The following is a 139,070-nucleotide window of genomic DNA, read 5'->3' as shown; positions in this document are numbered from 1 at the left end:
TATTAATAAAAGTGGGATTTATTCTAAATTTAGTGAGAAAGGTATTTCTAAATTAAATAAATAAGGAGATTTTAAATTGCTTACTCGATATTGGATGATATTGCACGAAAGCGGCGAACTCTCCGTCCATTAAGCATCACAATATTCTTACGGCTCAAATTCAATGTCACAAATTTGGGTGTGCCTGGTCTAATTGTTGCAATAATTAAGTGGCAGTAACAATTCTCTCAGATTCTTACCAATATTGTGAAGCAAAAGTGTTGGCATGACAAACTACATAAAAGAAAATTGGACAAGAGATTACCTTCCACCTTCACATTTGTCTTGGATCTGATCATACAGAAAAAACCTGAAAAATACATTTACTTCCCAACTAGTTGGAAGAGAGTTGGTCTCGGACTCTCGGCTATAGCCAAATAGAGAGAAATATGATCTTTCTCAATTATGTCCTTGTTTCCACTTGGATGCAATGATAATTTCTTACAAATACGAATATGCAATCAAATAGTCATATGTACCACCTGACTCCATTTCATTTTTCTGAAAATGTTTGAAATTTTGAATACTTCCATATGACTATATATATATATATATATATACACGGTTTGGTTAGGGAGACATGAGTTTCTGAAACAGCCAAAAAAACTGTCAAAAACAGCCATTAGATCCAAACAATCCTGAATCAAGATTAAAAAACGAAATTTCAAAATTAACCTCATAAAATACGAAACAAAATTTTGAAAACTTGAAATTTTCGTAAACTCATAGAAACAAACTCACGAAGGGTTTTGAATTGGGCGTTTTCATATCACCGAAAATTAAACCACCAAAAATTAAACTGTTTTCATATCGAAAATTAAACAAACAACAAACAAACTCAACACGTACTCAACCCACTTTTCCAGTTCATTGACATATGCATTGGCAACATCTTTGCATCACATATGCCAAGTTCATTGACATATGCATTGGCATCTTGCATCATCAATGATTGTTCATATGAACAATTAGTGTTTATAGCTCATGTTAAGATATGAACAATAATTGCTCATGTGTTCTTATTGATCATATATTATATTGTGGTATGAAAATTGATTGTTCATACCCCAAATAGATATGAACAATAATTGTTCATATGAACAATGAGTGTTCATAGCTCATATTGGGGTATGAATAGTGATTGTTCATACCCCAAATAGGTATGAACAACCACAGCATAATCACTTTCATATATCAAGTAGAGGGTCAGAGAAATACCAAAATGCACAAAGTATGTGCACTCCTTTAACATATCATAGATTATGTATTAACCAACAAACCAAGCAACCAAAAATACTTACATTTCACAAATTACGTCTTATTTTTCTCTGGACAATTTCTCGAGTCATGGTTAACAATCTTTCCACAGTTTCTACACATTCTTCTTGGATTGTTTAGGGCTATCTCTCTGGGGGATTTCCATCTCTCTGCTTTCTTCTTCCTCCCTTCTGTTTGAGAAATGTTGGGATTCAAAATCAATATCTGAAATAAAGATTTGAAAGTCAAAATAAAAAAAAAAATTATATCAAATTAAACATTATAATAAATCAAATAAAAATCAAATAACATTAAACACAAAACTTATATCAAATTAAACATTAATATCACAATCATAACCTGTGAGGTATCAACAAAAGACTCTTCAACTAGATCATCTTCATTATCTTCGTCTCTTTCGTTCGAAGCTATATTCAACGTTGAGTCATGCTTAGCCATTTCATCCATCTTTTCTATAAAATATGAATAAGCCTTAACACTACTCCCCACATCGTAAGCCACTTGAGAAGCAACCTTGTTACAATGAGCCACTCTCAAAAGTTCATGGTTTTCATGTCCAGCCACTAATCTAGTATGAAACTCCGTTCTATACGTGTTTGCCTTTTGCATCCACTGCTTTAAAAGAAAAGGCCTTGGAATCTCTTCAATTTTGTAATGCTGAAAAATCTTTAACATGTGACCACAAAGTTACCCTATAAACTGAAAATACTTACATTCACAGTCTCCCTCTAAGGTTCCTCTATTGAAACTCACTTTCCTAACGGACTTCTTCTATAGGTCTCTGAATTTCACCATGTAGCTTCCGATTCCATTGTTGACAATCTCGTCCCCATCAATTTTGTACTCCATCTTTGCCTTCTCTAATTGCTCCTTAAATTTATTGAATGCATTAATCGTATAGACCTTCGCAGCATGCATAAGGAGGAAAACATCTTTAGCCACAATTCGTGAACTATGCTCAGTGCGGTAATCAACATCTCTTTAATTCCTAGCAATCAAAGCCAAAGATCTCTCATTACCATGTATAAACTCCATCAACATAGTGCTCGTATTTATGAATTGGTCGTAATGAGAATTCATCGATTCACTCCTCCCAGTCGTATGCATACCAGCAAAAAATGTGTCACTGAGATAATAAGGAACCCATTTCTCCCACATATTATAAATTTCTGTCAACCAAGGATTTGCAGACAACTCATTCTTCTCTATTATTGTACACCATCTTCTTTCAAAATCAGCAATCTTATACGAGTAAGAAATAATGTTTTTCAGGTCAGTTACCAGCATCTCAATTTTAGTAAAGGATAGTTTCTCTTGAAATTTCTGTATAATATGCCAAAGACAGTAACGATGACAAGTATCAGGGAATACTTTTGCAATAGCTGCAGTCATCGCTCTATCCTGGTCAGTGATGATTGCAGTTGGCGCACGACCACCTATGGTTGCAAGCCAGGCCTTAAACAACCATATGAATGTATCTTATGTCTCATCAAGTAACAGCGCGCAACCAAACTGAATCAACTACATATGATGATTGACTCCAGTAAAAGGGGCAAAAGGCATAGAGTATGCATTCGTACGATATGTGGTATCAAAAGAGACAACATCCCCGAAATACTCATACTGCACTCGAGACCTCCCATTAGCCCAGAAAAAGTTTACTGCAGTCCTATTTTGATCTAGATCAATAGCGTAGTAAAATTGGAGATTCTCGGCATTTTTCTGCATAAAATATTTAAGCACGGCAGTTGCATAACCTTATTTAGGCATATTTCTAGTCAAACCATAATGATGGTTCCAACAATCCTTATTTGTAAACCTAAATTCTTCTCCACTAAAAACAACTGCAACTTTACCGACAAGTAAACCATGTTCACCAAAAGTCTCAGTCAACTTCTTCATTTTGCTTCATGCATATTTTTGTTCGATCTCATGCAATTTCTCTTTGCTGGACTAACCAAACTGTGGCTATGGTCATTATCAGAACTTAGATAATATATATCTTTGTGTTTTCTTTTTGTAACACACATTCTAGCGGGGCAACTACACTTGACAGTGCTAGCATTTCTAGAAACACCCACTTCTCCCACTTATCTCTTGTTATGGACCTCTTCACATGAACAAACTATTAAACATCTAAGTAACAAAATCCCACCGCCTTTTCCCCATTTAAATGCGACCCGATTGACCAACAGTCTCAAATCCCTCTTGTTGACCATATTATTTGTAGTAAGTCTTTGCGTCGTCAACACTACTAAAAACCATACCTACAAATGGAGCAACTAGTCTATCCGGGGATTTATTCGACGAAGACCCAATAACTACGTCCTTGTCGATACTGATTCTTACATTATCTCCTATTGACTCCATTTCTAAATTTTGGGTTCGAGTTCAAATGCTAGCTAGCAAGGGAAAACTCAAACTTAATCAAAGTTATAAACTTAATCTAAATTACCTTCAATTTTGGAAAAAAACTTCGTGATTAACGTCCTTCCTTCTTTTGTTGAGTTTGTTTGTTGTTTGTTTAATTTTCGGTGATATGAAAACGGTTTAATTTTTGGTGGTTTAATTTTCGGTGATATGAAAACGCCCAATTCAAAACCCTTCGTGAGTTTGTTTCTGTGAGTTTACGAAAATTCCGAGTTTTCAAAATTTTGTTTCGTATTTTGTGAGGTTAATTTCCAATTTTTGTTTTTTAATCTTGATTCAGGATGGTTTGGATCCAATGGCTGTTTTTGGCAGTTTTTTTGGCTGTTTCGGAAACTCATGTCTCCCTAGCCTCCAGCTAGGTAGACATCAATTTCGTAGACAACAATCTTACAGCAAAATTTCAGTCGTTCGATCACCAAATCTAAATCAAAAATCAAAAACCGAAATCTAAATAGAATAGGGGTATTTTTGTAAATTTAATTATTTCTATCCCAAATTTCATTTTTATTCTGCGATAAAAAACCCTTAACTTCTCGTGCTCTCTCTTTCCTCCACTATTGGAAATCGAAAATTGGAAATTGCTAACCCCAACAAAACTCAAAATAACCCAAAATTTCCAACCCAAAATCAAAGCAAGCAAGCAACTATTCTTTTGATTTTCAGCACCCAAATTTGAAGAACCCATCTCTGATTCCAATAGTGGAGGAGAGAAAGAGAGAGCGCGAGAAGGTAAGGGTTTTTTTTTTTTATCGCAGAGTAGAAATGAAATTTGGGAGAGAAATAATTAAATTTACTAAAATACCCCTGCTCTATTTAGATTTGGGCCTGATTTAGATTTGGTGATCCAACGGTCGAAATTTTGCTGTAAGATTGTTGTCTACGAAATTGATGTTTACTTAGCTGGACTGATTATGTTTATAATAAATAAAAGTTAGCACTGTTTACATATTTTTGTGTATTTCAGGACTTGAAGCTGGTGACTAAAGACACCATTTTTACATGAAAAACGAGTCAAGATGATTGCAGAGGAAGTTCTACGTTTAAAGCCCAAGAATCATGAAGAAAAATCTTTTTTCAAGCCCAGTCAAAGTTGGGAATTCAAAGTCAATCCGAGTAGAAAAAGAACAGAAAAGTCAACAAACTTCAATAGGCCATATCGTTGGACTCGGGCCTTGGAATTGGGCCTACTTTATGTCAAAACGACTGGCTTGGAATAAGCTTTCCAATGGACCCAGTCTTGTCTCAATCATAGCTATAACAGTGGACGAAAAGGGTACTAAAGTAATTTTCAATAGTTGTGGCCTATTTAGACTTAACCTAATAGACTTTGGGCACACATTAGAGGCCCAAAGTCCTCTCTTTTGGCCCATGCACGAAAATGTAACGGTAACCCTCTCCTATATAAAGAGGGTTAAGGCTAAACAAAATTTGGCTTCTCCTACTTTAGTTTAATATAGTGTAAGGTTCTCTCTCTCTCTCTCTCTCTCTCTCTAGTTTTATATTTAGTTTAGTTTAAATTAATTAGTTTGTAGTGTAGCCTCCATAAAACCCAATCAATAAAAGCTTCAAGTTCTAATTCAATTCTCTTTACTTTAATGTCTTTTTATTATTATTGCTTTGATATATCTCATCCCATAACTCGAGGCTAAACCTCCATTAGAGAGGGTTTATGAAGCCAAGTGAGGATGATTAGTCTTTAGTTATTATCGTATTGCAATAGAATTTCAAGTCCTTAGTTGTGAGTTTCTAGAGATAGAACTCATAACTAAAGGGCTAGAGAATAGAAATCCCACCAAAGAGATTTGTGGGGGTGCTAGTCTCTCATGCTAGTGAATCCTTGCTCCGAGAGGACTTGGTATTCACTAGGGATCAATAAAGCGATTCGATAGATAACTAATAGCCAATTGAATCACGTGGTGGAATAACCCCTCTCTAATTCTTCTTCATCAATTCATATCTATTGTTTCCACATCTTACTTTTCTTCAACATCAAATGGCTTTTTGCCATCTTGTTTGTTTTTATGTATTGCGTGTTTAGATTAAACTGCGAAAAACTATTTTCACTATTCTCTCTTTGTTTTCCTTTGTTCATGAAATTCCAAAAAATTTGCTATTGCCTGAGTGCATACGAGTTGAGAAAGCAACTCCCTGCATTCCCGTGACCATACCCTAAAAATTTCAACCTGTTGTTTTAACTTACAAAGCACGCGCCCTCAATTTGCCTTGAGTGAGCACGGCCCGTGACTTCTTGCTTGAGTGTGCCACACGCCTAATTTGCTTTCTCCGAAGGCAAGACGTGTCCTAAATTAATTATTTTAAGTTCAATTTTTATATTAATTGTTATATTATCTCACGAGTACAATTATAGTACTCGTGATGCTACCAACTACAAAGTTTTAAAATTAATTTTTCATTCTATACGATTGTCTAAGAAACCGAAAGAATCGGGTTCTCTAATTAAAGAACGTGCACGCATCTAACAATCTCTCTCAATTCTTAAGTGACTGGCCGTTGGTTTGATGAAAAAATAAAAAAAATAATAATTAATATTAGTTAAATTAGTAAAACCTACCCACTACCCGTTTCACGGGCCTAACATCTAGGGCCCAACATTTAACCCCATAGTAAAAGCCTTAACCTAATTCTTAAAACTATTGAACTAATCAGGTCAAAACTTTTACGAGGACTTCACTACCCACCTCGTGCCCGGACCAAGACCGTGATAATTGTTCAAATAACATAGATGTGCTTCAAGGTTGTTGAAGGTGCTATTTATACTGCGTAGCAAGGGCGGCTCGAGGTAACACCTTTATACATCCTTGAATCTATTAGGAAGATTCTATTTCTAGTAGTAATCGGGCTAATTTTTGCATGCTCATTAGAAATTGCCTATTAGACTTAAAACTTGCATGAGATTAAGATGCTACACGATAAACCTGCCTTATTAGTTTATCATAGACACAATGCAAAAATAATCGTCTATCTAGAAAATCACACATCACCACACACATAACACCTACACCCACCCCATTACATCTCAGAATGGGTGAAGAAATAGCAAAAGAGACCCTCTCTGATTTTTATAAGGCTTTAAACGATGGACCTAAGTCCTACATAATTCTTGCAGATACTACGGGAGATTTTAGAATCCCCCAATATATTTAATCTGCTACTTGTTTTCCATGACTTAGACCATAAGAAACCCTATCAACACTTACGTAGGATACAACAAGTACGTACTAACCACCTTCCATCATCCTAACGTAACACTTGAACAAATAAAGCTAAGGGTGTTTCCTTTCACCCTAGCTGACAAAGCAGCAGCTTGGCTAACAGCAGAAAAGCCAAACTCTGTCGACACATAGGAAAAACTAGTTGAAATATTTATGGAACAATTTTACCCACTACAGAAGACTGATGAAATGCTACAAAATATTCACTTCTTTTGCCAAAAGCCTCAAGAATCTTTTTCTAAGGTTTGGAATCGTTTCACTGATCTTCTAGTAGAATGTCCCCATCTTGGTAAAGACACATTAGTTCGTGCCTTCTTCAAAGGCATATCCCAACACCATAAGGAGACTTTAGATATCATGAATGTAGGTAATTTCTTAAGTAAAGGAGTCACAGATGCATATAACTTCTTAGATAATCAATCCAATAAAAGTAGCAACTGGGGAGGTAGTGAGTACTCCCGTTCCAATACTTGTTCATCAACAACTACGGTAACCAATATAGTTGAGGCCACACCCAACCCTAGGTTACTATCTATAATTGAATCCCTCACTAGAAAGGTCTATGCCCTCATTTGTTAACAAATTAACATGAACTCAAACCCACTCCGGTCATGAACATCAACTCTCCTCGTTTGTAATTTATGTTTTAGTCCCGAGCATTCTAACTTCTATTGTCTATTGTCCATGAACATCCACCACCACAGCCCGGACAATGTTTGTGCTTTTAATAACAACCCTAACACACAATAGAGGCGCGGAACACTAATTATAATCAACAACAACAACCATGTTTTAATAATCAAAATGTTAGGCCACTATAGACTTCCACCAATTTAACCAACATCTAGGACAAGAAGATTTAGGTGGCGAGCGGAGGTTTAGTGCCTATTACCCGAGGAACTATTAACATCCGGACATCAACAACAACAAGCCTTAGTTCATTCCTCCTCTATGACCACTCCACCACTTAACCCATCTGCAGAGGATGTAATAGTAACTTTTCTGCAACATCAAAATCAAATTATGCAACAAAACTCCAACTTGATGAAGCAACAAAATGAACAAAACTCTAGATTTATGAAAGATCAGCATGATCAAAACTCTAATATGCTACAACAAACGATGCAAATGATGTAGTCTTTGTGCCAAAAGGTTATTGATCTATCTCCTAACCAAAATAATAATCAACAGGGAGTATTTCTAGGTCAAGCAATGCCTACTCCTAAGTCAACAATATTCAGTGAACAGTACCGCCTTCGAAGTGAACAGTATTCAGTGTAATGGTAATCTAAACCAGGGTGAGCTAAAGACACTCACTACCCTTCGTTTGGGTAGAGTAGTTGATAACAAAGTGACTATGCCTGAAGATCACTTAAACGGAAACTGAAAATAGAACCTTACATAATATTGTGAATAGAAACCAAGATCCTACAACTATAAAAGTCCCAGTTAAACCACAACCAAAAAGGGAATCCAATAAAAGATAAAGCAACGGTTAATACATATGTTCCCCTCATGCTAGGCGGTATAGGGATAAAACACTGCATTGAACAACTAGGTTTTGCTGTAGAAGAAGAAATAAATTATATTGAGAATTTTTCTCTCACATAAGCACACCCGGTGACCCCCACCCTAGTCGGTACCCCTCTTGGGAAGAAGACAAAGATCATAATTTTGACTCCTAAACATTAATGAAATCGAGGGAAGATTTCCTTCAACTCTTTTGCAACCCTTCTTTGCCACCTCGCGAGTCCTCTTTTATTAACATCCATTCATCCTTTGACACCATGACGGAAGAAGAATTTTTCACCTTCTATCCTAGTGACCCTTCTAACCCACCTATTGAGGAATGTCTTGCATATCTCAAAGCTTCTAATGACCTAGAACTAAGAACACTAGCCGAGCACCATTCACCCACCTCACATCATCCTGTCACTCATTCACCTTCCATCACGAATGTTCCCCACCCTCCACCTTTTCAAAACAACCGTGAGTTTGCACTTGACCTTCTTGCACGTGCTTCATGATTTTTCTAAACCGGATGGTAAGGAAATAATACTCAAGGAAAGCAACCCAATCCATTCATTTTCGATGTGAGACATTACAACCATTCTTTCATTTTAAAACTTACCATATCCCACATATATCTTCCATAACCATCCATTTTCTCATAATCATTCACTTAGACACCCTTTTATTGGAGGAAAAAAAAAGAAACTACATGCTTTCGATTAGGTTCTAGGTCCATTAGACTTCACTCTTTCATTCCGGCTTAAGCCACGTCGTAGGAAGTTTTGGTGCTTAATTACGTTTTGAAGCGTGCTTTTTGTGTTAACTATTTATAGAAAGATCCACAACTATTTAGGTTGTTGATATATGGTAAATTGCATGTTAATACCTGTTTTAGATAAAGTCTTGAGTATATGACTATAAAGCGACTCATTTTATTTAAATTAAGTAATTTTGTTTTTCAAAAATTAAACCTATAAAAATTAAAAATTAAAAATTAAAACATATATGAGTAAGTCTAGGAATCTGACTTTAAAAGACCCAGTTTTTTGTAAAATACCAACTTTCTAGAGTATAGGCCAAATAAAATTTTTCTAACTAAAAAGAGTTTTCAAATTTTGTTTGGGGGTGGCGTATTTTGGTCTTTCTTTTCAAAACTTTTTGTCACCCTTTGCCTGTCATATTTACGCCAATAGAGTCTAGGTTAGTTAGTTAAGTAATTTAATTGTGCTATTGAATTATTTCATGAACCCCCTTCTCCCAAATTGTTTGGGGGTAGTATATTTAATTTTGGCACATTGTACATTCACATATTAAAATTGCATGTAGGAATTTTAAAATATATAACCCATGGGCCTTGTTGATGCATAATGTAATTAGGTACCTTAATTTCCTAAAATTTTCCTATTTCACGGCATTTCGAAAGCTAATCTTATAGGAGTCATGATACGTGCTATTTGATTTGTGAACATATGATATTATTTTATTTCTGTTAGAGTTCGCTTATGTCCCAAGCGCTAATTATTATTTAATGTTATCCCCATAATGGGAGGAACTCATATAGGAGTTCCGTATGTTTTTATTTATTTATATTAGTATAGATTAACTTTCTTTTTCAGGTACTCTTATTTACAAGCACGTTTCTATGGTACTCTCTATCATTTATTTTCATTCCATACTTTGGGGACAAAGCATGATTCTGTTTGGGGGTGGTATAGAAACATGTTGTAAAATGTTTACACATATTAGGTTGCATATTAATTAGTATTATTTGTTGTATAAAAATTAGATAAGTATAAAAATCATAAAAAATAGTTTATACTATGCACTTAGTGTATAATGGTATTGTTATCTTCTTTATGATGATATTAGCTAGTCTAGAAATCTCAATGAGTACTTTGAATTAGGATTTAATTTTTAAAACTTAGATTAATATGTAGGTAATAGTCATTGCATCTTTTCATGAATATCTTGTATGAGCATCTATGATTGTACATGGCGTATTTTTTCGAGACCTAGGTTAGAGTACTTAATACATATCCTATGAGCATCTAGCCTAAAAGCCTCATAAGAGTGAAATATCCGAAAGTGATGACATAAGGGAGAAGTAAATTCCAAGTAGAAATCACACATCCACTTGCTTGATCACCATACCTTATCCTAAGCGAGAATTTAGGCTATTTTGGATCGATATAGCTAAAAATTCATACCTATAAGTAATTATCTGCTAGTTGCCCCAATTGAGTCTTCTTCATTAGCCTTTTCACAAACCACAAATCCTTTACCCAATAAAAGCAAAAAAAAAAATAAAATCGACCTACCTATATGGATAAGTTTGAGAAATAAGATGAGTGAAGAAAAGAGAAGAAAAAACCTGTGTAAACAAAAATTAGTTAGTCGCTTCAAAAGAAAAAGAAATATAAAAAGAAAAGAAAAGAAAGTTTCCATCCAAAGACAAGAATAATAAAATAAAAAGTTAGAACTCCAAAAACAGAATCAAAGGAGTCAAAAGCCAAAACAAAAGGGCTAAGACAAAGTGTAGAAGCAAAGTAAGAATAAGATTTTCTCTAGTTACATAATATGAAGACCCTATTATCTCAAACTTGTCTTTTTGATTATCCATATCTTTCATTTTTTAACCAACACCTATGCCGCGTATCACCTAATAAAGACCTCTAGCTCAATTAGGAATAGGTTGGTGTGATAGTAAGTGGTAGATATGTTTGATCGACCTCAGTTTCCTTAGATTAATTGTCATTAAGATTGTGAGGAAACGTGTGCCCACTGCATACTGGAGTTAGCAAACTTGAGTGGAAAAATCAGAGTGTTATGTGTCTTGACACATTCCTTGTGAGAACCTACTTAGGCACGCTACCCAAAAGTTTTAGAAACGGACCTGCCATTGCATTTCATAGCATAGTTCATTGTATAGTTGTTTATCTTAAGATGATTTGATTATTAAGCATGTATTAATTTAGGAGTTAGATTGATAATCCTTGTTTAACTACTAGTGAGATGTATAGATTCTGAGATAAAATTAGGGAACAATTACTTTTATTTCTTAGTCGTTGTAGTATAAATGAAGTTTATGAGTATCTTTTCTAGAAAACTCTCACGAGGCTATAACTCACCCACTAGGGAATTCCTAGTAGTTAAAGGCCTTATGCATATGGTCAATGCAATCACACTCTTTGAAACAAGATTAATTAGGACCACATTTTTTGCCACTTATCTGTTTTAAGTTCTCATCTTTGCTTGAGGACACACAAAATGCTGTTTGGGGGTGGTTAATAAGCACCAAAAACTGTAGTTTTGAACCCTTAATAGTATTACATTTAGGTCAATTATGTTTATAATAAATAAAAGTTAGCACTATTTACATGTTTTTGTGTATTTCAGGACTTGAAGCTGATTACGTGACTAATGACATCATTTTTGCATAGAAAACGAGTCAAGATGGTTGCCGAGGAAGTTCTACGTTTAAAGCCCAAGAATCATGAAGAAAAGCCTTTTTCAAGCCCAGTCAAAGCTGGAAAGTCAAAGTCAATCCGGATAGAAAAAGAACATAAAAGTCAACGAACTTCAACAGGCTGTATCTTTGACTTGGGCCTACTTTTTGTCAAAATGACCGGCTCGGAATAAACTTTCCAATGGACCCGGTCTTGCCCCAATCAGAGCTGTAAAAATGGATGAAAATGGCACTGAAGTAATTTCCAGCAACTGTGGCCGCTTTAGACTTAACCTAATGGACTTTGGGCTCACATTAGAGACCTAAAGTCTTCCTTTTCGGCCCATGCACGAAAATATAATCCTAACCTTCTCCTATATAAAGAGGGTTAATGCTGAACTAAACTTGGCTTCTCCCACTTTAGTTTAATATAGTTTAGGGTTCTCTCTCTCCTTCACTAGTTTTAGTTTAGTTTAAATTAATTAGTTTGTAGTGTAGCCTCCATAAAACCCAATCAATAAAAGCTTCAAGTTCTAATTGAAATCTCTTTACTTTAATGTCTTTTTATTATTATTGCTTTGATATATCTCATCCCATGACTCGAGGCTAAACCTCCATTATAGGGGTTAAAGAAACCACGTGAGGATAATTTGTTAATTAATTTGGTTGTTGTTTAGAATAAAATTTAAGTCCATTGGGATGTGGTTTAGAGATAAACCTCATAACAATGGGCTAGAGATTTGTAGCCCCATCAAAGAGATTTGTGGGGTGCAATCTCTCTAGCTAACAAAACTATGATTAGAGATAATCATAAGTTTGTTAGGGACCAAGGAAATCGATTCAATGACTAACTAATAGCCATTTGAATTACGTGGTGGATTTTTGCCTCTCTATACCTCTCTTTCATTAATTTAATTCATTGTTTTAGTATATACTTTTAATGTTTTCATATTACTCTCATTAGTTAATAGTAGTTTAGTTTAGATTTGTGTCAAGTAAGTAACAACAAGAGTGGTTCGAACACGATTACTCTCCTCTTTATCACATGATATTGAGAGTATAATAGATTGATTGAATGCATGATTTAGTATGTTAAAACATTGTTTTCACATGTTACTTTAATACAACATCATCTAGCATAAACCTATTTGCCCTGCAGATTAAAAAGATTATATCCCATTCAAGCAAACTTTCAAGTGCAAATATCATTTGTTGTTCTTTCAAAAGCAAGTCTAAATGATTCTTAGGGTTCTCGACATCAAATCTTGAATCATCTTAACAAACCTCCCGAGGCAGTCCCTGTGGCCGGCTCGAGGGGTAGGCAAAGATAGGCCACGCCTAGGGCCCCATTTGATTGCTAATATTTAGGGCCTCGGCTGCTACACAAGTGCACAAAGTGAGTGATTCAAAACTTGCAAAAAGGGATTGGGTTTACGCCATACATATAAAATAGATTTATTTGGCTAATTAAATACCATGGTGTATGGCTCCTTGAACCATTCAATTAGTTGATAAGATTTGTTGATAATTTTGTGAAGGATTCTGTGAAAGGTTTTCATTAAAAGCCTAATCCATGTTAAGTATACCTTGTCCTTGTGAGAATTCTTAATTCATGAGTTATAGGGAGGGACTTATGTCACCACAAACAGAGACTAAAGCAAGTGTTGACTTCAAAGCGGTGTTAACGATTACAAATTGACTTATTATACTCCCTCAATATACACCCAAAGATATTGATACCCTGGCAGCATTCCGAGTAACTCCTCAACGGAGTTAACGGCGGGCCGCTATAGCTGCCGAATCTTCTACAATTACATGGACAACTGTGGTGGACCGATGGACTTACCTTGATCGTTACAAAGGGCGATGCTTTCGACATCGAGCCGATTGCTGGAGAAAAAAATCAATATATTTGTTATGTAGCCTATCATCCTTTAGACCTTTTTGAAGGGTTCTTACTAACATGTTTACTTCCATTGTGGGTAATGTTTTTGGTTCAAAGTGCTTTCTGGCGCCCTCACGTTTGGAGGATCTGCAAATTCCTATTGCTCATGTTAAAACTTTCGGGGTAGCCCCATGGTATCAAGTTGAGAGAGATAAATTGAACAAGTATGGCCGCCCCTATTGGGATGTACTATTAAACCAAAATTGGGATTATCCGCTAAGAACTTACGGTAGAGCGGTTTATGAATGTCTCCGCGGTGGGCTTGATTTTACCAAGGATGATGAGAACGTGAACTCCCAACCATTTATGGGTTGGAGAGACCGTTCCTATTTTTGCTAAAGTAATTACTTGAATGCTACTTGGGTACATCGAAGAAATGATAAAAAGGGTGTATTTGCCGAGAGTCAGGGGTGCCCATCGAATGCATGACTACTTAACGGGGGGATTCACCGTAAATACTAGCTTGTCTCATTATTGCCGAGATAATGGTCTACTTTTTTCACATTAACCGGCCAGCCCATACGAGGACCATAGGGCCGGCGGATGGGGCCACGAAGTTGGCTACAAATATTGGGGCCCCCATGGTTGAAAGCAGTTGTGGTCAATTATTTTTTTTTAGATCCCAAAAAAGACTTTGCAAACAAACATCCCTGTTTTTTTTTCGCCCAACATTGGCTCCAAATTTTGCCCAAACATAAATCATTAAACATTGATACTAAACTGTACAAAGGCTTGTTCTCCACGACTCCACTTCTCCTCTCAATCTCTCGGTCTCTGCAATTCTCTAAGGTCTCTCCAGTTCTCAACCTACACTCCCACGGTCTCCATTCCTCTCTCTTTGTTGACTATACCGTTACCATCGTGATGCGAGAAAGAAAATTTTCAAAGTTGAAGTTGATCAAATCTTACTTTTCGATCGAGCATGTATCAAGAAAGATTAAAATGGATTAGCTATGTTATCTATTGAAAAGTCTTTAGTAGAAAAAACTTGATTATGAAGACTTAATTAGAGATTTCGACTAAAAATATAAAAAGACTAGCTTTTCAAGAGTGCTTAGTTTTTGTAATTGAATTTTGGTGTGAATTTGTTGATATTAACCACACATTTGATTCCGGTAAAGTATGAAGGAATTTGGACTTAATTTTGATCAAATAAGAAAAAAAATTGGCTTATGTATTTTTCAACATTTATCGGTAGAGGCCACATTTTAGGATCTCGCCTAGGGCCCCCCAAAACTCAAGGCCGCCCCTGTTCACCGCGCAATGCATGCAATTATTGATAGACAGAAAAATCATGGTATACATTTCCGTGTACACTAGCTAAAGTGCCATTTACGCCCGGTGGAGATCATATTCACTCTGGGACCGTAGTAGGTAAACTAGAAGGGGAAAGAGAGATCACCCTAGGCTTTGTTGATTTACTATGATTTTATTGAAAAGACCCGAAGTCGTGTATTTACTTCACTCAAGATTGGGTATTTCTACTAGGTGTTCTCACTGTTGCGAGGTATTCATGTTTGGCATATGCCTGCTTTGACCGAGATCTTTGGGGATGATTTCATTACTACAGTTCGGGTGGAGGAACTTTAGGACACCCTTGGGGAAATGCACCGGGTGCCATAGCTAATCGAGTAGCCCTAGAAGCCCTATGGTACAAGCTCGTAATGAGGGGCGTGATCTTGCTCGTGAAGGTAATGAAATTATCGAGGCTTGCAAATGGAGCCTTGAACTAGCTGTTGCTTGTGAAGTATGGATGAGGAGATCAAATTGAATTTGAAGCAATGGACACTTTGTAATTGTAATCTAGTAATTTAATTACGTATTTGTTACCTTAATTGAATTGCAATTAAACTCGGCTCAATTCTTAAAAAGAATAAAGGCGAATTGAATAAAGAATGAGGTCCGTAGTTACTATATTTTTCATATCATATATAATTTAATTATTAAGAATAAACAACCAAAATGTGTCTTTTCTATTGTTGTATCCATAATTAATCCTAGGGTCTTGGGATTGGTAGATTATTTAATATTTATATACCATGGATTGAGCCAAGGAGCACAGTAGCCCCCTACCCACCATCATATATTGTCCTTTTTAGTTTAGTGTTGCACTCAGAAACTTATTATTGTCTGAAATTATAAGAAAAGTAATTATTCATATTTATAATATAAGAATATATATAATATATATATAAGAGAAAAAAATATTTATCTTTATGATGAAAATTTGTTCACAACATGGGAGAAACCTCTCTTTATGTTTTGAATTGAAGAAGGGTGCCATCATCTATAGTGAAGTGATACTTTGATTTCCACAATAGAATCATTTCTTTCAATACTTACTTGTTATTAGTTAATGATCCTAGTGATTGGATCTATATGCTTATTCGAGGAGAAAATTTTCAAATGATTATTCATCGAGCGGCTATTCATCAATTGTATTTTCATTCAAATAGGGGCGGGGGAAGGCTCTATGGAAAAATGGTGGTTCAATTCAATGTTGTCTAAGGAAGAGTTAGAAAACAAGGGTGTGGGCTAAGTAAAATCACCAAAGGGTATTGGTCCCATTGAAAATACCAACGGAGTGAAGACCCTGTTATGAATAATATGATTTATGGTTGGGATGATAGCTCTAATAATGTTGATCATTTTTTTGGTATCAGAGACATTCGGAGTTTGATCTCTAATGACATTTTTTTAGTTAGGAATAGTAATGGTGAAAATTATTCCATATATTTTGATATTGAAAATAATTTTTTTGAGATTGAAAATGATCGTTCTTTTTCCTCGGAAAGTTTTTTTTTTTTTTTCTTCTAGTTATCCAAATGATTGGTTTTAAGAGTGGCAATCACTACTATGACCGTTACATGTATGATACTCAATATAGTTGGAATAATCACATTACTAGTTGCATTGAGAATTATCTTCATTCGAAATAAATATGGACAGTTCCATTTCAAATGGTAGAAACAATTACTGAAGAGTTATATTTATAGTTACATTTGTAGTGAAAGTGTAAATAGTATTGACAGATGAGAGTTTCAATATACAAACTAAGCATGGAAATGGAAGCGATTTGATATGATAGGAAGATATCTGATCTTGATATAAGCCAAAAATATAGGCATTTGTGGGTTCAATGCAAAAATTATTTATGGATTAAAATTATAAGAATTTTTTTTAGGTTAAAACTTAATATTTGTGAACAATGTGGATATCATTTGAAAATGAGTGGTTCAGAAAGAATCGAACTTTTGATTGATCCGAGCACTTGGGATGCTATGGGCCGAGGACATGGTTTCCGTGGATCCCATTGAATTTCATTAGGAGGAGGAACCCTATAAAGATCATATTGATTCTTATAAAATATCTTCAGCTTTATATCATTATCAATCAAATAAAAATTATTCTAATTAGCATTAATCCTTACATCTCCTTACAACCGGTGGAGTCGACCGCTAGTTTTGGTATGTTAGGAGATATCATTATTGCCGAACCTAATGCATACATTGCATTTGGTGGGTAAAAGAGATCATTGAACAAACATTGAATAAGACAGGACCGAATGGTTCACAAGAAGCTAAGTATTTATTCCATAAGGGCTTATTTGGCCTGTCCTTACCCGTAATCTTTTAAAAGGTGTTCTGGGTGAGTTATTTCAGTTACGGTTTCTTTTTCCTTGAATCAAAAATGAAATTAAGTAGATCAGTTAATTCTAATTTCAGTTTTTTAGGTGCATAAGTATTTATCTTATAGTAATCAAATTCTAAGCAAAAAATAAAAATAATAAGCATGGAGTTTTGCTTGAGGTCATAAGATCTAATTGTATAAAGGATCTAAGTTTTGATAATTACTTTTATTATTTCCTCTAGATCCATTTTTATTCCTACCTAGATTCATAATTAGTAATTGTAAAACTCTATAAATAGGATAAAAGAGTCAATTCTTATCATAAGTTATGAAAAAAAAAAAAAAAATGAATGTTCCTTACCTTATTAAAATGTAGAAAATAAAGAATAGAAATCTTGCTTTTATTTTTTTCTAGATTCCCCGATAACTTCCATTTTTACTAGGAATCCCTTGTTGGATAGTATTCTAACGAATCCTTTGATAACTTGTAAGAAACTCTTTTGGTCTTTATTAGAAGATAAGTATAAGAAAACAAGAATAATCATAAATATAAAGGTAAATAGGTACCTTGTTTAGTTCTATATTTCTTTGTACCTATACCTATTATTATATACTGATAATAGATATACTTATCATAAGATATCTTTAAAATAGGTACAAATATTAAATCGAGGTATCCATTCTATGACAGCTTTCAACTTACCCTTTTTTTGTGTGCCTTTAGTGGGTCTAGTATTTCCGGCACTTGCAATGGCTTCTCCTATCTCTTCATGTTCAAAAACAATATTGTCTAGATTATTCAGGATCTAATCTCATCCATTTTTTTCAAGGCTTTCCGGACTTGGATCATAATATATATATCCATTTAGTAGAATAGGGTGCAGTCTAGTCTTCTTCCTAACACAAACGAAAAGTTGTATGCACGGTAACCATGACATGATATATGGTATGGGCATTATATCTATTTATTTTTTATTTAAAAGGAATTAGCAAATGTCTGAAATTAAAAGTAAAGTATCTATATGGATGTAGATATCCATAGTGGGATCATATATATATATATATATATATATATATATATATATATATATATATATATATATATATATATATAACTCGATTCGATGAATTACTCCAAAATGGTTCACATGATAATAATAGTGCTAGTTGATGAGAGTTACTTGGAATAAAAAAAAAATAATAAAGAAAGTCAAATTAATTTAGGTTATTCTCTCAATTCCAATAAAATGAAACAACTGGATCTAGTATGAAGAAGGATGGTGGTGTATGCATTGCCAAACACCGCATACGTCATCTAGGCTCGACTTCCTATCCGATGCCTAGCCGGTTTAAAGGTATACTTCTGTCTAACACTAGGCTGCCTTGAGGATAATCTTCGTCGCCCAGCGCCGTTTCTCCCACAGCGGGATGGGATTCATCTTGAAATCGACAATAAAGACTTCGATTTGTCTTGAGAATCGGCGTTAAAAGACTCATTCGTCTTGAGGATCGGCGTTAAAAGACTCGCCTTGTAAAATATGTTTATTTTGTTACCTTTTCCCTTTGCATTAAGTTTTGCACAAAGGGATCGTATCAAACCTCGGATGTTACATACTTGGAACACAAAGCGGGCAATGGATTCCACGGACCAACCACAGAATTGGTTACTTTTGAGTCCGCTTGAAGGCGGTTTGAGATAGTAGGTATGTAAAAGGGCAATTTTATTAGACCGTGGCAGCGCCGCAGTCGAGGGATAGTCGAAGATCCTGCCCCTTAACCCCATAATACATAGAGGTGAAGCCGCGATCATTTGGATTGGGTTAAGCTCTCGGCCGACATGACAATTGTCTATGATTTAAGATGGTGACTCCTTTGGACATCCGGTGTTTTCGTATATCTCCGCTTGTATGTAAATAAAACCTTTACACTCTCCTTCTTTAAAAAAAAAAAAAAAAAAAATGTGACTTTCAAGAATGACTCACACAATTGGATAGAATTTTTCGTGCCGATCATTTCGATATCTCATTTCGTCCAATTCAGTCAAAGCGAGTCGATGTAGATGCAGCATTTAAATTTTAGGTTTAAATCGGGCTTTTGGCTTGATTTGGGCCGAAAAATTTTAGGCCCGACTGAAATATCAATTCTCGGTCCATTTAAACCCAAACAACCCGATAACCGCAGCGTCACAAATCCGCGAATCGTCTTCCTAAAAACCGGATCTTGCCCCTCTCGAATCGGTCACGCGTAGAGCGATTATTACGCTAAAACCGGGTCCCGTAGCGCGTCGCGCACCGGCTCAGATCAAAATTTCCTTCCGTCCGGATCATCCAAATTCTCCCCTCATCAATAATCCATAGCCATCCTCCCTCTTAGATCAGCAATGGTGGAAGCGAGAATGGTTTTGTGTGGAAAAATTTTGGAAATTTGTTTGAAAGCGGGATGTTTGCTCCATTCTTTGATCGAGAAATTCAATCTAACAGGATGGGAGAGTTTGTTATATACCCAATGGAGGGCTTTATTCTAAGGATTTGGTGATGAAATTCTACGACAATGGAAGCTTTAATGGCGACCATTTTGGGTCACCGTCGAGGGTGTCGCGACAAAGAAGTCACACGGTGTTGCTATAGGGATCCGCGGGCATTCCACTGGTGTCGATAATTTTGACTTCGGCAGTCCGTGTACCACTGGACTTACGACCTAATGCTCGACCAAGCTTATCGAGGGAAAGTACAACATCGGCGGAAAATCGCGGCGTATCCAATTTCGGTCGCTGACGAAACCCATTCGCGGTGATTTCGATGGTTTGGGTGAGCGTCATTGGCACCTCGAAGCCTTCAGGCATTAACAAGACCTTCCTCCGCCTTCTCACGGATCCTCCGGGGGAGGCGAAAGGGTAACCGCATCGTTACCTTTCTTTTTGATATTATCACACATGCCACTCTTAGGTGACCCCCTTGCCGTTCTAGTAGCATGAAGTCATGATTAATCACGGGCTTTACATGCGCCACCCCTCACTCCACTATACCACAATATGAGAATATCTTTGGTGTTTAAGAAATGCATACAAGACCCTTAGGAACCCCGGCACCTAGGGTTGCTTGAGCCGCCGTAGTGTAGGATCCTCTCCCACCATACTTTGATGAGGCTGCCATGAGTAAGATCCTGACCCATAGAGGCCCTGCGATGCGTGAGCGATTGGTGAGAGAGATGTACACTTTCGCCCGGTATCGATGGGGCGTTACCAGGAGTTAAGGGTGAATATGACCACTTCGCCCGAGTCGATGAGCCGGGCGGCATGGGTGAATTCCGGCGGGGAGATGAGAGCATCCATGGCGCATTTCGGGGCGGTATGCTTTTCGCCATAACCGGTTTGGAGAATGGTCATGGCGAGCCGTATCGGTTCGAGCTCGGTGATGGATACTCTTGGTGATATCGGGGGCGATTAGCCTCCGCGGGGAGCTTCGTCTTGCCGCGTCGTCAGCGGGACTCCTGCTTCTTCTTCGCGGACCCGGATTACGCTTCTGACGCGAGGAGGATCACCGGTAGCTAGATTTTTTTTAGGTCTTGTATAATATTATATCGGACATGTTATTTCGTGTTTGTACTTTCTAGCTTAATAGAGATAGTTCCTAAAATATTTTTATTTTGATATATTAGCTATATCTAATATTATAGTATATAGGTAGGAACATATATTAGTAGTAATAAATTATATACATATATATAAATATATTTCACATGTCATACTTAAACAACAAAGTTTAGCGTAACTATCGAGAAACCGATAATGAAAGCGTATAAAAAAGCGATTCGAGCGGTCATGAACCACATCTAAAAAGCGATTGTGAAAGCGGCAATTTTCTTTCTATAAATAAGTTCAACTCTTCCTCCATATTCTTATATTCTTCCCTCTACACTTCTTATTCTAAAAGCCGTTTTTGGATCCTCCAAGCTCAAGATTCATGGATGCACTAGAAAAGTTTGAAGCGGTGGCGGCTTGAATATGCTACTCAAGTTTTCATGCTTTCGGTTGTTTTATTATAGTCATGTTGTTAATGTGGCATATAGTTCTATCTAATATTTAGGTTTGTAGTTAAGTCATCATTATCATTATGTTGTGTTTCCATACCATTTATACGTTAACACATCCTATTGTGATAGTATATCTACATTTTCCTTGTCCTTCTACTTACGTAAAAAAAAAAAAAAAAAGGGCACTCCTTGTCATATGCCCCATTCTTCTCATCCACTTTTGCGCATATCTTAGAAGATACCGTGGTCTAACTACCACTGTGACACCTCGTCATTATCTTTTACATTTTGGATGGGTGCCTATTTATACCAAGGATAGACACCTCAAAATTTAACTTCCTTGTTTCCAAAATAATTTTTCACCCCTCCATCTTTAATGGCCCTCACTTTCGAAGTTTGGGTGCACGAGCAAAATTTTATGGAAAATTTTTCAAAATGGTCTTTTCATCCTTTCTTTGACACTTGAAATATTAAATTAGAGGATGGTACCCTCTTTACACCATAAGCAAACATTTTATTCAGGAGAATTAGTCTTGTTATTTTATAAAAGCGGTTATTTCCAAAGCGGACAATTCTTTGTCCGTGCTGCTATGAATCTTGGCGTGAATTGACTATGGAAATCATCTCGGGGGTACTTCAAATTCCTATTACAAACCAAAGGGTACACCTTGAGGATTCACCTTTCGATAATATCCGGCATCGATGTTTGCAACTATCCTTCCGCGGCCGAATACACCCGGAAGAACCGTGGTTATTGTTTTAGCGATCTTTACAAAATAACCAATTATCGTGATCCAATGGGTAGCTCATAATGTCCTAGGCACATCTAAGACTTCGAAATAACCAAACCACTCCTCCATTTACTCGGGTGTTGCGGGACTAAGCTGCAATGAATTTTGCATTATTAAATTTCTACGGAATCACGATGCGCCGCGTGCTAGGAAAAAGGCGACTCCTTTACGACCATTGTAACACTTATCATGATAAATTGGGGTTTTCTATAGTTCTCCTCATACACCTCTTGAGCGACTAACATTCTTACCATTCCTCGGTATGTAGGAGCGGATTAAGGAACCCGGCGTTGCAAAGAACCATGTCGGTCCGGGACCAAGCGGCGATTGTTCCCCAGACAACATTTTTACTGAAAATGCATTATGCAGCGTATTTAATCAATGGAAGGGCTTAACCCAATTCAACAGGAATGATGACATTATGCAAGCGTCGAACATTATTATCACCGGCCTTCTTGAATTTGGGACCTGCGGACAATAAGCGAAGAGGAACAAAGCCTGATTTTTGCCTGACCACGACCGGTTCTTGGCAAATCCACTCTCATAATGGAAAACCCGCCAAGATTTACGGGATGAGAAAGCAAAATGTTGCAACGGTACATTTGCGGATTAACGCCATAGAAAATCTTATAAGCGGATCCCTTCCACAGCGGGATCCTGCGCCGTTACTTAGGCCGATGAAACCATTTAAATTTTGCAATTTTATATTATTTATCATTTTCTTTTTAGTTTTTAATTTTAGGTATGGTAAATTGTTTTACGTAATTATTCTCATCATGCTCTAATATTTGTTTATCCTTGTCTAAAAGCGGGTCACATTTTTCACACAATGGAAGCTCAAAGATGATTCGAACAATCCTTCCATTCATTTGTTGAATTCTCGGCATATGGACATCTTTTTCCGGAGACTACATCACTTTCGAGTTGGGTGGAACTCTCTCATTCTACGCGGGCGGACATACTCCCCAGGTTTGGCGGTTTATTTTTTATGATAACATGGAAGATCTACCACATCGGGGATTTCCCTTTGAATGGGTTTACCTACATTATTAGTAACACCGACCGCGCTTTTATGATGAGCAGCGGTGGCTATGGCTCTAGACCTTCCTCCTCTTTAGCGGACCTCCCCATCGATACATGATAGAGAATGACCTTAATGACTACTCTAGGGAGGATTTTTGCCCGCTATGGCGATGGCCTTGCCCGTCAAAGAGCGTGTGTGGCTGGCCGATGGCGAGAATTCACTATTCCACTGCCCGGTATGACCATGAATGTAGGAGCGCCATGTTATTTATTCTTACGAACATCATGGGAGATTGGCATTTTTTCCGCGGCATCAAAGGGCGTGTAAGACATTCCATGCATTGGCCCGATAGCGTACCACGCCGACATTCTGAACTAGTAATTGAGAATCTTAAGAAGGCTCGGTCTTTTTCGGCAAGACTATATCACCCTGCCCGATTCTGACATGCGGGATAGTGAGGGCGATACTTCCACGAGTTTGCAGCCACCTTTCAAGGCTGGGTAAAAGTGGACTCTATGTGTCCAACAAACAAGATAATTGGAGTTCCTTGCGATTTTGGACATGGACCGCCTACGCAAGGTATCTCGAAAAAGTTAAGTTCTTTCCATAATGATGATAAAATGATAGCTCATCTAGACAATGCAAAGAAAGGAAGTGGAGTGAAGTCACGGAAAGCTATGATAGATTGGCGGGATCGCGAAGGAATGGCATTTCTGAGGGGCCGAGGCAAGGAAGGACTATCCCCAGTTCAAAGGTTGGGGCAATGTGAGTTGATGCATGTACATATTTGTTTTATGTTTTGATGTGAAATAAATAAGTGACCTAATAGTGTGCTACTCACAACGATTGTGCTTCTACTTTTATGATGTATAATATATAGTGTGTTACAATAAATTTCTGTGGAAGATGTAAACTTTATTTTTGCTTTCAAAAGCCTACCGGGTATACTCTTTCTTCCTCTTAAACACTTTGAGGACCACGTGTCCCAGCTGTTTGAGGTGGTGAGAACCTTTTGCAAAAATTAGGCATGCATAGTTGTATATAGTTTACTTAATATCTAAATAAAAGCGTATTTAGTGACAAATTTCGTTTCTCTTTCTATGATGAAAAATATTTAGAAATCTCACCCCTAGCGTCGGAATTAGGACTTGTTCTTAGAAACTTAATTTATCATTATGCAATAGTTTTTACATCTTTTCATGAGCATTCATGCACTGACTATCATTAAATGTATCAGTGATAAGTTTGGGACCCGAGGTTAGACAACTTAGTTTCCATATCTGTAAGAATCTAACCAAAAAGCCTCCAAATGTATGATATATGAGTAATGACGGAGGAGTAGTTCTTCGAATAGAAGTTCACCGCGTCTACTTACTTGATCACTACCCAAATCTGGCGAGAATTTAGGCCTCCTTTGGATTGATATAGCCAAAATTAGCACTGTAAAATTTTTTACAGCTAAGTGCCTCCTTTTGAACCTTTCATTAATCCTTTCTACTTCACCAAAAAAATCATTACCCATCTAGTAACCACAAATAAATAAGCCTACCTAGATGATAAGTATGAGAAATAGGATGAAGTCTTGAGAAAAATGAAGAAAAACCTTGTCACAAATCAAAATCGAGTTACTGTTTTAGGAAGAAAAGAAAAAGAAAATAGAAATATGTTTCCAAAATCAAAAGAAATATCAAGGTTAGAATTCCCCAAGGATCAAAAATCAAAGGGGATACAAAATCCAAGTATGGAAACCATGTTAGAAGCGAGGAAAGAAAAAGGATTTTTTTCTAGTATAAATATCTCGAAGACCTTATTCTCTCATACTTATCATTTTTTGAACTTTCCATTCCATTTTCTTCTTTACCACCTAATCCCCATAACACCTAATAAAGACCTCTAGCTCGATTAGGAATAGGATAGTGTGATAATAAGTAGTAGTTGTGACTTCTCGACCTCGGCTCCTTTGGTATCATTGGTATGTGAGGAAGCGTGTACCATTTGCACCTTTGGAGATAGCAAAGCTTGAGTGGAAAAATAAAGAGAAATTGTGTTCGACACATACACGTGAGAACCTACTTAAGGGCCGCTATCAAAGGATCGAGAAAGACCCTACTACGTACATTTCATTATTAGATCTTTGCATGTATGCTCATACGTAGATGTTTGATTATTGTATGTATATTAACTTGAATTTGAGAAAAGAATTAAATCCTTGTTTCCTTACTAGTGAGATGTCTAGATACACGAGATTAATTAAAGAAACAAGCCTTTATTCTTGAGTCGTTGTAGTATAAATGAAGTTTGTGAGTATCTTCTCTGCGGAAAACTCTCACGAGGCTATAACTTCGTCCACTAGGGAATTCCTAGTGGTTCAAGACTACTGTTGCATCACGATCGATCTGCACCGCTCTCTATGAAATGAGATTTAGCTTAGGAATGACACATTTTTATCACTTATCGTTTAAATGTCTCTTCTTTGCTTGAGGACAAACAAAGTGCTATTGGGGGTGGTGTGATAAGCACCCAAAACTGTAATATTAAACCAGAGACATAGCATTTTGGTGATTATGTGTTTAATAATCATGTAATAATTATATTTTCGTACTTTGCGCGAGGGTTTCCGCAATTAAAATGAATATAGTGATAAAACATGTATCAAAATGCGGGGAATCACGGGGAATATTTGGAGTTTCCACTCGACCCCTTGGCCGAAGTTTCAAAGAACGAGAACCGGTCTTGGAGCGGGCCCAGCATATATGAAGAAAACTTCGAAGCTCAAATCGGATAAATCTAGGTGCCGGCGTTGGCTAGTGAAGGCTGCCAAGTACAAAATCTGGGAATATTTGGAATTCACACTTTCGATTCCGTGAAGCCCAACAAAGCGACTAGAGCCGAAGTTCCCGAAAAAGAAACGAGAACCGGTCGCGAGCGGGCCCGCATATAAAAAGCCAGGAAACTTCGATGCTCAAATCGGATAAATCTAGGTGCCGACGTTGGCTAATGAAGCTGCCATAGCAACCCGGGCGACGAACTCTGCGCAAGGACAAATAGTCGTAAAAACGCCATTTTCGGCGCCGCCACTGGACACACTCTGCGGGCCCAGAAGGCATGATGAGTCAGCATAGGCAGGTGGCAAGTTTCTTCTTAAATTTGATACCACCTGGCAAGAGAGAAGACACGTACCAATTCAAACCAGGTGGTTTGAATTGAAATGAGCTACAAGACGAAACTGAAAATTAGCAAAAAGACAAAACCTTAATACGTTTAAAACAAAACTTTGATTCTCAAAGTTTTGAACTTTTCAATTAGCTAAAAACCAAACCTGATTCAATACCAAATGAATTCACGTGAAGGGACATCCGCCTATATATATGGGGGGGTTCGCCTTCATTAGAAGGTCTTCAGCATATTAATGCTTTAGCTACGTTTAGTTTTCTTTCTTGATGCTTACCTTAGCCATTTTATTTTTGACTTAATCTGATAAGTTATTTTACCCTTAATAGCAGTTATTTCTTTTCTTGTTTAATTTCTGTCCTGCATTTATTTACTTAATGTATCTGACAAGTTTTATTATTCCTTCTATGATGATGAGCTAATCCCCGGGGGAGGGTTATCTTTGCTTCGTGTAAAATCGGATTGACTCGTTAATATTCTAGAATCACTACTTAGGAATTAGGCATAGAATTAACATCCGGTCCCAAAATGGCGAGGCCGTACAAAGTTGGAGTCGCGATGCTCGGGGCAGTCTATTGTAGCGACAAAAAATGTCGTAGCGACTCTGCAGTGTGACGACTCTCGGTCGTCCGGTGATGTGAACTTGTGCCAGGAGCTGAAATAATATACCAGAGATGAGGTATTATCGAAACTCCTTATGCTAGTGAAATCGACCTAGAGATGTGGGCATGCACTAGGGATCAATACTTTCGGCGTCGTCTCGAAGCGAGGCGAATTAGAGATGTAGTGATTTAGTAATAAAAGCTGTTGAAAAATGATTCTTGCATGAGCATGATTAACTCTCTCCCTGTTTCTCTACTTTTATTTACCTACATATAATCACCGTAGTAATTTATATTACTTGCATTACCGTTATTTTAATTAAAACCAACTAAAAGAAACCTAAAATCCTACTAAGCCTTAAAGTTGTAACTCCGGTTGTGAACCTATCAGAGCCACTAAGGTTTGGGCCGATCCCTTACTCGACCTATCCTACCAATCCCCATTGAGTAAAAGGTAACTTGACTAAAGCGTCACGACTATCGGACGTTGGACTTTGGACTTAATTTGTGGACCCGGACTTTGGTGTGGACCTCGGACTTAAGTAATAAGTGGCGAAAACCAATAAGCGTGTGTAAAGGCGTTTTATCATCTGACTTGATGCGGATGGTGCGTCACCCGGTTATTATTTCTTCTGATTGGTACGGCGATCGGGGAAGCTCATTTAATTAATGTCATTCAACAACATCGTTACGCTATTGGATGGTCCCTCGATGACATTAAAGGCATTGAACCTAATGTGTGCACCCATCGCATACACGGAAGAAAATGCTAAGGCGTCAGCGTGAACGCGCGTCTAAACCCTACCATGAAAGATGTGGTCAGAGGAAGTGTTAAAATTACTAGATCGCGGTATTATTTACCCTATCTCGATAGTGTTTGGGTGAGTCTGTACCGTGGTTCCAAAGAAATCTAGCATTACGGTTGTGCGAAAATGATAAAGATGAATGTATTTCGCTTGTATCGATAAAATGGCGAATATGCATTGACTATCGCCAAACTTAATGTCGTCACTCGTAAGGATCACTTTCCACTTCCATTCATCGATCGGATGCTCGAGCGTTTACCCGGTCATGCCTATTCTTTTTTTACGGATGGTTATTAGGGTTATTTTGGATAGTCATAGACCTGGCGATCAAGAAAAACAACATTCACTGTCCATTTGGTACATTTGCATATAGGCGAATGTCTTTTCGGCCTTTGCAATGCTTTGGTACTTTAACGCTGCATGCTTCATATTTTTCGATTGATATGGTTGAGCGGTTTATGGAAGTATTCATGGGCGACTTCTCAATATATAGAGATTCTTTTCGATAGGTATGCATCCAAATCTTGAAAAGGTCTTTACATTGTGAAGAGAAAAACCTTGTTCTTAATTGGGAAAAATGTCATTTCATGGTTACTAAAGGAATAGTTTTTGGACACATCGTTTCAAAGGGCGGAATCGAAGTCGACAAAGCTAAGATAGAAAAAATTGCTTCACTTCCTATACAAAAACGATTCGAGACATTAGCGCATTCTTAGGACCGCTTGAGGTTTCTATAGGAGATTTATTCAAGATTTCTCAAAGGTTGCTAGACCTTTAACCAATCTCTGCTTAAAGATGCGCTTTTGATTTCAGTTTCAGTTGCAAACAAGCCTTTGAGATATTAAAACCGCATTAACTACGGCTCCCATAATTCAACCAACTGATTGGTCTAAACCTTTTGAATTAATGTGTGGCCTGGCGGCGACTATGCTATTGAGGTACTTAGAGGCAACGCCGAGAAGATAAGCCGGTTGTCATTTACTATGCGAGTAAAACCTTAATGAAGCTCAGCGTAACTATACCACCGAGAAAAGAGTTTCTGCGCCGTTGTATATCGTTGGATAAGTTTAGATCCTTACCTAGTGGGTTCTCCAACTATTGTCTACCTGCGACCATCGCGCGCCGTTATCTATTAGCGAAAAAGATGCAAAACAAAGGTTGATCCGATGGATTCTCCTTTTGCAAGAGTTTACTCTCGAAATTAGAGATAAAAAGGTAAGCGAAAATGTGGTTGCGGACCATTTATCAAGACTTGTCGATTGATGTTGATACTTATACCGAACCTATCGTGATTCCTTTCGGATGAACACTTGTATTCTATTTTTTCGTCCCGCGAGTGCGCCGACATAGTAAATTACTTATTCTGAGGAAGTCCCTTTATCTTGGTCTCCGTAATGACGGAAAAAGTTTTTATCCACTGTGAAATTCTATTTACGGGATGATCCCTACCTCTTCAAGTATTGTTCGGACCAACTAATCCGCCGTTGCATTCCGGTGGGAACCTGGCGATGTGTTATCCTTACGCCATGAACAATCTTGTGGTGGTCATTTTAGTGGTAAGAAAACTGCGGCCAAGATTCTACAATGTGGTTTTATTGGCCAACACTATTTAGAGATGCACATGAGCATTGCAAAGCATGCAATCGCTGCCAGCGATTAGGTCGCATTACTCAAGCGCAATATGATGCCCTTAAATCCCATTCTAATTGTGGAAATCTTTGATGTATGGGGCATCGACTTCATGGGTCCATTTCCAAATTCTCATGGTTTCCTATACATACTTGTAGCGAGTTGACTATGTGTCAAAATGGATTGAGGCATTGGCATGTCGTGCTAACGATCATAAAGCGGTCGTTTTGTTCATAAAAGAAAATATTTTTCTCGATTTGGTGTTCAAAGCTATAATTAGTGACGGGGAAAACATTTACGCAATAAAATTTTTGAATCATTAGTAAAAGAAATATGGAGTCACGCACAAAGTGGCAACTCCGTATCATCCTCAAACCCGGTGGTCAAGTAGAAGTCTCTAATCGAGAAATCAAATCCATTTTGGAAAAAGCATGTCAATCCATCTAGGAAAGACTGGTCATCACGATTATCGATGCCTTGTGGGCATCTGAGCGACTTTTAAGACACCTATAGGGATGTCTCCGTATCGCCTCGTTTTTGGAAAACACGGTCATCCGCGGTTGAACTTGAGCACCCGTGCTCTATGGGCCATCAAAAGCACCAATTATAACACTAAGCGTGGCGAAAAAGAAAAAATTGCGGTTAAATGAGCTTGAGGAAATTGAATTGATGATGCCTATGATCTCACCGAAATCCTATAAAGCTAACATGAAAAGAGTGCATGACAAGCACATATTGAGAAAAATAATTCAAAGTCGGTCAAAAGTTTTGATGTACAACTCAAGATTACATTTTTCGGGAAAATTAAAACTTCGATGGTGCGGTCCTTTCTTTGTCTCTGTTGTCACCCCTTATGGGGCTATCTCTGAAAAGCGTAAATGATGGTAGCGAATTTCAAGTAAATGGCGGCCTTAAACATTATCATGAGTTCGCTCTCCGGATGTCGAAGAGACTCTTCTCGATGATCAGTCTACGGACTAATAGATTATTTGGTGTACTTCTTTCCATGTATTTAAGCGGGGAAAAATATGCCATTAGGGTAGTCGGGCCCTCTTTTATTTTCTTTTCTAAAATCCCTAGAGTGTGTGGTTGCAAGCACCGGAACCATAGTCCACAATAACTCTACCAGGGAAGTATAAATGTCTTCGATAATCGAGCAAAGCGTGCCTCTGGAAAACAATGGGTACCAAAATTTCAACTCCTTCTTTCTCCTCCCTTTTCTATTCTCTTCCTCGCGAACTCCAACTCATCATTTGGTCCAAATCTCACCCATCTCGAATAGGTAATGGTGGTAGTACTTTTGCTCGAAGCGGCGTGGTGAAAAGGATGGGGTGGTGTATGGTATCAAACTCCTTTATGTCAGGTCTTGATCTTCTATCGAGATGAGCGGTATAAGGTATATTATTGTCGACACCGGCTCGGGGGATAAACTTCGTCGTCGTCAGTTGCTCCCACGGGTTGGGATTCGTCTTGAGGATCGGCGTTAAAAGACTCATATTGGTCTTGAGGATCGGCGTTAAGCGACTCACATTCGTCTTGAGGATCGACATTAAAAGACTTCACTATCGTCTTGAGGATCGGCGTTAAAAGACTCAACATGTATATATCGTTTTTTTTTTTATTAGCACCCGGCATGGTGCCCAAAGAGAGTCGTGATATGCACCATCGGACATTTCCTGGTTAAATGCGGGCAATGGATTCCACCGAGGCCAACCCGATCAGTTTTCTATGTGGTTTGTTTTCGGGCGGTTTGAGGCTATACCATATGTACTAAGGGTAATATTATTATTAGACCATTGCACATTGGTCGGGGGATGGTACGAATCACGAACCCTAGGCACCCAAACATAAAGGTTAAGCCCCACGATCTGGCTGGATTGGGTTAAGCTTGAGCCGACATGAAAGTTGCTGAGAGTTAAAATTTGTTGTGATGTGTTGTTTTATTTGGACTTCGGTATTGTTGACACGTTCTTCTCGACTTGTATATTTGTATATAAAAGTATAAATAAATAAAACCAAAGTTAGTAAAAAAAAAAACAAAATGTTTGAATGTGATTTTTTCATATTCTAGTGGATGGCATTTTTTAATGCCGATCGTTTTGATATCTCATCCGTTCAATTTGGAGTTGAAGCGAATCAATTTCCACGTTTGAAATTTGAACATTCCGGGACATAAAAGGAATTTCTGATATTCATTTGGGGTTGGGCCAAAATTTTGACCCGACCAAAATCAAAAATCGAATTTACAAAGCCCACGGCGCGAGGCACCCACGCAGCGTCCACCCTCTCACTTCTTCTTCCACAAAAATCGGATCTTGGTCCCCCATCACTTCTAAAAGGCGGTGTGAATTAGGCAGCGCCGCGAAACAAAGTACACCAAACTCAACCCCCTTCCTCCAGCACCATCTCCTCCACCTCCTCTTGCTATTTGCACCATCAAAGATCATCTACACGGCGCTATGGGCCACGAAGGCGAATCACGGTTAAGCGAAATTTGGAAATCTCTACAATTCGGGATGTTTCACCCATTTTTCGATGAAAAATTGCTAGTAGAGAGTGGGAATATCTATTGCACGAATTCCGCTCGATTACTCGAAGATTTAGTGTTGAAATTTTACAACAATGGAGGTTTTACGGGGTGGCAATTTTGGATTCTGGCGGATGGGTTGGAGCGTGAACTCATATTTGGAGTTGATTTGAATACATACTGGTCAGATAAATTCGATAATCCGACCTGTTATTGTCGAAGTATCCGACCACGAGGGATTTGATGTTTGACACGCTTTCGAGGGAGAGTACAACAGCGGCTCGAGCTGCGTGTACCAAAGATTCGCTTCGAGGCGTAACCAATTAGCCCGTCACTTTCGGATGGGCATAAGCGTCATTCGAACTTCAAAAGATGCGGCGTCAACAAGACTTTCTTGCACCTCTTTGTGGATCCTACGGGAGAGGAAGAACACTTTTCGTATGGTCCATTTCACGGGCCATATTCTTCGACCGCGTCAAAGCAGTCGGCTCCTCTTCTTTGTACTTGTTACTCGGCTTATGCTTAACTTAGGGTTCGATCTGCTACTCCTTTCATTGAAACAAGGTCTTTCGAGAATTTTTGGATTTTTGAGACTTGTGTTTTAGACCACTGGGACCCGTAGCTAGAGATGACATTGAGCATGATAGCGTACCTCCTCCTCCTCCTTCACCACCCATTTGTTTTAATGAAGATACCATCGCCCGAATCAATACTCCTATGGGCGCTTTGAGGCACATGAATACTAGTATCTTGCGGGATGTTTCTTCACCGGGAAGAGATGCTTACTTCCCGAATGACTTCCGGTAAAGAAATGAGAAATCGCCAAGGCGTTTCAGGAGAATGATGATGGCAACTTCGCAGCAATTCAAGATCGGTTACTTTCTGATCTATAGGCCACATTCGGACCGGTCATTTCGGCTGAAGTTAAATCGTGGCGAAAGGCGTAGAAACCGGGGTTCATCTTACGCTAACCGGAGGATTCGATAGGCATTTATTTCCCTTGGTTTAGAAATGACTATGTCATTTATTTCCCTTATGCATTGCATTTTTTTTTTTTTAGTGCTAAAATTATTATATATCGGTTGATTTCTCATAATTTTTGTATTTCGAACGGTTTGAATGAGAAATTATTTATGCACGTAGTGTACTTCCTCATATATTCCTTGATGCATGGGCCTACTCTCAAAGCCCAACGGTCGGACACCAAGCGGCTTTGATCCAAACGGTCAGATGCCCAACGGTCAGAAATCTACTTATAAATACAACTCTCCTTTTCCACTTTCACTCAACCCATTTCTCTCATTCTTCACAAATTCTTCTTCACAAATCCTCAATTTCTTGAACATAATGAATCAAATAGAAGCGATGGGAAAAAGCAACAGCGAATGGGCTATCACATTAATCGTGATAATAGTGTTTATCATTATTCTCTTGTCACTCATGCATAACATGATCCAGAACATCTAGATCTATGTAACCGTCTCTTTTTCTGATTTTCATTTAGGTATATTAGTATGGTGTGTTAAATAATTCTCACCCATTTGTATGGGTTCATTATTAAATGGGAAGTTCATTATTAAATATTTGTGTATATTAGTTGTCTTTTCCTCTTTAAAAAAAAATATATATATATATATATATATATATATATATATATATATATATATATAAAAAAAAAAAAATAAGTAAATAAATAAACAAACCATAACAAAGAAAGGCCATCCAAAACTCACCAAAATAATTAATGGATACACATGGTGTTGGAGAAAATCGGCATGACGCTACAAGGTACACATAACACTTGTCACACATGCATTTCGATTATTCTATCCTTATTCTATTACTAAGTTATGATAATCATTTCTGAAATTACGTGTAAGTCTAACTACCTGTGAAACTTTCCTCTGTATTTTCTAACATTAAACCATCTCATTAATTGTATTTGGATATCGACATGACAAAGACTTCTTGTGGATCCCCTATGATCTTTGTTCATAATCACATGGGTCATTAACTACACTTGGACTCAGATTGGTATAGACTCATAGATTGGCTATAAATCTCTTCTTTTTCAGCCATTCTTATTCAAACAATTTTCACTATCCTTCCCTCGGTAATGGCTCAACCAAAAAAATAGCGAGAGAAAGACTACGAAAACTTTCGAAGAGGGCGGTTTTCTCCTTATTTTGACACGAAATCATCGTCGCGGATGGGGCCTCTTCTATATCATTCAGAAATTGGTTATTCGAGAATTGGTTTTGATGTTCTACCAATTTAAGCGGATCTGAAGATGGAAAATTCTACTTCAATGCCTATGGACAACGATTGGAATTGAATAAAGGAAATGATCTCCGACATACTTCAAATCCCAATAAATACCCAAGAGTCCCTTTTCAAGAGTCATCATTTGATTCATAAAAACTTTACTACGAGCTACCATTATCTCATGGTGGCGTCGAAAATACACATCACATTGTTCTTCAGCGCTCTTTGAAAGCAGAATCAGCGTGTTGTGCTCCTTGGGTTGGGACATAATGTGGTAGGTACATCACACCAATCAGAAGTCACAAAGCCTCAACTTCACCTACTTTGGATTTTGCAAACTCAAAGAGATGACTTTTGTCTAATCCAACACCTCGGAGCGTAATCACCAAGAAAACAAGAAGGTCGGCACCCTACCTACTTTAGTAACGCAGATTATGATGCGTTGGGGTTATCAATAATTTCTCCGAGACAACCCTTCAAAGAGCATATATAAAAGTACTCCAAACAGACTACTCCGTTGGTTTTGGACCCACGATACTCGATAGATGAATGAGAACAACCCAAGCTCAAATTGACCATTTATTTGATGAAAATGTCATCTTTGAACATTATTAATCCCTTGGAAGGCATTAAACTTCTTCATCGGGGTTTGAGGGAACTACTGCGCTTCGTCAGAATATCATCATCACAACTCTTCTTGAGATTTCCAAGATCGTCAAGCAACGCATGATGTTGAAGCGGGAGGAGATCTTGGAAAATCATTCTCAATCCTTGCAAAATCACGCTATCCTAATGGAAAATCAAACTGTACTCTCGCCAGCCAAAGGGACATTCAGGATGCATTTCGGCCGACAAATAGAAGACCTAAGCGATGCGGTGCAAAATATGCATCTCAAGATCAATATAAGAATCCATGATATTACTAAGTCAATAAGTATATAATTATATATATGTTATTACGTTTTTCCGTCATACTATGTATTTTGTCTTATCTTTTTGTTTTCTTTTGTATGCAATGCTTAGTAGGATTGTCATCATTTCCGTTGTGACTAATATAATTTTAACATGTGCTACAGGAGGGTCTATTTTCTTACATACTCATTTTTCCATCCAGTTGCCGGTATCGTTACCCATTTCTTTACTTCATCCACCATGGCATCTTTATCAAACATTGCATCTTCATCATCCATGGTACCTCCCAAACTCATTCCTGAGCAATCCTTTCAGTCTATGATGGATTCCAATGCATATGGCCATATCTTCCATGATTACATCACAAACATTGGGTGGTCTTCCCTAATTCTTCAACCTGACCAAACTTATTCTACGAGTTTGGCTGCATACTTTGATGCTAATATGGAAGACACACCAGCATTGAACCATGCGCATGGTTTCTACTTAGACAGGTTCACAATCCGAGTTGGTGACACACCTCATATCTTTTGTGAACAACAACTTGCCCTAACTTTGGACCTTCCATACCACGAACCTGCTGCATCTTGGCATTACATCTATCATAATTCTTACCGTTCCTTTCAGTGGCAAGCGTTTCGCGACTCTTATGGTGATGGTCTTGAGATCAAACGAGAAGGAGATGGCCATGTGCCATGGCGCAACATCACCATTCCATTAGCAAGCATGACCATGAACATGGGGACTGCAATGTTATTTGTACTCTGAACATTATGGGAGATTGGCATTTTTTCTCGCCAATGAGAACGCTTATGCGTTGTATTTAGTGCACTAGCTTCGGGATCATGCATTATTTAACATTTTAGGTTGTGTTATCTCCGGCTGAAAGCGAGCTCGCACTTTTCGGGATCGGTATATACTTTTACGATCCGCTTGCGGATCATGAAGACACATTTCCCACAGTTTGCAGCTACTTTTCATGACTAAGTCAAGGTGGATTCCATGTGCCTAGCAAATAGAATCATTCGCTCATTGAGGCTTCGTCAATGGAAGCGTCCCGTTCGATACCTGAGGCATGTTCAATGTTACCCAAAGGACGAAAAGATGAAGACCAATTTGAGGGAATCCGGAGACAAATAATGGGCAGAAATTTGGCAGACTATTATCTATTGGTGCGATGCTAAGGAAATGCATTTCCTTAAAGAGGACGCCAGACCGTCACATCCTACTGGATGGTAAACTTGAGTTTGCCATTGTACATATATCTAGCTAAACCTTATGTTTGGTGTGCTATTATTTTTCATGTTTCGTATGCTATGGTTTTTTATTTCGTGTGCTATGTTTAGTGTGTTATTGAATATTTTCTTGTTCTTTCTGAATAATATATTATGATCTTCAATCTCTCTGTTCCAGCAATCTATCCCTAATTTTGCTCACGGTTCTCAGGTACTTTCTCTCTTTAATTATTGATCCTTCGAGGACTAAGCATCATTTTGTTTGGGGGTGCTTTAAACCTGTAGCAAAAATTAGGCATCTTGTAGCCTGTATATAGTTTTTATTTTCATATTAATAATTGTACTTAGTGACAAAGTCTTGTTTCCTTTTCAATGATGAAAATTGTCTAGAAATCTCACATTAGTATCCGAATTAGGATTTGTTTTAAGAAACTTTAGATAATACGTATGCAATAGTTTATACATCTTTTCATGAATATTCATGTATGCTTGAGTATCATCGATTGTACATAGCGATAAGTTTACGGAACCAACGGTTAGTTACTTAAACTATAAATCCTGTGAGAATCTAACCAAAAACCTTGACATGAGTCATTTGTGTGTGATGACACAGAGGAGTAATTTTTCCGATTAGAGAAATCACGCGTCTACTTACTTGATCACCACCCGAACCCTAGGCGAGAATTTAGGCCTTCTTTGGATCGACATAGCTAAAAATTCTTACATGTTACAAATTTTACCGCTAGTCACTCCACTGAACCGTTCATCAAACCTTTCAATTTCACCACAAAAATTCCTTACCCATCTATTAAACCAAATAAAAGAACCTACCTAAGTGATGAGTATGAGAAATAGGATGAAATGTGGAAGAATAAAGAGAAAGACTTGTCCTAAATATAAGTCAGTTACTTGCTTCAGGAAAGAAAAATAGAATCATGTTCTTAAGCCATATATATATATATATAAAAAAAAAAAAAAAAAAATTATCCAGAGGCTTAAGAACAAGGTTGGAAAAACTCAGTTAGAAGAAGGAAAGGAAACAAGGATTTCTCTAGTGTAAATATATGAAGACCCTATTATCTCATACTCGTAAATTTTGATTATCCATTTCCATTTTCTTGTACACTATCACCTAATCCCCACAATACCTAGCTAATAAAGACCTCTAGCTCAATTAGGAGTAGGGTGGTGTGATAATAAGTAGTAGACGTGATTGATCGACATCGGCTCCTCTGACTGTCATTGAGATGAGAGGAAACGTGTGCCCACTGCATACTGGAGTTAACAAAACCTGAGTGGTAAAAATTTTGAGTGGAATTGTGTTTCGACACATACCCGTGAGAACCCATTTAGGTACGCTCTCCAAGGGATCCAGAAACAACCCTGCTAGTACATTTCAATGAAAAGTTCACTGCATGCATGATCATATGTAGATGTTTTAATTATTGAATACATATTAACTTGAGTTTCAAAGAAATCAATCCTCGTTCCTTGCTAAGGAGATGTATGGATATCTGAGATTAATTTAGGAAACGAGTTTTTGTCACTGAGTCGTTGTAGTATAAATGAAGTTTGTAAGTATCTTCTCTGGAAAACTCTCACGAGGCTATAACTCGTCCACTAGGGAATTCCTAGTGGTTTAAGGCCTTGTTGCATATGGTCAATGCAGCCGCACTCTACAAAAACGATAATTAGCTTAGGACTACACATTTTTTGCCACTTATCTATTTTAGTCTCTTCTTTGCTTGAGGACAAGCAAAGTGCTGTTTGGGGGTAGTGTGATAAGCACCCAAAAGTGTATTATGAAACCCCATTGAGACATATAAATTTGGTTAATTATGTGTTTAATAGTCATGAAATAAATATGTTTTCATACTTTTGCGGTATTTTGCGATAAACACGGAAATATTGGTTAAACCTGCGATAAAAGCCAGGAAGGGCGTCTATATGAATTCTTCCAAATCCGCACAGAAGCATCAAACTTCCAAAGCTCTTACCTCTCGAACCAGGACTCCGAATGCGACAAGAGAGCTACTCAGACAATCAGGGCGATGAACTCTACGCATAGACGGGAAGTTGTAAAACTGCCCAAATACCGGACCGCCATTGGACTGCACATGGACCCACTATACGGGGCCACAAGATTGGATGAGTCATCAATCATGGAGCATGTCAAGACAAAAATAACAAATTATTGGTGCAAAGTTGACACCTTGCATGTAATAAATTAGATTAGGTGTTAATAGTGAAAAAAAAAAAGGCAAGGTGTCACTTTGTTTTAATGTGGTGGATAAAAATGAATTAATGTGGTTTGATGATTCCGTGGGAGGAAATGAGATTTCTCTCAAATGGAGAAGAAATTAGACAAGGGTGGGGGACACTCCATTTACTCCCTTGACTTATTTTCCTTACATGGTATTATTTTAGTTCCTTAGTGAAAAAAAAAAGGGTTAGTTTAGTTTTTAGTTTCGGTAAGAAGCTTGTAATAGTTTTAATGGAGGAAACATTTGCTTTCTTCTAGAAAATAAAAAGAAGTGAGTTTGATTGTTTATCTTCTTCCTCTTTCTCTCTCTTTTTGTTTTTCTAGTTGTAATTTCCTTGTCCCAAGGATCATGAGCTAACTTCCCTTTTGGGGAGTTAATCCAACTCATGTGAGGGAAAAACAATTGTTGTTGGTTTGGTAGGTTGTTAGGAAGAACAACTAGCTCTACATCCTATCCCAAAATGATAGTTGGTGTAGTGTCTAGTTAGGAATCAAAGCAATGAGCTTAGAGATAAGTCATTGCTTGGTTCCACTTGCTAGCATGTATGAGCTCTTAAGTGAGCCATGCATGCTAGGGATCAAGTTTTCTTCCATTAGGGGCTTGTCTATGAGTCTAGGAAGAATCAATAAACCTTTTCAAATCAACAACTAAATGTTAGTTTCACATGAGGAGGATTAGCTCTCCACTTTTCTTTCTTTAGTAATTTGTCTTTTGTATTAAGTGCATGATTTCAACCTTTAATGTTTTTCTTAATGTTTGTGTAGGAAAGAAAACCTAGCATTAGTAGTATAACCTTACTCATTAGTTCCCTAAGAGTAATAACTAATTTGTAGTTGTCCTAGATTTTAGTTGGTTCGAATCCTTACTTTAGCTTTACAGAAACGAAAATCGTGAGATTCTAATAACTTTGAGTTGCTTTTGTACCAAATTAGAGATTCTAATCTCTAACGTAAGGAAAAGTGAATATCAAGCAGCAATGTCATGCTCAAAGCTCTAAACAGCATAATCATCCTGTAGGACTAACATATAGAAATGCAATTCAAAAAAATAAAAATCTACATCAAACTCGTCTGATGAACATACTATTGAAAGCAAGGTACCAATATATATGAACATCACTGAGGTCTACGCGTACACAAAGCAAACACAATTAAATATATGAGATATATGGTGCTCTACCTCGCTCAAAATCAAGTCAGTTAAATTAATATAGTTGATCATCATATCCAGTTATGTCCAAGACTCCAAGGTCTCAAATTAAATATGATATCGATCAAGATATGCTTTCAAATGCATTGAAATATATGACATGAGCTACTCATCTTAGCAAAATCAGTCTATATATTCCTACTCTATCGATACTCAAAATTCTTAAGACCATTTCTATTTTATAGTGTAGTGTAGTTTGCTATCACATTAAAGCATTCCATCTTCAGCAAAATTCTACTACAATTGATGCAACCCCCGAGTTTTCACAGAGAAATAGCTTACTATTGTCGATCATGACTTAAACGAAAATGTTATACGGAGAAGAAAGAGTGAAGTAGTCAATAACTAACAAAAGGAGAAGATATACTAATATTTTATAAGTCCACAAAAAAAAAAGTTTAAGATTGATGTCGAGAAGTTGAAAAAGTGAAGGAATTATCCAAAGAAGGGTGAACATATACTAAACCATCAAGGATAATTTAATTCAATAAGAAAAAGTTCAGTCATGTTACCTCTGTTTCTTTGAAGTCTAGCATTAATGGGTATTACGAATGACCTGTTAATATACACTGCCCCAATAAAAAAATAAACCGTAGTCATTCATTTGAAACAAACAACACATCAACAACATTCCTAAATATGATGTTTTAACTTGGCTTTGCAGTGGGGTATCTAGTTCGTTTGTTTCAGTGTAGTAGCCTAAACTATTAGTAAACCAAAAATACCTTGTTTGTATAATCACATAGGAATATGAAACTCTACTACTATGATCAAATAATGTAGTTTAAGGCAAAACTAATACTTGCAATCTTCAATAAGTTCTCTGTATGACGCTTACATGCAAGAAATAAGACTTTATTTAAATTTGTTATAAGCAGCTCTAAAATTAAATTAAAGTTATAATATAGTCACTCAACAATAAGCAAAACTTGTATAATAAGAAGTTTAGTTATAACCCGTATGCTTGAACTCAGTCCCTAGCCTTAGTTTTCCCTGCATCAGGCTAACTAGATTCAATTTGGTGGCTATAAGGATAATGAATTTTGTCATGCGATCACACCAACCACTTCTGGTACACTTTTGAATACCATAACAACATCGACCTCAAAGCAAAAATAAAGGGAAGGCATATTTCACCATTTTATTCCCATCACAAAAGCCAGTCTCTACAAAAAAATTTCTATCATATCATTCAATAACTATGGAATATGCATTCCACTTCAAAAAACCATACAAATCATACCCAATTATTACCGTCTCAAACAAATCTTCATACAGATGTGTTTCTAATAGTTGAGAAAACCCCACAAATGCATATATACCTTAAATTAAAATAAACAAAAGATTTTGTCAAAACAAATCGACTAAATTAAAGTACAATACAAAACACAAATAGGATTGGATAGAAAAAAAAAAAAAAAAAAACCCACTGCAAAATGGAGCTTGACCAGAAGCAGTGAGTTGGGACAAAAACAAAATGGCAACACAACCCCCACCCTATTTATCTACACTTTGCAGATTCTCCTCAAGTCCAACTTATGCACATTAATTGGTTGTCATCTCACTACATGTGGTAATAAATATATCAAATTAAGCTCTGAGGTGTGATCTGACAATGATCCAGAAGTTTCCAAATGCTATAGAAACTTTTAAGGCTCGATCGAGTACGAAATTATATAAAAAGACTTTTGCATATGTTTTTGCATAAGAACATATGCTGATGAGTTGGTTTTCGATATGGGGAAGAAGACGTGAGGAAGAATAGCAAGGCATTGAAGTTGGGGTGTTAATGAAAGAATAAACAATTCGAATAAAATTCTCACCTTAAATTGGCTGCTTTACCCCCGACATCATAGTCTTCTTCATCTTGAGTTTGAGTCAAATATCTTTCGGTTTTCATGATTTGTGCGTGGTGTATTATCTGTGTGTTTAAGTTGTTTTATCATACGACCTAAACCAAAATATTTTAAAAAAAAAATGAACAAAGAGAAGAAGAGATGCGCACCTTGAAGAGACCTTCAATTAAAAATTATATGTAAAGCAATACTTAAAACCCCACTCAAAGAGACCTTCAATTATGACTGATTACCCCCACTCAAAGGTCTTAAGAAGTACTTAAAAACCCCCACGAAGAGACTGTGTGACTTAAAATAACAAACAACGCAATATTGATTTCGAAACGAATAGTCAAAGGAATGACGACTTACAAATGAAACAATACTCTATAAGCCTTAGGTATAAAGTCACAATGAACCAATATTTAGAGGACGCTTACAAACTAACTTCTTAACAGATAAACGTGCATCTGGAATAAAGAGCAAGGACGATATATACCGGAAACCAATGAAAAAAAGCAAGTATAATGTGGACTAACAAAGGCAGTCACTTGTCTTTTTTGTTATTGGTGCCAACTGCCAAGTGACATTGCACTACCTTATTGATCTGAAAAATCCACTAGCAAATAAAACCCACATTAAAAGCCAAGTTAAAACTTACCAAATATATCACGCATTCAATAATATAGATTATTCCTATTATTACATATAAACCTATAAACTATATTATTAGATTATTACTAATTAACCTATATTATTAGATCTATTATAATAATTACTTATTACTAATTATTTTAATAAGTAACTATTATAATTGGTAAAACCTAATTATTATAATAGGTCAAAACATAGTTTATTATTATAGGTTACTATCTAATAGTTCTAACTTATAATATTATGTAGTTTTGACATATATTATTAGATTATTATTAACCTACAGTAATAATAATAATATATATAGTTTGTCACTTGCAAATGAAACTATAGAAGTTACTCAACTGAAAAATGATGTTGTCGAAATGGGAAGAACTTGCCACAACGGATAGTGAATTAGTTGAGATGGAGTTTGCATTAAACTTCAAAAAGGTAAAATAATAACATTGTTATATAGAGAAAATTCATATTTTTTACCTCGATTGAATTGAATGGCTGGAATTTGTTGCAATGAGAGAGCTCAATTTGAAGCGAGAGCGAGAGAGAATGATAGGTCGGTTTACTTTTGTTGCAAAACTTATTTTGAGGGGAGATGTAAAGGTAAAATAATTAAATGGCCATTTATTGTGTGGGCATACAATTCAAAATTGCGTGGATTTGGTTTTTTAATTAATCACCACATAAAATGACCGATTATCCCTATTAAACAGCGTTAAACAACACTTTAATTGAAGGACAATATCAGTACTACGAATTTACATGGGTGTAAAAAGACCAAATAGTCATTCTCAATAGTATTGAGGTGTTTGATTTAATTATTTATTTGGGGGTATTATGCGTAAGAAAATACCCGAATGAATTTAAGAGTCCAAGTTAGTTATAGGAGATACTACTAGTAGATATTAAGAATAAATAATATATTTATGACATATAAATTATTACAATTCTTGGTGGTTTGTACTTTCTAACAATACTGATATGAATTAATACCAGATTTTATATTAATTGTTTTGTGCAAAATTTGATGATATTTGTGGTAAAAGCTTTGAGGCTAAAGGATTCTATCAATCTTATAAGCCATTATAATAAGTTTTAGGACTATATGATTATATAATGAATGTTTTTCTATAAATAAGGCCAGGGCACACTTTTAACCATAGTCATAATTAAATACAATATCATCAATTTGGCAAGGAGTCAAAATGTGAAATGTGTACAAATTCAAGAAAAGGTCTGGAAAAAATTGGGAAAGTCGTGAACAATAAGAACCTAATATTTTACTAATAATTATTTTTTTTATTTTTTTTAAAATAAAGCTAAGAGTAAGGCAAACCCCTACAAGTATATTACTTGATAGTAAAAGCTATTACAATTCTATCCCACCAAGGTGTCACGGAGTGACTAAATAGATAAATTTTTCATTTCATTAGAGAAGATAGTTACCAATTATATCTTTATTTTTGTTTTGATTTTTTTGGTTGGGCGTTGTTAATGGAGGTGTTGAAGAAGATGGAGAAGAGTAAATGGAGGAAATTGATGTCACATATATGCTGCTCACGCGCATGGATTTCAACTTGTGTGGCAAAATTACCAACACCTAATGAATTGAACAGACACGTGGTTCGATGGTTGACTCCTACGGCCATGTGTGCACTCGACTAGCTGAAAGTAGGATGATAATACGTAAAACAGTTAATAATTCTAACTGCTCTTACGCTATCAATAATTATAACCTAACTCTCAACATGCAAATTCTTGTAAATAGGAGAGTCCGGAATCGTTCCACTCTTAATTCTCAAGCACTTGAATGATAAAAACACGTAAAATCTACTTTAAACTAATGAGAGTAATGAATTGATGCTTTAAAAATAGTAATTAAAATGCTAAACTACTTGAACATTGATAAAAATCAATGAAGTAAAATAATAGAAAAGGGATAATCCACCTATTTGAATCATACAATTATTCAACCTAATCATTGGTTTAATTTTATTGATCCATAGTAAATACCAAGTTATCTCTAATCATGGTTTTACTAGCATGAGAGATTAGCTCCTCCACAAATCTCTTTGATGGAGTTTCTAATCTCTAGTTCAATTCATATGATTTTTAATTATCTCTAAATAATCATGCGAATCAAACTTGAAATGTTAATTAGCACAATATCTAAGCTAAATAATCATAATCCTCACATAGGCTTTATAACCCCCTATATTTTGAGGTTTAGCCTTGTTTCATTGGATCTTCTATACTAAAACAATGAAATAAAGACATATTAATAATAAGAATAGATTGAATTGAACAAATTAATGGTCTTTAATGGAGGTTTGGAGGCTACCTAAGAACCCTAAACTAATTAACTATTGGGGAAGAAGAAGATGAGTTTTTGCCCTAATCCTTTTTATAAATTAAACGATTAGGCTTACAATTTTGTGAATAGGCTTAGGAGCAAGCCTTTGGGCCACTAATTCAAGCCCAAAGCCCGAAGAAATAGATCCAAAAGGGGTCCAACTGCTGGAAATTACTGTAACACCCTTTTCGTCCACTTTTACAGCTCTAATTGGGCCAGGTCTATTGGAAAGCTTATTCCGAGCTGGTTGTTTTGATATAAAATGGGCCAAATTCCGAGGTATGAGTCCAAAGATGCTCCCTTTTGAAGTTCCATTGACTTTCTGTCCCTTTTCTACTCGAGTTGACTTTGACTTCCCAGTTTTGACTGGGTTTTAGAAGGTTTTTTCTCCTTGAAACTTGGGCTTTAAACGTAGAAATTCTCTAGCAATCATCTTTACTCATTTTCCATGCAAAAGTGACGTCTTTATGCACATATTCAGCTCTAAGACTTGAAATATACAAAACCACGTAAATAGTACTAAACTCATATTATTATTAACATAATTGGCCTAAATGAGATACTATTAAGGGGTTTAAACTACAGTTTTGGGTGCTTATCATAAGACATAGTCTCAAAGTGCCAAAAAACTAATAGTGTAATACCCTGTGGGGGTATACTGAAAGGTGTCTATCCGTGGGGAGAGGACGACTGTGTCAGGTATCTGGGAAGGCGCTTAGCCCATGGGGAGAAGGTTGCGCAAGATATGATGTATTTTACTGCCTAGGAAACTGTTCGAGATGTGGGGCATAAGTAATTGATCCACTAAATCCTAACGTCGATTCCCATTCCGGATTGTTTAGTATGGATTCCGTAGGAACTCCGCAGTTAAACATGACTAAGTGGGGATAGTATTTTGTATTGTACTATTTTGTTACAACTTTTGTGGTCTCACACAGTTTATGAAAGATGACCTGCAACATTAGAATAATATTCCCTTCTTGATGCAAATGTGCAGGTGTTGATTTAATAAGTGGTGTCTCTTTTGCCCCTTATGAATGGGTAGACAAAACTGGTTCATTTGGGAGTTCCTCAACAAAGGAAGTGAAGGCGGAATTTTCATGTTAGTGGTCTACTTTTAGTGCAATAGACTTGTTTTGATGTCGATAGTTCTCCTTTGTTTTTCTTTTGTTTAATGAAGGTTGTTGCCTATGATTTTGGGATCAAGCATAACATTCTACGCGTTTTTGCATCATGTGGCTCTTGTTATATGCGGATAAAAGAAAACAATAGAAGACAAGGACAGAATAGCGGTAATAACCAAGGCGGATTAGAACGTCCTTAAGGAAAGATTTCGCCCTTTCAATGGTGCGAGAGAAAGGCAGCGGTGGCGTCTTCCTCCACGAGGATTCAATGGTTAACAGCGATCGACTTTGCACTAGAACGGACTACCCTCTAGAACGACAATATAACTCTCTCGGCGGGCGGGAAGAAAGAAGAGAATAGGTGTGAATCTACGTTTTACGAAAAGTGGGATGTAAGCTGATAGAGTATTCACGATTTCTGGTTTTCTCTTGAATTGGATTCGCTGGTTCTATAGTGGCAGCAGCATGCACGACTTCTGTCTCAATTGATATAGAGGCAGCAGCAGCACACGAGTTCTATCTCTCTGCGTCCTCTCTCTCTCTCTGTTCTGTGATTGATCTCTCTTATGAACACAGCAGTGTTTATATAGAGGTATGATCGAATCATAGATGGAGAAGGACACCTCTCTAATTCGGTTTTACAAAACCAAATTGAAGTAGAACTCTAGCTTAGCCGAAACTTGTTGCAAAAGCAAAACCAAGTTGGTAATCCACTACCCACTAGACAAACAGCCCAAGCCCACGTCACGTCCACGACGACTTCGGTTCGGTTCGGTCTAAATATGTGGCAATGTGTGGCTTTGGGTGAGTCCTCCCTCCTAACACAAAAGCCTTTGTACCCTAAGGGCACGCCCTTATGTTAGAGGTTCACCTCATATACCTCACTTCCTAGTGGTGGTTCACCAATATGGGACTAAACAACACACAAGTGTTTTGAAATACACTTGGAGATTCCAACAATCCCCCACTATTTCAAAATACTAATAGTCCCCCACTATTTTGGAATAGGATATTACAAAAGAAATGGGTTAACGAAATGCGGAGAGAATCGAAAAAACAATGCATAAGATCTTGGTGCTTTTCGGGCTTGAACCGGTCATAGGGTAACATGTAGGTATAATACGTGAAAGTGGTGGATTAAAAATCTTTGAACCAACATTCCCTTGTAGTAAAATAGAGGACATGCACCCACATTGCTCCTTCATTATATGCATTGCGATTATTTGCGATTTTTTGGCCCTTAGCTACGTGTTATGTGAATGCTCTAGAGTACTTGCACGAATACTCATAAGAACCGACCAGTTCTACATTCCGTAGGTGGATATCCATCAAGTGTACATAGCAGTTAAATACACTATCTCATAAAATAATGGACTATGGATTCCATTAAGAGTAAAATAACTCATCCTTTTTCTCATTGCTATTCAAGTTATACAAAGTATACAAAATGCTATCTAGTCATAGGGTGGGGCGTCTCAAAGAAAGACAATAGCATACCGGGCGGCGAGGTGACTTGTTTTTCCCTTTGAACCTACTTCATGGGATCTCCAATCACATAGGTGGGGTTGCCGTCGCCAAAGCCCTCTATCTAAGGCAAAAGTCTCATCCCCCTCGACGTATCAACCACTTGTCTCCTGTTAAGTGGTTTTGTCAGAGGATCGGCCAAATTTAACTCTGACCTCACATAATCTAGAGCCACAACTCCAGATTCCAGCAGCTGCTTTATAGACTGTAGTCTCAGACGAATATGCCTGCTTTTCCCATTATACAATTTGCTCTTTGCCTTTGCTATTGCGGCCTGACAGTCACAATGCATAGGTACAGCTGGAGGTGGTTTTGTACCAATAGGAAGATCTGCCAAGAGGTTTCTAAGCCTTTCGACCTCGGACTTGCTTTATCTAAAGCAATAAGCTCGGACTCCATGGTTGAGCGAGCTATCAAGGTCTGCTTAGAAGATTTCCAGCATTTCGCACCTCCACCTAGGGTGAAAATATAACCACTAGTGGACTTGATATCATGAGAATCGGATATCGGTTAAGCATCACAATAACCTCTATCACAGGTGGAGTTTGTCTAAACCGTATGCGTAATTCATTGTTCCTCTCAAGTACTTGGCTAGTCTTTCTAAGGCACTCCAATGTTCCTGGCTAGGACAATGAGTGTATCTGCTTAGCCTGCTAACTGCATAAGCAATGTCAGGTCTAGTGCAATTCATCAAGTACATGAGACTACCAATAATTTGGGCATATCTAGACTGAAGTACACCATGTTGAGCATTTTTCTGAAGTTCACTATTTGCCTCATAAGGTGTCGCATTAATGGGCTTACTTTCATAAAAGTTAAACTTCTTCAAAACTTCTCAACATAATGCTCTTGTGAAAGCGTATAGCCATCAACTGTTTCTGATGATTTTGATTCCAAGAATCACATCGGCTTCTCCCAAATCCTTCATTTCAAATGGGAGGATAAAAACATCTTGGTGTTTCTCACAACATCAAGGCTAGGACTCATGATTAACATGTCATCCACATATAGACGGATAATCACATATGTATTCACATTAAAAGATTTAAAGTAAATACATTTATCGGCATCATTTATGTGATATCCATTAGACATCATGACAACTGTCAAACTTTTCATGCCATTGTTTTTGGCTTGTTTCAACCATATAAAGATTTAACTAACTTGCATACCTTATGCTCATTCCCGGTACTATCGTGCCATTTCAGTCGCATCATATATATTTCTTCATCAAGATCACCATTCAAAAATGCAGTTTTACATCCATTTGATGAATAAATAAATTATGAATAGCAGCTAGAGCCATTAGAACTCTTATAGAAGAAATCCTAGTTCACGGAGCATAAGTATCAAAATAGTCAATGCCTTTTTTCGGGAGAATCCCTTGACTACAAGTCTAGCCTTGTATTTCTCAATGGAACCATCTAGTTTCAATTTCTTTTTGAAGATCCACTTGTAGCGTATAGGTTTCTCCCGGGAGGTAGATCAACTATCTCCCATGTGTGATTAGTTATAATCGAATCTAGCTCACGAGTGTATAGCATCCTTTCCGAAAGGTGCATCGAGAACCGATTGCCTCATTATCGTCCACGGGATCATCATCAAGAAGAAAAGTGTAAAAGTCATCACCAAAATTGGTGGATTTTCTATCTCTTTTACTCTTCCGAATTTCTTGTTCGAAATTTCGGGGATCATTGATTGTTGTTCACTAGGAGCTACCAACCTCTCAATGCCAATTTTCAAAGGAAACAAATTCTCAAAGAAATCAGCATTTTTACTCTCTATAATAGTGTTAGCATCGACAAGGTTATTATCAGATTTTACTACTAAAATCTATATGCGACACTATTATGAGCATAACCAATGAACATACAATCAGCGGTTCTAGGTCCCAATTTTCTCTTTTTAGGTTCGTTCACAAGAACCTTAGCAAGACACCCCACATTTTTAAGTATGTCGGGGTAGGTACACGACCTTTCCATAACTCATATGGTGTCTTATTCCCTGTTTTCTTGTTGGGTATCCTATTCTCGTATATGGCGGTGCAGATAGGATTGCTTCCCCCAAGTTGAGGGGAAGCTCGAACTTACAAGCATAGCATTCATCATCTCTTTTAGTGTTACGTTTTTCCGTTCGGCTACTCCATTAGACTTCGAGGAGAGTATGGTGGAGTAGTCTCATGAATAATGCCATTCTTGTCACAAAAGTCACGGAAGGGGTTAGACTTCGTATTCTCCACCCCTATCGGACCGAAGTCTCTTAATCTTCTGAGTTAAAATTTGGTTTTCAACCCGACTTTGTACTTGAGAAACATCTCACCTGCCTCATGCTTGTGTCTAAGTAAATATACCATGGTGTACCTAGAGAAGTCATCTATGAATGTAATATAATAAAACTTCCCCCCTCTAGACATGGTACTTACGAATTCACCCAAATCCATTATGAATAAGAGTTAGTAATCCGGTTTATCTCTAGACCGCAGTTTCTATGAGGGGTTTCTTCGTGGCTTTAGTCTCAAAGACATATCTCACATTTATCATTAGAAAAATCAGAAATATTAGACAATAAACCACATGCTTTCATCCTTTTCATATCTTGAACATTCACATGTCCTAGTCTACCATGCCATATATATTAAAAGAGTCAAGCAACAAAAGCGAAGCCGATTCATGCTTATTAATAATAATGTTGTCAAGTACATTCAACATGAAAAGACCTTTGTTATTACAATAACCTTTACCAACAAAACCCTCATTCTTTTGTCGGAACAAACTTGTCACTCTCAAAAGTCACCTTGGCCTTGACTTTTTCCCGATAGGGACCACCGAAATCAGATTCCGGCCGAATCTCGGGAACATGAAGAACATTACTAAGTGAAAGGGTTTTCCCGAAGTTAACCAGGAAAGAACCTTGCCCTGTTCCTCAAGCGAGGAACAGACCTAGAGTCACCCATATAGACCTTTTCATCTTTCACTAGTATGTAGTCCGAGAAGGCTTCAACATCACCACGAGGCGTGGCGGGTGGCACGAATCTAGTACCAAGTTCCTCTTCCCGGTGGCTATGAACACTTGTGACACCACACAGCAGCTACAATATCATCTCCCTCAACTAGATTAGCATTGGGAGGATCATCGATTGTCTTTCTTTGTTCCAGACCGAAAAGCCCTATGTCGAGGTTTACCCACAAACATAACAATTTCCATTGCCCGCATTACCACTCCTTTTAAAAAGAAGTGCCTTTGACCTTGAAATTCTTATTTTGTTGGACTTACGCTTCTTAGAGGTTTTGTTAGATTTGCTGGGATTACCTTCAATGATATTGGCTTTAGAATGGAATTCCTTAGACAACACCTCATCCCGAGTCTTGTTCTTTTCCTCTATGTGAATGTGAATGATCACATCCTCAAGAGTCATCTGCTTACGCTTATGCTTCATACTATTTTTATAGTGTTTCCAAGACTCGGGGAGTTTCTCAATCAAACATCCAGCAACAAAGGTTTGGGTAAATTAATACCCTCAGTTTTCAAATCATTAATCAGCACATGAAAATCATGGATTTGAGGCGTTACATCTCTATATCCTCTCATATGGAACTTAAGAAAATTCCCAATAGCATATTTCTGAGTACCAGCATCCTCTATTATGGATTTCTTGTTCAAACTCTCCCATATATCATGTGCATTCTTATTTGAACAATAAATATCAAAAATCTCATTGGACAAGGTACTAAAAATAGCATGACGACATACCTTATTCCCGATGAGCCAAAGCGGCTTGATTTCTTTCGAAATCATTAGAACCCTCCATGGGTGCTGTATCAGTGAGATACTTTGCATAGTTGAGTACATCTAGGGCTGTGAACACCCTTTCTCTCCATCTCTTGAAGTGTGAACCGTTGAAGGATTCAATCTTAGACACATTAGGTAAATTGCGAGCATTCAGTAGAGGTGCAGCATCTCTCATAGACGAAGTTACTTCCATGACTCCAGAATTAGTTTCTTTGATCGGCGTGGTGTCAACAGGTGTAGACATCTTGATCTTTCCTTAAGATTGTTATATGCAGATAAAAGAAAACAATAGAAGACAAGGACAGAATAACATGTAATAACCAAGGCGCGGATTAGGCTGTCCTTAAGGAAAGATTTCGCCCCTTCCAATAGTGCAGAAAGGCAACAGTGGCGTCTTCCTCACGGGGATTCAATGGTTAACAATGATCGACTTTGCACTAGAAACGGACTACCCTCTAGAACGGCAATATAACTCTCTCGGCGGTGGCGGAAGAAGAGAAGAGAATAGGTGTGAATCTCGTTTTACGAAAAAGTGGGATGTAAGGCCGATAGAGTATTCCGCGATTTCGGTTTTCTCTTGAATTGGATTATTTGGTTCTATAGTGGCAAAGAAGATGCGACTTACGTCTCGGTCGATATAGAGGCAAAGAAGCAAAGAGTTCTAGTTCTTTCGTCCTCTCTCTCTCTCGTTGCGTGATTGATCTCTCTTATGAACACAGCAGTGTTTATATAGAGGTATGATCGAATCATAGATAGAGAAGGACACCTATCTAATTCGGTTTCACAAAACCAAATCGAAGTAGAACTCTAGCTTAGCCGAAACTTGTTGCAAAAGCAAAACCAAGTTTAGGCAATTGGTAATCCACTACCCACTAGACAAACAGCCCAAGCCCACGACACGACTCGGTGCGGGGCAGGCGGGCGGGCGCGTGAGTCCTCCCTCCTAACACAAAAGCCTTTGTACCCTAAGGGCACGCCCTTATGTTAGAGGTTCACCTCATATACCTCACTTCCTAGTGGTGGTTCACCAATGTGGGACTAAACAACACACAAGTGTTTTGAAATACACTTGGAGATTCCAACAGCTACCTTGTACATGGCCAGTCAAAATGAAACCTGATGGAGTTGTTTTTAGCAATGGACCTGGGGATCCTTCAGCAGTGTCTTATGTTGTTGAAATATTGAAGGAAATGCTTGGAAAGGTTCTTGTTTTTGGCATTTGCATGGGACATCAATTACTTGGCGGGCATTGGGTGGTAAAACGTTTAAAATGAAGTTTGGTCATCATGGAGGAAACCATCCGGTCCGTAATGTCCCGAATAGTCGTGGTCGAGATCAGTGCTCAAGTATGTTAAACAAACTAACAAAATACTCAGTTGCTCACTTTGGATTCATTTTATCAAATTTGTAAACTTGAGGTTCTTTTGATTAGTAATGAGGCATTTGTTATTCATTGTACTCCTATAAACTTAGCACTTTTTAGTGATATTTGTATCCATAAAAACTCCATTGATACTTAAAGTGTGTGTGTCGGTAGCATATGTTTGTGTTTTATTATATCGTTGCAATTGTTAGTAAACAACTTTCGACTTGTTAGTTTAGTTGAGCGGGTGTATGTCATGTTTTCACTAAACAATACCATGTCGTGAACACAGATTTTAACTATTCTATCGACTTTTACTAAAGAATATCGTGTGTTTATCACTTATTGTGGGATACACCTGTTTTCGGTAGGATACCACCCCCGCAAGGAAATAAAGGAAGTCCCCAAAGAAAGAACTATATCTGATGTTTTTTCCTTTTTTGGTTACTCATTCATGTTCTTTCGTAGGTACAGAATTCAATTATCAAGTAGATCCCCGCATCTCTTCCAAAGGGTTTTGAAGTAACTTCGTGTTAATTTAAATGTTGAGGAGCGGCCGGGCCTTGCATTCCATTCCGTGGTTAAACATCTCGCACATTTGGACCGGATTTATTGAATGACAGTTAGCCTTTTAACATGATCCAAAACATTAGAAAGTCGTCAAATAATGGGGAGTTTCATCCAAATTACCCTCGTGGTTCAAGTTAGTGTCATGTCAAGTTTTTCAACCTAATAATCATTCTTAACCATGAATGGAACAATAGCCAGTATAATACAATCAAAAGGGGGGGGGGGAGTTGGGTTTAGGCTGTTTCTACAGAGTTAGTGCAAGCGAAGTCTATATCGATTGCGAATACGGGCATACCCTAGTGAATAACAGTGCATAGAAAAGTGTATAGTATCTTAAATGCAAAAAAAGTGATAATACATTGTATATTACTATATTATGCCAATTAAGTGTTCTTGAAAACCCCAACAGCTGAAAACATTGTTATTACTTATTGTCCGTTTCTGTGGCTTACTGTACTGCTGACAACATTAGAGATTGGTTACAACACATGGTCAAATGCTTAGAGAATGAGGCCGATGCAAGAATGTGGATGACTACACTTGGTGCTGGGTTATGGGCCATATGGCTGGCGAGAAATGAGATTATTTTCAATGAAAAACCACAACAGCCTCTTCGTTGGGTAATAAAAGCAAGGAAGATGACGGAAATCATGGCTGCAATTGTTGACACTCGACCACAAAATGGCGCTGAGAAGATAGAAATTAATGTGAAATGGGACTGCCCACCAAATAGTTGGATTAAGCTTAACACTGATGGATCATCACTGGGGAATCCAGGTACAGCAGGGGCTGGTTGCTTGTTCAGAGACGAAAATGGTAGGCTCATAATGGCCATTGCTACTCCCATTGCTTTCTATACAGCTTTTTTGGCATAGGCAATTGCACTAAAAATAGGATTACAAGCTGCGAAAGCCTCAAACCTTGCAAATGTACTGGTGGAAATGGACTATTGAATGCTTTACGAGTTCGTTACCAATATGTCATCTCCAATACCGGCAAGTGCTAAGGAGATGATAAAGGAAATTCGAGCATTATTTTCGGAAGGAAACTTTTTACTGAATTGGAGCTACAGAGAAACTAATTATGGGGTTGATGCATTGGCGACGTTTACGGCACATAAGGCAGAAACAATACACTGGGATACTGCAATAGATCAAGAGAATCTATTGGGTTTAACTGGGGTTAACCAATATTAACACCCTAAATGGGAAATTAGGGTCCCCCCCTAAATACACACACAAAAAAAATCAAATTGGGTTGACCGAATATTTTTTGTGTGTATTTAGGAGGGAGACCCTAATTTCCAATCTAGTAGGGGGAGAATCCTAATTGGCTCATCTAGTGGTGGGGGTAACACTAGCTCACCCAAATCTATTACAACACGGATGGAGGCATTGGCTCCCTAAGTACTCTTCGGTCTGGAATGTAACTCCACCTCCTTTCTTAGGGGGCTGGATTAATCATGATATCAGGAATGATTGTAATTTGAGGATGATTTCAAGATAAGAACATATCTTTAGCTAAAAAAAAAACTTATTATAGAGCTTGTTAAAGTTTTAAAAAACAAAATGAGAAGCAAGTGAACAAGTGAGACAACAATTAACCAGTAGCCGCCACGAATAGTCTTCTAGCCATAAGACTACAGAATCCACACTCCACAGTCCACACCACTGATTACTTTTTGTTGTTATTGTTGAAGTTGGGCTTATCCCTGTTTGGGCTTGATTAAGGTCTTCAACTCAAGCCGGCAAGCAGATGTAGTTATGTACTACGCAGGGTTGCTTAACATGTTAATATAGTGAAAATGGAGTGTCATCTAAACTGAGGGATAGAAATTTCAATTTTACTTCTTGACAGAAAGCATCACATCCGCGAATAACAAAGGTTACAATGTTTTATACTAGTTCATAGTGTGACAGTGCCACCTCCAATATGGCTAACTAAGCTCGGAGAGTCGGAGGCGAAAGGTGTTTAGCAACCATCCTTAGTATTAAACTGGTTACGTTTACAAAGTGAAAAAGTGATTCTACAGAAACTTATTTGAACATAAACAATTAGCCTATTAGGCGAAATAATGCTAGCGAATAAAGCGGCAATGCATATCAGTTCCCCACCTTCCCTATCCTCAGGTAAACTGGATAACGGACAACCTTTCGGCTACCATTTTCTGTTTGCCATGCACGCTCAAAATCCGCAATCACTTCTTCACTCAAGAGTTCAACGCCTTTTGCCTTTGCAGTCTGATAAGACGACCAGGATCTTATGTACGTCAAATATCCATCCAAATCCATTGATTTCTCAGTTACAAACTCAAATGGACCAGTATTATCTGTTCCATCAACTGGTTCGAACGGGAAATCAATGTTTCTGTACTTATCATCCACTAGTTTACGAGCTGGCGCCCAATAAGGCCCAGATGCCCTGTACAATTTCCAGAACACAATGTCTACAGCTTCATTGACTTCGGGCTCAATGTAACACCATACTGCAAGAACCCCAGTGGGCTTTTTTTCAAGACGCATTTAACTCGACTGTAAAATGTGGGAGATCAAACCAATGAACAGCTTGAGCGACAGTGACAAGATCCACGGTGTCTTGTGCTACCACGTCGCGTTCTAGTTCGGATAGGGACATGTTTAGACGAGTGTGTTGGTAACGAATGTTGGGGAGCTTTGACGCAAGTGCCAGTTGTTGCTCACTTGTATCTGTGCCTACAACATTCTTGTAAATTCCGGCCAGCTGAAAACAATAATAGAGAGCTTGATTTAGCATTCTGTCCAAACAACAAATTAAAACACAACAAAACAATTCAATAGAATAAAATGTACAGAAAAGTCAACAAAAACAAAAGCAATATGGTGAACTTGTTTTGCCACCATCAGATTGCATTTAGTCGAGCGTCAATATGTTTGGCTCATTTCATTTTACAAAAGAGTTATACAATACGTTTCACGCAGCTCATATTGTAATCTTAGTTGAAAAAATGAAAGAAATGAAAAAAAAAAAAAAAAAAAAAAGTTTTAAAAGTATCTTAGTGAAGGATCAGAGGCTTCGCAATCACGTTTTCAACCTCAAATTTTCCAAAAAAGAAAAGTAGATCATGAATCATGGTTCCAAACTGTTTAGCTCGTCTTTTCATGGATCATGGGCTCAGACAAAATGAGGCTTGATTGACCAAAATACACAACATATATATACTCAGAAAACAAGATAAAATGCTCACAATGACTGCAGCTTGGCCATTTCCAGTACCAACGTCCCACGCAAGATCATGATTGGGTGTTTTCGAAGCGATAAATCGTATTAGCTCGGGTGGATAACTTGGCCGATTCTCTTGGTATTCCTTTGCTTGCTTAATAAATAGATCTGCCATAATTGTTTTTTCACACTCACTACTTGTGCTTCCTATGAAATTTCAGTGTCTTTCTCTTGATATTTATAGGGCAATAAGGTTTTGGCATCTATTGTCTGCTGGTGTGGGCGTGGCATATGAAAGACCAGAATGGTCACTTCCCGGTCGGCCTTGGGCCCGTGAGGAACATTCGATACTTTGAATTGGACCACTTACTCGGTTTCCAAGTAGTCTCTTCGCTTTGAACTACGAAAAGTTAGTAACATTCAAGTATTTTTTATGTTGTTTGATCGTCATGGATGATGAAAGCCATGACTTAATCCAATCTTAATCCAATTTGTATATTAACAGGGTATGTAAAGCCAGTCCAATTGCTAATTATCTATAAACTCAATAATATCAATTGGGTTAGCCAATTGTGCAGTACCATGTCAAATTTGGAGCCCCAACAGTTTATAATCCCAGCAACAATTGTTGGCTGATTGTACAAACCCTCCAAACACTTAGATCTGTCATGTCATATTTTGATGAAAATGAATATCTATCATTGGATGGGGTTTGTTGAGCCCCACACTTTCCTATTTCGTTAAATATAAAATTAGATTATTATAAATAAATCTAGTGTGCACATGAGAGAGAGTGAGGAATTGAATTTGGGCCACTCGCAAAGAGTACAGGTGTATTACTACAAAAAGTACTGTCCGAGGGCCCTCATGCCAGCGTACTTGTACACCATGCGCACCCTAGAAATCTTATCTGTCGATTTTGAACAAATTTATTTGGATTTTAAGTATTACCCTCCTACTAGAAGAGCCAATTAGGATTTCCCCCAACTAGATGGATAAATTAGGGTCTCCCCCCCTGAGTACACACAAAAAATGTTGACCGTATTTTTTTTTTTGGGTGTACTCAAAGGAGAGACCCTAATTTCTCCATCTAGTTGGGGGAAACCCTAGTTAGCTCATCTAGTAGGGGGTAATACTAGTTAATCCTAATATTTTACTCTTCAACTCTTTTTTATATGGGACTGCAACGAAAGTACTCGTATGGAAAATGGGTTGAAATTTGCAACACAAAACAGATATCTTTCCTCAACATAAGTCTCTAGCTATTTGGCCGCCTTTGGGCTTTGTCAATTTCATGTCACAGTTCACACTGCCACACTGGTACCACAGAATATTGTATATCAATTTGTACTTTCCCCTTCTATTCTGTGAAAAACTGAAAATTGAAAACATTTGCACTTCAACGGTTCTAGTGTTCTACCTACATTTTCCCCACTCTATTTTAATGTTTCTCTCTTCATTTAAATCCTTGAACTTTTTAATCGACAGAACGGCCGGCCATCTCTGTTTCGTAGTCTGCAGTTTCTATGAATGGGATAGAAGCTAAAGGCCAAATGGTCAGGGAAGTTGGTCTTAAGAACTTTCTGATTCAACAAAAACTTGAAAAACTTATTTAATCTAGTAGTACATCGATCTTAACCGACACTTAAAAAACTTGCCACCAACAACAATTTAATTGGATTTAGCAAAGATACTCTCTTAAAATATACACTGTTGACAAGCACAAGTTAGTATTGGTTGCAAACTGCATGTTTAAGACCTTAAGTCCTTAACTACCTTGAAGTGGACATGAAGCCAAGTCTTTATTAGTAACGTATATAGCAAGTAGAGAATATCATGTTGTTCGAAGTCAAGTCTTTCAAATTTCAACTACTTGTGAATCTATCGTGTACATACTACACACTCTCGTATCTCTCTCTGCCTTCCAAGTTCTTATATAATAGAGACATACTTGCTTTTTCTTCAAGCAACTTAGAGACTTGTTGGAAGAACCATGGGGAGAACATTAGAAAGTGTAATTTTCATTGTCTTCCTTTCTTGTGCATTCTCAGAAATCACGGCGCAAAAAGAAGCACAAGTAGAAGCTTTGTTAAGATGGAAAAATCGGTTGAAGTCTCATTCTCTAACTTCATGACCTCTAACTTCATGGTCTCTAACTAATGTCACCGGTAAGAGTCCTTGCAACTGGACTGAAATTCAGTGCAATGAAGTAAATGATATTATCAAGATAAACCTCGCGAACTCGGGCCTTGATGGCACTCTCGACCAACTTGATTTTTTAGTGTTTCCCAACCTCACTTCTCTAAGTTTTAGTTTTAATAACTTGGTTGGATCAATCCCCAGTCAACTTGGAATGCTTTCTAGACTCGTATTTCTTGATATGGGAAGCAACAATTTCACTAGTACAATTCCGGTGCAGCTCGGGAACCTCTTAGAGCTTCAGGTACTTCGCCTTTCTAACAATTCACTCAACGGTCAAATTCCATATCAGCTCAGCAACTTGCAAAAAGCATGGAACTTCAATCTTGCTGGAAACTATCTTCTAAATCCAGATCGTATGCGATTCAAAGGAATGAAATCATTGACGTTTCTCTGGCTGAACTACAACTATTTGGACACAGAGGTTCCTCCTTTCATCTTTCAATGTCCAAAATTGATCTTTCTTGACTAATCTGAAAATATTATCACAGATCCACTTCCAGTGCAACTTGCCACTAGTCTTAAGAACCTTGAATTTCTCAACCTGACTTCAAATTTATTTGAAGGAGAAATTCCAGTGGAGATCACACATTTGAGCAAGCTACAACATATGAGGCTGGGACTAAACAAGTTGAATGGTACAATACCATATGAAGTAGGCCTCTTGTCAAACCTCCAAATTCTCGAATTGAATGACAACTTGTTCAATGGACCAATACCATCTTCAATAGGAAAACTTAAGATGCTTCAGACGCTAAACTTCCAGAACTCTGGCTTGAATTCAAGCATCCCATATGAACTTGGATTTTGCACCAATCTCACTTTTCTCGACCTCTCTATCAACAACCTTTCAGGTCCCTTGCCTAAATCAATGGCCTCACTATCCCAACTTGTTGATTTTGGGATTTCTAGCAATAAACTATCAGGAGAAGTTCAAGCATATTTCCTATCCAACTGGACTAACCTCAATTCTTTGCAGCTCCAACACAACAATTTCAGTGGTGTGATTCCTCCTGAAATTGGATTGCTCCAGAAGGTCACATATCTGTACCTATTTGACAATCAATTATTAGGTTCCCTCCCTCCAGAGATTGGAAATTTGTCAAATCTGATTGACCTTGACTTGTCCAATAATCTTATAACCGGCTCAATTCCCTCATCTTTAGGAAATTTAACAACAGTTGTGAGCATAAACTTTTACAATAACCAACTCAGTGGAACTCTTCCACCTGAAATAGGAAATATGCAAAGCATCACATCGCTTGATGTAAGCTCAAATAAAATCCAAGGGACCTTGCCTTCATCTATAACAAGCTTGCAAAACTTGGTTTTGTTTTATGTTTCAAATAACAATTTTTCTGGTAGTATACCCGAAGATTTTGGCCCCAGTGTTCTACAGAATGTTGACTTCTCCTACAACTTCTTCTCCGGCAAACTCCCTACCAATATATGTGGAGGGGGGAAGCTCATGTACTTGCTAGCGAGTGGAAATAGACTAGATGGACCTATTCCCAGCAGCCTAAGAAATTGCACTGGATTGAGCTGACTCCGCCTTGAAGATAATTTCCTAGAAGGAGACATCACAAATGCATTTGGAGTATATCCAAATTTGCTATATATCGACTTGGGGAATAATCAATTATAAGGAAGACTCTCCTCGGATTGGGGGGAGTGTACAAGGCTCTCATATTTTAGAATGTCCACCAATATTATATCAGGTAAAATTCCCTCGGAGATTGGAAATTTAACAAATCTACAAGAACTTGATCTGTCCTCGAATCAACTTATTGGAGATATTCCGCTGGAGCTGTTCGATGCAGATACACCTTTATATGGACTAAATTTCAGCAACAATCAGTTATCTGGGAAGATACCAGCAGAGATTGGAAGGTTGTTGAGTCTACAATCTTGGACTTGTCCCAAAACCACCTGACTGGGCCGATACCAGAGGAACTTGGAGACTGCATTGCGCTAATATCCTTGTAACTCAGGAAAAATGAATTAGTTGGGGTAGTTCCTTTCCATCTTGGAAATCTAGTGTCCTTACAGACTATGCTTGACCTTAATGAGAACTCACTCACAGGAGTTATCCCACCACCGCTTGGAAATCTAATATCACTTGAGAGTTTGAACCTTTCTCACAACTGCATCACTGGTTCTATACCCTCTTCCCTGCAGGGAATGAGAAGTCTTCAATCGGTTGATGTCTCATATAACAACCTTACTGGTCCAGTTCCAGATATTGAGATCTTCCAAAGAGCTCCAGCAGAGGCATTTGCTGGAAATCCAGGTCTGTGCAGCAACAATGACCAGCAAGATTTAAATCCTTGTAACAACACATTGTCCATATTTCACAGAGAAAGCAATAAGCTTAGAATGGTTGTTGCCATTTCTGTTTCTCTCTTAGCTGCCATAATAATTCTATTCATTTCATTCGTAATTTTCATCTACTACCCTACTTGTAGAAAAGACCAAGATGAAGAAAACCATGGCGCAAGCAGGGAAGACGGATCATTGTCCATATGGAATTACAATGGGAAAGTGGTGTTCAAAGATGTTGTCACTGTGATTGAGAACTTTCATGAGAAATATTGCATAGGAGAAGGCGGACAAGGGAGTGTCTACAAAGCAGTGCTTCCAAATGGTGACATTTTTGCTGTAAAACATCTTCATATAGAAAAAAGAAATGGAATCAACTGTAGATTGGCAGGAAAAGAGTTTTAGGTCAGAAACCCTTACACTGACTAATATACGACACCGGAATATTGTAAAACTCTATGGAATCTCTTCATACAAGGGATGCAAGTATTTAGTATACGAGTATCTTGAGAAGGGAAACTTGGCAAAGTTCATGCAGTATGGTGAACCAGAAGCAAAGATTTTGGAATGGGAAGTGAGGTTGAAAATTATCACAGGTGTGGCACAGGGTTTATCTTACTTACACCATGACTGCAGACCACCAATTGTGCACAGGGATATCTCGTTTAATAACATCTTGCTGGATTTAGAACTTGAACCAAAGCTCTCAGACTTTGGGACAGCCAGACTAGTGGAAGCAGGCGAGTCTACCTAGACGACACCAGTTGGCTCATACGGGTACATGGCGCCAGGTAAGGTTATCCTGCAATTCATTTAATATTATGTTTGTAATTTTATAGATTGACCTGTAAAATGCCAACAACATAGTTTAATCTATCATATGAATTGTGTTTCTGATTGTTTTTTTCTTCAATCAAAATCATATTGAATTATATTAAGATATATGTCATTAAATTATCTTAAGAGTAAAACTTGTGGCCGACCTACTTTGTTTTAGTGGAGAAACAGCCTAAAATATGGTTTCTAGCCTTCCTAGGCATATCAGTATATGAGAAAAATAAGAGTATAGTTTCCGCATTCTTACCTTGCCAATTTTTTTTCTATCTTTATTGCTTATGCAGAGCTTGCTTCAATAGTGAAGGTAACAGAGAAAAGTGATGTATACAATTTCGGAGTGGTCGTATTGGGAGTGCTAGTGGGAAAACATCCCGGCGAAGACATTTCATACCTACATTCCAAAAGACATAACCTGCTTCTGGAAGACGTGTTAGACGACCGGCTTCCCTTTACAACAGGTTTTACTGCAGAAGAAATAGCCGCAACATTTTCAACTGCTTTGGCATGCATAAATCAAGATCCAAAGGCTAGACCCTCAATGCATCGGGTGTCACTTGAACTATCAGCACAAACATCTCTTCCTCGAATTGAACATTCCAAAAAACTTGCACTGGGAAGATCGAATAATATGGTTTGAAAAAGTATGTTCCAACTGTTAGAATCTTTTGTGTATTTCTAAATACTAGTATGTGTGCAAAGTGGAGGAGATTAACAAATAGTGTTCTCTCCACTTTAGTGCATAATAAATAGTCCCACATTGATTATCGACCACATCGGGTCGGGTTCAGGCTTGGGCTTGGGCTTACTGTTGTGGGTACTGGTTTGACCAATTGCCTAAACTTGTTTTGCTTTTTTCTTGAGCAGCAAGTTTTGGTGTTCTATTAGGAGTTGGTCTCTCTTCCTTATCTGTTTAGGAGACCGACCTAACCTCTATAAATAGGAGTGTGAGTCCATAGAGGGAATAGACTTGATCAAAAACTCAACTCAGAGAAACAGAAACTCAAACCAATCATTTTCTTCTTCTCTTCTTCCTGTAGCCGCCAGAGAGAGTTATATTGTTGTTCTAGAGGGTAGTCTGTTCTAGTGCAAAATCAGACTGCTGTTAGCCATTGAATCCTATGAGGAAGACACCATTGCTGCCTTTTTGCACCATTGGAAGGGGCGAAATCTTTCCTTAAGGACAGCCTAATCCGCGCCTTGGTTATTACCTGTTAATTTTGTCTTTGTCTACTGTTCCTTCTGTTCTACTTTAGTTGCTGTGTTGATACAACTACTCTAACAATCTTAAGAAAAGATTTTTGTAGTAGAATAAAGGAGAGTGCTTTAATACGGCAATCAAAATATAAGTCTTTTACTTTGAGTTATTGTTTGTGTTATTGGGTTATGACTTTAGAAATTTTCTGATAATTTCGTTTTTGTTAGGGAAACCAATTAAAGATTGAATTTTAATTGATCTTTTGTGGTTTATCAAACCCTATATAGTTGTAAACCTTTCTCTTACGTTTGTGGGAGTCAAATTTGAGATTTCTATCAAGAAAAACGTCAAAGTTCATCTTTTTGACAGCTGTGTCGCTCATTACGGAAACTGCTGTAACTTTCAGTTCAGAGCTCGGTTTTGCAATCCGCTTTTTGTGTTGGATAGTTGATTTAAAGAGATTTCCAGTGGTAGAAGGCTTGATACCCAATTCGTCCTGAACTGGTTCAGAATTACAGTTCTTTTGAACTATTTTTCTAGAAGGAGAAAAATATGGTAATCCGGCTTTTCAATCGGTTAGGTATTGTATTCTTTCACTCTTTGCAATTCTTTTGGTTTGATTATATGGTGATATTTTTGCCTTGAGTTGCATGCTAGTTTTTCTTAGGAGGAAAATCTCTAAGCTTAAACTTCTTTAATAACCTAGTCAACAAATTATACGTGTTTATCACTAAGATATTAATTGGTTTGACTAGAAGTAGTTTGATATTAATTTTCTTTGTACATATGTAGATGTATGTAGATGGTCTAAGAGAGACCTCAAAATAGTTAATATCAATCACACTCTTAGATAGTAATTATAATGTATTCAATGCATAATTGATTACCTCTATTAAGTGTACGTGTTGTTAGACGATGGTTATGATTATAATGTTGTGAAAATATATGTTAGATGAAGTAACTTGTAGCTTATATCCAATAGAGCATATGTTAAAGTTGTATAGCATGCTAGTTTTGGATATTAATCATCGTGGATTTACTTTGAATTTGATGATAGTTTATTAGTAAAAATTTTCTAGTTTAAGACATTAATGGGTTAAGTCATTAGATGTTGTAGTAGTACTTGAGGTCTTGTTGATAGGGTATCCTATCTTGCTTGAGCTCATGTAAGGAGAGGAGGTGGAGTCCTCAGTTGTTTTGCATATTCAGTGACTAAATTTGCTTAAATATCGTATACTTTTTGTTGTGAGGGGAGGGGTACAGTTAAAGTTTACTTTTCCTGAACCTATGATATGATATTAACCATATTTGGCATGAATGCATTATTTAACATAGGCATGAAGCTTAACCATGTCATATATTATTAAGTAATGAGCATCCACTACACCATAACAGGCTATTTGCAACACGCACCTTTTTTGGTTTGCAACACTTTTTTAGCGTTGGTAAGTTGCCTACGCTATATAAGCGTTGCGAATGTTGATAAGTGTTGCTTTAATTCGGAGGAATTTCAAGAATTAATTTCTAACGCTTTCAAATTAGAGGAAACCGTAGGTTATGCGTTAGAAACTTGAAATTTTGGCGAAAGAGGGAAACGGAATAAAATCGCGCTCATTATTTCGTCGAAACATAAAACATAACCTCGATCTCTTTCTCTCCTCTCCACTCCCTTCTCTTCTCTCACTACCGCTACCCTCTCTCTTCTACTCCCTTCTCTTCTCTCACTACTACCGCTCAATATGAACCGAAAACAAAGGTGAAGAAACTTGAGATAACCTTGGCGAAAAAAATGGAGTTGGGTTTCACACACAAAGCTTGGGAGAAATGGGCATCTCACAATATTGGGTCTTCTGGTAATTTCATGATGATCATCATCACTATATAATTTTCCTTGAGCATTTTTAACTTGTCTAAAAATAGTTTTGATGCAGGTGAACCATTAAAAGCTGCTATGCTACTTAACTATGACCTAACTGGTCCTTCTCGCCTGCTTTCAATCATGTAAGTAAACATTATTACATTATTTGAACCCATTTTTGTGTTCGTCATTCTTAAATGTTTAATTTTTATGTTGGGCAGAGCAGAGCAACGAGGGATAATTGGAAAGCCTGTGGAATTGGTCTCGTTTCTTGACTACGTTAAACGAAACAATCTTCCAAGGGAGTGTTTTGTTATTGGCTCTAATCAATGTAAGTCCAGTTGCATTGTTCTACATTCTTCCAGAGTCGATATTATACCACTTCAACTTACACTTATGTTTTTGTACAAAATAGTGGAGCAGTTAACATTACGGTATTTTTAAGAGTGTTGGGAAATCTCCTGCATTACAATGATTAGGAGTGTGGATGGAATGTGTTGTGAAAGTGTTCTACCCTGATAATGACTTTGTGTGGTTGGCTTGATGACAGATATGGTGACATCAATACATGAGAGCTTCTTCTATGCATCAAAAGCAGCTGGTGAAGGTGTTATTGTTATGGGGTACCGCTTTTCTCTTGGTTGCTTTGTAAGACTTGACTTTGCCTCTGTAGAATTTGTGCTATCTTTTTGAATTTTTTAAATATCATTATTGATTTCCTCTTCATATCTGTTATGTAATTATAGGTATGAAGGATCAATCGGTTCGGCGACCGATGCAATGGTGGCTGGCCGGTTTATTTGTGTGGCGCTTAAGTCGAAGAAATCTTTAAACATCAGTATGCTAGATTTACATGGTAAGCGTTGAGTGCAGACCATGAATTGAATTGGGATTTACCATTTTGATATTTCGCATTTCATGTATGTGTAATGCAGACCCCATTTGAGAAAAACAATATACTGTATAGTTGCAAAAGAGAAAAACAAAGTTTTCAATTTAGTCTCATGCCTTTACTAATGTATAAAATCAAAGTTCACTGTCAATTTAGTCTCATGCCCCCACACACACACAAATTTTATATCCTTATGTTGTTTTACTACTACACTTGACAGTCACGCAGTGAAAAATAATAGAGATTGTTTGCTATGCCTTGTTTCTAGGTCAATTCCCAGCTCATAAGTAATGTCTGCACAGATGCTCTCTCTGCTGAAAAGGTAATCGGCTTAATACAAAGCATTATACGGTTTTTGACCCTATCTCGGTGAACCTTGAATTTGTTCTTCCGGTATTACTATTTTATCGGACTCATGGGTCGAGGAAGGCATCACATGTTGCTTTGGAGTGCACTCTTGAGTCACACCCAAATATGGTATGCTTCTTTGTGCGAGATCATCGTCATTGACAATTCTTGGTGTAACTGCTTCCACTTTTTAAGTGGCACTTGATTTGTTGTACTTGTTCCTCGGGTTATCCTTGGGAGGAGATTGCTTCATCTAAGCTCACTTTGTTTGATCTGACGAAACAAATTTGTGATGCAGTTCAAACCAGAGCAGAACAAGGTCTGAAATCAAGGCTCTGTTTATTTACTATACTTTGTTAGTTATTGAAACTTTGACTTTCTAAATAACTAATTGATCCTCACATATAGATCAAGTTATATTCAATTATAGTTTATCCAATTTCTAAATAACTAATTGAAACAATATTATAGTAGAATCCAATTATAATCCCTTATACTTTATCTGGATATGTGGCAATGGTCTGTAACTTTTGGTGATTACAATTACCTATTAATTTCAAAAAATAAAGAAGTGCAGCTCAAAGCCTCAAACGGTGATAAACATAACCTTATTTACCATAAGGGTAGAGGCTACATCTGAAACAGTGTAAAGGTGACACTTAAACATCAAAATGGGGATACATATTTTTTTAGAATTGGCAATTTTTATGCACACTGATTATGTTAGAAATCAAAGGATTTAAATCCGTCAGTTATGCTATGATTTAAAATAACCGCAAAGAGAAGGCCGTATATGAAGACATTGTGGTATTGTTTTTATTCTGTTGTCTCGAACTTTCCATTATTAATGAACTTATCACTTTTATATGATTCTACTAACAGACAAGAATCATGGAGTCATCCTTTTGCCTGAGGGGATAATTGAAAGCATTCCTGAAGTGTATGCACTCTTACAGGTAACCTACATGATTTCTTAATGAGTACACCCATCGAATCTGTCAATGTAGCTCTTATTGGCATCTATCCATAAGAATGAATTTGCTCTTTTTAGTTTCAAACATAGTTAAAAAGTTACTAATTTGATGTGATGCTTTGGTTACCGTAATCACCTATCTAGGAAATTCATGGCTTGCACAGACAAGGTGTTTCTGTCGACAACATTTCCTCACAACTTTCACCCTAGGCATCTACCTTGTTTGAATTTTTGCCACCTTTTATCAAGAAACATCTCTCTCTCTCTCTCTCTCTCTCTCTCTCTCTCTCTCTCTCTCTCTCTCTGTTTGAGTCTTCCCGTCTAATGCTGCTTAATGATATTCATCTGAATCAATATTTTATGTTGTCCAGCTGCTGCTTCATCCCGAATCGATGATTCTGCACAGTTATCACAGGTATGAGACTGGCTTGGTGCTTTTGAGAAAAGGATTTTATCATTTATCATGACTTACTCTTGGTTTCTATTTCAGATTGAGACAGAAACTTCTAGCTCATTTGGTGGAGACAGAAATGAACAAGTGCTTGGTAGGTTCTTTTGGCATAGTTTTGTTTTCTTGGAAGATTTTTATATTGGTTTTGCTACTGTATTTTGGTTCGACAAAGTTCTTATTTCAATGCTTTGCTTTGTTTATTTGTATTTTGAAATTCATAGTTTGACCACAACCTTAGTCGGTTAGTCACATGGATGCCAGAAGGTCATCTCTTCTTTAGCTACTTGAATTTTGGGGAGAGTACCTTCCTTGAATTCTCTGTCTTATGTGCAAACCGAGATTTTAAGTGCGTAATCGAGCAAAGTTGTGCTCAATTCTTTTCTCCGAAGAAATTTCAGTCTTTTTCAAAAAAGCGATATTGCGGTAAAAATGGTTTTGTCTTGGTAGTTCCGGACTTGGCCAGGTTGATATATCCATATAAGGAGAATCTTACAAGGCTAACAATTTGCGGAGTAGGGAAGAATAATGTATTTGAGGATTTGAAATTCATATCCTAGCTTTAGTAATGTGAAATCGTCTTATATTGCGATATTAATCCCTTTTCTCGTTTGTCCATTTTGGCCTTTTATGGCGATTGTTCACTGCCATCGGGATTTATACTTATTATGTTGCAAGCATAAAATTTGTCTTCTGTGAGCAATATAATTAAGAGCACTTCTTTCGGTCTTGTGAGATGTATGGTGCTTGAGAGGATATAGACCTTTGGATCAAGATTTCGCCCGTCCAATACACACGCACCCCGGTGATATGAGTGGCCCAGATTTGCCAGCACACCATACGACCTGCGCAGGGTAGATTTAGCCTATAATTAATAGAAGGAATGGTCCCTAAGGATGGGCAGCCTTGAAAATGTTGCTCCTGTTAATGGTCTGTTCTACTAGCTATGTTTTACCTTGATTTTTTTTTTGATGATGTGTACAGAAAAAAGGGACGTACAAGGGAAAGAAGTTCAATGCTATTTGCCACTTCTTTGGTTATCAGGATCGAGGGTCTTTGCCATCAAAATTTGATTGTGATTATGCCTATGTATTATTACTTTCAACATTGTTTATTGTATTCTTGTATTCATTGTTTATTGTAGGTTTAGCTAGTCTCGCTACAAAATATGAGAAATTATTATTTTTTTATTAGCAACCCATCATCAACGGTTTATAACCGTCACAAATGAATTTTAAATTATTTTTTTAAAATTAACTAACAACTTTGCAACGGTTACAAACCGTTGGTAAAATTTTTAACAAATTAGCAACGCTTAAAAAGCCGTTGGTAAAATTTTTAACAAATTAGCAACGCTTAAAAAGCGTTTGTGAAATAAAAAACCGTTGCAAAAGTTTTAAATTTGTGCACGAAATAGTTATAATAAGCGTTGGAAAGTTCTGTTTGCAACGGTTAATAACCGTTGGAAATTTCTGTTTGCAACGCTTTTTAAGCGTTGCAAATATTTCCAACACTTTACCCATGCCATATTTGCAACGCTTAAAAAGCGTTGCGAAAATTATTAGCAACCCTTTTTTGCCGTTGCAAATAGCTTGTTATGGTGTAGTGATCGTTGTCTACGAGAGGAAACAATATGAGAAACAATCATATCCTCCTAAACCTAATTTAGTCAAGGAGATGTAAGGTTATGGATTGTCTTCTTAGACAATATCCTCCAGTGACTATTTTAGACAAGGAGATGTAACGCTTGTGGATTGTCTTATTAGGCATTATCCTCTTATGACTATGAATAAATAGCCAAGGTGATGTACAGGTGCGTGGATTGTCTCTCTATGTAAGTTGGAATGTTGAATGATGAAAAGAAGAATGATAATGATATTATCTTGGGTAAAATCTTTTTCATCTAATTCTTCTATTCTTTAAAATTCATTTGAATCATTTGTGAATTTCCTTTCATATAGATAGCATGAACATAATATGACTATGTTTAATATGATCCATAATCATAGACTTGAGTAAAGTATATTATTGTCATAAGAGTGCATATTATTGTTGTTGTTTCTTTTAATGTTTGTAGCGGTATAATGTGTTTTGCATGTAAGTTTGATTAGGTTGAGTAACCATTGAACTATGGGGGGTGGTGACCCATATGCATGACACTGTTTTATCATATTTTATCTCACAAGATAATTGGAAATACACTAAACTACAAAATATGGAAAGGTCTTGGGCCTATCCAAAAATGTTTCAAAATGTGGGGGGTGTCTTGCCAAGGCTATTGTGAATGAATCTAAAAGAAATATTTTTGAGATCTAGAACTATCTAGTAGATGTTCATTGGTGAAACTTATAATAGTGATATTTGTTTTAGTTGCCATGCGTGATAACAATCTTATAGATACCACACTATTATTGAATGTCTTATATGCTAATTTTATTTGAGGATGTGCTTTCTGTAAAATTGGCATAGAGTGGTTGGATGTTCATAATGAACTACGTAAGAGGATCCCATAATTTCTGAACAAGAAATTTGGAAGACTATCAGTGAGTATATCCACTATTTACAGTGATGATGTTTATATGTTTCTTGAGGAAGATTCATTAACCTATAAGGAAGTTGTCTGTCTATGAGAAGCGTCCTTTTTTGAAGGATAAAACTCCTCTAAACTAGACTCTTGTTTTATTGGGGGATCTATAGGTTGAATTGGATTTTCAAGAGAAAACTAAAACGTGATAGTTGTATTGCAAAATACAAGGCTAATAATAATAGCCAAGGGGTTTCAATCAGAGACAAGATTTATACTACTTTGAAACCTTGCTCATGTAACTAGAATTTCTTCTACAGAATTCTAAAGACTCTAGTTGAGTATTTGTGCAGAACTACAATACAAAGTAGTGCCAGGTGATGAGCTGAAGGTATACAATTTAGTTAAATCTTTGTATGAGTTGATTCAAGCGCCTATAAATGGCATGAGCAATTCAACAACATATTAGTGTCATATGGATGTCAAAGTACCGTTGTTGATAAAGGTGTGTCTTTTCTTTAGAATAAAACAAGACATATATGTTAATCTCTCTTTGTTTAGATGATTTAATATCATGAGTGCTAGCATTGAGAATGTGTATGAGACAGAGAAATTCCTATTTGAAACACATAATAGACCGTCATTGAAAATGATAGTTCATTATGTTGTTAAACTCATTTCTATAACTGCTATATTCAATTGTCAAAATGTTGACGTTTGAATATGGTTGAAGCCCACAGCGTACCTTAAACCAGACCAGGCGGATAGTATAGGGGAATTTCGGGCACTACAGAATTGAATGACTGGTGAATATAGGAATTATAACTCATGTTGGTCTTATTATATTATTTTAGCACGTAGTAGAAATATTTTTTATTGAAAAGTATGGGTATTCTGATAGTAAGCATGCGTTAACACCTTTTGTGGCAAATATCCATCTTATGAAAAATAATCTACTTGTGTTTTCTCATACTAAATATGTCAATATCATTAGTAGCCTATTGTACTTGATGAATTATATATGTGAGACATGACATTGCCTACATTAATGGCATACTGAGTTGATAACCCATTGTTCTTATAAGAAACATTGGATGTATATTGTCAGTTTATCCAAGTACTATAGCGGAGCCATTGATTATGGACTTATATTTAGTAGATTTCCATCATTGTTGGAAAGGTAATGTGTTATAAACTGGATCCAGTAATGTTTATGTGTTTACCCTTGGTGGAAATTAAGTGTCTTGGATATTATCCAAGCTAATCGCCTTATAAAAGGCATGTGATGATATTGAGTAGGTTAGCAACCTCTTGGCAAATCTTCCCATTGGCTCTAAACAGCCTCCTGATGTGTCTATACTTTGCAATAGCCAAGACATAAAAATAAAAAAATATGTGCAATGGGAAATGTATACACATAAGTTTGAGATATAACTTAATCAAGCAGCTGCTAGAGATTATGTTTCCGACTTAGTTTGGCCACATGTTTGACCGTACTACTTATTTGGAGGCAAGTGGTTATACGTCGAGGGGGATGAGACTTATGCCTATATAGGGCTTATTGATCGACGGCAACCCTACCTATGTGATTGGAGATCCCATGAAGTAGGTTCAAAGGGAAAAACAAGTCACTTCGTCGTCCTGCAGTACTATCGTCTTATTTATTTATGAGACGTCCCACCCTATGGTGAGATGGTACTATAGTATACTTTGTATAACTAGAATTGCAATGAGTAAGGATGAGTTATTTTACTCTTATTGGAATCCATAGTCCATTTTATAATGAGATAGTGTATTTTAACTGCAATGTACACTTGATGGATATCCACCTACGTGAATGTAGAACTGGGTCGGTTCTTATGAGTATATGGGCAAGTACTCTAGAGCATTCATGGAACACAAGCAGCGCAAGGGCCAAAAAGCGCAACACCGCAGAACAGGCATATAATGAAAGAGCAATATGGGTGCATGTGATCTATTTTACTACAAGGAAATGTTGGTTCAAAGATTTTTTAATCCACCACTTTCACGTATTATAAGGCATGTTACCCTATGACTGGTTCAAGCCCGTAAAACACCAGTATCTTATGCATTGTTTTTTCGATTCTCTTTGGCATTTAGTTAACCCTTTTCTTTTGTAATATCCTATTTTAAAATAGTGGGGGACTATTAGTATTTTGAAATAGTGGAGGATTGTTAGAATCTCTTGTGTATTTCTAAATACTAGTGTATGTGTGCAAAGTGGAGGAGATGACCAAATAGTGTTCTTTCCACTTTAGTGCATAATAGATAGCCCACATTGGTTATCCACCACATAAGGTCGGGTTCAGGCTTGGGCTTGGGCTTACTGTTATGGGTAGTGGTTTGACCAATTGCCTAAACTTGTTTTGCTTTTTTCTTGAGTAGCAAGTTTTGGTGTTCTATTAGGAGTTGGTCTCTCTTCCTTATCTATTTAGGAGACCGACCTAACCTCTATAAATAGGACTGTGAGTCCATAGAGGGAATAGACTTGATCAGAAACTCAACTCAGAGAAATAGAAACTCAAACTAATCATTTTCTTCTTCTCTTCTTCCTGTAGCTGCCAGAGAGAGTTATATTGCTGTTCTAGAGGGTAGTCTGTCCTAGTGCAAAGTCAGACTGCTGTTAACCATTGAATCCTGTAAGGAAGACGCCACTGCTGCCTTTCTGCACCATTAGAAGGGGCGAAATCTTTCCTTAAGGACAGCCTAATTCGCGCCTTGGTTATTACCTGTTAATTCTATCCTTGTCTATTGTTCCTTCTGTTCTACTTTAGTTGCTGTGTTGATACAACTACTCTAACACCAACTTCCCTAGAACTTCCAACTCCAGTGGTCTTCTCCTTGGTCACGAAATAACTTGTGTGTCACGCATTAGATATTTGTAAGTACAATCTGCATTTGGAAAAACTAGTTGAATTTCATTTTCGTCAGAAATGGTCCTTGGGAGTTTGGCATAACTTTCAAATCATAACCTAATTCTTTGGTCCAACTCTGAAGCAATTAGAGTATCATATTCAAACATCACGAAATAACTTCCTCTATTATTTTTTATATTTTTTTGTTCGATCGATCAAAGAACTAGAATATATAACTACCAAAAATACACATCAAACCATATTTTAAAAATAATCTGTGGTCAGATACTCTGTGTCATATATGTATCCACATGTCATACGGTATATAATAATGTAATATACCTCAATTTTTAATATTTTGCAATATTAGACAACACGCTTGATGAGATAACTGCATTACACAATTGAGACATATATATGGCACTCATAAGAAAGAGTATTAGAGCATCTTTAGGAGCAGCGATACCAAAAAAAAACCAAATTTTTTAACCAAACCAAACTTACACCAACCAACTTCAGGAGCCATACCAAAAATTGACATGGAATGCCGCCGTTTTGGATAAACCGTGCCATATAGTCTACGCTGCTTTCGCAAAACCATGCCATAGACGCCCACCACAGAAGCACAAGCCCACGCGGTTTTCCAGAAACCGCGCGGTGTGTCACACACCGCGTGCTATCATCTCTTAACCCCATGTTTCCTGCATGGCTCTCTTCATTTTTCATGTTCTCTCTAATCCTAAACTCATCTCCTTAACAAAACAAAAACAAAAACAAAAAAAACAAAAAAAAAAACAACTGCCGAAACTCTTGACGATTTTTCAATGGATCATTCATCTTCTTCTTCTTCTTCTAGCTTCTTCGAGCTCGAGCTCTTCAAATGATAACACTGCAATTAAGCATTGTAAAAAATTAGTGGCTATTGCTCTACCTTTGGTCCGACATCGTCTGGGTTTATTGCGTCAGCAGGAAGCTAGCAGAGTCTTCTTATAAACCACATGGTGGTTCGAAGAAAGGAAGAATATGCAAGAATCGTCAGTACGAGGCAATACTGGCTCGTGTAAATGCTAACTACTTCGGCGCAAATTCTATATTCACTGACCACGACTTTCGATGCCGATTTCGTATGGGTGAGTCATTGTTTATTCGTATTTTCAATCATCTTAACCATCATGTACCATATTTTCAACAAAAAGTTAATAATGCGGGTAAATTTGGGATTCACCCAAAAATCAAATTAATTGGTGCTACACGAATGCTTGTTTATGGGTTTCCAACTGAGCTAGTAGATTACATGTTACATATTGCTGAGCCAACTGTTCATGAAAGCATGCGCTATTTCTGTGATAGAATTATTAGAATTTTTAGAGGTGAATACTTGCGCATAAAACCAAATCTTTGCAGATATTCAACGCGTTTATTTTGAAGAGTCTGAGGAACGTGGATGGCTTGGAATGCTATGAAACATTGATTGCATGCACTGGCAATGGAAGAATTGCCCATCCCCATGGCAAGGGTCTCACACTGGCCATGTACATAAACCAATAGTAATTCTGGAAGCGGTTTCTTCTCGTGACACGTGGATTTGGCATGTTTTTTTTTGGAATGCGGGTTCTTACAATGATCTTAATGTGCTTGACCGCTTACCAATATTTGATGATATAGTCAATGATGAAGTTATTCCTTGTAATTACACTATGAATGTGCATCATTATGATATGGGCTATTACTTGGCTGATGGTATATATCCTAATTATGTCACCTTGATTCAAATGATTTCTAAGCTGACTGTTGCACAAGACAAATATTTTGCAAAGAAACAAGAAGCTGCTAGAAAAGACATAGAGCGGGTGTTTGGTACATTGTAGTCGCGTTGGGCTATTTTAGCAAATCCGCGCAGGTTATGGTATTTGGAGACTATGGCTACTGTTATGAGGGCTTGCATCATTTTACACAATATGATTGTGGAAGATGAACGCGAAACAGATATCCCGTAGTATATTCCTGATTATGAAAGGCCAAGTATAGAAGGTGCATCTGAAGATGAACGCCACTTTGTTTTATCTCGTTGGGCATCTAGCGTCGAGAAGGTTCGTTCACAAGTTGTTCATGATAGATTGAAGAATGACTTGGTCGAGCATTTGTGGAGTAGGCGTGGTCGGCGTTGATTTCTATTTCTATTTGGACTTCATTTGAACTTTGTGTTTATTTATCGTTTCAATTTCTATGTATTTGTGGTTTTATGAAAGGATTTGTGTATATGAGAATTTTGAAAATACAAAGTAGACTCTGCCGAATTTTTTTTAGAATGATAAAAAGTATCAACTTTAAATTAAGGTAACTCAAATTAAAAGAAAATATTCAATTAAAGTACATTCTAATTAAAATCAAGATACAAACTCAAATTAAAATACATCATAAATTAAAAGACATAATAAGTTGGAAGTAAATCATTTAGACTCTGCACTACTTTGACTACTACCAGTGATATTGACAACTCAATTCTTCATTTTTTGTAAAAAATTTTCCTTTTTAAGTTGCCAAATTTCGCACTCATCTTCGGGTAATCCTTCTAATTTCCTTCCTAGTATTTTAGCATCATTTTCATCTTCTCTAACTCGGAGCGCATCTTTCTTTAATTGAAGTTTCTCTTTTTGGATTTGGAGCTTCCAATCCATCGATTTTTTCTTCAATTGAAGTTTTTCGGATTCCATCTCATCTTTCTTCAATTGTCTTTGAGCTTCCAATTCATTGCCTTCTTTGGTGGTTTTAGAAGTTCCACAAGAAAATCATCAAGTTTCTTATCGGATTCCTCCACTTTAGAATCACCATTTTCTTTCTCTTTTTGTTTTCTTCTCTTTTCTTCTTTCTTTCCAAAAGGCCTATCCGCAAGCCCATTAACTTGGTGTGAATCATAATCTATTGGTTGAGTTGTTGCAGTTGATATTGGAACTGATGAACCTCTTTCCCCATTGTTTGACTTCGACTTTTTGGTGGGTCGCAATTCATTTCTCAATTGTAGCCTCTTCCATTTGGGTGAGTCTTTCATCATATTATATCATTACATCCACTTTCAAACCCCATTATGGATCCCATATATGCACTTATTGCTTCCTCAACCTACCAATTAAGAAAAAACTAAATTAGAATTGAAAAATGTATTTGTGAATCAAAATAACAAATATAAAGTAAATAATACTTACAATCATATTGTCATTATAGCCACTTGGAGGAGATGCTTGAATCTTAGAAAGAATAGCATGAAACTTGTTGATATTAGTTTGAATGAGAGTCCAACGGTGTTTTATGCCCGTAAAGTTGCGTTTAGAATCCTACTCCAAAATTCGTTTGACTTTTGTTCATTTCCTACTACACTATCTTGACTAACTTGTAGCCAACTATTAGTGAGAGCAACATCTTGTTCTTGTATCTATGAAGCCCCTCTAGATTTTGTTTTTGGCTCTTCACTAGTCATTGTGGTTTAGAGTAGAGAGTGGAGAGTGGAGAATAGAAGTGAGTGTAAAACCTATTGTGTGAGTTCTTCAATTTATAGTGAAAGAAAAATATAGCCGTTTTTTGCCCGGTTTTTCATTTAGAGCACGCAGTGTTTACAACACCACGCGGTTTTCGCAAAACAGCGTCATTGAAGCCCACACTCTAGTCCAAGCCCATGCGGTGTTCAAAACACTGCGTGATTTTTCCAAAACTGCGAGAAAGATTTGATATAGCCACCAAAGCAAATACCAAATTTGCCCCTTTGGTGTTTACAACACCACACGGTTTTCGCAAAACCGCGTCATTGAAGCCCACACTCTAGTCCAAGCCCATGCGGTGTTCAAAACACTGCGTGATTTTTCCAAAACGGCGAGAGAGATTTGATACAGCCACCAAAGCAAATACCAAATTTGCTCCTTTGGTGTTTACAACACCACACGGTTTTCGCAAAACCGCGTCATTGAAGCCCACACTAGTCCAAGCCCATGAGGTGTTCGAAACACTGCACAATTTTTCCAAAATTGCGAGAGAGATTTGATATAGCCACCAAATCAAATACCAAATTTGCCACTTCGGTGTTTTTATCAAAAGGTGTCTCTCGTTAAAATGAAAAAACAAAATTTGGTGTTTGATGGTTAGAATAGTCTCTCCTTAAAATGCAAAAATCGAAGAACGTAAGAAAAAGCCACACACGGTGCAACACAAAACAAAAAGAGAAACATACTGCAAACTCTTCTTCATCTTCTTCTTCCAGCTTCAATGGCATAAAATTCCCCAACCTGCTTTCTCACAAACTCTTTAACCACTATTCTCAAACAAAACCGAAAAACAAAAATGGGATCATTAGCAACCCATTTTTCCGCATTTCTATTCCTATTCCCAATTGGAATACGTAGACTAATATGTTCTTTTTCCCATTACCTGAAAAACCCATCTCACTACAGATCAAAAACATGGTACTTATCAGACCCAAGATGGAAAACCATCGACCTATACATTCTCCTAATAGTCCTACCCATTGCTTCATTTTCAGAAATTTTCTTGTTCCTATCATTTTCAGGCCACCCTACGTACCGTTTCACATTATTTCAACAATCATTAGTAGTTTTAATGTTCTGGGCACTCTTAATATTAATCATTTTACGTGAAAACGTTGAGCCATTTTTTATTAACGAGAGTTTTTTGTTTATTTTTGCTGGCATTTTGTTTTTAATGGAGTGTTCTTTCACGGGGAAAGAGATTTCAGGTGTGGGGAATCCTGGTTTTCGTGTTTATGAGTTGTTAGCTGGATTGACATTAGTTTGTGCTAGTTGTTGTTTTTATTTGTCGTTAAGACCAACTGCGTTTTTCGTCGAGGTGGTTTTGTGTTGTGGACTTGTGTTTAAAGGGACGTGGGTGTTACAAGCTGGGTTGTCTTTGTATACAGATACTTTTTCGCCGAAAGGGTGTAGGAAGATTTCATTACTTGAGTCTCATGTGAAGAGTAATGTACAATGTGAGCTTGAAGAGGATGGATTAAGAGGTGTGGCTTTGATTGATTTGTTGTTTGTTGTACATGCTATTGGGATTTTGGTTATGTGTTTTGTTTTGTTTGGTACTTTGTCTTGTAACCGGCATTTGAGATGTGGAAGTTATTCGGCGTTGGCAGATATTGAGTCGGAGAGTTTGTTAGTGCGTCCACTACCTGAAGTTGAATTGGAATGATGTATAGATTTGGTGTTTTGTTTATGTGTATTACAATACAAGGAGGTTGGATATAATGGAAATCATTTTTTTGGATTCTGAAAATAATTTCATCTCTACAGGTAGGCCTAGTTAACTTCATCTTGTTCCCATTTACTTTGTGTTAATATAAATTATGATTTTATAATGTGTCCACGTACCTAGTATGCATTTGATTTGATCATTTACAGTAACACAGATATCTTCACTTAGTGACTTGGATTGGATTGACGGTGTCAACAAATAACTTTGTAGATTATTGCCGCATATATGCCATCTTGATGACTGTCTTAGCTTATGCGCATGCTGGTCCTGTAATTGTATTAGCGAATATTAAGCTTTGTAGTTTACCTGAGAAATTCAAGGAGAAATTTGTCAAAGGCCTCAGTAGCAGTAGGAAAAACCCAAGGGAACAGATACAATCCACACAACATGCCAATCTGCACCAAATATACATGGAAACCCCGAAAACTGGTTAAAATGACAGGCAAGTTAGACAAATCCACTTATTAAAAACTACAAAACTTTTGGTTTTGTTTCAAACCCAAATTTTTTTGGTGCTCGTTTTTGTAATAATCCTTGTGTTATTGAAACTGATTCACTTCAAGTCCTTCCCTCCACCAAAGGATGCTAATGCTGTTGATGAATTTGAGATTAAACAGATTATTGATTCCGGTAGTGATCTTGAAGAAGATGGTATGTTTTCTTTTTTCGTTTATGTTGATATGGGGTTTGTTTCAATTTTTGGTATCGCTTGCTTTTATATTCTGTGAATGTAGTGTTTTTTAGCTGAAGGATTTTAGTTGCTTGTAAAGATTGTGGAATTTAGCTATATTTTTGAGATAGACATAAAGGGGAGCTCATATGATAACTTAAGATTATCTCTTAGAAGAGTGTGATGCTTAGGCTAAATGTATGATATACCCTTAATATACATACTAGTATAACCTGATCGATGGGCGTGAGAATGAGCGGAGAGGAGAGGGGAAGTAGAATATGTTGGGTTGTTGGAACCGTCGAGCTTTGCTCCGGTTGTCCGTATACCACACTCACCCTGGTACTGATGAAGAGAGGCGACGACGTCCTTCGTCCATGGCCTTCCTTTCGTCGCAACAGCGCTGATGCCTAAAGAAGAAGCGGCCTCCGCTCACCTAAGCGCTTTTCGCTCATGGTTTAATGAAAGAAAGGCTTTCGCTCACCTCAGCACAAGACTCGCGCTCACCTCAGATAGCTTTTCGCTCATGATTTAATGAAGAATCGGCGCTACACTATAGCGGCCTTCAGCTCAAGCTCCAGAATTGCGGCCCAAGCCCATTTATCTTCCCCTTTGTCTATGTACACCTATATAAAGGAAATAGATTAGGGTTTTGATGAACAACTTTGAGAGATTCATTTCTAGGGTATTGTGGGAGCTCTGTTGAGCTAGGGTTTGAGTGAGGCCTCTTCTTATTGATTCTTGATCTCTTGTAAACTCTCCAATCTTTGTTATAAAGGAAACTCGGCTCTTGTGTGTGGATGTAGGTAACATTTACCGAACCACCTAAATCTTTGTGTCTCTTTGCATTGTTACTTCCATTATTATTGTTGCTATGAATTGTGATGATATTGTAGTGGTTTTGCTTTGTTGAGGTTGTTGTGATAACTACCAAAGTCTTGGGTGAGTGATTTCCTTGGTGTGAGCTCCAAGTTGAAATCATTTGGGAAAGAAAGTAACTAGATTGAGGTGTGACTTTCTAGTGAAATCTCCCAACAAGTGGTATCAGAGCATAGGTGACTGTGTCAGAGCTACAGGGTGTTTGAGGAAATCCCTCTGAGAGGTTCTCCACCGTAGGTTTTTGATTCAGTAGAGTCATGACGACCGAAAAGGAAAGCTACAAGATAGAGAAGTTTGACGGAACAAACTTCGGCTATTGGAAGATGCAAATTGAGGATGTTCTCTATCAGAAGGATTTGATGGAAACATTGATAAGTGAGAAGCCTGAGGAGATTCCACAAGATAAATGGGATTTGCAAGATAGAAAGGCCTTGGCCACAATCCGATTGAGTCTTTCGAAGTCGGTAGCCTTCAATATTAAAACTGAGAAGACGGCGAAGTCTCTCATGGAGGCACTTACTACGAGTATGAACAACCACCGACATGAACAAAGTCTATTTGATCACCAAGCTATTTAGTATGAAAATGTTGGAGGGGACCTCCTTCAAGGATCACCTAAATGAATTCAACCAAACTAAGGACCAATTGGAGTCGGTTGAGATTACATTTAGTGATGAGGTGCTAGCTTTGGCGATACTTGGACAATTGCCTCCAAGTTGGAGTGCGACTATGGCGGCTATTAGTGGCTCTGCGGGAATGACCAAGTTGAAGTTTGAGCACGTTGTTAGTATGGTACTAACCGAAAACCGGAGAGGATTGTCCGTCATCTTGGGATCAACCGGGTCGGCATTGAAAAGCGAAAGTAGGGGAAGAAAGTCAAACAGGAGTCGTAGTAAGAAGAAGTGGAGGGGGAGATCGAAATCTCAAGCCTCCCAATTGCAAAGCGTTGAACACAAACCTCGAGACATAAGTGAAGTGGTGTGCTATAATTGTGGTAGGCCCGGCCACTATAGCCCCAATTGCGGCACAAGAAAACAACAACAACATTAATAAGAACAAGAAAAAGAATCAAGAAGCTAATGTTGTTGAGATGGTAGATGACGCTTTGATATGTTCGATGGAGCACAAGAAGGAGTCTTGGGTACTTGATTCCGGCGCATCTTTCCATGCTACCTCACATCGAGAGTTCCTTGAGAACTACACCGAAGGTGACCTTGGAACGGTCTTTCTCGGTGATGACCAACCTTGTGACATTGTCGGCAAGGGTGATGTGCATATCAAGATGAATGGCTCGTCATGGTTATTGAGGGACGTCAGACATGTTCCGGATTTGAGGAAGAATTTGATTTCTGTGGGGCAATTGGCAAGTGAAGGATTTGTTACAATCTTTACTGGTGATACTTGGAAGGTCTCGAAGGGTTCATTGATTGTTGCAAATGGTAAGAAAGATGGTACTCTCTACATGACTGCACATGGTTGTGAGTCGATTGCTGTGGTACATGGCAAAGAGGATCCGAATGTTTGGCACCGAGACTTGGTCACATGAGTGAGAAAGGAATGAAAATCCTTCACTCTTACGGTAAACTCCCAAAGTTCGATCGTGAAATTGAATTGACGTGAGAACTGTGTATTTGGAAAGCAGAAGCGGGTGAGTTTTCAGAGAATGGGTCAGACTCCGAAAGCTAGAAGGCTTGAGTTGATACATACAGATGTCTGGGGGCCAGCTAATGTCTCTTCACTTGGCGGAAAGTCATATTTTGTGACTTTCATTGATGACCATACTAGGAAAGTGTGGGTCTATTTCTTGAGACACAAGTCAGAAGTATTTGAAGTGTTCAAGACTTGGAAGGCCATGGTTGAGAATGAGACAAGCTTGAAAGTAAAGAAGCTGAGATCCGACAACGGTGGAGAGTATGAGGATTCAGGTTTTAAGAAGTACTGTGCTGACAATGGCATCAAGATGGAAAAGACTTTTGCGGGGACACCTCGTGAGAATGGGGTTGCAGAGCGGATGAATAGAACATCGACAGAGAGAGCTAGGTGTATCGTACACTAGCGAGGGCTTGCCTGGCCAGTTACGGGCAGAAAGTGTTAGCACGCTGGGCGGCTTCCGATCAATAGAGGACCATCGGTGCCTTTGGATTTTAAGATTCGGAGGAAGTGTGGAGCGGGAAGGATGTGAACCTTTCCCATTTGAAGGTTTTGGTTGTGTGTCCTATGTCCACATTAGTGACCAAGCTAGAAGCAAGCTTGATGCTAAGTCACTAAAGTGCACCTTCATTTAGCTATGGCGGTGATGATTTTGGGTATCGCTTTTGGGATGATCAAAATCGGGAAAATCATTCGTAGTAGAGATGTTGTGTTTAATGAAAAGGTGATGTACAAGGACAGAGATGAAGCACAAACCAAGGAATCGGGTACAGAGAGAGGCACAGAGTATGTTGAGTTGGAAGACTTTGATGTAAGTCGTGGTATAGTGGGAGCCCCCCAGTCAGAGGATGACAGTAGTAGTGACTCAGAGAATAATGAGGATACTACACCACCGTGTCCATCTCCACCTCGTGCCCCAAGGAAGACATCCAGGCCACATGTACCGAGTTCAAGATATCCGCCCTCCACCTATGTGAATTACTTGCTACTTACTGATGGTGGCGAGCCTCAATGCTATGATGAAGCATTGGAGGTGAGTGATGCAAGCAAGTGGGAGCTTGCTATGCAAGATGAGATGAAGTCCCCATCTCTTGTGGCGCGTGGGAGTTAGCCAAACTACCCGTGGGCAAGAAGGCTCTGAGAACAAATGGGGTGTTTAGAGTCAAAGAGGAACATGATGGTTCCCGAGGTACAAGGCAAGGCTAGTAGTCAAGGGTTTTCATTGAAAAGGGCATTGACTTCCACGGAGATATTCTCTCGGTGGTGAAACCGAATACTATTCGGATTCGGTGTTGAGTATTGTTTGCAGCGGAAGATTTGTATCTTGGCGGTTGGATGTTAAAACTGCCTTCCTCCATGGTGACCTAGTTGAGGAAATTTACATGCAGCAACCGGAGGGTTTCATCAAGAAGGGTAAAGAGAATATGGTATGCAGGCTCAGAAAGAGCTTGTATGGTTTGAAACAAGCCCCTAAAGTGGTACGGGGAAGTTTGATAACTTCATGCAAGGAAATGGCTACTATAAGTGCTTGCCGACCATTGTTGCTACTTCAAGAGGTTCGACTCCAGCTACATCATCCTGTTGCTATATGTTGATGATATGTTAGTAGCGAGTTCTGATATGTCAGAAATTGGGAGATTGAAAGAGAAGTTAGCAAGTGAGTTCTCTATGAAGGATTTGGGTGTGTGAAAACGATTCTAGGGATGAGGATCGAGAAGAGATAGCGAGAAAGGTATTTCGAGTTGTCTCAGGTGAGTATATTGAGAAGGTCTTGAAGAGGTTCGGCATGGGTAGTCGCGAAACCAGTTTGCACACCTTTGGCGATCCACTTCAAGTTGTCCAAAGGAACACTCTCCCAAAATTGTTGAGGAAAGAAACTTCATGGCTAAGGTACCATACCGCCTCTGCCATTGGAAGTCTTATGTATGTCATGGTTTGCACACGTCCGGATATAGCCCAAGCGATTGGGCCGATAGATTTATGTCTAATCGGCAAGCAACATTGGGAAGCCGTGAAGTGGATATTGAGATATCCGAGAGGTACTACGAGAGAAATGCCTATGTTATGGAAGGGTGTTGTGAACTTGCAAGGGTATGTGGATGCCGACTTTGCAGGTGAGGTAGATCGAAGAAGCACTCTTCTGGTTATGTCTTTCACGGTGAGGTGCTACCGCGATGAGTTGGATTTCTCGATTCTGAGAAGATTGTTGCTTTGTCTACCACGTAGCGAGTATGTGGCGATTCTGAGGCAAGCAAAGAGATGATCTGGTTACAGGGATTGATGGAAGAGCTTGGGATGAAGCAAGAGAGAAGTGTGTTACACAGTGATAGTCAGAGTGCTATACATCTTGCCAAGAATTCCGCCTTTCATTCTAGGACCAAGCACATTGGTCTCCGGTATCATTTTATCCGATCTCTGTTGGAGGATGAGGTTTTGGCACTTGAGAAGATCCAAGGGAGTGAGAATCCGGCGGATATGTTAACCAAGGCCGTGCCTACTGAGAAGTTGAAGTTGTGTTCAACTTCGGTGGGTCTTCTTGCTTGAAGACCATGATGGATGAGCCGAGTGTTTCTTTAGTATATTGGTTTTGGATTGAGTTGTTACAATTGAGATGTGATGTGCATGAAGAATCTCGAAGGTTCCAAGTGGGAGATTGTTGGGTTGTTGGAACCGTCGAGCTTTGCTCCGGTTGTCCGTATACCACACTCACCCCGGTATCGATGAAGGGCGACCTTCGTCCCGTAATGGCTTCAGCTCGTCGGCAACAGCAATGATGCCTAAAGAAGAAAGCGCTTATTTCGCTTTTAGCGCCTTTCGGCTCATGGTTTAATGAAAGGCCGCTGCCACCTCAGCAGCACTTTCAGCTCATGATTTAATGAAGGGGGCCACCACTATGGATAGGCCTTCAAGCTCAAGCTCAATTGCGGCCCAAGCCCATTTATCTTCCCTTTGTCTATGTACACCTATATAAAGGAAATAGATTAGGGTTTTGATGAACAACTTTGAGAGATTCATTTCTAGGGTATTATTGTGGGGAGCTCTGTTGAGCTAGGGTTTGAGTGAGGCCTCTTCTTATTGATTCTTGATCTCTTGTAAACTCTCCAATCTTTGTTATAAAGGAAACTCGGCTCTTGTGTGTGGATGTAGGTAACATTTACCGAACCACCTAAATCTTTGTGTCTCTTTACATTGTTACTTCCATTATTATTGTTGCTATGAATTGTGATGATATTGTAGTGGTTTTGCTTTGTTGAGGTTGTTGTGATAACTACCAAAGTCTTGGGTGGGTGATTTCCTTGGTGTGAGCTCCAAGTTGAAATCATTTGGGAAAGAAAGTAACTAGATTGAGGTGTGACTTTCTAGTGAAATCTCCCAACAGAATAAAAGGGATATAGGGGCTGTTTTCTCCGGTTTTTGGATGCTGTACAACGGCTTCAGAGCAGGGAAGAACGAGATGGGACGGGGTGGGGGGAATATATCCACGACAAGTTCTTTCATCACATAGTAACATCTAGCAGACCCTTGGACATTGCTCCAAGAGGTCTCTGGTTCGAGCTCATTCAAGGTGCAGCAGATGTCTCTGCAACCTTTAGAGCTCCTCGGCTTTGCTAATATCTTTGACCTCAGTGATTCCTTTTCCAGTCCTTCATCTTCAAAAAGTACTCTACCCACCTCAGATCATTTCGTACTGATTCTTGTTTGCATTTTGATCAGTCTAATTTGAGCTCTTACTATGCATTGTATGGTTTTTGTTTCAGCATATGGACAGAATTAGGGTTGCTTGTTCTCGTCGCTTTAGCTTTTTCTCTCTGTTTGCAGTGTGATACTAGATTGACTTTTTTAATAATAAATGGCCTTGGAAAAGTGACAGTGTCTCCCAGGTAACATATCCACGGGTAACCACTAGTCTTTTAACACAAAAGAGTTTTTGAGAATTTCAATTTCTGGGTAGGATCTCAATTTCATCCTGAGTTGGGTCAAATTGTGGATGAGATAATCTTTTGACAGAGTCCCCAAACTCATCTTTTTAGTCTCTTGGCAAGGATTTCCAAGCGTCCTTTCGGTTGGCTCTCACCCAAAGGTCCAGTAAAGCCCTCTTCCTCAAGGCGAACCCCTCACGCCCTGGCATCTTCAAAGAACGTCCTTATCCAACTCAACTTTATGTCAGGTTAAAACTAATCTTCAAGTCTTCTTCTTCTACTTCCACCTGTATCTTGGTAACCTAAGTAACATAGACACACAAACACACAGACACTCGTGTCGCACACACGGACACGTTGTGCAGAAGATTTCTAACTAGGGTTACTTCTATACCCTAAAAGCCTAAGAAAATAATCAGTTAATATAGCTACAACTCCATGGTATGCACTTCCATGGTTATTTATTTGTGAGGGGATTTGTAAGGTATATTGAGCCCAAGAATTAGTAGTGCAACTTAAAAATAGTAATATTTTTCTTTTTAATTCGCTGTGTCCATGTCTTACTTATATAGGTTGCCATGTCATAATTGACACACTTATCTGTGTCCCTGTAACTTCGAATGAAATCCTGGGCAAGAAGTGAATTTTACATCTCTGGCTGTGCTTGGTACAAATGAACTGCTGATTGATTATGTAAAGTACTGCAATTATTAGGGTTCAACTTGGTGTGACCAACGCGTTAAATTGAGGATACATGTTCCAGTTTTGATAAGAATTTGCTTAATGACACATTTAAATTTCAATGAGGTGTATTGTTTCTTGTGTCTCACTTTAGTTCGGCGACTGGGATTCAATGTGGTCACAAGTTGGGTAAGATTAATACATTTGGTCTCTTGTTAATACTCAAGTCAGATTATATACTTGGATCAGACCTGCTATAGGCATTGGATTTGGACTTGGGTGATAAACCATCTCTTCCCGGTTTTTATTTGCAACAGATTTCGATGGTATGTACTCCTGATTATCCCAACTAAGCTGTCTTTGCAATAAGCAACAGTGTTTGCAGGAACACAAGATGTCTAGCAGCAACATTTTCCTTTTTCTGCAGGCTCAAAAAGGAATCGAAGTGATTGTCCAAGCTCCTAAAGTATGTTAAACTTTGCTAGCAGTTATCGGTCATGGTATGATACTTATTTGTTTGTGTTCGTGGTACTGAAAATAAACATGTAACATTTTCATGTGTGTCAACAAACTTGTGTACCACCGTAGCTGCAGACCCTTGGAGCCATATGTTTACTGGATCAAATGGTAAAGAAGACTAGGGCAGCGGCCTGCAGCTAATGCTTTACATCTGTACAGTCTGTGATGTTTCTCGACTTATGTTTATTGTTTGTGTTTCTGTACATGTGAAATCACTTCTGTAATTCTATTGTCTTAATGAAAGTATAGTTTACTGAATTTTTACAAAACAGTGTAATATGTGCCTGAAGGCACTGCTATTATGTCTTTTTTTGTTGACAAATATTGCTAGAATATCAAGCACCTTGTTGGAATCCCAAGATAAAATTTTCAGGGAGAGGAAACTAACATGAAGTCTTTGATGCTCTTGACTGGAGCTCATCTCAAGTCCCTGCTAGGGATACCATTGGTTCCTTGGAAGGAGTTGCTCTTCAATTTGCAATCTACTCTAAAGTGATGTCACTAAGTATTTGGATGGATTAAAGACTCGAGTTTGTTAGTTGATGTTCATTCAAGAGTTTCGAACAGTGAGGGAATGGTCACTTATTCGCTCAACATACATGAGAAATGGTTATGGGAGCAAAAGACTGGGATTCGTGGAAATAGCAATACCCATATGATAAAATTTTCATATTGCTCCAAGGAGGAAACTGGTGTTTTGCCTTGCATACCCTTCTGGACACCAATTTTCCGTACTGGCCGTTAGTAAACAAAATTGACACTAGTAACATATACTTTGGTCGCTTCAGAATTAATTGCATAGGATATTCTTATTCATCAATCATCCTAATTCTCTCTGAGTCTAGTCACTTTTCAAGTGTAATATTTATTGGGGTGCCCTTAATATATTTCCATCTACCCGGGGTGCTCAAAAGTTAAAACTAAAAAAACAATGAAACCCTTGTTCGCTACAGTTTCTTGCAATTCAAGCTGGAGTGTCTCTGTAAGTTGTTTTAATTATTCATCCCCTTTTTGTTACAATGTTGCATGCACTTGTTCGTACAACTTTACAACAAACTAAACCAGTAACTACTGTACTTCATCTTCATCTCAATTTCCATTGCCATGGTTTTACATCAAGTTCATCAAACCCCAACACATCTTTAACAGTAGAGTATCTTATGAACTCATGTGGATTACCACTTAAAACGGCTCTTAAGGCATCCAAGAAACTCAACTTGAAAACCACTGAAAACCCAGACTCAGTGCTGACTTTGTTGAAAAACCATGGGTTGACTCAAATATCCATAGCTAAACTCATTTCAAGGAACCCCTTATACTAAATGCTGATGTCAACAAAACAATCAAGCCCAAGATTGAATATTTAACTAGTTTGGGTGTTTCTGGTTCTAGGCTAGTTAAGATTCTCACAAGTGTTCCAAAGTTTCTACATATTAGTTTGGAGAACCGAATCATTCCTTCTATCAATTTCATCGAGAGTTTTACTGATACCAATGAACAGTTTCTTACCATTTTGAATAAACCGAGTAGGATTTTTCATATTAAGCTTCAGAATGTAATGGAGCCTAATATTGCGATATTGCGGGAATATGGTGTTCCAAAATGCAATATTATGAAGTTGTTCATGACCAATCCTTGGACACTGTCTTTGAAAAACAACCGTTTTAAGACAATAGTTTACGAAGTTAAGGAAATGGGATTTGATTCGTCAAGTTCTATGTTCGTTCGTGCAATTTTTACAATGTCTGGTATAAGTAAATTGAATTGGGAAGAGAGACGGGCTTTTATGCGCAACTTGGGATTTTCTCATGCGGAGAGTCTTTCAATGTTTAAGAGGCAACCCTGTATTTTCGTACTTTCAAAAGAATATGCAAAGCAGGGTTGAGTTTTTCACTGTAAAACAAAATTTTGAACTGTCGGATATTGCGAAAAATCCAGTGATACTTACTCTTAGTCTTGAGAAAAGGATCATTCCTAGGTGTAATGTGCTGGAAATTCTGTACTCAAACGGTTTGATAGGAAGAGTGAATGCAGGTTCAGTCACTACAGCGTTGAAATTAAAAGAGGAGAAATTCATAGAGAAGTATGTCACTAAGTATCAAGTGGCAGTCCCTGAGATGGTACATACATACAAACGCCAGATTGGGCTTGCAGATTTGAAAGAGGGAGATGGGCTTTACAAGATGTAGAAAGTTGAGGTATGTATTCGTTTTCTTTTGTGGTTTTTCGTCCTTGACAACTATATCCATCCTACTTTTGTTGCTAGGGTAAAGCGTGAAGAATGAATGTGATTTAATGTAATCGTGCTTGGTTACTTTCACAAATTGTACATTATTTTTTAAGCTCTGCAATTTGTTTGCAGTGTCACTGTGTCTCACTATCTCCTCTGCTTTAATTGTGTTTATAATCAATGGCCCTGAAATTCTCTTTTGAATTCTCACTTTCTGGAGTGGTTTTCGAAGCATACAAAAATGTAGTATTAGCATTTCAGTAAATGGGCAAGACATGTTATCTGTTTTTCATCTTCATATGGTGCTTGACGCTTTGACATTTATGCTCTTTGAGGATATAGGAATAAACTTTCTTAAGGGTGGATAATTATTTGAATACAAAAGTTGCAAAATTATGTTTCTGTGCAGTTGTGCACTATTTGGTCAGTGCCCATTTGGACACATGATAGAGTCTGAACGCTAAAGATGTGCTCTCTGATAGGCAATGAAACACCGGAAAGTGGTCCGAGTGACTCCATGTACCTGGCAGGAGAGATGGTTAGTTATTCTAACCTAGCAGGAACTGGAACTGAGTCAATGAGTGCTGAAACAGATCCACCACTAGGTTGACACAATCTTAAGGTAGTAGAAAGTGTCTAGAAGCTAGAATCTCCGACTTATTCCTCATCAGCCATACTCTCAATGGAAGTCCAGCAGCTCAAGTAGGCAATTAGGTCCTATCCTATATTCTCTCTGAAGGAATCTTCTTGATTTGTAGTGATCCTCAACTAAATAGGAAGGAGGGTCACTGCCTATATTAAAGGCCAAGGCTCTACCACTAAACTACGAACAAGAGGATAGGTAGTGACTCCTCCCTAGTTTGTTCCCACCCTAATCTCGTTTAGGTCTCTTATGTTCTCTTCTTCTTCGTCAGTTGTGCACTTTGCTTTCAGGTGGTGTACAGGGATTGTGAGGTAACCAGAATTTATCCTCACATTAGTCTCCTTTCTTGGTGCGCATCATTGAAAATTCACCAGAAGTCATGAAGTTGAACCCCATTTAGGTGCTTTTTAATGGTCGAATGGAAATAGCCTTTTTTCATTCCATTTCTTCTTCCAAATTGTGGCGCAAAGCCCAAATAGAGCTTCAGTGAAAAGTTCCTGAAATAAAATTTAATGTATAGGCTCCATGAACATGGGTATGCATAGTTATAGGATTATAGACTATAGTTGATGGGGATTTTACGGGTAAGCTGTTTCCTTTCTAGATGATTACAGGTTCTAGTATTCAACTTGTATGACAAATAATTCTGTTATTAAGTACAAGAATAACAAAAACTAGCCCCTGAAGAGGAAATTGTATATTAGAAAATAGCAACCACCGTATGTATGGTTTTGATCTTTATACTGCGGTGACTGCTATTTTGAACACTTGACTAGCAAGGAGATTATATCCAGCAAAAATCGAACCTCAGATCATTTCGTATTGATTCACGTTTGCATTTTGTTAAGTGTACTTTGAGTTCTTATTGTACACTGTATGATTTTTGTTTCAGCATATGGACACAATTAGGTTTGATTGTTCTTGTCGCTTTAGCTTTTGCTCTATGTTTGCTGTGTGATACTAGATTGGCTTTTTTTAATAATAAATGTCCTCGGAAAAGTGACAGTCTCCCAAGTGACAAATCAGCGGGTAACCACTAGTCTTTTAACACAAATGAGTTTTGAAATGCTCAAGGATTGTACATATACCATTTCTAACTAAGGTTTCGTCTATACCCTGATATGACACTTTTGAAGCCTAAGAATATAATCAATTAACATAGTTACAACTCCATGATATGCCACTTTCATAGCTATATGTTTGTAAGGAGGAGATTTTTAAGGTCTTCAGCCCAAGAATTAGTAGTACAACTAAACAATAGTAATAATTTTCTTTTTGATCTGTTGTGTCCTTGTGTCTAACTTATATAGGTCGTCGTGTCAGACACTGACACACTTATCTGTCTCCCTGTTATAAAGGTTGAACCCTGAGCGGGTGCAACAACATTTTGTTACAAGAAGTTAATTTTACATCCTTGGCTGTGCTTGATACAAATGAATTGTTGATTGATTATGTAAAGGACTGGAATTAGTAGGGTTCAACTTGGTATGAGCTATGTGTCAAATTGATGATACATGTCCCAGTTTTGGTAAGAATTGGCTTGATGACACATTTAAATTTCAATGAGTTATCTACTTTCTTGTGTCTCACCTTAGTTCGGCGACTGAGATTCATCCTATGGGCACTAGTTGGGTAAGATTCATACTCAAGTCAGATTAATGTGTTTGTCCTTTGGTTGATACTTGAGTCAGATTTTATATTCGGATCAGACCTGCTATAGGCATTGGATTTGGACTTGGGTGATAAACCATCTCTTCCTGGGTTTTTTTAGCAACAGATTTGGATGGTGCGTACTGCTGATTATTCCAACTAATCTGTCATTACAAGAAGCAACAGTGTTTGCAGGAACACAAGATGTCTAGCAGCGGCATTTTCCTTTTTCTGCAAGCTCAAAATGGAATGGAACTTGTGGAAGTGATTGTCCAAGCTCCTAAAGTAGGATAAACTTTGCTAGCAGTAGTCGGTATGATACTTATTGTTTGTGTTCGCGGTACTAAAAATAAATGTGAGACATTTTCATGCGTGTCAACAAACTTGTGTACCACCAAAGCTGCAGACCCTTTGAGCCATGATTATGTTTACTGGATCAAATGATAAAGAAGATTACATCTGTAGAGTCTGTGATGTTTCTATACGTACGTTTATTGTTTGTGTTTTTGTACATGTGAAATCACCTTTGTAATTCTTTTGTCTTGATGAAAGCATGGTTTATTGAACTCTTACAAAGTAGCGTGATCTGTGCCTGAAGTCACTGGCCATGGTCTGTTTTTTGCTGACGAATACTGCTAGTATATCAAGCACCTTGTTAGAATCCCAAGATTAAATTTTCAGGAAGAGGAAAGTAACATGAAGTCTTTGATGCTCTTGACTGAAGCTTATCTCAAGTCTCTAGGGATGCCTATGGTTCAAAACGATGCCCTTCAGTATTTGGATCAACTAAAGGCTTGAGTTTGTTATTTGCTCTTCATTGAAGAGTTTCGAACACTGAGTGAATGGTCATTTATTCCCTCAACATACATGAGAAAATGGATATCAAATTTGCTTACTGGACAAGGGTAAAATCCTCTGTAGTAATACAGACCTGGGTAGTAAATTGCACAGGATATTCTTGTTCCGTTCATTGCCTTTCTCTGGCCAAATGGTATTTTTTTTCAAAGGACTAACCGGAAGCAAAAGTCACTCTCAAAACCAGCGTTTTGTTTTAATCACTCTCTAGGACAGGGTTAGTGAAAGTTCCAAGTTTACCCCTGTAATCAAGAACCGCCCACCATCAATTTCGTTCGTCAGAAAACACTCAAAACACACCCAAAAAACCCGAGATCACAACCCAAAAAGAACGGTTATCAAAAACTTGAACTTGGTGGTTCAAAATAAGAGTTTTCAGGATGTGGCTTGTTCTCAATGGGTCATCTTTTGCTTCCACAATAACGATTGACCTTTAAAATGTTTTGACACTTTATCACTGGGCTTAATACTTATCAGAGCTCCATCATTTCAAACTGATCTAATCTTCTTTTTCTGTGATACCCTTTCAGGCGTAGAACGTCCATAGGAGAGCTAAACACGCACCCAAACGCACCCAAACTCCTTGTGTGTTGATATACTGCACACTCAGCCCCTAAGATACTGTAATTCGTTGATAGTTCCTTCTCCAGACATTTGTATCTCTAAAACCAGTGGTTGCGTTCAAGTTAACCGAGTAATATTTCGATATAGCTGGTAATCGTCATTGTAATTTCTCAAAATCCACTTCAAGTGTCCACGTTGTTAGAACCTTACACAGTTACACCCATCTCATATGCACTCAGAGCTATTTGCTGTTGCTTCCTTTTCTGATTGGATGTGACAATAGCCATCAATATTTCCCTACGAGGGCTGCATGCTACAATATGCCACTTTTCTTCTTGAACATATTGCCCTTGATTGGTATAAAGAAAAAGGTTGCAACTGAAAATTTCGGGTCAAGTTATATTATGCACAACAGCACAAGTGTTCTTAGCAATTAAGGTAGCTTCGAGCTGGTACTGTGAATTTTGATGGTATTTTCATTCCTCGAATTGAAACATTTTCTGAAGACAACTTAACCGTAAAATACAACACCATTTACTCAAGTGTTTATAGCTACCAAACTATGAACAATCACTGTTCATAGTCCAATTGTGATATGAACAAAGAATGTTCATAGCTCATGACTATGAACAATCATTGTTCATTGTTCATAGCTCATGACTATGAACAATCGTTGTTCATTGTTCATAGTTCAATTGTGGTATGAACAAAGAATATTCATAGCTCATGACTATAAACATTGATTGTTCATAGTACAATATGGACTATGAACACTTATTGTTTATAGCTATAAACAATGAGTGTTCATAGCTACCGAACTATGAACAATCACTGTTCGTAGTCCAATTGTGATATGAACAAAGAATGTTCATAGCTCATGACTATGAACAATCATTGTTCATAGTCCAATTGTGGTATGAACAAAAAATATTCATAACTCATGACTATGAACATTGATTGTTCATAGTACAGTATGGATTATGAACACTCATTGTTTATAGTTCATAGCTATGAACAATCACTGTTCATAGTCCAATTGTGATATGAACAAAGAATGTTCATAGCTCATGACCCAATTGTGGTATGAACAAAAAATATTCATAACTCATGACTATGAACATTGATTGTTCATAGCTCAAAGGGAACTCTCCAAAATCAATGTTCATAGTTCAATATCTCATTGTTCATAGCTCAACTGGAAACTCCCCAATATTCATAGCTCAATTGGAAACTCCCCGATATTCATAGCTCTTAAGAAGTTTTAGTAGAGAAAGTTGAAACTTGCTTTGCTTGGATTTTAGAGCTAATGTTGCTTGGACTTATATCTTTAATGTTGGGACAATGGGCAAAATCGATTTATGAGATTTGCATTGATTCTTCTCTTTTCAATAGTCGATTCTATCTCTATTGAGGAAGAGGATAAATCATCTCTACAGAGGTAACTATTAGCTTCTTTCTACTGTAGTTGGTCGTTGATTCAATTAAGCAAGTTTCGCTTGGTTTACTAGTTTCTTCTTACAGGGTCACAAACCATTTGTTTCCCAAGAAGCTCTAGAACAGTTTTATCAGTTTTTTGTTTATTTTTGGGATTACTCATGTATTGTATAGTTGTGTAGCAGTTGGTCTGGCTATGATTAAGGTACAACTTACATTTCCACATGCAATAAAGGGGTTTTGGATTTTCTCACCAGTAATTTTGTTTATTAATAAGAAAGGGTAAAAATGGAATTTAAAAACAATAAAAAGGGTCGGGCCAACTTATTTTTTCGTTAAGGGTTATTAAAATTTAAAAATTGGGTTCGTGGGCTATTTAAATGTGGAAATTCTGTTTGTGAATGATTATAAAAAAATCATGTCCCATAAAAATTGGGTTTTGGGGATAATTTATTGATTTTTTGGGGTGCTCTTAATATTTCCATTTTTCCGGGGTGCTCAAAACCCCTATCCCTATAAAATTACAGTAAAGCCCTCGTTGGCTTCATTTCTTGCAATTCATGCTGGACTGTCTCTATCGATTTCAAAAGCAATTCACGCTGCTCCTCAAAACTCATTATATTTTGTAAGTTGTTCTAACTGTTCAATTCTTCCCCTTTTCTTTTGCAATGTTGCATGCACTTGTTCATAGAACTTTGCAACAAACTAGACCAGTAACTACTGTACTTCATTTTAATTTCCATTGCCATTGTTTTACATCAAATTCACCAATCCCCAGCACGTCTTTAACAGTAGAGTATCTTATGAACTCATGTGGATTACCACTTAAAACAGCTCTGTTAACATCCAAGAAACTCAACTTGAAAACCACTCAAAACCCAGACTTAGTCCTAAGCTTATTAAAAAACCATGGTTTGACTCAAAACTCCATAACTAAACTCATTTCTAGAAACCCTATTATACTAAATGCTGATGTCAACAAAACAATCAAGCCCAAGATTGATTTTTTAACTAGTTTGGGTGTTTCTGGCTCTAGGCTAGTTAAGATTCTCACAACTGTTCCAAAGTTTCTACATATTAGTTTGGAGAACCAAATCATTCCTTCTATCAATTTCATTAAGAAATTTACTGATACCAATAAACAGTTTCTTACCATTTTGAATCGACCTCTGAACGTTTTTCACAATAAGCTTGAGAATGTAATGGGGTCTAATATTGCGATATTGTGGGATCATGGTGTTCCTAAATGCAATATTATGAAGTTGTTCATGACCAATCCTTGGACGCTGTCTTTGAAAAACGATCGTTTTAGGGCAATAGTTTACGAGATTAAGGAAATGGGATTTGATTCGTCTAGTTCTATGTTTGTTCATGCAATTATAGTAATGTCTGGTATGAGTAAATTGAATTGGGAAGAGAGATGGGCTTTTATGTGCAAATTGGGATTTTCTCATGCGGAGAGTCTCTCAATGTTTAAGAAGCAACCCTGTAGTTTCAGACTTTCAAAAGAAAAAATGCAGAGCAGGGTCAAGTTTTTCACTGTAAAACAAAATTTTGAACTGTCGGATATTGCGAAAAGTCCAGTGATACTTGCTCTTAGTCTTGAGAAAAGGATCATTCCTAGGTGTAATGTGTTGGAAATTCTGTACTCAAACGGTTTGATAGGAAGAGTGAATGCAGGTTCAGTCACTACAGCGTTGAAATTAAATGAGGAGAAATTCATAAAGAAGTATGTCACTAAGTATCAAGTGGCATTTCCTGAGATGGTACATGCATACAAACACCAGATTGGGCTTGTAGATTTGAAAGAGGGAGATGGGTTTTACAAGATGTAGAAAGTTGAGGTATGTATTCGTTTTCTTTTGTGGTTTTTTGTCTTTGACAACTATATCCATCCTACTTTTGTTGCTAGGGTAAATGTGATTTAATGTAATCATACTTGGTTACTTTCACAAGTTGTACATTTTTTTTTAAGCTCTGCAATTTGTTTGCTGTGTCACTATCTGTCTCACTCTCTCCTCTGCTTTAATTGTGTTTATAATCAATGGCCCTGAAATTCTCTTTTGAATTCTCAGTTTCTGGAGTGGTTTTCGAAGCATACAAAAATGTAGTATTAGCATTTCAGTAAATGGGCAAGACATGTTATCTGTTTTTCATCTTCATATGGTGCTTGACGCTTTGACATTTATGCTCTTTGAGGATATAGGAATAAACTTTCTTAAGGGTGGATAATTATTTGAATACAAAAGTTGCAAAATTATGTTTCTGTGCAGTTGTGCACTATTCGGTCAGTACCCATTTGGACACATGATAGAGTCTGAACGCTAAAAATGTGCTCTCTGATAGGCAATAAACACCGGAAAGTGGTCCGAGTGACTCCATGTACCTGGCAGGCCCTTTAACGGCTAGGAGAGATGGTTAGTTATTCTAATCTAGCAGGAACTGGAACTGAGTCAATGAGTGCTGAAATAGATCCACTACTAGGTTGACACAATCTTAAGGTAGTAGAAGGTGCCTAGAAACTAGAATCTCCGACTTATTCCTCATCAACTAGACTCTCAATGGAATTCTAGCAGCTCAAGTAGGCAATTAGGTCCGATCCTATATTTTCTTTGAAAAAAACTTCTTGATCCTCAACTAAATAGGAAGGAGGATCACTGCCTATATTAAAGGCCAAGGCTCTACCACTGAACTACGAACAAGAGGATAGGTAGTGATTCCTCCCCAAGGAGGATCACTGCTTATACTAGTCTGCCTTGATTGTTCCTTTTCGAGATCCATGGGGTATGTTCATAATTTGAATGTTTTACTTCATCTACTAATATGTTTTGTTATCCCTTGTTAATTACATGGTCAAAGTGGTAAACACGCTTCATGCTATTTCATTTTATGAAATAGTATAAGCACTCCCCCCTAGGTCAGATTTCTATTCCTGGCTCCGTCCCTGAGTACAGTGCAACCACTTAACTTGGTATATGCCAAACTACGAATCATGTTCCATTTTGTGGTCTTAGCTATTTTTCTTCTCTTCATTCTTCCACTTTACTTCTTCATCTTCATCAAGAATAAAAGGATTTGTCCAAAATCATCTTCCGGTTCTGTCTCTAAGTTGCCGAGGTCGTACCCGTTGATTGGCTCATCACTTGCTATCATCGCGAATAAAGGCCAATACAGCCAATGGTTTGCAAAGATTCTGAGTCAGTGTCCTACTAGGACATTTGTGTTTCACCGGGCTCTTGGTAAACGTTAGATTGTCCAATGTGCAACACATTCTCAAGACTAAATTTTCTCTTTACCCCAAAGGAGACTTCTTTACTACTACTTTAGTCGATTTCCATGGCAATGGCATATTCAATGCTGATGGTGATAACTGGAAGTTCGGAAGACAAATTTTAAGCCATGAGTTCAACACTAAGTCCCTCCGTAAGTTTGTTGAGACTGTAGTTGATTCAGAGCTCTCCAATCGCCTTTATCCCATTCTCTCTCAGCGGCAGCCAATAATTCAGTACTTGATCTTCAAGATATTCTCCAATGATTTGCCTTCGACAACATTTGCAAGATTGCCTTTGGGTTTGATCCCGAGTACTTGTCTCCATCACTCCCACAAGCACCGTTTGCAGTTGCTTTTGAGGATGCTGTGAAGATTATCAGTGAACGGTTTGGTTATATATTTCCAGCACCTGGAAGCTGAAAATGGCACTTAACCTTGGATCTGAAAAGCAACTGAAGCAAGCAATTTCTCAGACCCATTGTGAAAGAAAAGAAGCAAAAACTAAAAGACAAGTCCTCTTTAGAAACCGTCGATCTTCTTTCAAGGATCATGAATTCGCCATTCAGATGATGCTTTTGTGATTGATATGGTTATAAGCTTCATTATAGCTGGTCGTGATACAACCTCAGCGGCCTTAACATGGTTTTTCTGGTTAATCTCTTGCAACTTTCATGTAGAAAAAGAGATACTTAACGAGATTATGATGGAGGACCCGAAAGGATCAGTGTATGACGAAGTAAAGGACATGGCTTACACTCATGCATCCCTATGTGAAAGCATGAGACTGTACCCACCAGTCCCTGCAGACACGAAAGAGGCAGCAGGCGACGATGTTTTACCAGATGGAACTGTTGTAAAGAAGGGAATGAGGTCACATATTAACCTTATGCAATTGGGAGAACGGAGAATTTGTGGGGTAAAGACTGGGCACATTTCAAGCCAGAGAGATGGCTGGAGAGGGATGAAAGTGATGGGAATTTGAAATTTGTAGGGAGGGATAATTTTCTATATCCAGTGTTCCAAGCTGGGCCTAGAATTTGTCTCGGTAAAGAGATGGCATTCTTGCAAATGAAGAGAGTGGTAGCTGGGGTTCTGCGTCAATTTCGAGTAGTGCCAGTGTTAGGTGAAGGTTTCCAGCCTGTGTTCATTTCTTATCTGACCTCTAAGATGAAAGGTGGTTTTCCAGTGAGGATTGAGGTTAGGGAGGGTAGTAAAGTCAATGAGTTGTAGTTGACATGGTGAGTAAACATATTGCGCTAAAGTTCTAAACTGTCACACATATAACTTAGTACGTTTATGAAATTCTGCAGTTCATTGGCTAGTCGCCTAGTCCATTAGCTTTACTATTACAAATATCAGAAGTACACCTAGTTAAAAAGGAAGATAAACTAGAAGATATAATTCTATCATTCTCCACTACAGGCCTCCATTGCCCAATTGTATTACTTAGTACGAAGTAAAGTATTCTCACTTATCAGTAACTAGTTTGTGGCTTTGTGCAACTAGAGTAGAAAGAACTTGTTCTATGTAAGGAAGCAATCTCATCCATATTGTGTTCACATAACACTTCTGGCTCTCCTGGGAAGTAAATCTGCTACCATAAAAAAGGGAGCTTAATTACGTAAACCAGTAGAGCCGTTCTGAATGTAATAGTTACCCATGATCCTTTTGTTACAGGGATCTATGGTTTATCCACCCTTGCATGTATGTCGTCTAACTATTTTTATATCCTTTCAGGTTATTAATAATGCATGTGCAACTCAGGCAATCCTGTCCATTCTTATGAACTGTCCAGATGTTGACATCGGTCCAGAACTCTCGAAGCTGAAAGAGTTCACCAAGAACTTTCCTCCTGAACTAAAAGGCCTTGCAATCAACAATAATGAAGCCATACGTTCTGCCCATAATAAAAGAGAAGAAAGCTAAATTAATCTTACGGAGATTTCTAAGATTCAAAGCTAAAACTTTAGTTCCATATATTATTTGTTATAATATGTGAAGACAAATGACCCGAACTGTGAAATTAAATAGACTAAAGAGACGATATTGGGTGTGTTTTCTCTGAATTGAGAAGACAATGATTTATCATTCATATATATAGAGATTACATTAGATTTACATCTAGGGTTAGAGTTTCCAAATCAGTATATGGCTAGAATAGAAAACTTCTAATACAATTAATAGAAACTCAACTTTGTTAGTCGAAGTTTCTGTTAGCTGGCGTCGTCTGGATGTGTGTTAGATGGCGTCTTGTCTGAGAGTGTATTCTTATTACTAACCTTGCATATACTCATAATCTCTTTGCGGACAACTGATATCGAGTTCTTCTAGATTCGGAAAAGTAAGCGTAATCCTTAGATATATATTATAACTATACCCTCTTGGCTCTATTTTTCAAAGTTTTACATAGTCTCCAAATTTTTTGTAAACTCTATAATTACGAAAAAAAAAAATAATTCCAAATCCTTATATATATATATATTATAGTTATACTCCTACCAATCTATTTTTTTTAACACTTACGGAGACTCCAGTTTTTTCTAAACTCTATTACTAATTACGAAAAAGTAAGATATAAATAAAAAAACCAATCTCATTTAGAGTTTCACAAAGTCTCCAACTTTTCCTAAACAATATAGCTAATTATGGAAAAAAAAATACAACAAACTAAATTGTTAAAAACAATAGTTTCAACCAAAAACGATTTTCCTAAAACCCTTATGCGACAAATAATAGTTTCTACACTAATCTCAGGTGAAGTTTAACATAACAAAGTTTCTTTCTAGAAATTGACAATGAAACTATAAAAGAACAAAGGAAAAAATAAATTTAGTTGCTTGAACATTTACTTTATGCATTTGTTAACCACACATGTGATTAGGAAAAAAGAAAAAAAAAATAAACTAATCATAAAATAAGGAACAGTACGGGTGTACATCCAAAACAAATAAAATTGTATTGTATGCACTATATATATGGGCTTAACAAATAAAGTTGCATTAATTTGATGTGTCATCCACTATGGGATTTAGATATTTAGTCATAGTTAATGATTTCAAAAACTACAATTCCGGCTACAATAATTCTGTATTTTATAATTTCCAATTTTAGCGGAATAACGAGATTCAATTAAAGCGGACGTTGGCTTAAATAAATTAGATAACTACTGATTTAGTTAAAGTGGACGTTGGGCTTAAATAAATTATATACCAAACCAAAACAAATTACATGTGAAAAATTAAATTATACAAAAAACAACATCACAAAAGATATTAAAAAAAAAAACAATAATGACAAATATTTTAAAATATATATAATACTGCATGAAACTAACGTCAAAAAATAATTAACGAGAAACAGAAAACTAGATTCAAATGCATTGAACTAATCTCAAATAATATTTAACGGGAAATCGGAAATTGGATGCACATGCAAGCATTAAACTAATCTTAAAAAGTAATTAATGGACAATCAGAATATGGATACAACTGCATTAAACTAACATCAAAGAATAATTAACGGAAAATCAAAACTTGGATGCAAATACATCGAACTAACACCAAAAAATAATTGTCGGGAAATCGGAATGATGGTGATTGGGAGAATGATGAGACTGTACCTTGCGGTTACCTACCTACCCAAATTATCAATTAGATCAAGTCTTAAGAACGTAGTTCTTTATGAGAAATAGTTTGGTATTTATATAAGAGTAGAGATTTCTTGTAGCTCAAGTAATTGTAATTGAATATAACTCTCAACTGATAATTATCTCTTTGATAAGAAACGAATCTGGACATAAATTAATGTACGTAAGTAGCAAGTCATGTGGCTAATGTTCAACCTTAGACATATGAGTTAATGGGCATGTGCATTGATCCATAGTATTGTAAATTGGGCTTTAGCCCTGTCGATTAAACGAATAAAGTGGAGACTCCTACTAATGGAGCGTTTGCCACGTAGGTGGGGGTCGAAACAATTTGTATATAATAGTTCTGCATATATAGTTGCATATATTTTTTAGAATAATTAATATGACAGGACCCGTTCATAGATAATTTTCGAAGATCCCACATAGTGAGTCATGTATAATTTAAATAATAATTAATAGGAAATCGGGAACTGAATAATCTTTGATGATCTCATATAGTAAATCAAGCATAATTTATTTTTATGTCATGTTTGCAATTAAGGACGCTACAGATGGATAAGTAGAAAATTGGTATTACACACCACATTGGATAATTAAAAGGAAATCGAAAACTGGATTCAAATACATTTAACTGAGCTCAAAGAGTAATTAATGGGAAATCGGAAATTTTATGCATATACGATAAACTAAACTCAAAAAGTAATTAAGTAGAAATCAAAAACTGCTGCAACTGCATTAAACTAATGTTAGATAATAACTAACGGAAAATTAGAAATTGGATATGATGCAAATCCTTGAAAAATATTTAAAGGGAAATCGGAAACGGTATGCAAAAATGCATCAAACAAACCTCACATAATAATTAATGGGGAATCGGAAACTGGATGCAAATGTATTGAACTAACCTCAAAAAATAATTAACAGGAAATAAAAAACCGAATGCAATTTTATTGAACTAACCTCATAGAATAATTGGTGGAAAATAAGAAACTAGATGCAAATGCATTGAAATAACTTCAAAGAATAGTTAATGAGAAATCAGAAACCGAATGAAATTGCATCGAACTAACCTCAAAGCATAAATAATCAGAAATCATAAACTAGTTGCAGATATATTAAACTAACCTCAAAGAGTTATTAATGAGAAATCGAAAACTGGATGCAAATGCAATGAACTAATCTAAAGACTAATTAACGAAACAATGAAAAATGGATGCAACTGCACTGAACTAATATAACCTCAATGAATGAATAATTAACGGGAAATCATAAATTTGATACAACTGCATTGAACAAACCTCAAAAAATAATTAATGAGAAATCGAAAACTTGCTGCAAATGCATTGAACTAACTAATTAACGGAAAATCAGAAATTGGATGCAACTGCATTGAACTAACCTCAAATAATAATTAACGAAAAATCGGAAACTTGATGCAACTGCATTAAACTAAAATCATAGATTAACTAATAGGCTGGGAAATCAGAAATTGGATGCAATATCCTTGATGAATATTTAACAGAAAATCGAAAACTGGATATAGATGCATTGAAATAACCTCAAAGAATAGTTAACTGAAAATCATAAACCAGATGTAATTGCATCGAACTATCCTCAAAGCATAAATAACCGGAAATTAGAAGCTAGATGCGAACTAATCTCGAAAAATAATTAACGGAAAATTGGATGCGGATCTATTGAACTAACCTCAAAGAGTAATTAACTAAATTAGAAACGGATGTAAATGCAACTAATCTCAAAGAGTAATTAACGAAACATTGAAAACTATATGCAACTGCACTGAATTAATCTTAATGAATAATTAACGGGAAATCAGAAACTTGATACAACTACATTGAATTAACCTCAAAGAATAATTAATGGAAAATCGGAAACTAGATACAACTATTGAACTAACATCAAATAATAATTAACGTAAAATCGAAAACTTGATGCAAATGCATTGAACTAACCCCGAACCATAGTTGTATTATATGTAAGGAGAATATAATGTCTTAACAAGTATAGTTTTGCATTTTAAATAGTGTTTATTATAATTTTTTTTATTATGATTGAAAATGTCTTGCTATTCAAGTATATTCAATATCATATTCACCACATTGGGCATTCTCACAAAATTTCAATCAATCTTCTATTATTAAATCTAACAACAAAAATAAGTCGATGAGTTTTATTAAGATTTGGTGCTTTCTTTTTATAGAGAGTGGAGCAAGAAATTTGAATGAATGATTAATATAATTTTCCTATCTCATAACTCTCTATAGTTGCTAATATTTTTTAAAATAATTTAATATAACGACACCCGTTCGTAGGACGGATTCAAAAACTAGTTACATTTAAATCCATATCACTAAGGCATTCATTTGCTGATATGGTCTCCAGATTTCTGCGCCATAGCGGCAGATGTATGGCGCAGCAGATGTGCTGGATATTAGCGGCAGATGGCACAGAAGTCTGGAGACTCGATGGTGTAAATTCCTGAACAAAGAAATACATAAACAAGCATATAAGAAAACCAACCATCAAGTTTCAACTGAGTTTTACCTGTCTTATTGTAACTTGACATTGGTTCTCAACTGTCTAACTGATAGATCTGGAGATACATAAAATATTAAGTAAATGCAAGCACCAGATATTCCATATTCTTAAAAGTTGAAATTGTTTTTCACCACCGCACCTAACCAACAAAATTAGATTATTCACCTACGACTGTGTTTTTGCTCGATTTCTCCTTTGCCTTCTCGATTAAGGGTTTCAACTGTTTTTTCTCGGCCAGAAGCTTGAGGAAATTGAACAAGAATGGTATGTAATTGTGTTTCCTGCGGATATTTTCTGTTCTCCACTTCTTGAATTTTTCTTCCTCCATCAATATCTTCTCAGTAGCACCCTGAATACCAGAATTCACTTCAGAGAGCGATTTGTTAAGTGCGTCAATGCTGCTATCTACCTTCCTCTCTCCTTGTGCAGCAGTCAGCTGCTGCAAGATATGTTCCCTTTTCTTTTGGAGTTCCTTCAGTTCGGCAGTATACATCTCCTGATCTCCTTCATGTTCTTAATTAATGCCATGAGGTTGAATCTTATCTCACTTCTAGAGCACCTTTCTATACGTTCCTGGATCACCGGTTGCACCATCTGCAACCAATCTAAGTCACCTTGCCCACCAGGGCATTGCCCCAGGCTAACGGGCCCTTCCTACAGCCCATCAAGCTCATACAAGACCCCATCAACAGGTATATAACTTATAAAATGGTATACATCATCATCTTTGGTTGCAACCTTCTGCTCCTCAGGAACAAATGGCTCAGGCCTGGCAAAGCTATTATGGGCAGAACGTATGGCTTCACTATTGTTGATTGCAAGGCCTTTTAGTTCAGGAGGAAAGTTCTTGGTGAACTCTTTCAGCTTCGAGAGTTCTGGACCGATGTCAACATCTGGACAGTTCATAAGAATGGACAGGATTGCCTGAGTTGCACATGCATTATTAATAACCTGAAAGGATATAAAAATAGTTAGACGACATACATGCAAAAATAGTTAGACATCTGTGTAGAAAAATAAACGAGAAGAAAGCTTTTCGTTTTTGTTTGCGAAAACTTTCAGATTCAAAGATCATTTGATTCCATACAAACATAGTTTTCCATGAAGCCTCGTCAACGATTCTTAGTTTAAGGTAGAGGGATATGGAGTAAAATTGATGATGACAACAAGGGAAATATGGTCTTAACAGGGAAAAGGAGAATGAGAAAGTCCAGGATGCCGTGGTGAACCTACCACGCACTATGCATATACAAAATTAAAATTAAAATAGTCATCTGTGAATTGATGGGACTCCTGGTGATTTTGCTGGCGGGAGCACTTGAAGTGTGGCTCCTAAGACAAGGTGCTATCATTGGATACGTTTCTGGAGACTGGAATCTTTGGGTATTGAGAATCACTTGTGCTCCAGAGACTTCAATCTGTTCTACTAACAAGTTGCTACAAGTATCATATTTATGTAGAATCCAGCTCTTCTCTACAATGATTGTGAGTTTCTTAACCACTGATGGAAACTGTGATGAAAGGTTTTATTGGTTACCGCACAAATCCTTTAATGCAAACCCTTTAAGCTACTCCTCTAAAAGGGAAGAATATAAGGATTCAAAAAACGGGAACGGTTACATGAACTCCACCTTATCGTGACTCCAAAGTTACTCCACTCCTAAAAGTGGACTTACAAGATGAATTGAGGTTTCTACTTTTAACATAAGTCCATAACCATTTCTAAACTATATCTATAAATTGAGTATAGTTCCTACAGGGGGAAGGAAGGTTTGTGTCTATATTTGTCTTAAGTATTCGAATGAGAAAGAAGCTAAAGATTTTCTTTAAAAGAAATGACAGACTAATATACTGTTATCCCGCAAAGTTACTGTAGATTGCAGTTTTTACTATTGAATTGATGGAATTAAGTGGTAAGAATGTAACAAGGGAAAAGCATGAAAACAAACCTTGAAAAGAAGAACAATGCATTTCCCCAAAAAAGCTAAACAAAAAGCAACCTGCCATGCATTGGCAGTTATATATTCATTAAGAAAATGCTACTATCTTCTGTAAGTAACATTTAGACATGTACTTGTTACAACACAACCATCTAATTTTACATAAGTTCAATTTTCTGGCGAGTACCACAGTAATGCCTGCACTAACAACTATGCCATCATCAACAGACACTCATTCTGTCAATCACTTAACATATACGTGATTAGGGTTTTAGTTATATGTAAGTTCAAGACATCCTAGGGTTTACAAACATGAGAGGTAGTTGGACTACATTCTTACTTGTAAGTTCAAGACTTGCATCCTAGGCTGACAATTTACATAGCAGCATACTTTGGAGCTCATAGGCAAAGAAATGCAAACTTGTTGGGTGGGAGTGAATGAATAGGCCTGTTTCTGTAAGTCGATCTAGACCTCTATTTCTGTTTCTGGTAGAACTCTTCTTATGGACACCCATAACACTGATATCTGACATACAAACTAAAGAAGTAGTTACGAAGACTATCAGTAAAGTGACCCAAAGTCAGAATCTCATAATCAAGCTGATTACTAGAACTTGACAAGCTAAAGGTAACCAAGAGTGCCAAGCTTCAGTTTGAGATTTTCAACTGTGGCTTTTGCAAACGAGTTCCCTGCGGGTTTTTTGTTACCTAGTGGTTTTCAGTGGCCCTCTTTTTACTATAGGTGACTCTCTTAAATTTCAGTTCAACAAGAAATACATAAGTAATAAAGAAGGGAAGAGATACATAATCACACTGCAAACAAAGTACAACTTGAAAAAGTACGATTACACAAAATGACATTCATTCTTCACATTTATCCAGACTTAAAAAGCAGGATGATATTAGTTGGGAAGGACAAAAACCGAAAAGAAAATCAATTTAACCTCACCTTTCTACATCTCGTAAATCCCATCTTCCTCTTTCAATTCTGCAAATCTGACTTTTGTATGCATCACAATCTGAGGGAGTACGTCTTGGTACTTAGTGACAAACTTCTCTCCAAATTTCTTCTCAATTAGTTTCAACGCAGAAGTGATTGAACTTGCATTCCGACTCCCTGTCAAACCGTTTGAGTACAGGACTTCCAGCACATTACACCTAGGAATGATCCTCTTCTTGAGAGCAAGAGCAAGAGCAAGAGCAAGTATCACTGGATTTTTCGCAATATCCGACAGTTCAAACTTTTGTTTTACAGTGAAAAACTCGACCCTGCTTTGGATTTTTTCTTTTGAAAGTTCGAAACCACTGGGATGCTTCTTAAACATTGAAAGACTCTCCGCATGAGAAAATCCCAATTTGTGCATAAAAGCCCATCTCTCTTCCCACCTAGTTTTACTCATACCAAACCTTGATACAAATGCCTGGATTAATCTCCTCAACAATTGTCCTAAACCGATCGTTTCTAGAAGCCAATGTCCGAGGATTGAGCATGAACAACTTGATAATATTGTGTTTGGGAACACCATTATCACTCAATAATGCAATATTAGGCTCCATTACATTCTCAAGCTGAATCTGAAAAAACCTACTCGGTTGATTCAAAATGGTAAGAAATTCTTCATCGGTATCAGTGAATTTCTTAATGAAATTGATAGAAGGAATGATTTGGTTCTCCAAACTCCTATGTAGAAATTGTGCATCAGTTGTAACAATCTTAACTAGCCTAGAACCAGAAACACCCAAACTAGTTAAAAAATCAATCTTGGGCTTGATTGTTTTGTTGACATCAGCATTTAGTATAAAAGGGTTTCTAGAAATGAGTTTAGTTATGGAGTTTTGAGTCAAACCATTGTTTTTCAACAAAGTCAGGACTAAGTCTGGGTTTTCAGTACTTTTCAAGTTGAGTTTCTTGGATGCCATAAGAGTAGTTTTAAGTGGTAATCCACATGAGTTCATAAGATACTCTACTGTTAAAGAAGTGTTGGGGTTTGATGAACTTGATGTAAAACCCTGACAGTAAAACTGAAGATGAAGTACAGTAGTTACTGGTTTAGTTTGTTGCAAAGTTCTAGAAAAGAGGTTCAAGTGTTGGAAGAACTTACGAGTGAGAAATAGTTTTGAGGATTTGCCTTGAATAGAGTTTGAAATCAGAGAGACACTTCAGGTTGAATTGGTAGAAAATAAAACAAGGGTTTTAGACAGTTATAGCAGGTCCAATGGGAGGTTATATGGGCTGCTAAAAGGCAAATATAGCACCCATCCACAAAAATGTCATTCCAATGGGGCTGTTAAAAGGGTCTTAAATTTGGAAGCCAAAGTTAAGACCTTCGCAAGCAATTGCTATAATAAGTTCCGGGATACGGATCGCATAGTTTCTACCGTCTGTTGGTTATTTATGTACAAACGGCAGAAACTATGCCGTCTGTCTCTCGTTTTAATTAAATGGACGGACAGCAGAAACTCTGCCGTCTGTACCTGACAGACGCAAAAACTGAGAAATCTTGTTCTTCTTTTCATATACAAATTTATATCCATTCCACTCCATTCATTCCATTCCACTCACTCCACAATCCATTACCATTCATTCCACAACTTAACAATCCACACATCCATTCAACTAACCAAAATTTATTCATTAAACAAATATAATTCAATTCATTCAACTAAACAAAATCCATAGAAGTAAATCAAAACACACATAAAAATAAATTCTAAACTAATTTTCGCCAGCTTGCCTCTTCTTTGATTTACTCTCGTCGTTCGTGATTCTCATGAATGTCGGTTCTAGCACTCAAGGCTTCTAACTCAGCGACTTATCGCGCTTCGCCACCCAAATAATGATAGTACTTATTAGATGCATTTGTAATCATAAATGAATTGCGCATCCCATGCATCATTAGCTGCGACTCGGCATATCGCGCTCTAAGTGTAGCCTACAAAAAAATCAATAATTTTAAGAAAAATCATCACTATAAACCAAATATAATTTAAGTTTCAAAATGTAAACCAAATACTAACCTCATCTAGAGTGTCAAAATCCGGGACAAAGTTCGGAAGATAACTTTGATCAACATGAGGTATAGGTATGGTGATATGCATTCCCTGAGATGTAACTATGTCATAGCTCCATAGGTTATCCGGATCGGAAGGAACTGGAACAAAAGCCTCGTAAAGGACCTTGAGATGAAGAGTAGGGCTCAACAGGGTGTGGGATATACAAATCACTTATAATATCCTTATGTCCCACAAAGTCCATGTTAGTAGCTCTGTACATGTTAGCAGGCAATATAAGACCCCTTGAGACGCGATCCCAGTAACTATCGTAGTCACCATTCACATCTAAATATAGATAAGCTTGTGGCCACAAGTCTTCATGCATTCTAAGATAGGACCTCCATTGACTGGCTCTTCCCAATGGGGACATATTCTTCGGAGGAGGGTGTGGGATGAAAGGTGTCCCAACGATTTGGTGCCAACACCTATCACCCATGTACCACACGATGATACCTCCAAACTTAAAGACGATTCGGCGCATTGTAAGATTATACGAACGACGTACACGTTGAATCGCCTCACGTAACCAAACATCATCCATAGTATCTCTCCACATCATCAACATTTAATTGCATATATCGAGTATGAAACCATGGTATCCACTGTATCGCCAATGCCGACCTAGTCTCGAGTTGGTTACGATCTAAGTGAATGTTGTGGCGCCCTTGACCACTTCAGCGATCTTTAAAGTCATTCATAAAGTTCTATTCATCGATATACGGTCCATGTTAGGTCTCGAAGAGGAGCCATGGTAGATGGGACTCATACCACCAAATACTATCATAAAAACAAATATCAAAATCAAACTTGTACGTAATTTAAAAATTATAATACTATCATAAAGTTATATATAATACTAAAAATTTAAAACTTACTTCATAACTCTCAAAATTGGGTTTTCTCTCTCTTGTGTTGCTTGGTTCGTCTCTTAGGTTTTGCCAAAAACCCCTTTCTTATGCTGCAAACTCGCGGTTCTCAAAAATAGAAATTTTGACAAAAATAGACTTGAGCGCGGGCGCGCCCTTAGACAGGCCATTTCAAGCGCGTGCGCGCCCTCTTCGAATTTCAGAAAAAAAGTCCAGTAGACTTGTTTCGGGAAAAGCTGAGGAAAAAAAAACTATCTTCTTTTTCTCCAAGGCTCCTTGGGCAAGACTAGTTTTGAGCGTTCGCTCGCTCAAACTTCTTTACACAAACATCATCGAATTCTCTCCCTCTTCCTCATGTGAGAGATAACTCTAACAATCTCCCCCTCCTAAACAGTGAGGGGGATACCTCCATGCAATTTCCAAATCAACAGGAGGAATGTGCTACCATTCCGGTGGTAGCACAACAAACATCAAACTTACCTTTCAGTAAGACTTTGGCCATCATATCCGACCCGTTCTTGTCGGTATGGATCTTCTCAATATACAATGCTTATCTTCAAGAACTTCTCTAATCCAATGATAATGCACATGTATGTGCTTGGATATAGAATGAAAACTCGAATTCTTGCTCAAATGGATGGTGCTCTGACTGTCACATAGATCTACAAACTGTTTCGGCTTTAGCCTTAGTTTATCAAAGAACATCTTCATCTATAACATCTCTTTGCAACATTCAGTGGCTGTAATATACTTAGCTTTTGTCGTCGAGAGAGAAACACACTTTTGCAACTTAGATTGCCAAAAAACTGCTCTCCCTGCAAAATTAACCAGATAACCGGAGATAGACTTCATCGAGTCAACATCACCTGCCATGTCTGCATTAGTGTAGCCTTCAAGTAAGGGTTTACTTCCACCAAAGCGCAAACACGATTTGGAAGTGCCTTTGAGATATTTCAATATCTACTTAACACCTTCCCAATGCTCCTTACCCGGATTTGACAGAAATCGGCTTACAACACCAATGGTGAAAGATATATCCGGTCTTGTACACACCATTACATATATTAATTGCCCACTGCGGATGCATAAGAAATCTTTTCCATCTGACTCTGCTCATACTCACTCTTTGGACACATCTCTTTGGTCATGCAGAACTAGCCACCAAGCGGATAACTGACTGGCTTCGCTTGATCCATGTTGAATCTCTTCAACACCTTCTCAATGTAGCTTTCTTGAGAAAGACACAACTTCCCACTCTTTCTATCACGAGTGATCCGCATCCCAAGTATTTGCTTTGCTTGACCCAAATCCTTCATCTCTAAGGACTTACTCAAGTCTTTCTTCAGCTTGGATATCTTGTTGATGTTCGGGCCAACTATCAACATATCATTAACATACAACAAGAGCACTATGAAATCTTATCTGAAAATTTCTGAACAAACACACAATAATTGGAAATAGACTTCTTGTATCTTTGTTTCACCATAAAGGAATCAAACTTTATGTACCACTATCTCGGTGCCTGCTTCAACCCATACAAGATCTTTATCAACTTGCATACTAGGTGCTCCTTGCCTTTGACCTCAAACCCCTCTGGCTGGTCCATGTAGATATCTTCTTCAAGGTCTTTATGAAGAAAAGTTGTCTTAACATCTAGTTGTTCAACCTCTAGGTTCATACTTGCGGTCAGACCCAATACCACCCGGATAGAAGTCATATTCACTACAGGAGAGAAAAGTTCATCAAAGCCAATACCTTTCCTTTGACCGAATCCCTTCACAACAAGGCAAGCTTTCTGCCTTGGGTGTAGATTATTCTCCTCATGCTTGACTTTGTAGATCTACTTATTCTTGAGAATTTTTCTTCCTTTCGGTTTCTCAACTAACTCATAAGTGTGATTCTTATGCAAATAATCCATTTCATCATGCATGACCTTCAACCAATTATGTTTGTCTATACCTTCAAGAGCCTCTTGATAGTACATAGGTTCTCCACCATCAAATAGTAAAACATACGTATGTGGTGGATACCTGGTTGAAGCTTGTCTCTCTCTGTCAGACCTCCTTACCCAAGCTTCTTGTGGCTCAGGAGGATGCACTTCTACTTGCTTAGGTGGTGGTTCATGCACTTCATCTGCATCTTCTATATCAATAGGTTCTATCCCATCATGAGCAATAGGATCATCATCATGAGCTTCAAACTCATAGTTCTCTATATTCCCAATGCCTTATGTACGTTCTATAGTAGGAACTTCTGGTTCTGAATCAACAAGATTATTAGTGAAAGCTTGTAGCTTCTCACCCTCCTCGAAATCTGCTATGGTTTGGTCTTTCAAGAACACAACATCTCGACTTCGGATTACTTTCTTGTTAATCGGATCATAGAGTTTGTAGCCAAATTTCTCATCCCCATAACCCAGAAAATTGCACTGCTTGGGTTTGTCATCAAGCTTGGATCTCTCATCCTTGAGAATATGAACAAATGCCCTGCACCCAAATACCCTCAAGTATCTATAATCAACATTTATGCCTGACCATACTCTCTCTGGATAATCACTATTTAGAGGCTTTAACGGCGATAGGTTGATCACATGCACGAATGTACACATTACTTCTACCCAGTAACTTCTAGGTAATTTAGAGTGAGACAACATGAATCTCATCCTCTCTACAATGGTCCGGTTTATTCTCTCGGCTATACCATTCTGTTGCGGTGTCTTAGGAACGGTCTGCTCATGACGAATCCCATGACTCTTGTAATACTCTTCAAACGGCCTTATGTACTCACCCCCATTATCTGAGTGAATACACTTCAAAGGCTTCCATGTCTCTCTTTCCACCATGCTATGGAAAATCTTGAATACGCCAAGTACTTCATCCTTGGTCTTTAGACTATATGCCCATATCTTTCTTGACGCATTATCAATGAGAGTCAAGAAGTACAAAGCTCCCCCATGGGATTTTACTCTCATAGGACCACATAAGTTAGTGTGAACTAGCTCAAGGACATTGTCCTTTCTGTGAGACGGGAATCTTTGGAAAGATACTTTGTGTTGGTTTCCTACCAAACAGTGAGTGCATCTATTTAAATGTGTACTTTTAATGTCTGGCAATGCCTTTTTCTTGACAAGAACGTCCATGCCTTTTTCATCCATATGACACAGTCTCTTGTGCCATAGTTTGGAGGAAGCTTCTTCTTCTACCACATTTACTTCTGCTTTACACAGAGTAGCCTGTGTCATGTAAAGATAGCAAGTTTTCTTCCCTTTGGCTGCTATAATGGAACATCGCCGGTTCCATACCCGTTACCAAACGAGTTTAGAAAGCCATCATCATCTAACTTCCCAGCGGAAATTAGGTTTAGCCGAATGTCAATGACATTTCTTACATCCTTGAGTGTCAAGGTGTAGCCGACATTAGTTTCTACATGAACATCACCAGTGCCTTCAATCTTCGAGACGCCACTGTTACCCATTTTTACCTCACCAAATTCACCCCGGCTGTAGGTAGTGAAGAATCCCCTGTGTGGTGTGACGTGATAGGATGCTCCAGTATCTATCACCCACTCTGTATCCTGGCATGAGGTACTAAGACAACACACACCACATTCTGACACAATTCCCACTAGATCATCGTCTACTAGTGTGGTAATATCTCTACCTGTGTTTCCGTTCCTATTTACCATGTCTTCATGTACACAGTTATTCTTCTCATCCCTCTTAAGTGTTCTGCATTTATACCTGAAGTGACCCTTGGTGGCACAATAGTAACATTATCTCTCTGCCTTAGGAGTTCTAGTATCACCCCTAGATTTGCTTTTGTCATCACCTCTAGAGTGAGATGGTTTTCTGCTCTTACCTTTCCCCTGCTTTTTTGTGACAAGTATCTCTGAGTGAGAGGAGCTGCTTCTTGAACCCCTTCTTGTTTCCTCATTCAACAATGCCTCGGTAACCATCTCCATGGAAATAACTCCATCTTTAGCAACTCCGTTAAGAGAAACTGCTAACGTCTCCCAATTGTCGGGTAGAGAGTTTAATAGGAACAAAGCCTCAACTTTGTCTCCCATATCAATCTTCATCATCAAATGCAACTGGTTGATGTATTCTGTACTTCATTAAGATGCTCAGACATTGAATAACCTTCTTTGTACTTCGTGTTGACAAACTTCTTAATGAGCAGCACTTTGTTTCCGGCCGACTTCCTCTCATAGAGGTCTTCGAGTTCTTCCACAAGCCAAAAGTTGTAGTCTCTTGGGATACATGGTGAAACACTGTTGTTGTCAATCCATTATCTAATGTACCCAATAGCTTTTCTGTCAAGCTTGCTCCACTCTGCCAAAGGAATTGCTTTCAGTTTTTCTCCCCCATTCTCAATGGGTTGTGCTAAGTCCTTGCAATAGAACAAGTCTTCCATCTTGGCTTTCCAAATGGTGTAGTTAGCTCTATCCAAACTAGTCATGCGAGTGTTCACGGAATGGTCCATCTCTACAAGTTATTTTTAACTCAAACATTCTCTCAGGAGTTTCATCAAACACCTTCCGAGCAAGATTTGGATAGTAACCTAGGTTAATCTAACTTGGCTCTGATACCACTTGTTAGGGTTAGTACCGATATACCAATTGATCCCCACTACACAGATAACTTGTTCTAGGACTAACAACAATCTCCAGACAACAATCTAACTATCACTACAACCAACCTAGCATGCCCAACTCTCTAAACAACTATCACAAACAAATAATAATGCAGAGAAAGTAAAATATACCACAACACAAAGATTTATCATGGTTTGGCCAATGGTGCCTACTTCCACAAAAGCTAATCATTTTATAAAGCGGGAAAGACGATTACAATCACTCTTTTCAGTCTCTCACCTTACTAGATCACTCCTCTCTCTTTACAGGCTTTTGTCTCTATAAAGATTATCTCTCAATTTTGATAGCTCTCAAAATTGGGTTTTTCTCTCTCGTGTTGCTTAGTTCGTCTCATAGGTTTTGCCAAAACCCATTTCTTAGGCTACAAACTCACAGTTCTCAGAAATAGAAATTCTGAGGAAAATAGGCATGAGCGCAGGCACACCCTCAGACAGGCCAAAAATAGCGCGCGCGCCCTCTTTGATTTTTGCAGGAAAAGTCCAGTAGACTTGCTTCGGAAAAAGCTGAGGAAAAAAAAACTATTTTCTTTTTCTCCAAGGTTCCTTGGGCAATACTAGTTTCAAGCGTTTGCTCGCTCAAACTTCTTTACGCAAACATCACCAGATTCTCTCCTTTTTCCTCATGTGAGGGATAACTCCAACACCTGTTTCAATTCTGCAAGCCCAATCTTACTTTTGTATGCATTTACCATCTCAGGGAGTCAGAGACTTAATGACAAACTTCAAGATTTTTTTTCATTTACTGTCAACGTTGTACTAACTGAACTTGCATTCGGCCTCCCTATCAACAGTTTGAGTACAGATCTTCCAACACATTACACCTAGGAATGACACTTTTGTCAAAGATTAAAACCATGTATCATTGGATGTTTAGCAATATATGATAGTTTAAAATTTTGCTTTATAGTGAAAAACTCGACCGCGCTCTGAATCTTCTCTTTTGAATATATCAAACAAGTGGGTTGGTTCTTAAACACTGAAAGATTCTCCTCATTAGAAAATCCCAATTTCCGAAAAGATTCCCATTTCTCTTCCTAGGTTGATTTACTCAAGGACAACATAGCTATAATTGCATGAATAAACATTGAACTCGACGAATCAAATCCCATTTCCTTAATCTCCTGAACAACTGTCTAAAACCGATCAGTTCTCAAAGACAAACTTGAAGGATTTTTCATAAACAATTTCATAATGTTGCATTTCGGAACACCATGATCACTCAATATTGCAATATTTCTCAAAGTTTGTCCAAAAAAACTTCCAAGGTCGATTCAAGAGGGTAAGAAAATCTTCATTGGTATCAGTGAATGACAAAGAATAAAAAAGGAATGATTTGGTTCTCCAAACTCCTATGTAAAAAATGTGCATCACTTGCAAGAATCTTAACCATGTATAAAAGTTCAATGTTCTGGCAAGTTCACAGGTCACACACTTACTCCTACAGTTAAAACCATGCAATATTGATAACCTGTGAGATTTGAGAGCTTAACAATAACAAAAAGTAATGGTGTAAAACTATGTTTATTGAATGAGAAAGTAGCAGCTCTAAATACAAGCTAGTGAAGTAAAACTAACGCCACTCTTCAATGCATGACCATAACAATAGCAACTACCTAGACTCAGTCAACAACTAAACAAACTCAACAGACAACTCAATGGACATAAGCTTGGCACATGTTTAAGTGCATAAGCATAGGCTTATGCTAACTTCTTAAATCATAACATTCCCTCCTTTAAACTGAAGTGTGTTGTAGAAACTTTCAGTTTAGAAAGGTAACAAGTGAGCTACAACTTCCCTCCCTCAAACTGGATTTGCCATCGAGCAGACACCAAGTAATCGTCACAACTTTATAAACTGAGCAAGTTTGAGAGGCTTAGTCAAAATGTCTACAACTTGATCTTCCTCTCAAAGTACTTTTAGATCAATTGTTTGTGCTTGGACATGATGCCGTAAGAAATGGAATCTCACTTCAATATGTTTACTGCACCCATGTAAAACCAGATTCTTCAACAGCTTAATTGTGGAGCTATTGTCACAGAAAATTGTCATGTGACCATCAAGAGGATAATGTAGTTCAGTGAGGATGTTCCTGAATCAAATAGCTTGGCAAGCACAAGAGGCAGCAGCGACATATTTCGCTTCCGTAGTAGACAGGGTGACAATGTCTTGCTTCTTGGAAGACCATGAGATGTTTTTATTTGCAACAGATTTGGATGGTATGTACTCCTAATTATTCAAACTAAGTTGTCTTTGCAATAAGCAACAGTGTTTGCAGGAACACAATATGTCTAGCAACGACATTTTCCTTTTTCTGCAGGCTAAAAAAGGAATCGAATGATTGTCCAAGCTCCTAAAGTATGTTAAACTTTGCTAGCAGTTATCGGTCATGGAATGATATATACTTATTTGTTTGTGTTCGTGGTACTGAAAATAAACGTGTAACATTTTCAAGTATATCAACAAACTTGTGTACCACCATAGTTGCAGACCCTAGTGTTGGGGAATAACGATACCAATCGATCCCCACTACATAGATAACTTGTAATATGAAACACTACAACTTTAGACAAATTCTAAATATCCACTACAACCAACCTAACATACCCAACTCTCTAAACAACTATCAACAACAAATAATAATGCAAATAAGTAAAAGCATACCATAACACAAAGATATACCATGGTTCGGCCAATGGTGCCTACCTCCACAAGAGCTAATCATTTTATAAAGTGGGAATGAAGATTACAATCACTCTTTTCAGTCTCTCACCTTACTATATCACTCTTCTCTCTCTCTCTCTCTATAAGCTTTTTTCTCTACAAAGGTTATCTCTCAATTTTGATAGCTCTCGTTTTCTTTCTCTTGTGTTGCTTGGTTCGTCTCTTTAGGTTTTTGCCAAAACCCGTTTCTTTATTTGCAAACTCGCGGTTCTCAGAAATAGAAATTCTAACGAAAATAGACTTGAGAGTGGGTGCGCCTTTAGACGACAAAGGCCATTTTCAAGGCGCCTTCTCTCTAATTAAAAAAAAAAAAAAAAAAAAAAGAAGGTCCAGTAGACTTGTTTCGGAAAAAGATGAGGAAAAAAAACTATCTTCTTTTTCTCCAAGGCTCCTTGGGCAAGACTAGTTTCGAGCATTCGCTCACTCAAACTTCTTTACGCAAACATCACCAGATTCTCTCCCTCTTCCTCATGTGAGGGATAACTCCAACAATCTCCCCCTCCCGAACAGTGAGGGGGGATACCTCCATGCAATTTCCAAATCAACAGGAGGAGTGTGCTACCATTCTAGCGGTAACACAACAAACATCAAACTTATCTTTCGGTAAGACTTTGGTCATCATATCCAACCCGTTCTTGTCGGTATGGATATTCTCAATGCACAAATGCTTGTCTTCAAGTACTTCTCTAATCCAATGGTAATGCACATGTATGTGCTTGGATCTAGAATGAAAACTCGGATTCTTGCTCAAATGGATGGCGCTCTGACTATCACATAGAACTACAAACTGTTTTTGCTTTAGCCCTAGTTTATCAAAGAACCTCTTCATCCATAACATCTCTTTGCAACACTCAGTGGCTACAATATACTCGGCTTTTGTAGTGGAGAGGGCAACACACATTTGCAACTTAGATTGCCAAGAAACTGCTCCCCCTGTAAAAGTAACCAGATAATCGGAGGTGGACTTCATCGAGTCAACATCACCTGCCATGTTTGCATTAGTGTAACCTTCAAGTAAGGGCTTACTCCCACCAAAATACAAACATGATTTGGAAAGTGCCCTTGAGATATCTCAATATCCACTTAACACCATCCCAATGCTCCTTACCCGGATTTGACAGAAATCGACTTACAACACCAACGGTGAAAGCAATATCCGATCTTGTACACACCATTGCATACATCAAGTTGCCCACTGTGGATGCATAAGGAATATTTTCCATCTGACTCTACTCATGCTCACCCTTTGGACTTATCTCTTTGGTCATGCAGAACTGGCCACCAAGCGGACAACTAACTGGCTTTCGCTTGATCCATGTTGAATCTCTTCAACACCTTCTCAATGTAGCTTTCTTGAGAAAGACACAACTTCCCACTCTTTCTGTCACGAGTGATCCGCATCCCAAGTATCCGCTTTGCTTAACCCAAATCCTTCATCTCTAAGGACTTACTCAAGTCTTTCTTCAGCTTGGATATCTTGTTGATGTTCGGGACAACTATCAACATATCATCCACATACAACAGGAGCATTATGAAATCCCCATCTAGAAATTTCTGAACAAACACACAATGATTGGAAGCAGACATCTTGTATCCTTGCTTCGCCATAAAGGAATCAAACTTTATGTACCACTGTCTCGGTGCCTGCTTCAACCCATATAAGCTCTTTATCAGCTTGCATACTAGGTGTTCCTTGCCTTTGACCTCAAACCCCTATGGCTGGTCCATGTAGAAAAGTTATCTTGACATCTAGTTGCTCAACCTCTAGGTTCATACTTGCAGTCAAACCCAATACCACCCTGATAGAAGTCATCTTAACTACAGAAGAGAAAATTTCATCAAAGTCAATACCTTTCCTTTGACTGAATCCCTTCACAATAAGGCGAGCTTTGTGCCTTGGGTGTGGATTATTATTCTCATGCTTGACTTTGTAGATCCACTTATTCTTGAGAATTTTTCTTCCTTTCGGTTTCTCAACTAACTCTTAAGTATGATTCTTATGCAAAGAATCCATCTCATCATGCATGGCCTTCAACCACTTTTATTTGTCTGTACCTTCAAGAGCCTCTTGCTAGTACATAGGTTCTCCACCATCAGATAATAAAACATACGTATGTGGTGGATACCTAGTTGAAGCTTGTCTCTCTCTGTCAGACCTTCTTACCCCATCTTTTTATGGCTCAGAGGATGCACTTCTGCTTGCTCAGGTGGTGGTTCATGCACTTCATCTTCATCTTCTATATCAATAGGTTCTATCCCATCATGAGCAATTGGATCATCATCATGAGCTTCAAACCCATGGTTCTCTGCATTCTCAATGCCTTCTGCATGTTCCACAGTAGGAACTTCTGGTTCTGAATCAACAAGATCATTAGTGAAAGCTTGTAGCTTCTCACCCTTCTCGAAATCTGCTATGGTTTGGTCTTCTAAGAAAACAACATCTCGACTTTGGATTACCTTCTTGTTAATCAGATCATAGAGTTTGTAGCCAAACTTCTCATCTCCATAACCCAAAAAAATGCCCTGCTTGGCTTTGTCATCTAGCTTGGATATCTCATCCTTGGGAATATGAACAAATGCCCTAGTCCCAAATTCCCTCAAGTATCCATAATCAACATCTCTGCCTAACCATACTCTCTCTGGATAATCACTATTCAGAGGCTTTGACGGTGATAGGTTGATCACATGTACGGATGTGCACATTGCTTCTACCCAGTAACTTCTAGGTAACTTAGAGTAAGACATCATGCATCTTATCCTCTCTACAATGGTCCGATTCATTCTCTCGGCTATACCATTATATTACAGAGTCTTGGGAACGGTCTGCTCATGACGAATCCTATGACTCTGGCAATACTCTTCAAATGGCCCAATGTACTCACCCCCCATTATCTGAGTGAATACACTTCAGAGGCTTCCCTGTCTCTCTTTCCACCATGCTATAGAAAATCTTGAACACACCAAGTACTTCATCCTTAGTCTTCAGACTATATGCCCATATCTTTCTTGATGCATCATCAATGAGAGTCAAGAAGTACAAAGCTCCCCGTGGGAATTTACTTTCGTAGGACCACATAAGTCAGTGTGAACTAGCTCAAGGACATTATCCTTTCTGTAAGACGGGAATCTTTGGAAAGACACCCTGTGTTACTTTCCTACCAAATAGTGAGTGCATCTATTTAAATGTGTACCTTTAATGTCTGGCAAGGCTTTTTGATTGGCAAGAAATTTCATGCCTTTTTCTCCCATATGACATAGTCTCTTATGCCATAGCTCGGAGGAAGCCTCTTCTTCTGCCGTATTTACTTTTGGTTTACACAAACTACCTTTTGTCTTGTAAAGAGAGCAAGTTTTCTTTCCTTTAGCTGCTACAATGGAACCTTTGCTCAGTTTCCATACCCCATTACCAAACGAGTTTAGAAAGTCATCATCATCTAACTTTCTAGCGGAAATTAGGCTTAACCGAATGTCAGGGACATGTCTTACATCCTTGAGTGTCAAGGTGTAGCCGACATTGGTTTCTATATGAACACCTCCAATGCCTACAATCTTTGAGACTCCACTATTACCCATCTTTACCTCACCAAACTCACCACAGCTGTAGGTAGTGAAGAATCCCTTATGCGGCGTGACGTGATAAGATGCTCATGTATCTATCACCCACTATATATCCTAGCATGAGGTACTAAGACAGTACACACCACATTCTAACATAATTCCCACCAAACCATCGTCGACTAGTGCGATAGTATCTCTGCTTGTGTTTCCATTCCTTTGTACCATGTTTTCATGTACACAGTTATTCTTCTCATCCCTCTTCAGTGTTCTGCACTCATACTTGAAGTGACCCTTGGTGGCACAATAGTAACATTGTCTCTCTGCCTTAGGGGTTCTAGCTTCACCCCTAGATTTGCTTTTGTCATCACCTCTAGAATGAGATGGTTTTCTGCTCTTACCTTCCCCCCCCCTTCTCTGTGACAAGGATCTCTGAGTGAGAGGAGATGCTTCTTGAACCCCTTCTTGTCTCCTCATTCAACAATGCCTCGGTAGCCATCTCCATGGAAATAACTCCATCTTTAGCGGCTCCGTTAAGAGAAGCTGCTAACATATCCGAATTGTCAGGTAGAGAGGTTAATAGGAACAAAGTCTCAACTTCGTCACCCATATTAATCTTCATCAAATGCAACTGATTGATGGTATTTTGTAGTTCATTAAGATGCTCAAACATTGAAGAACCTTCTTTGTACTTCGTGTTGGCAAACTTCTTAATGAGCAACACTTTGTTTCCGGCCGACTTCTTCTCATAGAGGTCTTCGAGTTTCTTGCACAAGCCAAAAGTAGTAGTCTCTTGGGATACATGGTGAAAGACATTGTCTAATGTACCCTTTTGCTTTTCTGTCAAGCTTGCTCCACTTAGCCAAAGGAATTGTTTTCGGTTTTTCTCTCCCATTCTCAATGGGTTGTGCCAAGTCCTTGCAGTATAGCAAGTCTTCCATCTTGGCTTTCCAAATAGTATAGTTGCTCTACTCAGACTAATCATGCGAGTGTTCATAGAATGGTCCATTTCTACAAGTTATTTAAACTCAAATCTTCTTTTCGGGAATTTCGTCAAACATCTTCCGAGCAAAATTCGGATAACAACTTAGGTTAATCTAACCTGGCTCTGATACCACTTGTTGGGGAATAACGATACCAATCGATCCCCATTACACAGATAACTTGTAATATGAAACACTACAACTCTAGACAGATTCTAAATATCCACTACAACCAACCTAACATGCCCAACTCTCTAAACAACTATCAACAACAAATAATAATGCAAAGAAGTAAAATCATACCACAACGCAAAGATATACCATGGTTCGGCAAATGGTGTCTACTTCCACAATAGCTAGTCCTTTTATAAAGTAGGAAGGAAGATTACAATCACTCCTTCCAGTCTCTCACCTTACTAGATCACTCCTCTCTCTCTACGGGCTTTTTTCTCTACAAAGGTCATCTCTCAATTTTGATAGCTCTCAAAATTGGGTTTTTCTCTCTCTTGTGTTGCTTGGTTCGTTTCTTAGGTTTTGCCAAAAACCCCTTTCTTATGCTGCAAACTCGCGGTTCTCAGAAATAGAAATTCTGACTAAAATAGACTTGAGCTGGCTAAAGTGAGCCATTTCAAGCCAGCGCACCTTCTTTGAATTTTAGAAAAAAAAAAAAAAAAAGTCCAATAGACTTGTTTCGGAAAAAGCTGAGGAAAAAAAATCATCTTCTTTTTCTCCAAGGCTCCTTGGGCTAGACTAGTTTCGAGCGTTCGCTCGCTCAAACTTCTTTATGTAAACATCACCAGATTCTCTTCTTCTTCCTCATGTGAGGGATAACTCCAACACCTAGCTTGGAGCCATATGTTTACTATATCAAATGGTAAAGAAGACTAGGGCAGCGGCCTTCAGCTAATGTGTTACATCTGTATAGTCTGTGATGTTTCTCTACTAGCTTATGTTTATTGTTTGTGTTTCTGTACATGTGAAATCACTTATGTAATTCTTTTGTCTTAATGAAAGTATAGTTTACTGAATTTTTACAAAACAGTGTAATCTGTGCCTGAAAGCACTGCTATTATGTCTTTTTTGGCTGACAAATTCTGCTAGAATATCAAGCACCTTGTTGGAATCCCAAGATAAAATTTTCAGGGAGAGGAAACTAACATGAAGTCTTCGATGCTCTTCACTAAAGCTCATCTCAAGTCCCTGCTAGGGATACCATTGTTTCCTTGGAAGGAGTTGCTCTTCAATTTGCAGTCTACTCCAAAGTGATGTTGTAAGTACCCTCCGTTCTACATTTCATATCACTACAGCACACGTTTCCACATCCCCGGCCGTATCTCTATCAGCTCGTACCACAAGGCTAGTATGTCGTAACGGCCAAGACTCAAGTCGTCCCAAATCTCAGCTACAACCATATATGGAAGCAAATCATCTAACACAATCCTGGAGATCAGTCAACGCACCAATCAAGGAGACATTAATTTTGTAACATCAAGAGTAATGGCGAATCATCAAGATAGCACACAATGTCGATCTATACCTGATAATGGCCTGAAGCAAGTAAGGAAGGTCAGCTCAAACATCTATAAGTAGATAGAGATGAACTACGTAAGGCTTGATTCAAGTTTACCCCTAGAAACTTGATATGTATGCAACTCTTGTCCCGAGAAGAGTGCAACCATTCCCCATCAAACATAACATCAGGTCGTTCACCCCGAAACACCAAACCTTTACATTGGCGCCGTTTGCCGATTCATTTCCTTAAGAAAAGAACACACACTCTTTTCTCAAGCCCACGAAGCTGGTCAGAAAAACCACCATGGACCCATCACTTCAAATGTTAGCAGACCAGATGAAGACACTCCAGGAGGCCTTCATCACCCTACAATAAGATAACCAAACGATGCGCGAATAGGCCACCTCCAATGCCAACAACGGCACTCCAAACGCATTGGAGAACAACACCGTCACAACCCTCACCACCACCACCAATCAAAGACTAGAAGACTTTGCCCAAAGGTTGGAGAAGTTAAACGACAAAGCCAGCACGATCCAGATCGCTCAGAAGATACTCCAGACGTACAAAGCGTCACCATTCACCACTGAAATCAGGGACAAGCAACCTCCCTCAGAATTCATCCAACCAAAGTTCATTTGATAATGGCGGTAGCTCGTGTCGGGCAAAGACGTAACTTCGTTTCACCCAGATCCTCACACTATACAGCGCCTCAGAGTACGACTACCTGAAGTGCAAACTCTTTCCAACCAGCCTGAAGGATGGAGCCTTAGAGTGGTTCTACATGCTCACTCCTGATTCAATCAGCAACTTTGACAAGCTAGCTAAGACGTTCGCTGCGGAGTTCGTCCACAAAAGGAAGAAACAAGCCGACCTGGACTCCTTGTTTCAACTCAAGCAAGCACATAGCGAAACGAAGAATGGTTGGCCCAGTGCAAAGGCAAAGAAGTCCTCCATGATCAAATGACAAGCGAGGACCCAAAGAAAACAACCACTACTCAGGCAACAACAACAACAAGGGCTCCAGCTCCCACAAGCCCTCCTATATAAAACGGGAATTCTCCAACTTCTCCAGGACACCAAGCCAGATCCTAAAGAAGATTTATACAGCACCGTACTTCAAGCCCAACATCAACAAAGTAATATCACTCCAAGGACATCCATACTGCCACTTTCACAAACTCCAACACCATGACACAGATGAATGTTGGAGCCTCAAGCACTACCTCCAAGACTTAGTCGAGGAGGGAAAACTGAAAGAGTTCGGCCGGGAAAGCCCACCGGTATAAGTTGAATGCCAATCGCCACGCGAGGCGAGGGCGAAGCCATGAACGACCTACTAACAACAGGAGCAGGAGCAGAATAGCCTGACGATCTAAATCTCTAGGTCGGTCGAGGCACAACAGGAGACAACACTCCTCCAACCACAACGAGGAAAAGGGAATCAATATGATTACAGACACCTCCAACGATGAAACCTCAGGTCGAGAAAAGAGCAGTCGTGTAGGCGCGCTGCAAGAAATCTACCACCTCTCCCACAAGGCTGAAGTCATCACTACCAGCTCTCAGTCAACGACCTCCATAGCATTCATAGAGGATGATCTGGACAAGGTGTGCCTACCCCACAATGATGCCCTGGTAGTGCACTTCAAAATCAATGGGTGGACAATCAAAAGAATCCTTATCGATCCAGGCAGCTTCTGCAACATCCTTTTCTATCAAACGTACAAAGATATGCACCTGCCAGACTCGGTTATGATAGAATCAAACACACCACTCTATGGGTTCAACGAAAACCGCACAGATGCCATTAGAGACATCACCCTACCAGTCTTCATTGGCGAAAAAGAGGACATGGTCAAAATCTCAACACGTTTCAGCGTAATTGATGTCAAGTCATCCTACACAGCCATCCTAGGGCGTAGGTGGATCCACAAGATCCAAGCAGTTCCATCCACCTTGCACCAAGTGTTGCGGTTCCCCGGAATCCGAGGCATCATGGAGCTCAAAAGCAACCAACTAGAGGCTCATAGATGTAATCAAATAAGCACAACAACCACGACCAAACCTCATGTCGTCCAAGCAAAAGAAAGCCCAAAGCTGCAAGATCCTCAAGCTTCCAGCCCTCCAACGTCAGAAGTAGACAAGCTCAAAGGGAAGCAAGCACAAATAGAACCAGGAGAAAAAGTCAATTTGGGCACAAATGATGACCCAAAAAATATTTATGTAGGGGTTTATCTAGACCCCAAGCTCAAGGAGCAACTTGTCAAATTTCTATCTCTCAATAAAGATGTTTTTGCTTGGTCGTATATCGATATGCCTGGAATCGACCCTCAGGTCGCTTGCCACAAATTAAATGTCAATCCAAATGTAAAGGCTATCAAACAACGACCTCGCAAAATAGCTCTCAAATTTTAGAAAGCCACCAATGAAGAGATAGAAAAGCTAAAAAATGTGAGATTTATCAGAGAAGTCAAGTACCCAACCTGGCTAGCTAACATCGTAGCCGTTCCTAAGAAGAACGGCCAGGTACGACTCTGCATAGACTTCACGAACGTCAACAAACATTGCCCCAAGGACAACTTCCCTCTTCCAAGAATTGACATATTGGTAGATGATAAGAGCCTAAAACTATAGTTTAAACCCTTTAATAGTATTTCTATTTAGCCAATTGTGTTATTAATAATATAGGTTTATCACTGTTATCGTGTTCTTATGTATTTTAGGCATTGGAGTCGAATATGTATAGAAATGCGTCCCTTTTACGAGATAAAGGAGCAAAGGTTGGTTACTAAAAAGTTATATGATTAAAGGCCAAGATTCAAGGAGAAAAAACCTTTTTAAAGCCCGGTCAAAGCTGAAAAGTCAAAGTTAACGCGGGCAGAAATAGCGCACAAAAGTCAACAGAACTTTTGAAGGATGTATCTTTGGACTCAGTCCTCGGAATTGGGCTTACCTTATGTCAAAACGACCGGCTTGGAAAGAGATTTCTAATGGTCTAAGCCTTGACCCGATCAGAGTAGTATAAGTTGGTGAAAATGCATTCTACAGTAACACAACCAGAATTAAAAGTCTTGGATTTACCCAATTGGGTTATGGACTTGATTTATGGGTCCATAACCTAGCCTAAAAGCCCATGCATAAAATTGTAACCTAACCCTCTCCTATATAAAGAGAGTTAAGGCTAAAACAAAGATTGGCTACTCCCCTTTAGTTTAGAATAAATTAGGGTTCTCTTTCTCTCTCTCCTTTTTAGTTTTAGTTTATAAGTTTAGTTTGTAGCCTCCATTAGAATTATTAATAAAAGCTTTAGTTTACTTTCAATTCAAGTATCTTTAAATTATGTCTTCTATTCAATCTTTAGTTAAGATGATTCCTATGATACAAGGCTAAACCTCCATTAGAGGAGGTTTATGAAGCCATGTGAGGATGATTGGTAATTAGTATGGTTGTGGATTTGTATTAGCGTTTTAAGTTTGATTCTTATGATTGTTTAGAGATAAAGATCATAAAAGTTGAACTAAAGTTTAGAGCCACCACCAAAGAGATTTGTGGTGGAGCTAAACTCTCATGCTAGTGAAGCCTTGATCCGAGAGGACTTGGTGTTCACTAGGGATCAATAGGCAATTCGATAATCAACCTAATGGTCAATCAAATTGCGTGGTGGATTGAATCTTCTCTATACCCTTTTATCATCATTATATCTACTGTTTTGACATCTTATTTACTGTTTTCACATCATATATTACTCTCATCATTGTTCCTTTTGTTTGATTAGTTGAATTCTATTTATGTCTTGATAGTGGAACGAATCCGTACTCTTTATATATTGCATAATGAATTGAGAGTAGGAATATTGATCTAAATACTTATTTAGTTAATTGATTATTTGTGTTTACGCATAGATAGTTAGTTGACATAAATTTGTCTTTATCAGTAGATCAAACTTGCGGACACGAACTTTTATCGTTCATGGACGCATATAGTGGGTACAATCAAATACCACTGGCAGAGGAAGACTAAGAAAAGACGTCCTTCATAACCGAACAAATAACGTTCTGCTATAACGTCCTACCATTCGGATTGAAGAACGTAGGTGCAACCTACCAAAGACTTGTCACAAAGATGTTCAAAGACTTGTTGGGCGACACTATGGAAGTCTACATAGATGACATGGTAGTCAAAAGTGAAAAGGCTAAAGATCACATTTCCCACCTACAATAAGCCTTTGAAAGATTGCCCCAAAACAAAATGAAGCTCAATCCAGCAAAATGTGTATTTGGGGTAGCTTCAAGGAAATTCCTAGGATATCTCGTTTCACAAAGGCACATCGAAGCCAACCCAGAACAGATACGAGCTCTCCTTGAAATGCCAGAACTAACTTCCAAACAACAAATCTATAAGTTATCTGGCATGGTTTCAGCCCTCAACAGATTCATCTCACGTGCATCTGACAAGTGCAGACCATTCCTGCAAATATTGAAGAAAGGCGCAACATTCACATGGACAGACAAATGCCACAAAGCTTTCAACGACCTGAAAGCTTACCTATCAACTCCGCCCGTCTTGTCCAAACCAACTGAAGGAGAGACGCTGGGGCTTTACCTTGCAACTACCGACTTTGCCATCAGCTCGGTCCTATTTTGAGAAAGCGAGGGAATCGAAAAACCAGTCTACTTCACCAGCAAGACGTTGGCAATGCAGAAAAACATTACTCAGTATTAGAGAAAATAGTACTGTATTTGCTCTACTATGCTCAAAATTTCCGACCTTACTTCCAAGCTCAAAGCATCAAGGTCATCACAAATGTACCCATCAAACAGGTCTTGACTTCCAACAACAAAACAGCCCGCATGGCTAAATGGGCTGAAAAATTTGGTGAGCATCACATCGAGTTTGTCCCCAGAACGTCTTGCAAAGGCAAGGTCATCGTTGACTTCCTGGCTGACTTCCCCGTCGAAGATGTCCACTAGGAACCAGAGCCCATCACAACATTCCATCAACCAACCACCCCGGACACATGGCACCTCTACGTAGATGGAGCGTGCAACAATAGCAGCAGTGGACTGGGCGCTTTGTTAACTTCACCAGAAGGAACACAGCTATAGAAGTCAATCAAGATCGATTTTGCAACATCAAATAATGAAGCGGAATATGAAGCATTGATCACAGGCCTCCACATGGCACAACAACTACAAGTCAAGAAGCTAAAAGCTCACAGTGACTCATAATTAATCGTTAAGCAGATCACCAAAGAGTATGTAACAAACAGAGCAAACCTGGCCAAGTACGCTCAAGTCGTTAATGACATCATCAGCTCGTTTAAAACATTCTCCTTTGAACACATTCCCCAAGAAGACAATAGACATGCAGACAGTTTGGCGTTCTTAGCCTCGAAAATCCAAGAGGCATGTCCCATCACAGTCTACATTGATATCCTGGAAAGGCCCGCCTACCTGCAAGAAAGTGTCAATAGTCTCACAGACTTTCAGCCCTCATCCGAAGAAGAGATCACTCAATCTTGGATAGGCCAATTTATGAAATTTATCATACATGGGGAACTCCCAACATAAGAAAAGAACGATCGTGCCATACAATTCCGAGCTCCTAGATACACCATAATCAGCAGATGATTGTTCGTAAATCCGCAGGAGGACCCCACCTAAGGTGCATAACTCCATGCGAAAGGCAACTCATCTTCGAAGAAATTCACAAAAGTAAATGTGGCAACCACACAAGAGCACAATCTCTGGCCCATAAAGCAATCATCCAAGGGTATTATTGGCCAGGCATGCACATCGAGGCAAAGAAGTACGTTCTCAGATGCCACCAATATATGTTAAACATTTGGACACAACCATCTAAGTCCGGCATAGGAATTGATCAACATAGCCAGCCCATGGCCCTTTCATATATGGGGGGCTAGACATCATGGGACCATTCGTTCCGCAAAAGAAAACATGACTCAAATACGTCCTAGCAGCCACAGATTACTTCACCAAATAGGTTGAAGCAATCCCACTAGTTCAAGTCAAAAAAGTTCACGTCATCAACTTCATATGGACCAATATCATCACAAGATTTGGTCTACCCCACACCCTTGTCATGGACAACGGAACCCAATTTGCTGGCTCACAAGTCAAGGCATTTCTACAAAAATGGCGCATCATTCAAGCATTTTCTACACCTAGATATGCACAAAGCAATGGTCAGGCAGAAGCTACCAACAAATCAATCAATGAAAATCTCCAAAAGAAGTTGGAGAGCAAGAAAAACCAGTGGCCAGAACAACTCGAGAACATCCTATGGGCATACAGGACAACAACCAGAGCCAGTACCAATGAGTCTCCTTTCACACTTTGTTTCGAAACAGAAGCAGTCATACCATCAAAGCTCACAATCACAACCACACGATCTGACATCATCAAATCATGAGACAATGACAACATCTTGGCAAAAGAAGTCGATCTTCTAGAAGAGTGAAGGGAAACAGCTGTAATATCCCTAGCTCGGTACCACCAAACAATCCAACGATCTTACAACAAGAAGGTCATCCCAAGATCTTTCCAAGCTGGCGACCTAGTCTTCAAAAAGACATTAGCTCCAGCCAAGCTCGACCCAACATGAGAGGGCCCCTACATTATAGACAAAGTCGTTGGAAATGGAGCATACTGGATTAAAACTCAGCTCGGTGATATGCTTCCCCAACCTTGGAACACAACTCTCCTCAAGCGATTTTATCAATAATTTTTCTCCAGATGTATCAGTCAATATGAATAACATTTCATCAGCATTTTGCGTACAAATGTCATCTTTGCATTACATGAGTACCACGCATTTTGCACTAAGCTACCCGATCTGGGACATCACAATGTTAGGTCGTATACCAAAGCCAGAGTTAAGAACGACTCAACTACAATTGCCACACAGTGGTTAATTCCCTAATCAAATCCAACCCAAGGTCCCCCAAAAGGACCCTAAATCAACTTAACACCAACGCCAGGGTTAAGCATGATTCAACTATAATTGCCACGTAATCATCAGTCAAATACAAACATAAAGGACCCCCAAAAGGACCTAAAGCCAACTTAAGGCCTTGGAAAAGGGTTAAGTTTGGCCCAACTATAACTACCATTCAAAGGCTAGTTATCAGTAAATGTGAAGTTCCCCCAAAAGGAACGACCTAATCAACACACACGAGGAGACCTAGGTGACAACTACGCTCAGGTTGTGAACCAAACAATAACGATCTACCACAGTTCAACAAGACGTCGAGTCTACTACCATGTAGCACAGGTCATCTAACAACAAATCAAATAGCAATAAAAGCAATCACAGGCATGCAAAATTCAAACACAATCTCAACAAGTAAGTAATTTAAATGTTTCTACTTACATATAAATTTGGTTAGGTACTAGAGGCCCCCAGGTTATCCTAAGAAAACGACCTCAGTACCCCCATCAAAAATCAAAATTGTCAATATCAGTTATCAGTATCAAACACAGCAAGTAAGAACATATAGTTCATCCATCATCAAAACAACTTAAAAGAAGAACAAAATCAATTGACACAAGGAAGATTCTCCATATTCAAGGGATCCAGTTGGCAGCTTTCTTATATAACAGAGCTGCTAGCCGGATCACCACTTGCATCTAGCACTTCAGGAGCAACATCTTCAGTGGGCCGAGCAACAGGAGCAGCACCAAGGTCGGATGGTAGACCAGGTCGTCTAATAGCATCTATATTAGCATTATCCATAGCTACTGTTGCAGCCCCACTCTCGACCGACCTCTTGAGGGTTTTGTATTTACGTTCTAGTTTCATGAAGTCATCCACTAGAACGTAAACATCTCCACTCTCCACCAAATTGACCAGGTCATTGTATTCTTTTTGAGCTCTTTCATCAACATCTGGCGCTCACTTGGTTTCATTAACCCAATGCTAAACCTCCACCCTAAACGCATCAAGTGTTGGTTGCAGCAAGGCCACCTTCCCAGCTAGATCCCCGACCTGCGACTTCAGCCCCGTCATTTCAGCCCTCTCCACCTCTTGCACAGCCACCAACTTGTCATAAGCCTCCTTGGCCGCATCCAGCTCCTACTTGTACATGTCAGAGATAGTGGCCATCTCCCTCAGCATCCTGTACATGGCCAAAACCTGACAAAACCAACAAAATAAGTCAGATCGGAAGGATACTAATATAGCACAAATAGAGATTGAATGGACACTTACGAAGCACAAGGAGCGATCCATATCTCTCAAGTTCGCCCCCAGATCCTTCCATGTTCATCCAGGGTAACACTCTCCAACAGCCCTCCAGCAACTGATGAAGACTTGAAACTACAATTCAAGTTCTTCACCAGCTTGGTCAACCCACTCACCGGATCATAGTAGCTGACCACCCGATCCAGGACGACATCAGCACTCTTGTCACTTGGGGTCGCACTCCCCGACCCCCTTGCATTTCTGGGCAACTTGCTCAGTCTCACTAGCCTTCTTCTTACCCCGGGAATCAGCTAACCTCACATTAACCGCCAGTTCCTTCATGTTCATTTTCTTCAAAGGAGCCCGACTTGAAGAGGTACGACCTTCCCCATTACTAGGTCGTTCCTTATACTCAGTTTGGAACCTCTTCGCCCTCAGGCTCAGCCACCTCAGAGAGCTTTTTCACCGAAGGCCTCCGGAAAGGAGCAGGAGCATCACCAGCTCCCCTATCACTTTCACCAGAAGCACGACCAGATCGATCACCATCACCTCCCTCAGCACGTCTAGGAGCAAAACGGCTATCAGCAACTCCTCCAGCCATTCTCACTCCAAAAATAGGTGCCCTCCTTTGGCTCTCCCTCTCCATCTCAGCGTCCGAGCTAGAATCAGATATGTCAAAAATGAGCTTACGAGCCCTCTTCTTTTGCTCCACCTTCTTCCGGTTGATCTTCTCCCCTCCACACTTCTTAAAGTAGTGGGCAACCTCCCCCAAGATAGCTCGTTTCTTCTCCCAACTCAAATAAGAAAACTTTTCTATAACGTCAAGCTGAGGACGACCCCGAATAGAAACATCTGCATAAAAGGAAACAAAAATATCATAACGTGCAACATATCAAATACAATACTTATATACGACCTACAAAATAACTACCTACCATCCCACTTCACAGAACGGATATTCAGCTCACACTCAGAGGGGGTGTAATTACCCAAAACCAACAACGGCCTACGCCCCCATTCCTCTTTACTCACCCCCACAATCACAGCAGACTTCCCCCTACGACCTGCAAACTAAAATTCATTGCAGACGACCTCTTCATAGAAAAATGCTCCAACACATCCCCTAAGCGGATGTTATAATCTCGCTGATCCAACAAATCCAACACATGGAAAACCTTCCAACTATTCCCTACAAACTGACAAGGGGCTTTTCCACAATAGTTCAAAACCTCAACATTAAGATGGGAAAACGACAACCTCATCCCAGCCTTTAACTGCCCATAACAAACCACTACTCCCCCATCCTGAGGAACATAATCACTGTTATACAATCTCCTCTCCTCACTCAGGTCGTACATCTCTAGGTCAAACTCTACCCAACCAAACTCCTCCCTCAAAGTAGCATAACAACCTACCAACCGAGACTCCACCTCCTCGGCCATCGTCTCCAATAGAGTAGACGATGAAGCCCCAACTCCACTACGAACCCTAACTTCAACATCTTCTTCAATTACAATTCTCTCTCTCCATTGGTCCAACTCAACTTCCCCACTCAAACTATCACTGGTAACAGACATTACGAGTGCAAATATAAACAAAAGATCAAACTTTTTTAGATCAAGAACACGCACCTGAAGATGAAAGGTTGGAAAGGTTTTTTCTTTTTCTTTTGCTTTGCTTTTTCTTGACTCGTGCTGATAGAATGAAAATGAGAAGCCACCAAGAGACCCTAAACCCTTCAACTGCACAAAACCTCGAGAACAGACAAACATTTTGTATTCCCAAAAAACATAATCATAACTCGCCCACAAACCGCCGTGATTTTGGGCCCATAGGTCAGATCCAACTGTTCCCGCACATTTTTCCAAAATACAAAAAAACCCATTAGACGGACACGTGTTAAAAAACTTTGTTTTAACTTTTAGTTTCACACTGTAGTTGTCCAAACAATAAGTAAAACAAAGGGGCTGTGTAAGTACCCTCCATTCTACATTTCATATCACTACAGCACATGTGTTCACAACCCAGGTCGTATCTCCATCAGCTCATACCACATGGTTAGTATGTCATAACGACCCAGATTCAGGTCGTCCCAAATCTCAACTACAACTATATATGGAAGCAAATCATCTAGCGCAATCCTGGAGATCAGTCAATGCACCAATCAAGGAGACATTAACTTTATAACATCAAGAGTAATGGTGAATCATCAAGATAGCACACAATGTGGATATATACCTGATAATGACCTGAAGCAAATAAGGAAGGTCAACTCAAACATCTATAAGTAGATAGAGATGAACTACGTAAGGCTTGATTCAAGTTTACCCCTAGAAACTGGATACGTAGGCAACTCTTGTCCTGAGAAGAGTGCAACCATTCCCTATCAAACATAACATCAGATCGTTCACCCCGAAACACCAAACCTCTATAGATGCCATTAAGTATTTGGATGGATTAAAGACTCGAGTTTGTTAGTTGATGTTCATTCAAGAGTTTCGAACAGTGAGGGAATGGTCACTTATTCGCTCAACATAAATGAGAAAATGGTTATGGGAGCAAAAGACTGGGATTCGTGGAAATAGCAATATCCATCTGATAAAAATTTCATGAAGCAGAATCCTAGAATCTGAAATATCATATTGCTCCTAGGAGGAAATTGGAGTTTTGATAAAAGATAAAATTGAATAGTTTTACCTACGAAATAAAGCGATGAAACTTACAAACGCAAGTAAAACTAAAACTATCTTAAGTGCCTATATTATCAAAGATTCTACTCTCAAGTCTATGAGATATAGTGGAGTAGAGTGATTCGTTCCACTCTTTGTCCTTCCGCATGCTATGTTCTCAAGTGTAAGTACTCTAAACTTAAAGTCTAATGAGAGATTTACGAAAAATGCAACTAGACTACGATCTGCAACTACCCACCGAAATGCAGAACTAGTCAAGAACTATGGGAATAACTAAGGAAATGCTACGTTGATTCGATGATAAGGAGTTAGAGGGGGATTGATTCCACCTTAACTCGACTTAATCCTATTAACGACGAATCGTCGTAATCCGAACATGTTTTGGGCTTCGCAGAACAATTGGTTCTTCCTAATCCCTAATTACACATGGCATTCCTACCAATTCATAACTAGCATGTGAACGATTAAACCCATTCTCATGGTGAACTAATCGTTTCTAGAGTGGAAAGGAAATTACGATGATTCTACGATATTCGGAATCAAGCTTTCATCAAGGCTTCTCAACCCCCTCTAATGGAGGTTTAGCTGAGAATCATTACGCAATCATTTTCGATTACATTTAAACTAAACATGATATAAAGAATTGAAATTTACTTAATTAAACAATAATGAATTCTAATTTAATGACTCAAATGAAATAAGGACAGGAATTGAAATTAGATCTAGAAATGGAAATGACAAATCGAAATTGATAAAAATACTACTTTATTGATCTAATCAAAATGAAGAACAAGATTCAAAGGTTTAATCTAATACAATAATTGAAATGGAACTAAACTTAATTAATCTACATGAAAATAAACTAGATCTAGAATTCATTAATGGAGGCTACTAATCTAATCTATTTCTAGGTCTAACTATCTACCATTAACTAACTACTAATCTAATTTATTTCCAGTCACACCACCCGTGACTACTACACCCACACAACCGGATCGTCTTGACACCTTCATACAAGTGAGCCAAAAACTTTTCCAAACCATGGCTCAATCTAACCAACAGCTTCTACAATCCGTTAATAATTTAACCAAACGGTTGGCTCAAGATAAAGCCCCAACCCAAAGGTGTGTTTTGTAACGAAATACCTAATCCTAAAACAACAAATACAGCCTTTGAGGTAACCGATAAATACTAGTAATGAGTATGAAAATGTAGGTGACCTAAAGGCCATCACCACCCTCCGTTACGGCAGAATGGTTGATAACAAAGTAACTATACCATATATAGTTACCCCACCAAGAGCCCTACACCGCTATATTACTAGATACCGAAATAGAAACCCAAGAGCCTACTTTGTAGAGGTACCGGTTATAACACAACCTAAGAAAGGAAGCCACGGTTAAACACCCGTGTAATACCATTGCTAAATATAGCCGAAAACCACCGTTTCCACAAAAATTAGCCATGTTAACTAGGGATACAAATTACGAGGAGATTAGGGATGTTTTCAAGAATCTAACTATAAACCTTCCCTTCCTCGAAGCTATAAAAAGCTACCACACCATGCTAAATTTCTTAAGGAATTGTGTACTACTAGGCGTAAGACCAATATACCAAAAGATGCCTTTTTAAGTAACAATTCCCAACTCTATCTCGAACATAATGGAATTGTTAAGTACAAGGACCCCGGTTAGATCCCATCGTACAATGCACCTTAGGAGATTCTTATCTGACGACAGCGTTATTAGACTTGGCGGCTAGTGTCAACTTACTCCGTTTTATTTGTATAGACAAATAGGTCTAGGCGAGATGCAACCCACTAGAATGGCGTTGCAATTATCGATCGGTCTATTAAGTATCCTAAGGGTGTCGTCGAAAATGTTACGGTAAAAATTCAGGGATTTTTACTATCCCACTGATTTTGTCATCCTTGACACAAGTGGATTAACGACTCTGAATCAGATCATTTTAGAGGCGACTTTTTCGCAACCGCCAATGCGCTCATTAATTGCGTGATGGTTCAATGTCCATGTCTTTTGGCCATCTTCTTTGTTGAAGTCAATGTTTTAAAACAAAGACCACGGTTACCCGATTAGCCTATGGATGGAGAGGTTAGCATGATCGAGGCGTTGCTTCGAGATTATTTCAACAACACGTTCCCTGATAATCATATGCCCAAATTTCTTTTCTTTGGAAGATCAGACTCCAATATTTCCATCCCTACACTAGTCGATACACATATTACGGATGAGGAGGAGATAGATGACTTTCTCAAAGATATAGAGGACTATCATAGTAATGAGGATATGACCAATCTAGATGAGCAATTTGATGAGTTTCTTCGAGCAGGTGATGAATCACCCTATCAAGAACTACTTTGCACAACATCCACCTCGATTCCCTTCCTTCCACCCTTTCAAAGGAATCCCGAGTTTGCACTCGATCCTGTTGTTTCTTCTGTGCTTCATAATTTTTTAAATTCACCTAGTAAACAAATACTACAGAAGGACAAACCATTTGACACCTTCATTTTCAGAATTGAGGCGGTCCCTACACACACACAATGAATGAGTTTTGTGCTAAAACCACATCCCTCATTGTTTGTGGGTTGTCTTTCTACAACTTATCCCTATCCACCATATTCTCCACAATCATTCACTTTTCCACACTTATTTACTAGAACACCCACTCATTCAAAAATGAAAAATAAGGTGCATGATAGGTTACATAATAGGGTTATCCGATTTCGTTTTCATTTCACTAGGTTGAGTCATGGGAAATCTTGGTGCTTGATTGTGTTTGGATATGTTTTCTGGGATATTTATTTATGGAATGATCCACAACTATTTCGGTTGTTGATATATGATAAACTACATGTTCATACATATGTTTAGACAAGTCTCGAGTATCTGACTATAAACGACTCAACTTTTGTGTTTGGTGCATTTCCTTTCATTTCCATATATTGGTGAGTGCACCATTAAGGTAACCGGGCCCTCCCTATGGAGTGTGTGGCTGTAAGTACCGGATCCTAAGTCCACGTTTAAACATAATTCACATTTTCCACTCTTGCATATTTTCTCGGATTTTTTGAGTCATGTTTCTCTATGGGGTGAATTATATCTTCATTGTTTATTGTTTTTCTTTTTAAAATTAAAAAATATATATATAATATATATATATATATTAAAGAATAAGCATAGTAACTTAGGGAAGTCGGGGAATCGACTTTAAAAGACCATTGCTAAAAACAAATTTTCTAAGCTTCGTTGTAAAATTTGTTTGGGGGTGGGTGTTAAATGTTTCCGTACTAAATATTTATGTCCCATTAGAGTTGCTTAGGCCGTTTTATTGTATTACGATTCGGGTTGACATAATCCATGAATTTAGAGTTCAATTGTTCGCATAACGTACGTCATGCACGTACTTCGAGACGTTTTCCACTATCTTATATGTCATCCACGGTCGGAACGGAGTGTTTTATGGATCATTGTATGGGAAATTCTCTCCTGATCATTTCCATATCTCATTCGCAAAAATCGGACCGGTAACGAAGCGGCAATTTTGATTTGAAGTTTCGCGAAAAATCGAAAAAAATCACAAATTTCGATTTTGGGCTTGGGCCCAACTCGCGCCCAACCCGCGCCCACCGACAGCGCGACCGCGCCCTTCACCTTCACCATCAGTTCATCGTTTTCTTCTCCATCCACCATTAACGCCCAAGCTCCAAAAACCTAAAAAACAAAATAAAAATAAAAACAAAACCAAATTAACCCACGCCCCAGTTCAAATCGATTTCAAATCTAATCTAAAAGCTTTCCACCACCACCTCCATCAAATTAAATAAGCAAAAACCACTGAAAATTCCAAATTTTGGTGCTGCCGCGCCACCACCACCACTGTTTGCTTCAGTCGGTCGATTCAAATCCCACCACCACATCCCATTTAAACCCCCACTACATTCCAAACACCAATGGCTCAACAACGCCGAATTTTACCAGAGCAAGCTTTTCAAAAAGCGTCGTTTTACGATGACGAAATGATCAGTCGAGACTGGAATAGCTTGTGGTACTCGACTGAAGCATATTACCACGAGGACTTAGTCCGACGGCCCTACAATACGAGGGAGTTGGAAGGGACTAGGATTTTTGTTGTGGTGGTGAGGAAGGAAGGAGTTTTGGGTTGTTGGCTGAGATTCTAGGCATCCCGCCTAGAATCCATTTGGATGTCACATTGCAGGAGTCACAATATAATGGGGTAGAGCCATTGATGCACGGGACAGTTATTGGAGGGGACTACAATGCAAGATCGCATTGTGTTCGACGGGCTTCCTTAGGACCAACCGGTGCTCTACGCCAATGGATTAATTCGAACGATCGAGGGAAGGGAAGGTCGGCCCGATATCGGCTGAAGCGCCTCCATATCTTATGGATACTCCGAGAGCGGAAGTATGACTTCTGCATCTTAGAGTTTTTCTTGAGCATGATTAGGGGAGTAGGGAGGTGCTGTTGCCCTCTCCCCGTGTTGATAACAAAGATCATGCTCAAGTTGAGGCGGCTCGGTCGATCGGACATACATCACTCTCCACCGTAACCCTCGCGATCTATAAGGAGTGTGTCCAACGGGTTTGGAGATTGGCTGAGGATAGAGAAGAAGAAGAAGAGGATGGAGGAGCTGAGAATGCCGAGGAGGGGGGACATCGGGATGCCTCGAGGATGAGGAGGACTTGACCTGTTTTGGCGTGAATGCCTTGGAGAGGTCTTTGGGACGGATGCGAGCGCATGGCTGTGATCCATCGAGGCATCGCGTTAAGCTTAACACTATCTGTGAAGACCTCCGGACTCGGCGAACAGCGATGCATCACAACCGAGCTCCGTACCCGAGAGAGGGCGAGAGGTGGGAACAGATGAGCCGAGCTAGAAGCTTCGATGCCGGTTCGAGGCGAGATCGACCACGATTCCCATCTCACGGGGACTCTCCGCCGAGGACACACCATCCGGGCACGAAGCGTCGTCGCCCGAAGGGCGAATGGTCGGCTACAGAGCTTCGGGGGGCGATCTCGGAGCATGTTCCCTCCGCCACCGATTCGAGAGTAGCTAGGGATAGTATAGTTTGATGTTTTATGTTTTATTTGTAATTTCATAATTGTTATTTATTTTAGTGCAAGTTTATTTCCGTAATTTGAATTTTGTAGTGTAATGTACTCGAATGAAAATTTTAATATAAAGGGTTATTTTCGGTATGCGTGGTTGTTTTCATATTGATCCCATCTTCCCAACTTGTTTGGGGGTGGTTTTATCAATTCAAGCATTATTTTTATAACCCTCGTGTTAGAATTTATTATATGGAGTCAAGGTGCAAATATGGCCGTTTAGGCATATCTATGATTAGTATCATTGTAGGATGAAATCTAGATTAAATAGGTACATTCTATCATAAAATCAACCTAAAAGATCTTTGGGTTTGAATTAGAATCAAGAAAATGAGTTGGTTACGTTTTTGGGTTTGGAAATTTTAGGATTTTGGAGGCTGCCGTAATTAGTTTTGGCAACTTCCGATCCGTTTAGCAACTTTAAACCTATATAAACTTGATACAATC

At 38.2% G+C, this 139,070-nt stretch overlaps 2 protein-coding genes, 3 long non-coding RNA genes and 5 pseudogenes across 9 annotated transcripts; 8 read left to right on the top strand and 2 right to left on the bottom strand.

Annotated features, from left to right (window-relative positions):
• Positions 1-52,891: 52,891 nt before the first annotated feature.
• On the top strand, positions 52,892-52,996 carry LOC147506112 (U5 spliceosomal RNA; annotated as a pseudogene).
• Positions 52,997-55,015: 2,019 nt separating this feature from the next.
• LOC147506111 (uncharacterized) lies at positions 55,016-56,618 on the bottom strand. Its single transcript, XM_086558405.1, is given in 3 exon segments — positions 55,016-55,705; positions 55,707-55,927; positions 56,412-56,618. Coding segments are annotated over 3 exon segments (786 nt in total). The 5' UTR covers positions 56,562-56,618; the 3' UTR covers positions 55,016-55,290.
• A 1,613-nt stretch (positions 56,619-58,231) lies between these two features.
• Positions 58,232-63,101, top strand: LOC147506110 (uncharacterized; annotated as a pseudogene). Its single transcript, XR_015193585.1, has 2 exons — positions 58,232-61,695; positions 62,026-63,101. The product of XR_015193585.1 is annotated as an uncharacterized LOC147506110 (transcript).
• A 634-nt stretch (positions 63,102-63,735) lies between these two features.
• LOC147506109 (uncharacterized) lies at positions 63,736-65,626 on the top strand (annotated as a pseudogene). The gene is made up of 5 exons (XR_015221118.1): positions 63,736-64,789; positions 64,868-64,937; positions 65,016-65,125; positions 65,345-65,442; positions 65,541-65,626. The product of XR_015221118.1 is annotated as an uncharacterized LOC147506109 (transcript).
• A 350-nt stretch (positions 65,627-65,976) lies between these two features.
• Positions 65,977-68,652, top strand: LOC147506108 (pyrophosphate--fructose 6-phosphate 1-phosphotransferase subunit alpha-like). Its single transcript, XM_086605698.1, has 7 exons — positions 65,977-66,008; positions 66,112-66,163; positions 66,230-66,353; positions 66,917-66,990; positions 67,379-67,422; positions 67,498-67,552; positions 68,440-68,652. The coding sequence occupies exons 1-7, from the start codon at positions 65,977-65,979 to the stop codon at positions 68,647-68,649; spliced, it is 591 nt and encodes a 196-aa protein (XP_086461824.1). The 3' UTR covers positions 68,650-68,652.
• A 16,047-nt stretch (positions 68,653-84,699) lies between these two features.
• On the top strand, positions 84,700-86,705 carry LOC147506107 (uncharacterized). Its single transcript, XR_015220736.1, has 2 exons — positions 84,700-85,484; positions 85,809-86,705. It is a non-coding gene; the product is annotated as an uncharacterized LOC147506107 (long non-coding RNA).
• A 492-nt stretch (positions 86,706-87,197) lies between these two features.
• LOC147506106 (uncharacterized) lies at positions 87,198-91,529 on the top strand. Of its 2 annotated transcripts, none has more exons than XR_015193583.1 (2): positions 87,198-88,634; positions 91,001-91,529. It is a non-coding gene; the product is annotated as an uncharacterized LOC147506106 (long non-coding RNA). The 2 variants fall into 2 exon arrangements; XR_015193582.1 differs by having other exon boundaries at positions 89,076-91,529.
• A 2,771-nt stretch (positions 91,530-94,300) lies between these two features.
• Positions 94,301-99,227, top strand: LOC147506104 (uncharacterized). The gene is made up of 2 exons (XR_015193584.1): positions 94,301-95,656; positions 98,821-99,227. It is a non-coding gene; the product is annotated as an uncharacterized LOC147506104 (long non-coding RNA).
• LOC147506105 (cytochrome P450 94A2 pseudogene) lies at positions 95,665-98,806 on the top strand (annotated as a pseudogene).
• A 4,033-nt stretch (positions 99,228-103,260) lies between the features above and the next one.
• On the bottom strand, positions 103,261-107,324 carry LOC147506103 (ubiquitin carboxyl-terminal hydrolase 2-like; annotated as a pseudogene). The gene is made up of 2 exons (XR_015193580.1): positions 106,181-107,324; positions 103,261-104,242 (listed from the first exon to the last, which is right to left on the bottom strand). The product of XR_015193580.1 is annotated as a ubiquitin carboxyl-terminal hydrolase 2-like (transcript).
• Between the last annotated feature and the right edge of the window lie 31,746 nt (positions 107,325-139,070).

Source organism: Coptis chinensis, chromosome 4 (genome assembly GCF_015680905.1).
Source record: "Coptis chinensis isolate HL-2020 chromosome 4, ASM1568090v1, whole genome shotgun sequence".
Classification (NCBI taxonomy): domain Eukaryota; kingdom Viridiplantae; phylum Streptophyta; class Magnoliopsida; order Ranunculales; family Ranunculaceae; genus Coptis; species Coptis chinensis.
This window is presented reverse-complemented; position numbering and strand designations above follow the sequence as displayed.

Excerpts from the sequence above, each read along its gene's own strand:
- LOC147506108 (XM_086605698.1), top strand. The coding sequence starts at position 65,977 with ATGTCTGCACAGATGCTCTCTCTGCTGAAAAG. Across the intron at positions 66,164-66,229 it reads TTGAGTCACACCCAAATATG|TGGCACTTGATTTGTTGTAC; the intron begins GTATGCTTCTTT and ends CCACTTTTTAAG. Across the intron at positions 66,354-66,916 it reads TCAAACCAGAGCAGAACAAG|ACAAGAATCATGGAGTCATC; the intron begins GTCTGAAATCAA and ends TTCTACTAACAG.